Below are 101,325 nucleotides of genomic sequence, written 5' to 3' on the forward strand. Positions count from 1 at the left end.
GTTACTCTTCAGGGGGTGCGGGGTTCTGTAATTCTATCAATGTGCTGCTTGCGTCACCTGTGTTCTCATACAAAGCTCTGCTTCTCCCTGCCGGAAGTTCCCTCCCAGTGGAGCTGTCCTGCAGGACCTGGGTTCCCCATGGCTGGGTTCTTCCAGCCCCAGAATCAGACACACACACACACACACACACACACACACACACCAGAGTGCGTCTGAGCGGACAGGGTTAATCGGCATCCCAAGCTGACCCCTTATATGTCCCTGGTCTCAGCAGGCTGGATCGAGCAGCATCTCCAAGCTGTCACCCTCATATGCCATGGGCACCGCACCGGAACAGAGTACGCCTGAGCAGGCTGGGTCGAGCAGCATTTTCAATCGGCCACTCTCATATGTCCCAGGTTCAGCACGTCTCTTGCCCCACTTTCTCGTTGCAATTGTTCTGGTAGAACCCACTTGATGAGCAAACCCCACAGGATCTTTGGGTGCTGCAGGGAACTTTAATTTAGATACCAGGAGCGTTGCTGCAGAGCAAATATGGAAGCCAAAAAAATAACCACCCACGAGGGGTTGGAGGAAGAGAGAGAGAGAGAAGCAACCAGCTTAACCATGAAAGTTATTTATTGCTGGGTAATAACCATAGGAGAGCCAAACAAACAGAACAGTGATAATAGTAAATCAAACTTAAATTTAATTATAAAAGTCTGGTTTAGAAAACTCACTGATCACACAAGTCAGTGTCAGAAGGCTACACCTAGAGAGAGAGAGAGAGAGAGAGAGAGAGAGAGAGAGAGAGAGAGAGAGAGAGATGGGTTCTCACCACTCCATGAAGCCTGAATCCTTCGAGGGTCCCAGGTGGTGGTGGAAGCTGAGGGTCTGGAGTGCTGGAGTCAGGCAGAGCCCCCTACACAATCAGTCAGGAGAAGATGAAGTCCCAATGGCACTGATGCAGATTTTGGATCCAGGCATCAGATCACTTACTTGAGCGTGGGTCGGGGGGGTTGTAGGGAAACAACAATGGTTCAGGGAGAACACTAGATTTGTTTATGTGTCGGGGGGAATGCATCTGAAGAAGTGGGTTTTTTACCTACGAAAGCTTAGGCCCAAATAAATCTGTTAGTCTTTAAGGTGCCATCGGACGCCTTGTTGTTTTTGTAGATTTGTTTATGTGTAAACTGATGGCTCATGGGAGTAAACCAAAGGTGTTTTGTTCAGGCTAGACAACAGGAACTGCTCATTCCTGGCTATGGGCGGTGTTCCTTGGAGGGAGCTCACAGCGCAGTTAGGGAGCTTCACTGATTTGGATACCAATAAAGGATTTATTACTAGAATTGGTCTGATAACTGCTGAGCTGGTGTGGGCAGGCGGGTTCATTAACATCTGGAACAGAGATTCCCCATCATGCTCTGCTTTCCTGCTTTTCTGGACCCAGAGTTCTGTGCGGTTCTTGCCTTAGGAATCTCTGTTTTCCATTCTATATGCTAACGGAGATGCCTCCCTGTCCCATCTTCGATGCAAATGAGGCTACGGGAGTTTCTTTAATCCTGTCACCCTTATCCCAGGGGTTTAGGTGTCTCCGGGCATGTCTACACTACGAAATTAGGTCGATTTTATAGAAGTCGATCTTTAGAAAGCAATTTATACAGTTGATCGTGTATGTCCCCACGAAGCGCAGTAGGTCGGCGGAGTGCGTCCTCAATACCGTGGCTAGCATCAACTCACAGAATGGTGCACTGTGGGTAGCTATCCCACAGTTCCCACCGCCCATTCGAATTCTGGGTTAAGCTCCCAATGCCTGATGGGGCAAAAACATTGTCGCAGGTGGTTTTGGGTACATGTTGTCAGTCTCCCCTCCCTCCCTCCCTCTTTGAAAGCAACAGCAAACAATCGTTTCAAGCCTCTTTTCCTGGGTTATCCGTGCACATGCCATAGCACGGCAAGCATGGAGCCCGCTCAGCTGTGCACGGCTGTTGTGAGCATTGTAAACACCTCACACATTATCCAGCGGTATGTGCAGAGGCTGGCTAGGAGCCGCTAGCATGAGGAAGATTGTGAGGACATGGACACAGACATTCCTGAAAGCATGGGATGTAGCAATTGGGACATCATGGTGGCACTGGGACTGGCTGATACAGTGGAACGCCGATTCTGGGCCCTGCAAACAAGCCCAGACTGGTGGGACTGCACAGTATTGCAGGTATGGGATGATTCCTAGTGGCTGTGAAACTTTTGCATGCGTAAGGCCACTTTCCTGGAACTTTGTGAGTTGCTCTCCCCAGTCCTGAAGCGCAGGAATACCAAGATGAGACCTGCCCTGACAGTTGAGAAGCGAGTGGCGATAACCCTGTGGAAGCTTGGAACACCTGACTGCTACTGGTCAGTCAGGAATCAATTCAGAGTGGGCAAATCTACCATGGGGGTTGCTGTGATCCAAGTAGCCAAGGCAATCAATAACCTTCTGCTAACAAGGGTAGTGACTCAGGGAAATGTGCAGGTCATAGTGGATGGCTTTGCTGCAATGGGGTTCCCTAATTGTGGTGGGGTGATAGACGAAATGCATATCCCTATCTTGGCACTGGAGCACCTTGCCAAACTGTACATAAACTGCAAGGGGTACTTTTCATAGACTCAAGGTCAGAAGGGACCATTATGATCATCTGCTCTGACCTCCTGCACAACGCAGGCCACACAATCTCACCCATCCACTCCTGTAACAACTCCCTCACCTATGTCTGAGTTATTGAAGTCCTCAAATCATGGTTTAAAGACTTCAAGATGCAGAGAATCCTCCAGCAAGTGACCCGTGCCCCATGCTGCAGAGGAAGGCAAAAAACCTCCAGGGCCTCTGCCAATCTGCCCTGGAGGAAAATTCCTTCCCAACCCCAAATGTGGCAATCAGTTAAACCCTGAGAATGTGGACAAGACTCACCAGCCAGCACCCAGGAAAGAATTCTCTGTAGTAACTCAGATCCCACCCCATCTAACATCCCATCACAGACTATTGGGCATATTTATCTGCTAATAATCAAACATCAATTAATTGCCAAAATTAGGCTATCCCAGCATACCACTCCCTCCATAAACTTATCAAGCTTAGTCTTAAAGCCAGATACGTCTTTTGCCCCCACTACTCCCCTTGGAAGGCTGTTCCAGAACTTCATTCCTCTAATGGTTAGAAACCTTCGTCTAATTTCAAGTCTAAACTTCCTAGTGTCCAGTTTATATCCATTTGTTCTTGTGCTTCTCAGCTGCAAGCACTGGTGGATCATAAGGGACGTTTTACCAACATCAACACGGGATAGTCAGGAAAGGTGCATGACGCTCACATCTTATGGAACTGTGAGCTGTTTGAAAATCTGCAAGAAGGGACTTTCTTCCAAGACGGGAAAATTACCATTGGGGATGTTGAAATGCCAATAGTTATCCTTGGGGACCCAGCCTACCCCTTGCTCCCATGGCTCATGAAGGTGTACACAGGCAGCCTGGACAATAGCAAGGAGCAGTTCAACTATAGGCTGAGCAAGTGCAGAATGGTGGTAGAACGTGCCTATGGATGTTTAAAAGTGTGTTGGCATTATTTGCTGAGTAGGTTAGACCTCAGCGCAAGCAATATTCCCATTGTTGCTGCTTGCTGGGTGCTCCATAATATCTATGAGAGTAAGGGGAGATGTTTATGGCAGGGTGGGAGGTTGAGGCAAATCGCCTGGTGGCCAATTTTGATCAGTCAGACACCAGGGCGATTAGAAGAGCACACAGAGGCGTGCTGCACATCAGAGCGGCTTTAAAAACAGTTTAATGACTGACCAGGCTACAGTGTGACAGCTGTGTGTGTTTGTCCTTGATGCAAAACCACCCCCTTTGGTGAATGTACTTCCCGGTAAGCCAATCCCTCTCCCCTCTTCGACCACAGCTGGCAAAGGAAATAAAGTCCTTATTGCATTGAATCCATTCATTATTTATTTATTTTAAAAAAATATTGAGCTCACTGACAAGGTAGCCTGGGTGGGGTGCGGGAGGAGAGAAGGACAAGGTCATTTACTCATTGTAGCCACAGTACAAATCAAAGCTGTTTGAATGACAGCCTTCTGTTGCTTGGCCATCCTCTGGAGTGGAGTGGCTGAGTGCCGGAGCCTCCCCCCTGCGTTCTTGGGCATCTGGGTGAGGAGGCTTTGGAACTTGACGAGGAGGTTCAGATGGTTACACAATGGATGCAGCGGGGGTCTGTGCTCTAGTTTCCTTTCCTGCAGCTCCACCAGATGCCTGATCATGTCCGTTTGCTCCCCCATTAGCCTCAGCATCTTCTCCTGAGTGGTTTGATCACGCTCACTATATGCTTTCCTGGCCTCTGCCACCGAATGCCTCCATGCATTCAGCTGTGCCCTATCAGTGCGGGAGGACTGCATGAGCTCGGACAACATGTCATCGTGAATGCGGTTTTTTTCACCTTCTAATCTGCGATAACCTCAGGGACGGAGATGATAGGGGGAGCACAGAAACATTTGCACCTGTGGGGGGATGAAAGGGAGAGCACAATTTAAGAAGATACATTTCTGAGGACAAAAGGGAGATTCTTTCAGAGTGAATCAAGCAATTCACAGCAGACAGCACATGTGCTTTAGGTACAAGGTCGCATTTTGCCTTTTCTATTGAGCGCCCGCTGCCGGTATGGTGACATCACACATGGCTGGGCAACAGAATTCGGTTTCCAGCAGGGCCAGTGCAACCATTTAGGCAACTTAAGCGGTCGCCTAGGGCACTGGCATTTGGGGGCGCGCCATTTTCTTCGCCAGCAACCGCAGTAGCCGGATCTCCAGCAGCCAGTGGCATTTATGGGGAGGGAGCTGGGGCAGGGGAGTGCAAGGAGGGCCGCCTGCAACAAGTAAGGGGGGGGGCACACAGGGGAACTCCCTGCATCAGCTCCCCCCAGCCCCACCTCCCCCCCAAGCACGTCATGGCTGCTTCACTTCTCCCGCCTTCCAGGCTTGCAGTGCCAATCAGCTTAGGTGCCGCAAGCCTGGAAGGCAGGAGAAGTGAAGCAGCCAAGGCGTGCTCGAGGTGCTTGTGTGCGGAGCAGGGGTGAGCTGGGGCAGGGAGGTATGCCTGAGGGCGGAGGGTGGGGAGCTGCCGCAGGGGGGGCGCCTCTGGGTGGAGGTGGGGAGCTGCCGCGGGGAGGGCGCCTCAGGGTGGGAATGCGGGGTGCAGGGGAGGGCGCAAGGTGGAAGTTTCGCCTAGGGCATGAAACATCCTTGCACCGGCCCTGGTTTCCAGGCAGCCATGGTAAGCCAAAGGGTACGCGGGGTTGGCTTTTTCCACCTTCATAACATGTGGGAATGGTTTCAAACTGCAGCACCCTCCTTTCCCATAGCAACCAATGCCAGTTGGGCTTGCTGTTTAAAAGGAGGGGCCGCGAGTTTGGGGTGGATGTGCAGCACGCCCCTCCTCCCAGTGCGTGGCTATTCTCCAGGATGATCCCTTCACCCCTTCCCCCACCTTATGGCTATTCTCTGGGATGATCCCTTTAAGCCAAGCATGAACAGCCCAGCATGAATGGGGGTCTTTTTTTCAGTTCCCTTACAAAACTTCCCCTATTTCAACCAGGTGACCAGGAATGATATCACTCTCCTGAGGCTGACACAGAAAGATACAGACCGAAAGTTGCATGATTGCGACCAAAACCCAGGCCCATTTGCTGCCACACTTTGTGCTGCAATGGTTCCAGACTACTTGCTACTGGCTTGGCGTGGTAAAGTGTCCTGCCGTGGCGGATGAAATAAGGCAGCCCTCCCCAGAAACCTTCTGCAAAGGCTTTTGGAGTACCACCAGGACAGCTTCATGGAGATGTCCCTGGAGGATTCCCGCTCCATCCCCAGACACGTTAACTGACTTCTCCAGTAGCTGTACTGGCCGTGAATGCATCCCAATTCTTCAGGGCAAATCAAACATTAAACCCAATTGCTTTTAAACTCTGTACTGTAGTTACAAATGTGCACTCACCAGAGGGGCCTTCTCCACTTTCAGGGTCCAGGAACCCGCTTTGGGAGGGTATTGGCTCCAGGATGATGAAAAGGTCCTGGCTGCCAGGGAGAACGGATTCTCCGCTTGCCTGCTGCACATTCCCCTCCTCCTCCTCTTCTTCATCCACAAAATCCTCCTCTGTGCTGCATGAGAATCCCCCCTTGCAGGTGTCCACAGACAGTGGTGGGGTAGTGGTAAGGTACCCCCCCAGAATGTCATGCATGATCACAGAAGCGGCATGTATGGGGCTCTGACCCAGAGCGACCATTTGCCTCCTTTGTCTTTTGATAGGCTTGTTTGAGCTCCTTAATTTTCATGCAGCACTGCTGTGTGTCCCTGGTGTAGCCTCTCTCCACCATGCCCTGTGCGATTTTTGCAAATATATCAGCATTTCTTCTGCTGGTTCGGATTTCTGCCTGCACAGATTCTTCTCCCCATACAGCAATCAGATCCAGTGTCTCCTGTTCGCTCCATGCTGGAGCTTGTTTGTGATTCTGGGACTGCATGGTCACCTGTTCTGCTGAGCTTGCCATGCTGACCTACAGGAAATGAAATTCAAAAGTTCCTGGGGCTTTTCTTATGCATCTGGCTAGTGCATGGGAGTTGAAAGTGCTGTCCAGAGCGGTCACATTGGAGCACTCTGGGATAAATCCTGGAGGCCAATACCATCTAATTGCACAGAGCTTCATCTGTACTACCCCAAATTCAACCCAGGAAGGTTGATTTTAGCATTACTCCCCTCATCGGAGAGGAGTACAGCAGTCAATTTTAAGGTCGGTGGAACACGGTTGGTTGTGTAGCCATATTACTTATACAATGGAGCTAATGTGGCTAAATTGGACCTAACCTTGTAGCGTAGAACAGACCTCCCACTGTCTTTTCATTGCTTTTTGTACGTCTTTCTTCTGATCAGTTTTGGTTCAAGCAGAGGCTGGGCAGGGGCAGGTGTTTCGTGAGTCAGACAGGCTGGGTACTGTGCCTTGGTTCCCCAAGGACACAGAGCTGCTAGGTAACATCTCACCTGTGCAGGTACCAGCTGGCTCTTTGCCCTTCTATGCCCCAGGAATCTTGCATGATCCATTGCGACTGCAGCTTGCCCCAAACTCCAGGGCAACCTCCCTAAACTTCTGGAGCAGTTTCTAGTGTAACTACATAAACAGCTGATGAGGGGGTAGATAGCTCAGTGGTTTGAGCATTAGCCTGCTAACCCCAGGGTTGTGCATTCAATCCTTGAGGGGGCCATATAGGGATCTGGGGCAAAAATCTGTCTGGAGATTGGTCCTGCTTTGAGCAGGGGGTTGGACTAGATACTTCGTGAGGTCCCTTCCCACCCTGAGATTCTAGGAGATAGGCCTTTTCTGTGCAGAGCTGAAGGCAAGGGTACGAGGGGACCCTGGGCTGGAAGTGCAGGGCTGGGAAGGATCAAGGTGCATTGGCAGAGCAGGGAGGGAGGCCCAGGATGGGCACAGCCAGGTGGGCTCTGCTCCATGATTCAGGCATGTGGGTCTGGATCTTGATCTCCTTGCACCAGGCTTTCTGGGAGAAGCATAAGCAGGTTTTGCCTAGTGTCACCCAGCAGATCCTTGCATGAAACCTAGGCCAGGGGTGGCCAGCCTGTGGCTCTTCAGAGGTTAATAGGGCTGACGCGATAGATGCTAACTTTCCAGTGTGATGTGGGGTGCTCACTGCTCAACCCCAAGCCCTGCCCCCAATCCATCCCTTTCCCTGAGCCCGCCATGCCCTCACTCCTCCCAGCCACAGCCTCCTGCACACATGAAACAGCTAATTGCTGTGGGAGAGGGAAGAAGGCACTGAGCAGGGCCACCCAGAGGATTCAGGGGGCTTGGGGTCTTCGGAAGTGGGGGTTCCCACTTCGGTGGTAATTCGGCAGCGGGGGGTCCTTCCGCTCCAGGACCCACCGCCGAAGTGCCCCGAAGACCTGCAACAGGGGCTCCCCACTGCCGAATTACCACATAAGACCTGGCACTTGGGTGGCGGGTCCCACTTCGGCGGTAATTCGGCTGCGGGGGGTCCTTCCGCGCCAGAGCAGAAGCAACCCCCGCCACCGAAGACCCAGAGCAGAAGCAGCTCCAGGGCCCCTGGAGCAAGTGAAGGACCCCACTCCAGGGGCCCCAAAAACCCTCATCGAGGCCCCTGCGGGGCCCGGGGCAAATTGCCTCACTTCCCCTACTCTGGGAGGCCCTGGCACTGAGTGGTGGGGCTGCCAGCAGGTGAGAGGCACTGGGGAGCGGATGGAGGGCTGCTGACATATTACTGTGGCTCTTTGGCAATGTACATTGGTAAATTCTGGCTCCTGCTCAGGCTGGCCACCTCTGACCTAGGCATCCTGGCTGCCACTCCCTCCCCTAATCACTAGACCAGGGGTAGGCAACCTATGGCATGGGTGCCAAAGGCAGCACACGAGCTGATTTTCAGGGGCACTCACACTGCCCGGATCCTGGCCACCGGTCCGGGGGGGCGGGAGGGGGCTCTGCCTTTTAATTTAATTTTAAATGAAGCTTCTTAAATATTTTAAAAACCTTATTTACTTTACAGACAACAATAGTTTAGTTATTTATTATAAACTTATAGAAAGACCTTCTAAAAACGTTAAAATCAAATTAAATGAATGGAGATATACCTATCTCCTAGCACTGGAAAGGACCCCAAAGGGTCATCCAGTCCAGCCCCCTGCCTTCACTAGCAGGACCAAGTACTGATTTTGCCCCAGATCCCTAAGTGGCCACCTCAAGGATTGAACTCACAACCTTGGGGTTTAGGAGGCCAATGCGCAAAATGTATGACTGGCAAGCAAGACCTTGAATTAGAGGGAATAAATGAAGACTCAGCACAGCACTCCTGAAAGGTTGCTGACCCCTGCACTTCTCCCTTTTAGAAAACGTGAAGGCAGAATGGGTGAATACACTTCTCCCCCCGTCCCCAGGGTCAGGTGAGTCCTCTGACTGCACAGCCTGAGAGCCGGGGGGGCCAAAGAGGAAGTGAGAGCGTCTGGAGGCGGAAGGTGCTTTGTAAATCCACAAGGGAGGGGCAAACATTACCTCGCAGAGAGCTGTGGGGCACATCCCCCTTCCTCTCCATTTCTAACCTCTGTGGCATCCTTGAGACAAGCAAGCACCACCCAGGGGGAGGCTGCAGATTAGGAGCATCCCTCACGCTCCCAGCATGGTGGGCTCAGAGCACAGGGGAATTCACACTAAATCCAATTCTTTTACATCTGAATTAAGTGCATTTTTCTTGTTTTAAACAAACCTACTTAAATGGGAAGTTACTGACAACCTGGGTCAAGGCCCTAAACTTACCCTAATCTAAAATTCTTTACATCAAATCCCATAGAATACTAAGCAGTATGTTTGCTCTTGAAGCTTTAGAGAGAGTCAGGCGCCTGATGTATGTATCCAACATAGCTGTGGCTGTCGTATTGAAAAAAAACTAATTTGAAATGCTGGATTTGTGCATTTTTGATTGAATCCCAATTTCACCAAATGCAGATTAACACAAGAACTAATCAATCATCTAGTAAATAAGAAATGCATCACTCTGTTTTCTAATGGTAGAAAATAGGAAAAATTAAGAATCTGAGTAAATGTAATTGATTAAATAAATATGTACTGCTCTAGTATATCCTCCCGATTAGCAAAAGCTAGTACCAAATTTAGCATAAAGGCTATTTTAATGGCAGACCAACCTGCTTTAATGGTTACCAACCAATGAGAATCAACCTTGCTTTAGGAAAATAACTAAAAAGTGCAAATGCAAAACAAGACTCAATTTGATTATTTAAAATCAGGGTTTCCTGTTTGCTGATTTAAATTATAATTCAAATCTGCGACTGAAATCAATCCTCCATGTCAGGGCATGGGCTGCCCTAGGGCCTGGACACAGAGCCATTCCCCTTGGCCTACGCTGGCACCTGCTGACGATACAAACAAATTTCATCCACTGCTCCTTGCAGGTTCTTTCAGAAAAGTTCCAAACCGTCACCTAGGCACACAGCTTGTTGTCAAAAAGGGTAATAGTAGGTCAGGGACTGGTAGGGAAGGGATAACATAAGACAGGAAATATAATAATGCCACAATATAAATCCATTGGACACCCGCCCCTGGACTACTGACCAGTTCTGGTTGCCCCCAACTCAAAGGGTAGACTGGAACTAGAAAAGGTCCCGAGAAGGGCAATGAAGATGATCGAGGGATGGAACGGCTTCCATACGAGGAGAGACTAACATTAGGGCTGTTCCTCTTAGAAGAGAGACGAACAAGGGTAGAATGATATGAAGTCCATAAAATCATGACTGGCATGGAAAAAGTTACCTCCTCGTTCCCAAAATAAACACCCCGATCCAAATAATCGCTATCAGGCTTAATACAAGGAAGAGTAAGTACTTTTCGCATAACGCACAACTCACATGTGGAACTCATTGCCATGGGATGCTGTGACGGCCAAAAGTATAACTGGGTTCAAAACACAGCTGGGTAAATTCACAGAGGATGAAGGCCATCAGTGGCTATTAGCCAAGACAGTCAGGGACGCCACTCCACAGATGGAGTACCCTAAACCTCTGACTACTTGGGGGGGGGGGGAGGAGGGGCAGAATCACTCCATAGTTGCGCTGTTCTAAATGCTCCCCCGAAGCTTTGCTACAGGCCACTGTCAGAGACAGGCTACTGGGGAAGATGGACCATTGGTCTGAGGCAAGGCAGCAGATCATCTAACAGAGACAGGGTGAACCGATGCTGGCTCACAGCGGATCAGCAAAGCAGAGCACTTTCTGGACGCTGAGCCTCAAATTCCAAGCTTTCATTGGGGGGGGGGGGGGATAATTTAAAAAATGAAGCCTCTAGCCTCACGGCTGTGAAATAAAATTAAAAAAATCTCAGAGCCACCTGTAACTGATACCTGCCTGAGGTGATGTCTGCATTTGCAGCAGTGTATTGAGTACAGGCACGGCACACAGAGCGACACGCCGCAGTGATATACTCTGGCCAGGGGGAGGCAGCGGGACACTACTCTGTTAAACACAGTGGGGGTACTGCTTGGGCTTGTATACAGCCATGTCGCACCCTCTACACTTTTTGTACTCGGCTCGCTGGGCATGCAGCATCTGCTACTCCACAGCCTGAGTTGGCTGGCCGCGTGTCACTGTCTTTAACGGCTCTGCAAAACCCCGGGCCATTTTTTTCATAGATTTATAGATTCTAAGGCTAGAAGGGACTGTTGTGATCATCTAGCCTGGCCTCCTGCACAGCACAGGCCAGAGACATGCCCCAGAATAATTCCTTACAACACTCCTGCTAATACATCCCAGAATGATGTTCACCCCTTCACCTCTGTTAAGCTAATGGGCTGTTCACTAAATCAATGAAGACTAATGACAATCTATCAAAGCAAGAAAGAGGAGGAACCGCTATATTATGAAGATCCACCATGAGTGGATTCACACTGGTGTTAAATGGCTGGAGCTCGGTTTGTGGGCGGAGCTTGGGAGGTACCGCTACTTATATCCCCTCCCCAACCCTGATTCAGCCTTCAAAAGGGAGCCACCAGCCCGCGATGCCCCAGATGCCATGGAGAGAGGGAGGCATGAAGATCTGAGCCTTGGGTTTGCAAGTGCTCTGGTCCCACACCCCAGGCAATGCACAGCATGGATAACAAGACAGACACACCAACGCTGTCCAGCCATGGCCAGTGATTTATTGTCGTCAGTATTCAAAGTAAAAATAAGAGAGCCTGTCCGGGTGGAGGTGCCAGCTGATCCCAGCTCAGGGGACCTGCCCAGCTGCATCTGTTTCCTGTCCCACAGGACATGTCCAAACCCCATCTCGAGCCCCAGTGCAGCATCCTTCCCCGGCACAGGAGGTGCAGGGGTGTCGCCATACAGGTCCCATCCTAAAACTTCTTGCCCTTGCTCAGTTTGTTGCGGCGCCAGGTGTTGTGTTTCCGCAGGAGCCTCCAGTACTGGGGCGTCTCGGGGTCCAGCTCCTTCAGTGTCTTGGGGGGGCCGAGGTGCATCTGGAAAAGCCTGGTGACCAATGCACAGGAGAGTGAGTTCCCAGGCGAGGCAGAATCCCTGAAACCTGACCCAGGCAATGGGATGCAGCAGCCCTTCAGGTTCCAGCTGGCTCCTGGCTCATGCAGTCACTTGCCAGCTAGCACCCCTCATCATTTAAAGCACCCCAAGACTAGCCAGGGTCACCACCAGAGCTGGGCCAGATTTTTTGCACAAAAGTTTTTTTTTTTTTCTTTTCAGTGAAAAATGCAGATTCAACTACACTGAAAAAAATTTCAAAAATTCACACCAAATTGCTTTGGTTGGGAAAAATGATTCCATTTCATTTCCACCTTTTCAAAACAAAATGTTTTGATTTTTTTGGTTCAAACCGAGGTGGCATTTCCAGCTTTCCTTTCATTAAATAATAAAAAGTGTTGAGAAACAGACAAGATCAAATCAAATTGTTTTGTTCCATCTGAAATGAATATTTTTCCTGCTTTTCAGAATTACCAGGAAACCAGAAACTCCCCTTACATGCCCAGCCCTGCTGATCACCCCCCGCAGTGGACGGGGGAGGAAGGACCTGCTCAGGACCTAATCCTTCAAACACATGGAACTAAGCATGGGCAAGGTTGGGCCCTCTGAGGACACAGAGGGGACACTGCCTGGTTCTTCAGGGGGCCGGGATATAGCACTAGCATTGCAGGTGGCTAGAGTCAGACACAGACTCAAGTGCAGGGGTGCCAGCATGGGGGTGACAGCTCTGCGTGTTTAGTATTTCTATTCTTGTAGCGCTTAGGACCCCCGGTCACAAACCAGGACCCACAGTGCTAGGCCTGTACATTATCTATTAGGTGTATTATGGTAGTGCCTAGGAGCCCCAGACATGGCCCAAGCCCCCACTGTGCTAGGGCTGCACATTATTAGGTGTATTACAGTAGTGCCGAGGCACTCCAGACATAGCCCAAGCCCCCATGGGCTGCACAAACACAGAACAAAGCCCTTGCTCCAGGGAGCTCACAACCTGAGTTATTCAGCTCCTTGCTCTCCCATGGCACCTTTCAGCTGTGGGGCACAATATATGGCATCAACCTGATTTAAACCCATGATAGGGACTGGGACAGTCAGGTCCAAGGTCTCGCAGGGAGTCAGTGATGGAGCCAGAAATGGAACTCATCAGTCCTGGCTCCCAGGACCCTGCTCTAACCATTAGTCCCATGTTCTTTGCATGGCTGGGAGAGGGCAGATCAGGCATCACCCACCAGTCAGGATACTCAGAGTCGTCCTTCAGAGCCACCTCCGGGCCCTGTTTGTAGAAGTTCACTCCCATGGCGTGTGTGGTGAGCAGCACGGGGTCCTTGCACACCTCTGGGCCTTTCATCTCCTCCTTACTGAAGCCTTTCCCTTTGGTCTTCACCGCTGCAGAGACAAGCACAGACGTCAGCACGGAGTCCAGACACCTCCATGCTGGGGGGAGACACCAGACTATTGCAGGGAGCAGCAATGGCGCTGCCAAATTCCTCAGCCTGCGATTTCCATATCCCGGGGGGCACAGACCAAACACACTCGCTACACAAGTGATCAGCTTTGGAGGCACGGCCACTGACTGGGAAAACCCCAAATGCTCCACAACTGCCCCACTGGACTCTCGCTTTGACTTGTCAGAAGCCCAGGCCATGGCAACGCAAGGAGCTGAATCCTACGAATTTCTGACATGCCCGTCACTGAGATATCAAGGCAGCTCTCAGTCCAGTTCAGGTCACGTTCTCTCCCTGAGATTCCAGGCCACTATGTTGCAAATCAATGAGCTTCTCTTGTGGGGGCAGTCAGGGTGGGCATATTAACCCCCCCACCATGCTGATGCCCAAACACATTTGGGAAGACCTCAGCGCAGAGCAAAATGGGCATCAATCCACGGTGCCCATATGACGCCGTCACACAGTACGTGACCCCTCACGCTCTGTAGTGTATTTATCGCCCCAATGCCCCGTGAGTAGGACAGGCCTATGCCCCCCCCTTTTCCGGGTGAGGAACTGAGGCTGCCCAACTGGCCCAGGGTCACACAGGAGGCCTCTGGAGCCCAGGTCTCCTGAACCCATGGAGAGTGCCCCAGCTCCTGGGCCAATCCTACCTCCCCGCCCAAGGAGGTTGGGATTCTGCATCTGCAACATGGGGAAACTGAGGTAGAGAAAGGAAAAGAGAAAGTGGCCCGAGAGGCTGCAGGGGTCAGGCTGCAGGGGTCCGCCTGCAGGAACGGAACCCAGGAGTCCTGCCCCCCGGTGGCACCCAGGGCAGGGGGAATCTCGGGGCACGGGACTGCAGGGAGTAAAATCCGGCCCAGGCTGCGCCCGGGGGGCTGGACCCCGGCACACACTGGGAACGCTGCCAGCCCCGGGGGCTACCGGGAGCCTGGGGATCCCGGGCAGGGCAGCGCCCAGCAGCACGGGGGGGCTCAGCCCCGCGCTCACCTGCTTTCTTGGCGTAGCCATGAGCCCGCAGCCTGCAGAGGGGAGCGGGGGCGGCGCCCAGCCCGCGCCCAGCCCCGAGAGCCCGCACGAGCGCCCGGGCGGCCATGGGCGCAGCTCGCAGCTGCACACGCGGGGCCCACTCCAGCCTCCTGCACCGCGGCAGGCCGGGATTTGTAGTCCGGGAGAGACCAGAGAGCATGCTGGGAGGTGTAGTTTATTTACCTCCCCCCCCCCCCCGCTGCGCCGCCGGGGGGCAGTGTCGGTCATGGACCAAACTTTATCTCGTGTAGATCTGCTCCTGTGGATTAATTGCAGCTTGAATTCTGATCGTGCCCAGTGTCAGTGCACTAATACTGGGGGGGGGGGGGGGGGGGGGGGGGGGGGGGGGGGGGGGGTCAGAGCATTACTGCTACAATTACACGAATCCTCATTAGTCATCGTTAACACAGTATCGTCGCTGCGCTCCGGGATGGTTTTCTGAAAGATCTGCTCCAGGAATTATTTCAGGGCAGTTTTCCGGCCTGTGTGATACAGGTCAGAGGAAGATGATCACAATGGCCCTTCTGGCCTTGGAATCTGTAACAATGTATTGACACCATCAGCTAAGGATTAAACAAAGACTGTGAATGGGCCTCATCCTCCCTGATTGAACTAACCTCTTATCTCCAGCCTGACTCACTCTTGCTTGCATATATATACCTGCCTCTGGAAAATTTCCACTAATGCATCCGACGAAGTGGGTATTCACCCACGAAAGCTCATGCTCCAATACGTCTGTTAGTCTGTAAGGTGCCACCGGACTCTTTAATGTGTTACAGTGATTATTAAAACCATTAAAGGATTTTAGTTCTGCTTTAACTGCAAAATACAATGCAACTATGGAGTGGCACGAACACCTTCATTTGTCATTATTACTTATGTTATTTATTATTAATATCATTATTATTATACTCAAGTGGAATGTCATAACAATAGCTTGCACTCAATCATTATTATGATCCATGTAGGTGAAGAAGTGGGTTTTTTACCCACGAAAGCTTATGCCCAAATAAATCTGTTAGTCTTTAAGGCGCTACCGGACTCCTCATTCTTTTTGCGGATACAAACTAACACGGCTACCACCTGATGCAATAAATTAAATAATAATGTAAAGTATCTAGTGCTGCAAAATCTCAGTACTGGACTAGGTGACTTACCAAGGTCCCTTCTAGTCCTACACTTCTACCAGGAGTTTCATGATATTTGTGGGTTTTCTTAAAGCCCCAGCTCCCAGAGTCATGTGATTACATGAGAATCTCAGCTTACGTTAACTGAAAAAAAGGATGTTTCTGGCCCTCGTGGTCGCAGGGGAAAGCTTGAAAATGGACCCTAAAGGTGCAAAACTCAGAAAGCAAATACAGAGAAGCTACAATTTATTATTTTTGAAAATCTCATGATTTTTAAGCCACCCACACCATTTGTCATTGCTCAGCAATACAGGCACACAAAGCCTGGTCCTGCAAACATTGGCACTTGTGTGAGATTTTACTGGTAAGAATATAGTCCTGTTAGATCAATGGGCCTACTCACGCATCCAAGCACTTGCAGGATTAGAACAAGAGCACAGATCAGATTCTAGTTAGCAATAATCCTGGCCACTTGCCCGCTCCAAGTACTTATGCAAGTAAGTTCATGCTCCTGAGCAGATCTCTGGAGTAGCATTTCAGTCCTCTAGAGACTAAACTGTAGCATGCTGCAGGCAGAAAACAGGAGAGACCATGTTGCCACCAAAGCCCAAGGTCCATGTGATGGCAGGAAATTGTTTAGGTGAGACGTGCACAGATGATCCCAGCAGGTGAATATGCCCCATGCTGCAGAGGAAGGTGAAAAAAAACTCATGGTCCCTCCCAGTCTCAGCTGGGGGAAAATTCCTAAATGGTGCTATGAGAGTAATATAAATCTCTTCAGAGTCAGAGAGTCCAAGGCCAGAAGGGACCATTGTGATCATCTAGTCTGAGCCCCTTATAACACAGGCCAGAGAATGTCCCCAGATGAATTCCTAGAGCAGAGCTTTCAGGAAAACACCCAGTCTTGATCTGGCCTCCTAGGCAGACCTCTGCACCCATAAGGAACCCCACTGAGGTCAACTCCGCACAGACATAAGGACCCATCTACACTGATCAGGTTGCAGGACTTTACCAGTGCTGCTATTTGACCCCATGAAGCAAGGGACTAACTGAAGAGCCAAACCTGCAATGCATCTTCACGAGATTTAGGGCCCCAGTGGCAACATTTCAGATGGGAGGGGGGCAACTTTTACCGTAATTCCAGGAGTTACTTAGGCACCTATAAACTCTAGCTTTTTTGCAGATAACTTAGAAATTATCTGACAGAAGCACTGTATCTAATTCCTATATAAAGAAAGAAAAAAATAATTACAAACACCAGTTAAAGTCATATTTTAAGTTTATATGTGAATTTAGAACAATAAGGAGATAATACACCAAGATATTCCCAATTTCAAACCTTGAGGTATCATAAGAACATAAGATCAGCCATACTGGGTCAGACCAATGGTCCATCTAGCCCAGTATCCTGTCTCCTGACAGTGGCCAATGCCAGGTGCTTCAGAGAGAATGAACAGAACAAGCAATCGAGTGATCCATCCCTTGTCCTCTACCCCCAGCTTCTGGCTAGCAGAGGCTAGGGACAGTGTCACACTCAGAGCATGGGGCTGCATCCCTGTCCATCCTGGCTAATAGCCATTGATGGACCTGTCCTTCAGTTCTTTTTTGAACCCTGTTATAATTTTGTCCTTCACAACATCCCCTGGCAATGAGTTCCCCAAGTTGACTGTATGTTGTGTGAAGAAATACTTCCTTTTGTTTTAAATCCGTTGCATTATGAATTGGGTGATCCCTAGTTCTTGTGTTAGGAGAAGGGTTAAATAACACTTCTCTATTCACTTTCTCCACATCAGTCAAGTGTTTATAGCTATCATATCCCCCCTTAGTCTTCTCTTTTCCAGGCTGAAAAGTCCCAGACTTTTAAATCTCACCTCATACAGAAGCTGTTCCATACCCCTAGTCCAGCAGTTCTCAAACTGTGGGTCAGGACCCCAATGTGAGTCACAACCCCATTTTAATGGGGTTGCCAGGGCTGGCGTTAGACTCCGGAGCCCAACAGCTTCAGCCCTGGGTGTCAAGGCTCAGGTTACAGGCCCCCTGCCTTGGGCTTTGGCCTTCCTGCCTGGGGCAGTGGGACTCAGACTTTGCCCCCCTCCTGGGGTTGTATAGTAATTTTTGTTGTCAGAAGGGGGGGTCATGATGCAATGAAATTTGAGAACCCTGCTGAATCATTTTTGTTGCCCTTTTCTGAACCTTTTCCAATTCCAATATACCTTTTTTGAGATGGTGCGACCACATCCGCACACAGTAGTCAAGTTGTGAGCATACCATGGATTTATATAGAGCCAAGACGATATGTTCTGTCTTACTATCTATTCCTTTCCTAATGGTTCCTAACACTCTGGTAGCTTTTTTGACTGCAGCTGCACATTGAGCAGTTGTTTTCAGAGAATTATCCATGATGACTCCAAGATTTTTTTCTTGAGTGGTAACAGCTAATTTAGATCCCATCATTTGTACAGCTGGGATTTTGTTTTCCAATGTGCATTTCTTTGCATTTGCTCTCCTGTGTCAGTTTTGGAACCTTAGCACAAGAATTCATAACTTTAATTGGTAAATACTGTGACAAAGTTCCTTCTCTGCCTTGCTGGGTCCTGTGCTTATTGGCAGATTTGCTCATCTCAGTGATCTTCCCCACAGTCTGGGTCAACTCCTCCTGTGTCAGATCAGGAGTTGGGAGGTTTGGGGGGAACCCAGGCCCACCCTCTATTCCGGGTTCCAGCCCAGGGCACTGTGGATCGCAGCTGTCTATAGTGTCTCCAGTAATAGCTACATGACAGCTACAACTCCCATGGCATCCTCCAAACACCTTCTTTATCCTCACCACAGGACCTTCCTCCTGGTGTCTCCTAACACTTGTGCTCCTTAGTCCTCCAGCAGCTCACTCTCAACTCCTTGTGCCTCTTACTCCCAGCTCCTCACATGCACACCACAAACTGAAGTGAACTCCTTTTTAAACCCAGGTGCCCTGATTAGCCTGCCTTGATTGGCTGCAGGTGTTCTAATCAGCCTGTCTGCCTTAATTGGTTCTAGCAGGTTCCTGATTACTCTGTGCAGCCCCTGCTCTGGTCACTCAGCGAACAGAAAACTACTCAGCCAGTGACCAGTATATTTGCCCTCTACCAGACGCCTGTACCCCACTGGTCTGGGTTTGTCACAATACAGAATATTTACTAAACATAATTGTTCTTACAACCTCACACCAATCACCCTCAAACACCCACACACTTTTTATTTTCACTTATATTATCATCTGGAAAAATATAAGCAAGCAAATACATGCACTGTTAATTTGTATATCTCATTTCTCACTAAAAAGTTATGAAGTCTAAAGTAGTTGAGTTTCCTCTCAAACATTCTTCTAAAACATGGAATAACTAACAAATTAGAAAACAAATTTGTTTTGGCACTAGCTTAAAAAAAAGAAAGACAAAAAGGTTTTTAAGTGATAATTGGAAAGAAAATATTACAATAGATTTGAACATGGATTTCCTATCAGCTCTGACACACCTGAAGGTATATTTCCAGTAGATAAAAGTTATCACCTTTTTCCAATGGCCAGGTGTTTTCTTTTCCTAGTAAGTCAGTAATTAGAAATAAGGTCTTAACCATTGTAATCAGTTTATCCAATGCATTTGATTATTTCTCCAGCACAAACGAAAACACACTTCAGTTCAAGGTGTAATGATTAAAAACATAAAAAATGAATTTAAAAATTGAACTTGCATTTACAAATGACTGATCTAAAAGCCTGTTTTAGCTTCTGGAAACTGTTCAGTTCCATACAGTGACCTAGCTGGATGATTATTAACCATGTCTTAAAATATAATGTGATACTATAGGTCTTAAATTTGAGTTAGAAAATTTGCCCTCTAAACAATGTCATATTCAAGGGCTTACTCAAATATTAAGGAAGTTAATAAAGAGACGTGTTCCAAGGCTATAGCCAGGATGGGCAGGGATGGTGTCCCTAGCCTCTGTTTGCCAGAAGCTGGGAATAAGTGACAGGATGGATCACTTGAGGATTCCCTGTTCTGTTCATTCCCTCTGGGGCACATGGCATTGGCCACTGTTAAAAGACAGGATAGATGGACCTTTGGTCTGACCCAGTATGGCCATTCTTATGTTCCGAGGATGAAACAACCTTGTAGGATTAAGAGCCCTCCAAGAATTGTAAAAAGTCACAAGAGTCCACAGAATCATAGAACTGGAAGGGACCTCGAGAGGTCATCTAGTCCAGTCCCCTGCACTCGTGGCAGGACTAACTATCTAGACCATTCCTGACAAGTGTTTTTCTAACCTGCTCTTAAAAATGTCCAATAATGGAGATTTCACAACCTCCCTAGGCAATTTATTCCAGTGCTTAACCACCCTGACCAGAAGTTTTTCCTAATGTCCAAGCTAAACTGCCCTCGCTGCAATTTAAGCCCATTGCTTCTTGTCCTGTCCTCAGAGGTTAAGAAAAATGAATTTTATTCTTCCTCCTTGTAACAACCTTTTACATACTTGAAAACTGTTATGTCTCCTCTCAGTTTTCTCTTTTCCAGACTAAACAAACCCAATTTTTCCAATCTCCCCTCACAGGTCATGTTTTCTAGACCTTTCATCATTTTTATTGCTCTTCTCTGGACTCCCTCCAATTTGTCCACATCCTTCCTGAAATGTGGTGCCCAGAACTGGACACAATACTCCAGTTGAGGCCTAATCAGTGCGGAGTAGAACGGAAGAATGACTTCTCGTGTCTTGCTAACGATACTCTTTCTAATACATCCCAGAATGATGTTCACTTTTTTTTTACACTGTTGATTCTCATTTAGCTTGTGGTCCACTCAGACCTCCATATCCCTTTCCACAGTACTCCTTCCTAGGCAGTCATTTAGGGTGACCAGACAGCAAGTGTGAAAAATCAGGACAGGGGGTGGGGGGTAATAGGAGCCTATATAAGAAAAAGACCCCAAAATTGGGACTGTCGCTATAAAATTGGGACATCTGGTCACCCTACAGTCATTGCCCATAGACTAAATCAAGATAGAAAACATGTTTTATTTTCTGATTGAGAAGCAGAGCTATGTACAATAACTTCCTTTGATTTCCATCAGGAGCAACTGAAATCTCTAAAGGTGGCACTGACTCTAGGGTGACCAGATAACATGAAAAAAAAATCAGGACACATGGGGGGCAGGTCTGGAGCAACACCAAAACAAAAAAAAAAAAAAAAAAAAAAAAAATGCCCCAAGCCAGAATATCGGGACAAATGGCGTTCCGACCATACATCCGTTGGGATGCGGGACAAATGACTGATGAATATCAGGACAGTCCCGATTTTATGGGGACGTCTGGCCACCCTAACTGACTGTAACACTGAAAATAAAACGGATCAGCTTTGTGGGAGAGACTTAAGGAGCTCAGCACTCTTTGGGTCTCTTCTCTCAGCCAACGCTAGGCAGAAACTGCTCTCTCCTGGCTCTCATCCCATCAGCTGGGATGAAGGGCTTCGAGTGCTCCCCGGTCCAGGGGCTGTTAGTGCTGCTGCTGGCTGGCAGGTGGTCGCTAATGGGTGCCAGGCTCTCAGCTGCCCAGCCCAAGGGAGCACTGGGAACCTCTTTGGACCAGCTCTGCACAGGGGTGGGGGTGGACAGGCCCATGCAGACAGCACAGCTCCCCAGGGCACGGAGCCGGCAGCCCACCCAGTCGGGAAATGTCCATTTCCCACCACCCAGTGCCGGGGGTCCAGCCTACAGCGCTTCTCGGCCCCCAGCTCAGGGCTGTGGGTTCCTCTGCAAGGCATGAAACAGCAGTTCGCTTTCCTGGTTGCATCCTGCTGCGGTAGGAACCCGGGGGGCGATGCCCCCCCCAACCCTGCCTTAGCCATATGGGCACAGGGAGGCCCTGGCTCTCAGCGTTGCAGGGCTGGGGTCTAAGGGCGAATATCTCCCCTGGCTGAGTTCCCTGGTTCCCCCGCTGCGGAGGCACGTGAGCCCGACCCCGCACCCTGCAGCACCGCGCCTGGGAACTGCGCCTCAAACTACATCCCCCAGCAGCGCCCCACGTGCTCTGAGCGCCACTGCGCAGCCCAAAACTACATCCCCCAGCAGCCTCCGGGGCCTGCGCATGCTCAGTGCAGGGGCAGAGCTACAGGAAAATGGATGGGGGGACGGAGAGGCTCAGGAGTAAGTGAAATTTAACTCAGCAGCCACATCAAGGGCAGCTGCCTGCAAGAGGAGAGCGCCTCGGCCTGCAGAGATTCCAGCACACAAAGGGTTAACTAACCCCAGTTTCCTGCATTGCTGCTTCTGTAGCAGTTGGTGAAACTTTCTTGGAAGTAAGTTTTCTGTGCAAGGCAGATGTGTGCAGAGAGGCAGGGAGGTTTGTGACTAAAACACCTCTTGCTCCTGGGTCGTTTCCTATCCTGAAAGGTGCCAGGACCTGGGGGGTTCCCTTCCTGGCCTTCCGCTCTGTCTGATGCAGAGAGGAAAGAGGGGTTCAAAGCAAGTGTTTTAGAAATAAGTTTAATGCCTAAGTTGGGGCTGGGGAGTGAAGGGATCTGGTCTGTTTATTAAGTGGTGACTCCTGTGAGATGTGGGTCGCTAGTCATCGTGCTCCAGGCATCTTCAAAAAGTGGGCAGTGTTGCTTGGAACACTTACTAGCCCAGGCACAAGAGTTAGTTGCCCACCTTTTATCACCTTTGTGACTCTGATCCTGCAATCGGCCCCCCTTGTCCCAGTGGAGCTGCACTGAAGTCAGTGCCCTGGCAGCCCCTGGGGGTGGAAGTCTGGAAGGGTCTGATTGCAAAATCAGGGCCTAGCTAATTGGTTTTACTCACCAGTCTAATGAAACCACCTTGTTTTGGGGCAGTATAATTTTGTAAGGCTAAATTGAGGTTATGGGGCCAGATTCTGCTCTCAGTGATGCAGGTGTAAATCAGGAGTCGCTCCATGGACTTCAGTGGATTCGCTCTTGATGTACACCGGTGAACACAGAACGAGGACTCCCTGTTTGCATGTCAGATGTTAACGTGCAATGTAAGCAATGTGAAGGGGCATGTGGGGTGCCAGGGGGCTGTGACATTTCTACTTCCCAGATCAGACAGTGAGGAAGCAGCGGAGGGGAGGGTTTCAGCATTCTCAGCACAGCTGCTGGCAGAGACACAGGAAGCAGCCACTGATCTGTGCATGGTGACCTCCAGCCTTGTCCTGCTGGGATCTGAGGGTGCTTCCCAGCATCTCAGTGTACGTCTGTGGATCCTGCCCTCCAGGGCAAAGCAGCTGATTCTAGATAATGCGGCCCAGCAGGGGTGGACACAATAGCTCCTCAGAAGTAGTTTTTTATGAGTCTCCTGCACTAACCCTGGGGCTAGATTTCCTGCAGTGGTACCAGGAGAAGGGCTTGAGCCCCATTGCAGGCAAGGAAGCACCCACCCTCTTCAGGTTAGACAGTGGAAACGTTTGGAGAGGGACTAAAGCTAGAATTGTTAATGTGGTCCCAGGGAACCAAACTGGGAGTCAGGACTCCTGGGGTCTGTTCCTGGCTCTGCCATTGACTCACTGTCCCTTCGGGCACAGTTCTCACAAATGGCTACTGGCTTTGGGTGCCCAACTTGAGAAACCTGGAACGGGGCCAATTTTCAGAAGTGCCAAGTGCCCACAACTGGGAGCGGGAACCGAGGGGCTCAGCACCTCTGAAATAATCAGCTTGGGCTCCCAGTGTCAGTGTCCATCAGCAGTGCATCAGAGAGACTGATGTGGGTTTTCAGACTTGCCCAGTGTAGTCTGTGCGCTGGCCAGTACCTTACTCCCATTGATTTCAATTCCTCTCTGCAGTGGAGGACCTGGGCCTGAGGTCCGTGCCATGCGAGACTCCACACGGCTGCTCCTTACGTGTTTCAATGGCAGAAACAGCGTAGCAGCTGCCTTTGGTAATTCAGCCCTGCCCAACCTCTGCTGCTTATTTCCATCCAGAAGATCCGGGCCTGGATCCTCCGGAGGCCTGACTCAGGGCAGCTCTGCTGAGGATCTGGTCTATGACGCTGTCTCTGCTCTTCCTTTCAATGCTGCCCATTTCTAACCTCGAATACCTCTCTCCTTCTGTTCTTAGTGTAGAGGGAGTTTCTTCTTCCCCACCTGGGCAGAAGCGACTGTGATGGACAACAGCATGGACTTCCAAACCGAGGCGCGCCCGGAGCCTGGCTTTGGCAGCCACAGCCTTCCCGAGGAGCTCCTGGAGCCTCCAGCCATGGACCTGGAGGAAAGGGCCTCGCCAAGACTGGCCATGCCAACAGCCTGTGAACAAAGCCTGCACGGCCTGCAGCAGCCTGGATCCCCCTTCAGTGCCCTGCACTCCAGCCTTAACCCCTCTGCTGCTGAGGCTGAACTGTCTCTCAGTGCAGCCATCGCAGAGCCGACTGTCCCCAAAAGCACTCTGGGGGACCTGCAGAACCCCAGCTCCCCAGCTGCTCTGGACCTAGCCCTCCAAGCAGCCAGGGAAGCATGTGACGAAGCTTGCAGGGCCCTGGGAGTGGGGATGGAAGGCTGTGAGGACGCTGCAGTACCTGGGAGCGATGCTGACTGGAAAGGGAACCCAGAGGGAGCCCACCGGGGTGTGAGTTGTCCCAGAGTCCTGGCTAGCACGGAGCAGAGTGACCTGGTTTGCATGGACCTGGATGAGGAGCCTGAGGCCCACCTGAGAGGGGAGGAGTGGGCTGAGAGCTTGGAGGAGGACGACCAGTCGGAGATCCAGGGCCTCCTCGCCCAGCTCCAGACCCTTAGCCCCAGCTTCCACGACGACTCGCCTGGCTCGGAGGACGACCCACTGCTGGCATCGGACTGTGGCGCAGGCCCTTTTAGGGGAGACGCGGCGCTTCCCCACAAACGGGCCTTTGGCTGCTGCCGGGGCCTGCCGGGCGAGTGCCCTCCCTGCCTTCTGCACGTCGCCATGGGGAGAGGCCTGGCAATGCCATCCTGCCACGCTCAGCCCTCTGCCTGCTCCCAGAGGAGCCGGGAAAGCCATGGCCTGCTCTTTGCAGAGGCTGACCGGGAGGACTTGCTAAGCCTCCTGCACCACGAGGGGGGGCTCCCAGCGGAAGCCAGTGAGGAGACCCCCCTCGCCAGGTTAGATGTCCTGGCTGGGAGCGATGGGGAGGTCCTGCAGAGCCAGGAGAGCCCGGCGGCCCAGCAGGCGGAGGAGGCCGCTTCGCAGCCAGGCACCTCGCAGGCAGAAGGCTCCGGCCGGTGGTATCGGAGAGGGGGAGCCCATGAGAGAGACTCTGCCTGTGTGTCCCCGGGCAGTCAGGACAGCTCCCCAGAGCCCGTATGGGTGGCCATGTCCCCTCCCCCCAGCCAGGGCCTGGAGCAGCCCACCCCCAGGAGCACGGCTGTGAGTGCTTTGCATGGTGGCTGGGTGTCCACTAGCCCTGGGCACCCTGGGGTGGGGTTGGGCTCTGGGCCAGCTTGCCATGGGGGGTCCTGAGTTACCTCTGGATGCCAGGCCTGGAGCTGAGGCTCTGACAGATCCCATGACAACGGCTACACGGGGTGGTTGGGGGTCAGCCCTTGACACAAGAGTTGCTGTCGGCTGCCCCCAGGCTGGCGGGGGAGAGCAGGATGTGGAGAGTGGCTGCCCCTGGCTTCCTGCCATGTGTGGGGTATGGGGGAGGCGTTCCAGGGGGCAGCTGGCAGGTCGAGGGGCTGCTGGCACCCGCTGTTACCCTGCAGCCAAGTGAGGGGCCCAGCATCATGTGGTGGCTGTGGAAGCCCAGAGCCCTGGTAGGGACAGGTCTGGACCCTCTCAGGGCCCGGGGACGAAGTCTGCTCTCCACTGGATGCGCCAGACAGTTCGGCACGAGAGAGTGGTTCTGGGGGCTGCATGATGGGCTGGCAGCGGGTACCAACGGGAATCCCTGCCCCCCTCCAGCCCTATCCCCTGCCCTGGCTCCCCAGCAGCTTGACACTCCACCCCACCCCTGCTGGGGCTCACATGGCTATGGCCCATCCCCAGGCCGCTGAGCTGACCCAGGGGCCTCCACCCCGGCAGGAGCTGCCCACTTTCCTCAGCATCCCTGGCCTGCCCCTTTCTCTGCCCCCTCTCGCAGCTCCCTCGCGCAGCCTGCCCAGAGCACTGAGCCCTCTGGCGTTGTCCTGCTGCTGCTCTCGGTTCCCCTTTGGCAGCTGCCAGGGGGTTAGTTCATTCTTGTGCCCATGGAGGTGGCCGGCAGGTATCCCGGCTTCTGCATCCTCCTGGCTGCTGACACTCGCTGATCTCGTGGTTGCTTTGTAGGTTAAAGAATCCCAGGCAGCCTATCCGGCCTTCAAAGAGGGTGAGTGACTCGTCCACTTGTAACAGGGATAGGACCCAGGCGTCCTGCCTCCCCATCACCTGCTCTGACCACCAGCTCGTGGGCCTGGGTGTGGGTGGCAGCCTCTCCTGGGTGCTGTGTGGTTAGTGCATGGGCCAGCCCAGCCCGGCAGGGGAGGGGATTTATGAAGGGGGGGCGTGGGAGACGTGTCTTTCGCTGCTCTGGCTCATGGGAGGAAGGCTTTCTGGCTGCCAAGTCCTGGGCGAGGGGCCACCATGAGGACCCTGGTTCGAATCCTGATTTAGTCACAAGTGACCTGTTGTGGCCTGTGTGAAACGAGTTTGGAGGGTCTCAGTCTGGTCCCCATGCTGCGTAAACCTTCTCACAGGTGTCTGTGGTGGGTGCCCCAGGGCAGCGTGGCAGGGAGGTCGAGGAGGCTGCACTCCCTTTTTGCACAAGGAAGGGGTTGCTCCAGCTAGGGGGTGTGGGGCGGAGGGGAGGAAAGGGGGGGGCACTTGCCACGCCATTGTCAGTGCCCTCAGCCTCTGGGGCTGCCAACGTGGCGCCTCCCAACAGCACATGCGGGACAAGGAGTTGCTATGGGGGCTTGGCATTCCCAGCCCTAAGGAGGAAGCAGCAGTTGATGCAGGATACCCAGCTGGGGACACATCCATCTCCCCTGCAGCTACCCCCAAGAGATCTGTGCCCCTCAGAATGGGGCAGTGCCTGCAGGGAGCTCAAAGGTGGGGTGTAATGGAGAGCTGCCTTGGAAGGGGTGTGGAAACCAGGATTGGAAAGCCAGTTCTGGTGGTGCCTGCTGCTGCTCAGGCCCAGCCACCCGCCAGGCCTGGCCAGGCGCTGTGCCTGGCTGGATGCACGTCCCTGTGTGACGGGAGGGAGCTTCTCCCTGCTCCGCAGAGGGGCACGCATTGGGCTTTTTCCCACGGGGGATTCAGGGCTGTGAAGTGGGGGGCTCTGTGCCTGGGCTGATCTCACTCACGCTGAGGGGCATTGCAGGAATGCTGGGGCTCCAGGGGGGGCTCTGGCTTTAAACGGGAATCATGCCCTGCTGAGGCGTGGGGTAACCTGACCCCCAGGATAAAGGCCTGTTAAGAGAGGCTGTGCCCACTCCTCCCCCATAACCCGCAGTCAGCAGCAGTGGGGCCTGACTCCAGTGCAGTGTCTCAGGCCATGGGCATTGCAGGGAAGGGAGGAGTGGGGGGGCCATGCCTTTGCTAACACCTTCCCCTGGCTTCTCAGTGGCAGGCCCCTGTGAGCCGGAGGATCTCCTGGACGGAGTGATCTTCGGAGCAAAGTATCTGGGCTCCACACAGCTGGTCTCGGAGAGGAACCCCCCCACCAGCGTCCGCATGGCGCAGGCCCAGGAGGCCGTGGACAGGATAAAGGTGGGTGAGGGCACCAGGTGAGCCGGGTGGTCACTAGTCGGTGTGAGCCGGTCCCGTCGAGATGAGCCCCTGGCACTAGTTGATTTTCACCTGCCAGGAGCCAAAGCCCAGCTGTCTGGGACTGCCCAGCCAATGTGCCCCCATGAGTGCAGCCGAGGAGGTGCCCCCTCCTGCCCAGAGCATAGAGTGCATCCTCCTCTGCCCTCGCCCTGCGCCTGTCGCAGGCAGCTCCTGGGCTTGCTGGGCCGACCTGGCATGGCAGCAGGTCGAGGGAAATGTGGGCCCCGAGGGCAGGATCCTTGTCCGGTCCCTCGGCTGCTCTGGACCAGGTGCCGCGGGACAAAGCTGAGCTTGTCACGAGTGAATGGCTGCATTTGCATCTGGTTCTCACCCACCCCTGCCGTTGCAGCCAGCAGTTGGGCTTTGACCAGGGGGTGAAAAAGTAAGACGCCTCCCATTCCCGGGGCCCCACTCCAGAAGTGGGTGCTGCTGACTTCCCCGAGGTGTGTAGCTCTGTTTATTCTTGGACCTGTAGGCTGCAGGGAGCAGGTGTGAAGAGCAGCGAAAGCAGGTCACTCCTGGGTCTGGCTGCAGCTGGAAGCCGAGTTCTCACTCACTAGGCTGGGTGCAAGAGAGTGGGAGGAGGGTTCATTTGAACAGGGTTCCAGCAGTGGGATGCACAGAGACAAGAGGGAGGAAGCCATGGTCAAAGCACAGGCCAGGGAGTCAGGAGACCTGAGTTCCAGTCCCACCCTTCCACTGGGTGACACTAGGCCAGTCATGGTTTCTCTGTGCCTCAGTTTCTCCACCTGTAAAAAGAGACTGATCTATTCCTCCTGCGTGGGCTGTCTGTAAAGTGCTTACTGTGGGTTGCTCTGGACGGAAGTTGCTCAGAGATGAGGTAGAGGAAGGCAGGGCAAACCCAATCCGTTGTGTTAGCTGCTGCTAGCCAGCTCTGGCATTCCAATGGGCTGTGAACTAGTAACCATCGCCCATCCCAGCACCCCAGACTGCATGTTCATGGGGACCCATTGCTCCTTGAGGGGAAACAGAGGCACAGAGAGGGGCAGCAACTCACCCCTGGTCACAGAGAAGGTCGGGGCAGAGCCGAGAATAGAACCCAGGAGTCCTGGCTCCAGGTCCCTCTGTTTGTCAGAGGGTGGAGATGGATGGCAGGAGACAGATCACTTACGTTGACCCTCTGCCCTGGGGCTACCGGTGACCACACACATGGGTGCTTTGTCCTTACCATGCTGCAGGCACCGGACGGGGAGTCCCAGCCCATGACCGAGGTGGATCTGTTTGTCTCCACCCAAAGGATCAAGGTCCTGACGGCTGACTCGCAGGTGTGTCGGAAATGGGATGTCGTTACGGGGGGTGGGTCACCTGCGCTAGGAGAACCAGGCTTGTTCCTGTTAGAATTCTCCCTCCCTTGGGATGTCGCCTTCTCTGCACCCCACCCTCTCCATCTTGGATCAGGGTACTTGGCCTGTGCAGGAAACAGGCTTTAGGCTGCTTGTGAATCCCTGTCGATTGCACATGGTGCAGGTGTCCTGGGGTTGTGACCCCACACGGATAAAGAGGCCTTTCCTTCTGGAGGATCCACTGGCGTCAGTGGGGATCACACAGCTGCTGCCAAAATGCAGCCACTTCTGGGGTGGACCCAGCAGCATTTAAAAGTTTACATGTAAAGGGAAAACCAATTGGTTTTGTGTGTCCCTTAGGCCAGAGGCACCAACTTTCTAATGTGCCAGGGGGTGCCTGACCCCCAGCTCTGCTCCAGGCCCCGCCCCCACGCCACCCCTTCTCCCAAGCCCCCCATCTTCCCAAGTGCCTCCTGCACATGGTGGAACAGCTGATCGCGGGAGGTGCTGGGAGGGAGGGTGAGGCGCTGGGTGTGGGGAGCACCCACGGGGTCGGTGCCTATGCCTTACGCCTCCTCTGGGTTCAGAGCTGCGCTGGGACACAGCTGAGCCCTGCGTGCAGGCTCCTAAATTAATCTAAACCTGGTTTCTATTGATGTCAGTATACGCCAGGTGTCAATCTCAGCCCGTGTCCAGGCAGAGTTCTGCAGCAGTTGCACTGGATGGATAGAGAAAGCTGAGGCGGATTCGTGTTCCCCTTCAGAACCATCAGGCCTGTGCAGTCAGGTCTCCGCTGGCTTTGCTGGAGGTCTCCTTGCAGGACCCACAGGAGTGGCTCAGGAGTCCTTGGTTGAAGGCGTGACCAGCCTGTAACTCAAGGGTCTTCTCCCAGCCGTGTGGCCGGCGTTTGAGTGAAATAGTCACCAGGGCCCCAGCATTTTAAACAGGCCGCTCAGAACCCTTCCCTCCTCTCGGTTAACAGGCTCCCCTGGCTTGGAGCCTGTGCTCCCATAGTCCCGCTGGCTCTCCAGCTGTCCACCGAGGCCACCAGGGCCAGCGGGGTAGATGACCCCTGAATTTCTCATGCCCCTCCCCCCAGGAGGCCATGATGGACCATCCGCTCCAGACCATCTCCTACATCGCGGACATCGGCAGCATCATTGTGCTGATGGCGCGCAGGAAGCTGCCGCGGAGGGCGGACGCCTCAGGGGAGAAGAGGCTCTACAAGATGATCTGCCACGTCTTCCATTCTGCTGACGTGAGTCTGAGCCCGGCGGCCGGGGTAGGGGGCGGAGCACCGCACGGGGGCTTTACACAGACTTTGAGCCTGGAGCTCCAGATCCCAGCCCTACCCGAAGCCCAGTAGGCGTCACGAGCTGGGGGTTCTCAGCTTGGCCTCCAGGTGGTGCTGTTCCTTGGGGTGGTTCAGTTACACCTCTCCCTGCCGCTGTGCTGGGCCTTGAGCCTGGGGGCCTGGGAGCTCGCTCACCCCCATCTCCAGTCGCCCCGAGTCCAGCTTGGAGATAGTAAAGACTGCTGGAGGGGAGGGGATCCTCTACTGTAGGGAACGCCAGGGCTGGGGGGAAGGGTCTGGGGAGGGGAGAGGCCTGGGGGTGTCAGTGCTGTAGAAGGGGCCCCACCTGGGTGGGGGAGAGGAAAAGTGTGGGGGTATCTCTCCATAGAGGGGGTTGGAAGTGTCTGTGTCCTCCCCCCCTGCAATACATCCCAGGTTCCCTGCAGCTGCTGTTGCAGGGTTTGACTGTGCCCCTGACAGGCTGGCAAGATGGCAGATGGGTTGGCTTTGACCCCCTGGCACTGCCCAGGCTCCTGGGCGCTGGGTGCATTGGAAGGTGTAGCCCTGTACCCACAGGTGCCCTCCTGCCACGGTAACCTCAGGGCACTTCCTCCTGCAGGCTCAGCTGATTGCCCAGGCCATCGGGCAGGCCTTCAGCGTGGCTTACCAGCAGTTGCTGCAGGCCAGCGGCATCGACCCGAGCCAGCTGTCCCCCAGCCAGGACAGCCACGCCCTGGAGAGCCAGGAGCTGCACAACGGGGACCTGGCCCACTTCTCCAAGCAGGAGAACTGCAAGGAGGTAAGAGCTGCCCGCAGGGGCTGGGGGTGGGACGGGATCCCTGGCACCCAGTGCTCCAGCTTGGCTCCCTGCAGCGCCTCCTGCTGGTGTCTGCAGCAGTTGAGAGCCTCCTGTGTTGCGACCTGCCAGTGCGGTGCTGGGGGAGCTGAGCCTGGAGTAGCCGGGGGCTCCTGCGTGGCCAGTGACCCGCTCCCTACAGCCTCTCCAGGGTCCCCCTCCCGCCCAGTGCCAGCCCAGTACTGCACCCTCCGGGACCCAGGTCTGGAGTAGCCATGTCACCCAGTCCTGTTGGTGCCTGTGCTGCAGCCTGAGCTCCCGGCCACGCAGTGCCTGCTCCGCAGCTCAGTGGGCCCCATGCTCTGCCCGGCCCACAGGTCTGCATCCACAAGCAGAAGGGGGAGATCCTGGGCGTCGCTGTGGTGGAGTCGGGCTGGGGCTCCATCCTGCCCACTGTGGTCGTCGCAAACCTCATGCATGGGGGCCCCGCGGAGAAGTGCGGGGAGCTGAGCATCGGGGACCGGCTCATGTCCGTCAACGGGACGAGCCTGGTGGGGCTGCCCCTCAGCACCTGCCAGAGCATCATCCGGGTGAGGAGCGGGAGGGGAGATGGGGGGAGGGAGGACAGTGGGCTGGGTTACGGGGGAGGGGACAGTGGGGCAGGAGTGGCTGTGGAGGGAGTGATGGGGATTGGGGGACGGTGGAAAGGGGGCGAGGGGAGGTGGGAGGAGACGGGCAGGGTGGCTGAGGAAGGAGTGATGGCGATTGGGGGAATGGTGGGACATGATGGTGAGGGGGTTCTGGAGGTCCGGGGGCCAGGGAAGGTGGGAATGGGGAGGGAGTGTAGGGGGGCCGGGGGGACCTGTGCCCAGTTCCTGGGCCCCTCAGTCCGTGATAGCCGCCCCCTTTCCAGCAGAAGCGCTCAGGCCTTGGCACCCAGTGTTGAGGGACATGTGAGCCGGGGCTGGTGCCGCAGCCAGGCAGGGGTGGAGCTGGGGCTGGAGCCTGCACGGCTGGGACGCGGGCTGGGCCCAGGAGCCCCAGTGGGTGCAGTGAGACCTTCCAGACTTAAGCCTGCAAGAGTCTGCCAGCAGGGAACCCAGGAGTCCTGGCTCCCTGTGTCCTGCTCAGATCTCTCTGCAGGAGGGACTCAAGCCAGGCCCTGGCCCTGGGAGGAGCAGCTCCAGGCTCAGGTGTTGGGCGGCCTCCTGAGATGCTTCCTCCGGGAGGTGTCCGAGCGGAACATGGGCAAGCCCAGCACTGCACCAGAGGGCAGCATGGCCTAGAGGGTCGAACAGGGCAAGCTGGACTTGGATTCCTGGGTTGTTTTCCCTTACCTGCGCTGTAACCTTGGGCAAGACTGTGCCTCAGTTTCCCCCCTGTAAAGGGGGGGAGGGGTAATTAGACCCCTGCCCATGTAAGGCATGCTGAGCACAGTGGCCATGTTAGGATCTGTCCTCCCTCCCGAGGGCGTCATGGGCCCAGTGGGCGTAAACCTGTCCCGTGTCCCCCCCGCGCATCCGGGCTGATCCTGATAGCCTCTGTGGTGCTAATGAGCCTCCCCTCATGCCTGGCAGGACCTGAAATCGCAGAGCGAGGTGACGCTGAGCATTGTGCACTGCCCGCCCGTCACCACAGCGATCGTCCGCCGACCCGACTCCAAGTACCCACTGGGCTTCTGCGTGGAGGATGGCATTGTGAGTGGCGGGAGTCCTGAGTGGGGGCAGGGGGAGGGCCAGGGGCCCTCTGGCCAGCACAGATGCTGCACTTGGGGTGAGAATTCGGGTCCCTGTGCGCCGGGGTCGCTGGCCAGCACTGCTCGAGCTAGAGGAGAACCTCCAGCTGCCTGAGGAGCGGGAGGCGCGTGGCCCCAGTGGACGTCAAGTCCCGGGAGAGTGAGAGGATCTCTGGTCCCAGCCCCATGGGCAGCAATGGGGCTGGTCCCGTATGGGGCATCGTCAGCACCGACTGTAGGGAGTGGGGGTGAGCAGTGAGGCCTGGGTGTGTTACCCCAGCGCCTGCAGACTGTCTCCTTTCACCTTCCCCCAACAGCACCAGCTGCCAGGACCCCAGTGACCACAGCTTGTCCTGGGTCCCAGCTCCCTGGTACTCCCCTGCTCAGCACCATGATTCTGGGGACGCAGTCCTGCCAGGAGCTGAGCCCAGTTGCCAGGGTGCAGAAGGGTGCAGGAACGTGGTGCTGAGTGAGCAGTAGGGGGTGCTGTGGCTGGGGTGATGGCTGGGGAGCGCTGTGTGCAGGGAGGGACAGGCCCAAGGGTGGGTTTCATGGGCTCCAGGCAGGCGAGATTTGCTCTGCTTGTGAAGGCTGCGGAGGATGGCATGCTGGGGGCGGGGGCTGGCCTGCTCTCACCGGCGCCCCATGCCATTCAGATCTGCAGCCTGATGCGAGGGGGGATAGCGGAGAGAGGTGGCATCCGCGTGGGCCATCGCATCATCGAGATCAATGGGCAGAGCGTGGTGGCCACGCCGCACGAGAAGATCATCCAGATCCTCACGCAGGCCGTCAGCGAGGTGAGCCGGGCCGAGGCCAGGGAGCGCAGCAGGGCCCTCTGTCCCACTGGGGGGGGCTGGCATGGGACAGACCCCTCCCTGATCCCCCTGCCCTGGCTGAGGGGAGAGAGGGGCAGGTACGGGGCAGACTCCTGCCCTGAGCCTCCTGCCTCAGCTCGGGGGACTGGTGTGGGAGAGACACCTGCCCTGTTTGGGGGAGGAGGGCTGACTCCCACCCTGAGACCTCTGCCCTATGTTTAGTGGGGTCTGACATGGGCCAACTCCCCCCAGCCCCCCCAATTTCCTGGGTGCTCATCTCAGCTCCCAGTCCTGCTTTGCAAGCTGCACTCTCTGCTGGGGAGGGGATCCCTCATCACACTGCTGAACCGCTCACCTCTTCTGCCTGCTGCACTGCAGGGGCTGGACGCTGGGAGCGAAGCCTTGTCTCCCACAGCACCCTGCTCCCCCTGCCCCTTCTGTGCCTCCTCTGCCTGCACCTGGAGCCTCAAGCAGGGGCCGATCTTCGATGCCCTGGGCTGCAAACTCTTCCTTAGGGAGGGACCAGCTGCCCTCTTCTCCCCTATGATGCAGGGCAGCGCAGCCCCCTCTGGAACTGCAGGTGCTGCAGGAAATGGTGACTCGGATTCGCCGTCCCTCCACACCGGCACTGAACTAACGCCCCAGGTGGTGCACAGCCGGGTCTCGGAGGAGCTCGCTCACTCTCCAAAGTGACAGGCTACCATGGGGGCTTTGGAGGCTGCAATAGGGGTGACTATTTATCCTAGCCCGCCCCTGAGCCCTGGGGTAGTTGCCAGGGTTAATGCAGGTTAGCGTGGGAATCCCAGCCAGCTGTCCTGAGCTCCCTTGCAGGCCTGAGCAGGTTCAGGGTTCTGCTAAGAACCGTTCGTCTTTTCTGTCAGGCCTTCCAGTTCGCCCTTAGCCTGGGCAAGAAACTCCACATCCTGCCCTAACCTGCAATATTTAACCCTGTTAAAACCAGTGGCTCAGCTCTGCCCCAGAGGCAGCTGCATTTCAGCAGAGGGGGGAGAAGTAACTCTCGCAGCCAGTACCTGGACGTATAAAATGCCTTAATATCTCTAGACCATGCTTTATTGTGAAACGTTTTCCCTGGGTCCTTCTCCCAGGGTGGCTGGGGCAGATGAGTGAGGTCTGCAGGGCTGAGCCCAAGTGGGAATGGAGTTCTCCCAGGTGATCATTCCCTATCCCTCTAGGTCCATATCAAGACTATGCCGGCCTCCACCTACCGGTTACTGACAGGCCAGGAGCAGCCCATCTTCCTCTGAAGGGCGGAGTTTGCATTTACCAGTCGGTGGATCTGCATATGCTCCAGCTGACTGGCTTTGAGGCCCTGACCTGGGGCAGCAGCTGCGTCTCCAGTTCCCCTGGGGCCTGCTGGGGACCAGATCCTGCCGCTTTTCTTGTTTCATGCAGGGACCCACAAGGCAACCCCCCTTTGGCCTTTTCTGGACGTGCTGTGCCTGGCCTCACCACACGAGGGGGCTTAGAGCCAGGGACCCAAACTCCTTGGCTCCTCTCCTGGGCCTCAGCTCACTCACCTGTTCCCCTGCCGGAGTCGCTGGGTGGCACCGCACAGTGTGGATCAGGGGCCTCATTGATGGGGTGGCCCCTGGAGACCACTAGTGCATCAAAGGGAGCCCTGTGCCCCTCCTCGCTGCCTGCCGGTGGGTGATCCCACCTTGTGTCTGCTGAATCCCGGCTGAGTCTGCCACACTGAGCGAGGGCGGCTGGCCTGGCCACGGCTGCTCCCTCTCTCGTCCTGCCATCAGCCGGAGAGGGCCCATCAAACCGCCCGCGAGTCCAAGTGTAACACCAGCTCCGGCTGAGGGGAGGGTGCTGCCCAGATGGACAAGGCCCCTCTTGGACCTGCTGGGATGTGGGGAAACTCCCTCTGCTTCCCAGTTCTGCCTTGTTAATGCTGTTTGTAACGCCCCCTCCTGCAGCGCCTGGGCCTATGGCTGGACCTGCAGCCCCTGGCATGAGAGCCAGGTTTGTGCTTGCAAACTGGCCTCTGGACAGTGCCTGCCAGCTGGTCGCAGGGCTGGGGAGGGGGTCAGCTGCACCCTCGTTCTGCAGAAAGTAGAGACCTGGCTTGGGCCTAGCGCTGGGCGTGGGGGAACATCGGGCTGGAGCAGGCAGCAGAGGCCTGGCCAGCCACGGTGCGTTGGGTGGGGGAGCACAGGAGAAAGGGGCTCTCTGCAATCCTGCCTGGCTGCTGGAGCCTCTGCCCTGGGCCGTTCCTGTGGGCAGGGCTGGTGTGTTGGGCTAGCCCTGCAGAAGGCTGCTTGTACGAAGTTAATTGCAGTGGTGGTCCCAGCATGAGACACAAAGTGGGGGAGGTTGAACCCAGAGAAGTTAGTCCAGCAACTGGTCTTCTCACCCCCTCTTGTGTTTCCTGGACTAAGTCAGAGCCCCTGGCGCTCCCTCGGCTGTTAACCGGTGCTGCTGGCTAATGTAAGAATAAAGGCTGTTTGTGATGTGTCTAGGACTGACTGGGTAAGTGAAATGCCAGGCAACCGACCTCCTGCATGGGAAGGACTTCACTGCAGGCAGCTGGGGTGCTGGGACCTGCTCTTGGGAGCGCCGGCTGAGTCCCTCACTTGAGCAGCTGCTCAGGGTGTCCCTATCAGCCCTAGCTCCAGACTCAGACGGAGGGAGCCCTGGGACCTCCCAGAGGCAGGGGACATCTGGCCCCAGAGGCCGTCAGCAGCGCCGTGCCGGCTGCCTGCAGCGGGTTTGCTCAGCCTAGTGAGCTGTATTACTTAGGAGGCCATTCTGTATCCAGGCCCATCCCCACACACTCCACAGGTAGGACCCCAGTCTCGCTGCCTGCCTGCCTGGCACGCTGCCATGAAACCCATGGGCGCAGCGGTGTGCGGTTCCCCAGGAGACCAGCGCTTGCTGCGGATGCCAATGGAAGGGAAGTGAGGGGGCTGCTGGCTCGAGGGCTCACTCTGGGCTTCCCAGCAGGAAGGACCTGGGGCCAAGCATGAGCTGGGAGCCAGGGCTGTGGCTGGACCCTGCTGCTTCCTCCATGGGTAAGCTAGGAGCGTTGTGGGGGGCGTCTGGCTCTGTGACAGACGCTGTGTTTAGTGGGCACTGCTCCCTGGCATGCACCATCTCAGGCTGGGCTTCTAGGACCAGCTGTCTGGCCTGTATGTGCACGAACAGGGTGGAGATGGCCCCCCCCTTTCCCAGCTGGGAAGGCTGATGAGGAAAGCTGGTTGCCACACTCAGTGCGTGGAGCTGGAGGGGGCAGTTAGCCCAGCTGAGATGTGCCAGCTGCCCGGGCCTCAGCTCCATGCGGTTCCTGTGCAGCCAGGCAGGAGCACAGGGATGCTGCTGCCTCCTCTGCAGAGCACACGCACCCGGGCAGCAGCAGCAGCGCATGCTTCCTCACGGCTGTCCTGCGTTTCATTCCCCAGCCCCCTGCACTGGGGCTCGGAACAGAGACAAGTCCACCACCTCTTCCCTGCCCCCTCCGGCACAATACAGAGACAGCAGGGGCTAGAGAAAAGGATTCCTTTATTACAAAGAAAGACAGGGCTATTTACAGCACCGCCCAGGGCGTCCTGCCCGATGAATCATGCTGGGCAGAGCTGCACGTGCCCCAGACACTGGCACGTTGGCCTCACTGCAGGCAGCTATGACAGGCCTGAGCCCTGGGCTCTGGCTACAGGGACTTGGAGGAGAGTTAGAGTCTAGGACGTGTGCGGAGGGTGTGAGCTCAGAACAGCTCACGCCAGCTGCTTGCTGCAGGGAGCAGTGTTTAGGAAGATGAAAACCGAACAGCCCTGCTCTGGAGAGGGGTGTGTGCTGGAGGGAGGCGACCCCGCGTGAGAAGGGATGGGGGGGCCCTTGCCACCCAGGGCAGAAGGGGACGATGCAGCATGGCAGGCACTTCCCAGAAGGCAGCTCGGCGGTGTAGAACGAGGAATCCTGGAAGCCGTTGTGGCTACAGGTCCGTGGCTGGGCCCCAGTCGTAGCCTTCATCCTCATCAGAGTCGTAGGCTCGGGCCTGGGTGAACTTCTTTTTCAGAGCGCTGTGCTCGTACTCCCTGCAGGGCAGCAAGAGGCCATGTTAGGTCCTGGCTGGGGAGGGGGGAGGGATACCAGCTGCAGAACCCCCTGCCCAGGCTACTCAGGCCCAGTGAGGATTTCTCCCAGCACCCTGTTCACGCTGCGCCTGCCTCAGCCTGCTCTCCCGGGGCCCTGTGGGCCAATCTGCAGAGCCAGGCACCACTGTCCCAGGGTGTGCCATCCCCTCAGACGCAGGGCAGGAGGAGCCAGCCCCCCAGCCAGCCTCCCCCCAACTCCCAGGGCAGGGGGGCACTTTGCTTCAGCTGAACCTGACTGCAGCTCAGACCCAGGGTCAGCCTGGCACCAAGGGGGGTGGGAGTGGGTGAAACCGGAGGGGCAGCCTGCGCAGCCAGTCTCTGGGCTGAAGTGCTCACGGTGGCCCACAGGCCATGGCTGGTTTGGGTTCAAAGGGGCTAAGGCAGGCTCCCTGCCTGCTGTGTCTCCAGGCAGCGCCTGGAAGCAGTGGCATGTCCCCCCTCCAGCTCCTATGCATAGGGGCAACTAGGGGGTTCTGCACGCTGCCCCTGCCCCAAGCCCCGGAGCTGCAGCTCCCATTGGCAGGGAATCGTGGCCAATGGGAGCTGCGGAGGTGGTGCTTGCGGATAGGTTAGTGCACAGAACCACCTGGCTACACCTCCACATAGGAGCCGGAGGGTGGACATGCCATTGCTTCCAGCAGCTGCTTGAGGTAAGTGCCACCCAGAGCCTGCACCCCTGACCCCCTCCTGTGCCCCAACTCCCTGCCCTGATCTCCCTCTTGCCCTCTGAACCCCTCAGTCCCAGAGCCTGCACCCCCCAGCCCTCAACCCATATCGCCTTCTACCCTCCAAACCCCTCCGTCCCAGCCGAGAGCACCCTCTTGCACAAAAAATCCCTCATCCCTGGCCCCACACCAGAGCCTGCACCCCCAGCTGGAGCTGCCCCTCTCCCCCCCCCCCCCAACTTGTAGAAAGTTGGCAACCCTAGTTCTGGCAGGAAGGATACTCCGAGCAGGTGATTCACCCTCCACCCCTCTCCCTGCCCATGTCACGCCCACTGGGGCGGGAGAGACCAGGCTGCTGGTACCTGATGCTGCTGTAATCCTGTCTCCACTGGCCCTGAGGCTGCTGGTCTCCATCCTATTGGAATCAGAAGGAAGTCGTTAGAGGCTGCAGAGCCAAGTGCTCCAGAGGGAGGCACTGCAGCCCCAGGCACTGCCCTGGAAGGGGCTCCACGGGCAGAGGGGCAGCACCAGCCCTCAAGCCTACCGGCCCGGCTGGCCTGCCCCAGGGAGAGCACCCTCATCCTCCCTGGAACGGGCACCTCGCGGCCAGAGCTGGGCCAGGCACCCCTGCCCACCTGCCCTGGTGCAGCTGAGGCTGCTCACAACAGGACTCCTCGGTGCCCATTCTGATGGGGGCTAGCGATGCCCTCTGCGACCCGGGCAAAGACCTCCCACCTCCTTCCCCGGAAGCCACCAGCCAGATCTGACCCCTGCACTGCCCGGCACGCTGCTCACCCGCGGGGGAGCGTAGGCCAGAGAGACCACCACGCGCTCATCTGGGTTCTGGGGCTCGCCTGGGTCCACCGGCTCCGAGGACCGGGCCAGGGCTGGCTGGGCATAGTCGTCCTCCTGCTCGTTGTCCGTGTAGGCCCCCCCCTCGCCATCTGTGTCCTCATAGTCGCTGTTGGCGCGGCTGTCGCAGGTGAGGTCCCCCATGCTGGCAGCACGCTGCTGGTTGAGCAGGTCCAGGCCCTCCTCTGGGGAGGTGTCCACCTGCAGGGAGAGGAGACGGGGGTCACCTGGCAACAGGCGCAACGGGGCCCATGGTGATTCGAGGTGCTGCCCGAGGTGGGCGTCTGCACTGGCCCATCAGCATTGGGTATTGGTCTCCCCCTGGCCCTGAATCTCAGCTGCCTTGCAGAGGAGCAGAGTGCTATGGGAGCCCCTCCAGGTAGCTCTGGAGCATTGCCCCACCCCAATTCCCCAGTGCCCAGACGGCTGCCCTGGGCAGTTGGGGTCAGAGCTGTGTCTGACACAGCACAGGGAATTAGCCAGGCCTGGCAGGCAGACTCCAATCCCAGCTGCCTTGCAGCTCTGTGGCAGCGGGCATGGGTCCACGCCCAGGGGATGCCCCGATTCAGTCAGGGCAGGCAGAAGGGGCTACAGGAGGGACCTGAGACAGGAGGAGCGAGAAGGCCTCTGCGGGTACCTGCTCCTCTGCTGTCCAGATAGGCCTGGCCTGCTGGGTGCGGATGATCTCCTGGAGGCTCTGGTACCAGGCGCTGGTGCTTCCGCTGAGGCTGATGGTGGCCGTGAAGAGGTAGCTGTAGTTCTTCTTCAGCTTGAGGGCCTGAGCGTACAGGCGGCGGGAGCTCTTCCTGGAGTCGGGGGCGAGCCACTGGCGCATGGCCTTGATGCCCTGCCGGCTGTCGGGCTCGCAGAACACCACCACCGGGTAGTACTGCACGTAGTTGAGCCGCTCCACAGCTGATGGTGTGATGTCCAGCAGCGCGTGCTTGTCCTGCGGAGCAGGAGAGGGGCTGGGTGGGACGCCGGGGGCGGCTCCTGGGGGTGGGAAGGGAAATCTACAGCGAGATTCCCCTGCCCTGGAACACCAGCTGGGAGAGGCTGGGCCATCCACTGCCACGAGCACTGGAATACAGCTCTCTGGGCCCCCCGCCCCCTTAGCAGGGGGATCCCCACTGCCTGGCCTCACCCCCCCACTTCCTGAGCAGTGGGCAGACCCGGCAGGCCCCACTGGCGCAGAAGCGGCACTGGCAGTGCCCGACACAGGATTCCTAGCCCTGCACTCAGCTCAGGCAAGACACCCAACCTCTCACCCCATGGATGCCCCAGGAGGCAGCCAGCGTGGGCAGTCTCGGAGGCCCTGGCTGGAAGAGGCTCGGGGTGGACGGAGCATCCCTTGGTATCCCTGGCCCTTCAGGGGCCTCACCTTCTCAACAATCTGCCGCACCGAGTCCAGTTTGATGACCTTGGCCGACCCCCCATCGCGGGCCACGCTCTCTGGGGAACAAGCACAACACAGCACGGGAGATGGTGAGTCTCTCTCTAAGCCGGACCCGCTGATTGTGGAAAATGGCATGATGGGCCCCAGGGCATTGCACGGGGTGTGCACGGACGGGGGGTGCGGAGAGGGGTCACAGGACATTGCAGGGGGTGTGCACGGACCGGGGAGGGGCTGGAGAGAGAGGATGTGTACGGACAGGGGGAGGGGGGGAAGCTGGAGAGGGGCCAGAGGGCATTGCAGGGGGTGTGCACAGACTAGGGTGGAGAGGGGGCGTGCATGTGTGTGTGTGTGTGTGTGCGCGCGCGCCCAGGATAAGGAAGCAACTGGGATCAGGGTCACATCCCTGAGAGGGCCCCTGGACTGCGGGAGGCTCTCAGCATTAGCCACGGCTGGGTGCCCGGGGGAACACTTCAGCAGGGCATGTGGGTCCCACCCGCTCCATAAGCTGCCTGCACACAGGAGCCCTGCAATCCCCACGGAATATCCCAGGACAGGGCTCGTCGGACGCTCCCAGCTGTGCTTACGGGCGATTTCAAACTCGTCAGGCAGCTCCGCATTCAGCTTCTCCATGGCGATGTCAGAGATGGGCCCCAGGATCACGACTGGCCTCCTGAAGCTGGCTGCAGGGAGAGGAGAGGGGATCAGCAAGCCGGGCACCATGTGGAACACGAGATCTGACCCCATTCCCGCCACTGAAACGCTGCAAGCCTCGGGCAGCCGCCCGCCCTGTGCCACCATGACCTGCAGGGACGGGCCCCATGCCTCCCAGGCTGGGTGTAGATGGGCCCAGGGGATGGCTGCGAGCAGCAGGACCAGACACGCCAGAGGCCTCAGGCTGTCGGAGTGTCCAGCTTCTTAGCATTAGCCACGGCTGCAGCATCCTAGCCAGCCTGCAGGGTCAGGGCCACAGCCCAGCGTGCTCCCCGCTGCCACCTGCACGGAGCTTGTGCGGCACTGCTGCTTCCACGTGACCCCTGCCCAGGGTCCCAGGTCTCACGGCCTGTGGGAGGGGCCTGGCTCCGGCGGGCTGCAGGGCCGACTGGAGCGCCCGAGGGGCGAGCGACCGGCCCTTGGTTAGCCGGGGGAGGAAGAATCGGCAGCCTCATCCCTAGGCCTGGAGTCAGGCAGTTCAGCTTGGCTTTTGAGGGAGCTTCCCAGCCTCATTTGTCTGGCTGCTCCCACGAAGATACCACCCCCCCATTGCAAAGGGCAGGGCACAGCGAGGAGCAGGCCCCCAGTGCACTCCAGGCAGGGGACCCCCCATCTCAGCACAGAGCAGGCGTGCAAAGCAGCTGCCCGTGCCCAGGGGACAGCCCAGCCCAGTGGGCCAACAGAGAGGGCAGGGCCCCACTCACATAGGCCAGCTGCAGCCAGCCTCCTGGGCCAGGGCACAGGCCAATCGCTCCCTCCCCCAGGCCTAAAGATCATTCAGCCTCCAGCACCGCTGCCCTGGGCCATGCCCACCTTCCCGCAGCACCACCCTCTCGTAGGGTGGGTAGTGGCCCTGCTTGGTGAGAGCCGACAGGTCCTCGCGGCTTTTCCGCAGGTTCTTCTTGGCCCCTCGCAGGCCCCGCAGCTTCCAGAACTCGGCCCGGGCCCCGGAGGAGCTGGTGACCGAGGTGGCCTTCAGGATGGACTCCAAGCTGGCAAACTGCTCAGCCCTGCACCAGAGGGGGAGGCAGCGTCAGCATCAAGAGCCCCAAAGCATCTCGAGGTGCCCCCGAACCAGCCGCCTCACTGTCCCTGCTCCGGCACAGCCAGTGTGCCCCACGGTCCAGTGCTGGTGAGCGTTTCCAGCATCGCGAACCAGGGCGCCTGGGATCCCCTCCAGGGGCTGATACTAACTCGCCTCCTTCCTTGGTGCCCCGCTTTGCCGGTGGGAGGGGCTGGCAAGCAGCAGACACTGCGAGTGCTCAGTATCGTTATCCCAGGAGCCGTGTGCGGGGGCAGAGAGAAGCTCTAAGCAGCAGAGCCCTGTGCAGCGAGACCCAGGGTACGTTTCCATGCAGGGCACATAGCCTGGGTCACTGGATTTCCGCCTCAGCACGACAGGAGCAATGGCCCAGCAGGCATGGCAGGAAGATGCTGTGCCACAGCCCCGTCAATCCTAGGGCATCAGGCTGCCCTGCAAACAACCCTCACTGCCTCCCAGGAAGAAACCATTGTCCCCATTTCACAGATGGGTAAACTGAGGCAGAGAGTTGGAATGTGACTTGGCCTCCAGACACATGGCCACTTTGTGGCAGAGCCAAGATTCTCAGGGCTACCACTGGACCATGCTCGCTCCAAGGAGGGCATGCAGGTACAGAGCTTCGTCTCTCTGCCCCAGAAGAGCACGGGCCTCCCTCTGCAGTAGGATGGGTCTGAGGCAGAGCAGCTCAGGACAGCATGGGGGGGCTGGTGGGTTCTTGATCCCATAGCAGCCACCTGCCCAGAACCTGTCTGCTGGACGCACCGCTCTGTCGCTGCCCAGGGCAGAAAGCTGGATTGACAACTGCCTGCCATGGGAGTGTCATGGGTCCTGAGTAAACACCCTCAGGGCTCCCTCAATGGGCTCTCAGCTGCAGGTGCCTGGGGGAGGGGAGGTTATTGCATCCACACTGGAGGACGTCCCCCCACAACTCCCTTAGTGTCTTGCTGCCCTTTGCTCAGCCCCAGCTCCCAGGGCTCAGCGCCCCGCTCTGAGACTCATGCCAGGGGCCCTGTCCCCCCTGGCCTACCCTACCTGCTCCTGTTGGGGATGATTCCCTTGTCCAGTTCCTGCAGGTCCCTGCCCAGGCGCACGGCCAGCCAGCTGCCCAGCTTGCCGTGGTACATGGTGTCCAGCACGTGGAAGACCTCGCCCCGTGTGAAGCTCAGCCCGGAGGGCGTGTCCTTCTCGAAGTCGAAGTGCATGCGGATGTGGAACGAGTCCCCCACATTGGACTGAAGCATCTTCCTGTAGACTGGGCAAGGCCAAGACATGGCCTGTCAGGGCAAGGCGGCCAGAGAGGATGGGGCTTTTGGGGACCAGCACGCAGGGAAGATGGAGGAGAGACGGGCTGGCTGCATTTGTGCATCACCTTTTCCTGCCCAGGTCTCCAAATCCCTGCAGAGAACAAGGGACCGTCTGCGGAGAGGGAACAGAGTCCCCCAGCACGGCTCATGAAAAACGGGAGCAATCCACAACACAACCAAGCTGGAAGGAATATGGACCCCTTGCAACCATGGAAACTCTGGGAGCAGGAGCTCAGCGTCCAGGGAGATGGGCAGAGCCCAGGCCAGGGCAGGGGGTGAGACAGATGCCCCCCCACCATGAAGGCAGGTCAGGGAGTAGGAGCGCGCAGGGCAGCAACCCCAACGCAGGTCACGTTGGAAACCAAAGCGAGTGGCTGGATGAAGCAGGAGGCAGCTTTGGTTGGGAGGTACAGGCTAGATGGGAGAGTGGGACCCCCTAGAGCGATCAGGCACCAAGCGACTGGACTAGAACCCAGGCCTGGATTCAACCCAAGCGATCTGCTATAGGGACATGCGGCTTCCCTTTGGATTTCCTGACCGGCGTAAGTGTAGCTACACCAGCCTGCCCCTCGGCCCAGATGGCTGGCCTGGCGTCACACAGGTGCCATTTAGCCTCACTGGTGCCAGCCCTGGAGGATGCTGGGGCAGCCTATCTGCACTGCAGGCTGGCACTGATGTAGCATCCCCGGCATGGTGGCTCGCGGTGTAGAGTTTGGAGCGGGTGCTGAGGGTTTCTCTGGGATGTGGTCGAGGGCTGGGTCAACTCTCCCACCCACCTGTGTTCAGTCCAACAGGGGATGTGCCTGGGCCTGTGCAGAGCAGCTGGGAGCATGGGCAGTCCAGGGGAGGCCCAGGCTGGTCTTGTCTCTTGCCTAACTTCCCAGGGGAAAGGGGAGGAAACACGTGTGGGCAGAGTAACGATAGGCTCTCAATGGGCAGACGCAGGTGCACATTGGCAGCTCACAGGCAAGGACCAGCCAGAGCCTGGAGTGGGACCTTAACACACGAGCCCCAGCAACCCTGCAGCTGCAGACTGGAGGCCAGCTGGTCACTTACTGTCCTGCTTGCCCTGGGTCAGCAGAACGACCTCCTCGCCTGGCGGCAGGGACAGCAGGTACTGCACGGCGTCCTCCCGGGTCAGGCTCTGGAAGCTGGTATCGTTCACCTGCCAGAGAGGAAAAGGGCTTAGCGACGGCGTCCATTCCTGGGCGGGAGCAGCACACGCCGGGGGAGAGCCTGCACGGGGCCGGGCTCAGGCATCGCAGGGCTACTAGCCAGAGCTGAGGCCCAGAGTCAGTATGCTCAGCTCTGTGACCTGGGTGCTTACGTTTCCCTGTCGGTCACACGGACCCCACGAGGGGGTTCAGAGGGATGTGGCTGGAGAGCCCTGCCTGGAAGGTGCTAGAGGGAGACGGTGGAGCCTATGTAGCTGTGTATACAGCCTACAGCTGATGGTGTTCTGAGTCCCCCACTAGGCCAACCCACAGAGGATGAGCCGTTACGGGGCCAAGGCTCTATCGCTCCAGTTGTAGGGGCTTGTGTCTTTAGCTCTGGGAGCTCCCCAGTTCAAGCCCTGGGCTGCCAGCTGAGATGGCAGCCGCTGCACATTAACCTGGGGACGCTTCAAGGAGAGTGGGGGGCCCGGATCCCTCGGGGAAGAGCACGGACATGCTCCGGGTATTGTAGACATGCAATGCAGGACCGCCAGAGGGGGTGACCGCTCCTGGGCAAGCCCCTGGAAGGGTATGGCTACACTTACAGCTGTACAGCGCTGGGAGTTACAGCTGTCTTCGTACAGCTGTGTAGGGAAAGCGCTGCAGTGTGGCCACACTGACAGCTACCAGCGCTACAGTGTGGCCACATTTGCAGCGCTGTTGGGAGTGGTGCATTGTGGGCAGCTATCCCAGCATTCAAGTGGCTGCAACGTGCTTTTCAAAACAGGTGGGTGGGGTGGAGTGTGACGGGGAGACAGAGAGAGTGGATTTTTGGAGCTGACACTGTTCTCAGCTCCCTGCCTTGCAAGTTCTAAGGAGTGGAAGATACACAGCACCAACCTTGAATCATTTTAAAAGTTTTGACCCCTTCCCCCACCCCTCTCTTATTCACTAAATGCAAATTATGCACTCCTAAATAGCCTTCAGACCACATAAGCAGCTGCTCAGCACGGACTCCCCCCTCCCCCTCCTCCGTGTTGCTTCTCTCCTCAAGCAAACAGCTGTGAACATTCCAAAGCAATTCCCCTGCCTCTGCTCGCTGGCTGGAGCAAAGAGCAGCTGTGTTTGTTTTTTAGATAAGCAGCTCGGGGGAGCTCGGAGTTCAGCCATTCTTCCGGTTTGTTGTGAACAGGCATTCTGGGATACCTCCTAATACCCTGGAGGCCAATACCAGCGCTTTTGCTGGCCACACCTGCGGAGCAGCGCTGCATCACCAGCGCTGCAATCGTTACACCCCAAGCAGACCAGGTGTACAGCCAGCGCTGCAGCCAGGGAGTTGCAGCGCTGGCTGTGCTTTGCAAGTGTGGACACAGAGTAAGTTGCAGCGCTGTAACCCCATCACCAGCGCTGCAACTCTCCAGTGTAGCCATACCCGAAGTGCTCACAGCCAGGAGACGTACGCTCCTGGCTGGGGCAGGGCTGGACTAGAGGTTGGGAGAAGCATGTCCAGTGTTGTCTCCCAGGATTAGCTGCGAGCAGGGTGGCTCTTGGCTCCATTTGTGGGTGATTCCCCACACAGGACAAGGCCCCTTAGCTGGGGTGCAAGGCTGCTGGGAGTGAGGGAGTATGAGAGGCTAGAGATGGTCACGTCGTGTAGCAAGTGAGAGCTCGGGACATCCCAGACCATAGGGAGCTGAGCCAGGAAACAATCCCGGGATTTTGGGCTCCCCTGCCCTTCCCAGGCTCAGCTACTTCCCAAGAGCCGCACTGGCTGAGGACCCCCCCTTGCACAGGGAGGCTCGGGGACCCAGCAGCACTTTCATTCCAGACACTCTCCCTCCCCTGCCCCCTCGTTTGCGGTGGTACCTGCAGAACCTGGTCCCCCTCTTTGATCCCCTGGCCGGCCGCGGGGCTCCCCTCCTGCACGCCTGCCACAAAGATGCCCACGTCATTGCCGCCAGCCAGCCGCAGCCCGATGCTCTTGGCCTTCACAAAGCGCACGATCTTGGCGTCCGGGCTGTACCTGCACCGGGAAGAACCGGAGCGTGAGCTTGGAGCAGTGGAGTCAGCGCTGCCGTTGGAGCAGTCGGGTTCCAGCAGCTCATCATCCCCAGCCAGCACGGGAGGGTTCGAGGGCACTTCCCCCACACACACACACGAGAGCTTCGCCCTCAGCTCCTCCTACCTGCTCTGTTCCGCGCTGGCTCCATTGCAGCCTCATGAGCTCACCCTCTGCCGAGAGCCCTCTCCTTTGGCTTCAGAGCTCTTCTTAAACCCGCCTATTTCCAATCGCCCCCCTGTGTGGCTTCTCCCCAGGCTCTCGCTCAGGACTGCGCTGCACTGCGTCTGGGCAGGGCCTTCCTCTGTCTGCACAGCATCTCCGCCATACCCGCGCCTAGACACAGCTCCCTTCCCCAGCTAGCCAGGAGGTCTCCAAGCCTGGGGAGCACACGGCAGCAGCTTACCCATCCTCCTCGCTGGCTCTGGCTGCACGGTGGCCATGAGAGATGCTGGAGCCACTCTCCTCAGGGGGCTCCTGGGGATCTGAAGTGGGAGAGGGTGGGGTAAGGTGGAGCAGCCCTGGACAGTCAAACTGCTTTGAGGGCTGCAGGAGGGACTTTGCTGGGGCAGCGGGGTTGGAAACAGGGAGTTTCTCAACAGCAAAGAGCCCACTGACTGCCTGGGGGTGGTGTGTGGCACACTGCTCCAGAGATGCCTTATGAAGATGGGGACGTCCATGCTGCTGACTTCAGAGCTGCAGGCAACACCCCCAGAGAGCAGCGCGCCCTTGTGCAGGGGCTCGAGAGCAAAGGACGCCGCAGGGGGAGACGCACACAGGCCATCGGAGCGCCGAGACTACACAAGGCTGCTGCCAGAACACAGCCGCTTGCCCTGCCTGGCCCGGCCGGGAGCTCTGCCCACGGTCTGTTCAGAGCCTGGCCTCACGTATGGGAAGTCAGTGCTGGTGAGCGGCCCCTACCGACAGCCTCGGAGACTGACGGCCTCTGCTCCGCCACAGAACCGGGGCAGCACAGAGAGCGGCTGGGCAGGCTCCCCCTCCCCCCAGCTGCCATTCACCCCCCAGACCTCCAACGGATCTTCAGCCGTGCCCTGGAGAGGCCTCTCCAGACAAGCGAGGAGATCGGTTTCCAGGGCCCCCCTCAGTCCTGGCCCCTCCACTTAGCTGGACAGCCGGACTTCCAGTGACTCCTACCCACCCTGGTGGTTCCTGCCATGAAGACACCTGAGTGCCAGGAACCAGATGGACACATCAGCCCATTCCCAACACGCAATGGGCCACTACCCTGCTGGCGGGGCGTGAAGCAGCAGCAGCCTGCGGGGGAGAGGCTGCCCAGCCCCAGTCTCCAGAGCAGGACAGGCTGGACTCAGCCTTGAGGTTCCCTGCCTAGCCCAGAGGAGACCCAATAGCCAGGACTCACCTGGGACAGGAGCATCGTTCTCCTGTATAGTCACTGCCGGCTCCCTGCGGAGCTGTCTCCCCTCCCTAGAGCGAAGAGAGGACGAGAGTTAAGCAGGACTGGGCACTTCACCACCCCAAACGGGAGCCTTGTCTGAAGGAGCCAGGGTCGGTCTCAGCTCCTCCTACCCGACCTGCTCCATGCTGGCTCCATCACAGCCCCATGAGCTCAGGGAAGGGGGCCCTGGTCCCATTCAGAGAGTCCTTTCCCGCAGCCCCCAGAAGCAGCAGCCCCTTGCCTGGAGGCACAGGGACATCCCGGGACTCGCACTCATTGGGCTGCCTGGTTTGGCCCTGCTCCTGGAGCTCCCCTTCCCGCCGCAGCAAGTGGGGGGAACAGAGCTGAGGGGACTGGAGCTGCTCAGTGGATGCCAGCTGGAGGAGTGCGCTGCAGCTGGGTGCCGGCAGTGCTTGTGGTGTTAGGGCCCCGTTGTACTGGGCACTGCGAGCACACTGCACATGCACAGCACACGCGCACATACGCCCTGCTCCACGAAACGTGCAGTCTATGCCACAGGGCCTGGCTCTTCACCAGCTGGCAGCCCACTCTGCCAGGCTGCCATCCCCTGGGAAGTGCTGTTCTCTGGGGCGCAGGCCCCGCTCAGCTCTGCAGGGGCAGAGCTCTGGTGGCTCACAGCCCCCAGACTCCTCTCCGACAAGCCACAGACCAGCTGCCGGCTGGATCAGGCAGGGAGATTCCCATGCTGTCTCCTCCCACGTGTCATCACCTGCCTCGCTTTGAGCCCACACAGAGCAGGCTCCAGCAGGCACCTGCTCCAGCCCCTCCCTCATCCACCAAGGAGCCCTTAGAGAGGCGCCATCCGCAGGGGCTGTCCTGGCCAGGGAGAGAACAGCGACTGCCAAGCAGTGTAATGCCCCATGGTGCAGATGGCCCCGTGCTGCCGTTCTCTGGCCCCATGAAGTCAGAGGCTCCTGATGGTTACATGATGGGCCCCCACTAACAGACCCCCTGGGAACTCCGCGTAGGCAGCTCCAGCTGAAGAGGGAACATTACCTTAAAAACTGGGCGAGGTTTGCGGTGCAGGTCAAAGATGGGGAGGTCGCCTTTAAACTAGACTCAGGGCCCAGCTCCACGTGACCTTACTAATGGCGCCACTCGGCACTGGCTCCTGGGCGCAGCGAGGACTCGTACACTCGCGTTATCCAGGTTGCAGAGGGGAGAGGGGGACAGGCAGAGAGCAGCACCCGAGCCAATCAGCGTCAGAGCCATGTCGATCCACAACCCCAACCCGGGGCCATCTCTCAGGGGTCTGACGGTGTCTCAGGACAAGGCGGCTGCTGGGGAACACAGCTGGGGCAGAAGGGGAGTGGCCCCTCCGCCCAGGGTGGCACAGCGAGGGTCTGATGACTCGAAGGGGGGGCGGGAGAGGGGAAGAGGAAGAGACAAGTGGCTTACGATAGCGAGTTCGTCCTCGAGGCCTCTGGGGCCCGCTGGGGGCTCTGTGCTGGGGGCGGGTCGGACAGTTCGGAACCAATGTCGGAGATGTCTAAAGCACAAAGGGGGGAGAGAAGAGCGCAGTAGAGCCAGGCACGCCAGGGCACAGGTTCATTTCCCTCCTCAGCTCTATGACAGTGGCAGGGCGCGAGACCCGCTGAGCCATCGGAGGCTGGGGAAGGACTGGAGGACTCTTGCTGTCTGATGCACTGAGACAACAATGGCTTGGAGGCAACAGACCAAGTGCTCAGAGCCCACGGCCCTGCCATTCACTCGAGAACACCGGCGAGTCTGCCGCGTGCCGCTCCACTGCTGAGCTCCCTAGACGCCAGTGGCAGCGCCTGGCTTCCCCCGCCAGCTGGCCCAGCACCGAGCAGATCTGGCAGAAACCCAGCTCTCGCTGGACTAGGGTGCACGGAGCCCACTGCATAGGCCGTCGCCGGAGGACTCTGCCTTTTGCAGAGGCTGCCAAGCAGTAACTACCCCGCAGAGTCCAACAGCCAGAGCACCAGGGCAGTTAGGTCACCGGGACCTCTGAATTCAGAACTTGCTGCTGCCCTGGCGTGTTCTCCCCCTCCCCAGCATTGAGCATGGTACTGCCACGCTGCCTGTACCCAAGTCAGCCACAGAACACGAGTGTCCCGGCTCCTTCCACCTGGAGGCTCCCCGGGCCCTCGTGACTCTGCTCACCATCCAGCCGCGAGCTGTCGCTGTCGCTGTCCCTCACTTGGGGGATGTTGACCAGGAACTGCCGGTTGTCCCGGAACACGAGCAGCCTCAGCGTCCCCTCTGACCTTTCAATCAGCCTGCGGGTGTCAGCCAGAGACATGTTCTCGCTGGTGACACCATTAATCTAGCCAGAGGGCAGAGAGAGGGGGCGGAGGATTACAGAGCTGCCAAGCACCATGCTCAGGGGGAGGCTGCAGCCTTTCCTGGGGCTGGGCACAGCTGAGAGCAGGGGGGTAGCGAAAACGGAGTAAGTCCGGATCCACCACCCCCCTGCCCCAGCTAATCTAGAAATCACGCTGGGGAGTGCAGCACCGAGTCAGTCACACTCCCACATGCCCGCCTGCGTGCCTCATATCCGAGCGCCCAACGGGAGGGGTGGGACTGTTGATTTAACGGGCAGGGCCAAGGCTGGCTCTGGTCCCCATAGCTACCCTGCTGCAATCAGGAAAGGCATTCCTTTGGACAATGCAGGCAGGGACAGAGCCCAGCAAGTCCTCGTGGGAATTGGAACGAGTTTAATCATGCTGTGCACACCTACAGGCACAGCTCAGCGAGGAACAGCAGGCCCGTTAACAACAATACTCCCCACGACTACAGAGAGGGGTTTTCAGCCAGAGATTTCAAAGCACTTCTCAACCGCGGTGGGTACTATCATAAGCTCTTAGATAGACGGGAAGCTGAGCCGGGAAGGGAGGTATACGGTTGGAGTGTGAGCACACGTGCACACACACACACACACACACACACACACACACACACACACACACACACACACACACACACACACACACACACTCTCTCTCTCTCTCTCTCTCTCTCTCCCTCTGTCCCCAAACCACCTGCTGATGGGTGGGTGGAAGGATCTCTCACTGCAGAAAGACCCCTGACTATGTACATAAGAACGGCCACACTGGGTCAGACCAAAGGTCCATCTAGCCCAGAGTCTGCCAAGAGGGGTCAGTGCCAGGTGCCCCAGAGGGAATGAACAGAACAGACAATCATCAAGTGATCCATCCCATCCCCCATCCCCAGCTTCTGAACAGAAGTGAGAACAGAAAACTAGCACCATGTTTAGAAAGTTCCCCAGACAAGCAGCACCTCCTGATGTGCCCAGCCTGTGAAACACACTTGCAAATCGAGTTTAATTATAGTCGTCTGTTCTGACCCTCTCGCCGGGGCCTCTTGAACAAATCCACTTCAGCTTCTGTATTTTTATGCATTAAAACATAAAATCATCGCCCCCCCCCCCACTCCACTACACCCCTCCACACACACCCACACACACACAAAAAGCATCAGTGGTGTCCTCGTTTGCAGAGATCAGGTTATGTACAAGTCTGGCTGGGAGGGGGCAGGGACCATTAAATGAACTGGTTAGTAAAATGTTCACCTTGACAAGCTCTGCTGAGATAAAACCCATCTGTGCCTTTTCACCACTCAGCCAGCTAGCTAGCGAAGTAACTCCATGTTAAACACAAACCTTGTCTGCATAGGTGCCGACTCTGTGGGTGCTCCAGCCAAGCAGCATCCATGGAAAAAAATTAGTGGGTGCTTAGCACCCGCCAGCTCCCTGCCAGTGCCTCCCATTCACCAATTGCCCCACCAATCAACTCCTCCCCTCCCTCCCAGCACCTCCTGCTCACCCGCTATGATCAGCTGTTCTGCAGTTTGCAGGAGGCGCTTGGGGAACAGAGGGAGGAGTGGGGATGGGGCACACAGAGGGGACGGGATGGAAATGGGCAGGAAGAGGTGGAGTGGGGGTGGAGCAGGGGTGGGGGCAGGGAAGGGGTGGGGGCTTGCGGGAACGGGTCAGATGGGGGTGGGGGTTTGAGCATCCATGAGGCCCAGAAGAAGCCAGCACCTGTGCTTGTCTGCACAGACAAGGCCAGAGGGTTGCTTTGGCCAGAAGAAAGGACCTTAGATTGGGTTCTTTGCGTGCACTTGTCTTGCACTGTAACCGATGAGCACTCACCTCTGCTCAGGTTTTCAGGGGCCAAACTCCACCCTAGGGCAGGCTGGCTACCGCATTCCCCGTTTGTGTGAGGACTCAGTTCGTCCAGACAGGATGATGCAGGCGCTGATGGCAGCTCTGTGGCTAACGCTGCCCCAGGCCCTTCCTTTCAACTATCTCCTTCTGATCCCTCTGGAATACTTTTTGGAATGATTTGAAATGATAAATTTGGCACGTTTGGAATTTTCTATGGTGATTTGGGGTTTAAATGAGGTAGTTGTTAAATGGCGGTTTTCCAGCTGGCATGTACACACACAGCACCACGTCGCTACAGTGGTTAGGAACAGATACACAGCGATGCTGGTACAAGCCCTCAGTGTGGGTGCAGTTATTCTGGCACTGAGGTGCATGTGGCAATAAACGACACGAGTTGCTGTGTCCACACTAGGGACTGTGCCATTAACTACCTCCCAACCCTACCAAAACACTTCTGTCGGTAAAAGACGATCTAGTCCCCAAAACACCCAAACCCACAACACCTGCTCCAGCTGTTCAGACAGAGGATGTGTCTTTTTCGCAGCTCTGTGGGTTCCAAGCCATGGTGCAGACCCTTCAGAATGCACCACACAGCACAGAATTCATGCCATTTAGTAAAAAGAGACATTTCAATCACAGACACGCAGGCCTGGAAGGGCCCTCGAGAGGTCTCTAGTCCAGTCTCCTGCACCGAGGCAGGGACAAGTATTATCTAGACCACCCCTGACAGGGGTTTGTCCAACCTGCTCTTAAAAAGATCCAGAGATGGAGATTCCACACCCTCCTCAGGTAATTTGTTCCAGTGCTTAGCCACCCTCACAGTTAAGGGCTTTTTCCTAATGTCCAACCAAAATTTCCCTTGCTGCAATTTAAGCCCAGTGCTTCTTGTCCTGTCCTCAGTGGATGAGAAGAACAATTTATCCTTCTCCTCTTCAGAGCAACCCTTTACATACTTGAAGGCTGCTATTTCCCTCCTCAGTCTTCCCTTCTCCAGATTACACAAACCCAACCTTTTCCAATCTTTCTTCCTAGCTTGTCTTTCCTAGACCTTTCACCATTTTTGTTGCTCTCTTCTGGACTTTCTCCAGTGTCCCCCCCAAACCTTCCTAAGGCGTGGGGCCCGGAGCTGGACCCAGTACTCCAGCTGAGGTCTTAGATGAAAAAAAACATCTAACATCAGTGAGCAAAATTAAGGCTGCCCAGAGCAAAGGGGTGAAAACAGCAGATGTGTCCGTGCAGAGCAATAAACACAACAGAGTTTTGAGCACAGCATTATAACAGGAGGTTTTGAGCATGAAACGCTCACAAGAGCGAGTGTCAGTCACAACAAAGGAGAGACAGAAGGTTTAAGAGGCTCCTCTGAAGTCCTCTTTGGAGATCCAACAACACGCAGGCTTTGTCTGGGCTAAGATAGATCACGTTAGCTAGCCCGACCTAACGAACGCGACCTAATAACCCCGTAAAGTCCCAGGCTAGACAAAGCCATGATGGCTGAACCAGCAACCAGAGAGGTGAGAAAAGGGCCTGGGAGAGAAGGATCAGGAGAACAAAAGGACAAGAGGAGCCACAAGAGCAGACGCAATAGCCCAGCTCCTCACTGGCCCCGACAGGCTCCCTCCTCGCGTCCCAGAATGGCAGGTCTGAGCCCACGGCCCCACGGTTACAATGGAGCAGAGTGGAGAGTAGCCGCCTCCCTTTGTTCTGGGGGGAGCGCTGAGGAGGAGAGTCTCAGAGACCAGAGGATACCTGGGAGCAGGCACGCGTCGCGGACAGTCCTTCCGGGGGCAGGGACCAACTGAGGAGGCTTTGCCCCATCTCTGTGCTGGGGCTGGCAAGAGGAAGATCAATGCAGGGATAGGTTAGAACAGCTCAAGCACGGCCCTAAGTTGTGCCTCCTCTCTGCTCCCACCTTCCCTGGCCTCCCAGACCTGAAGAAGAGCCAAGCCCTGTGTGAGCTCCCAAGTTGCTTTCGTCCACCGACAGAAGTTGGCCCAATAGACGAGATTCCCTCCCCCTCCTTGTGTCTCTAATAGCCCCCAAGGGCATTCTCCCAGCAGAGAATGGCTGGGGGTGAAGTGCCATTTAGTAAAACTAGCTGTTGCTCCCATCCCCTCCCGACTGCCCCCTTGAGGGGGCTGGCTCCACCCACATTGGGTGTGGGAGGTGAATTGGATAATCTTATGGAACAAGAAATTACTTAGAAACTTTCAGAGCGAGAAGAGACAGGGAGCAAACGCTGTAATTTAAACATTAAAATACAGAAACTCAAACCTCAAAACACCCACCCACCACACCCTGCCGTCCTGCGCAATGTGACCTGTTTCTCACACAAAACTGGGAAATTCAGTGTGAAACTGTTTATCAGCACCCGCTCACACCCCACAGCTACTCACAAAGACACATTGTCCACTCCTCTGCAATGCAACCATGGTCACACCCAGGCAGCCTGAATTCTCCCAAGGCGGGAGGAGGAATACACACATCTCCTGGCCAGGAAAGAGCCCAGAGTAATCGACGTGCCAGTGAGCCCCACCCCCACGCCACTGTGTCACATGGCTTCGACCAGCTAAACCAAGTCATCAGCCAAAAAAAGTATGTAACCGTTGGAGCCAATGAGCAAACCATTGATTACCTGTTAATATCAAATAAACAGGCACAGGACATTGTGGAATATTTGCATGTAATAACTTCCTGGAGGTGGGATCTCAGTAATAAAAAGTCAGAAATTAAGTTCTCCTCCCATAATATGCTACAAAATCAAACCAACTGATCAGCTGACAAGTATCGGTTCATATCTACAGCTCAATGCTCTCAGGTAAGTGACATCACTCATCATTATACACCGATTGCTCATCTTCAGCTCTCACAGAACATGAACTACACAGCTCCAAGCGCCACATGCTGTCAGAAATAAATCCCAGTAACGTTACTCCAATTGTCAGCTCTTTGGGGCAGGATCTGCGTCTCTGGTCTGGGTTTGTCCAGCACCTAGTGCCTGGACCATGACTAGGCTCCTTGCTGCTATGGCAAGACACACAATCAGCAGGCTAGACTCTGAACTGCAAATGAGAGAGTGTCCAAGTAGAATTGATTTGCTTGGGGAACAGAGTGTGAGTTTGAGCGTTCTTGCTGATAGAACCATCGAAATATTGGGTTGGAAGGGACCTTCAAAGGCAATCAAATCCAGATCCCTGCACTGAGGCAGGACCAGTAAATCTAGGCCACCCCTGACAGGGTTTGTCCAGCCTAGTCTTACAATCCTCCAGTGACAGGGATTCCACAGCCCCCCGGGAAGCCTGTTCCAGAGCTTCACTACCCTGAGAGTTAGAGAGTTTTCCCTAACATCTAACCTAAATCTTCCTTGCTGCAGATTAAGCCCATTACTTCTTGTCTTCCCTTCAATGGACATGGAAACCAGTTGATCACCTCCCTCTCTGTAACAGCCCTTAACGTATTTGGAGACTGATCAGGTCCTGGCTCCGTCTTCTGTTCTCAAGCCGTGGGGTTGTGTGTCCATGTTTCACCCTATATTTCCTAAGGCTGGCGTGGCCTGATTAACTTTTACTGGCTCTCTCCCACCGATTTTTAATATTGGTCCATTGAACCACATGGCAGCAATGCCCAAGTCACGAGCAGATTGGAGAGGAGTTTCTGCTGTTGCATCTGCACCGAGGAAAGGAACCTGTTGTGATGGTAGGGGTCAAAACAGCCCCCTTCAAGTGATGCTGAAGACAGTTACCCCGTCTACACTGGCAGGGCAGACATTTCAAAGCCATTCTGGGGCCAGCAGAAGTAGTTTAACATCTGTTATTAAAACAGCCTCATCTTCCTAGTGCAGAGAGCTCCCGAGAATCTCAAGACCACATGGCCCAGGAACAGCATCACATGCTACACTGAAACCCAGCATCAGGTTTGATGATGAGTGCACCAATCCTTTCAGACCTCTGCCTACCTTTAAAATGAGGTCCCCCTCGTGCAGCGAGCTGTCCTTGGCAGCCAAGCCTGTCTCCGTTATGTGTTTGATAAAGATCTGGCTTCCCAGCTTCAAGCCGTATTCTGCGCCACAGGAGAGAGAGAGAGAGACAAGTCAGCTTCAGGGAATGGAACTAGAGAAATACCAGATCTGGGGTATCAGGGAGACAGGTCCTCGCTAGGAGCCCACAGTACCCAGTGGAAACCCTTGCCCTCCCCTACGGCTCCAGCTGTCATGTTAGCCAGGTCATAAACGCCAGTCGCTCAGGCCTGGTGCGCATACACAAACTGCACCCAGTTCAGTTTCTAAACTGATTTTGTTAACTCAGTGCAATGTGGCCACAGACCCAGTGTGTGTCGAAATGAAGCTACTGCTTTGCCCCAGAGGGGATGCCTTGTGGGGCGGAACCTTCCTGTTCCACCCCACAAGGCATCCCCTCCGGGGCAAAGCAGTGAAGACAACAGCCAGTGAAACGCATGCACCACTGCTCAGCCTTGCTGGTGGTAAAGGCCTGTCATCTCTGAGCCCCCGAAGTCATCCTGTTCTGTCCCTCCCGCACGCCGGGCAGCCTCCACCAGACTGTGCAGTGAAGAAGGATGGTTCATTCATGCTGGAGGATGTTGGTGGGGAGAGAATGGGGAAGCTGCCTCTTACCATCGCCTTCTTTCTGCTTCACCAGAACCGAGCGGATGGGTTTCATTGGAACCTCCTGGCGCGGCAGTCTCTTGAATCCAGACACTAGCGCAAGCCCATTGGCATCCTCTTCGTGGCCATAGCCATTGGTGGAGTGTTGTCTGTGGTAACTCTGCCTTTCAGAGCCGCTGTCTTGGCTCCGCCTTCTGCTTCTGGACACCTGTCTTCGATTGTCACTTTTCACTCGAGAGTGGCCGGAGCTCCTCTCACTGGAGGAGTCTCCGTCGTAGCCTCTACTGTAATCCACGTCATCCTGAGGCTGGCTCCTGTTGTAACTGTTGTACCGGTATCCTTTCCCGGTGCTTCGCGGCGATGGCTCATCTCCCTGGTCCCCGTACTCCTCATCAGAATCGTATCGGACGGTGTTGGGAGAGTGCAAGGAGTCGCTGGATAGTGGCTGGCTGGTTTTGGTTACAGGAAGCTGAATTTTCTTTGGTCTCTTCACTGTCTGCAGGTGGGAAGGAAGAAGAATTGGTTGGCAAATGACACATACTCTGCTAGACACAAACAGCACTCCCGAAAGAGCCACCACTGATTTCAGAGCACTTCACAGAGGGAGAAGAGTGTCATTATCAGATGGGGAAAGCCACGGCATAGAGACAAGATGTTATTTGCCCAAGGCCTCATAGCAAATCAGAAGAGCCCCCTGGTTTCTATACTAGAAAGTTGTAGCCCTTTAACTAGGCTGGCACCGGGTTAGTGCCCCTCACGAGGACGCTGTTATGCTGATAGAAAGGTGCTTTGTACTAGTGCAGCGAAGGGAAATAACTCTACCAGGACAAGGCACCTTTATATTAAGTTATATTAAATTTCCACTACACGCGTCTGACGAAGTGGGGATTCACCCCCGAAAGCTCATGCTCCAATACGTCTGTTAGTCTAGAAGGTGCCACCGGACTCTCTGTCGCTTCTTATATTGATGGAGCTGCAGCCTCACTGGGGCTTAGCCTGGTGTAACTATTTCAGTGATCACACCCCGAGCCAAAATAGTTCTACCGGTAAAACTGAAGGGAAGATCAGCCCCACGAGTCTCTTCCTCGAAGTCCTAAGCGTGTGCGTTGGAGGCGACTGATTATGCCAACTAATGGGATCCAGACTGTTCCACGGTTCAACAGGCACAGAAAAAAGGAGATGAGCAAAGGAGGAGCTGTGTTGTCTCAGATTAAACACAGAGGGGACAGGACATAGAGTAGCAGGGTTGGAAGGGACCTCAAGAGGTATCTAGTCCAACCCCCTGCTCAAAGCAGGACCAATCCCTAGACAGATTTTTGCCCCAGTTCCCTAAATGGCCCCCTCAAGGATTAAACTCACAACCCTGGGTTTAGCAGGCCAATGCTCAAACCACTGAGCTATCCCTCCCCCGATACTTGTTTGTTTCTCTGGGCACATAGGGGGCCTTTGGGCCGGCACTGGAGGACCAGCAGGTCTCGAGTGGAGCAAGCCTGCGTCTACACTGCAGAGCAGTGGTGTTAGCAGCTGACAAGTTGTACGAACTCGAGCATTAGCCTGCACTGACTTAGGCTTTAGCTTATACCCTGTCATGGGCCAGACAATTGGAGTTAGTAGCATCATCACAGTCGAGTTAAGGACAGAGTGTGGGAACAGGACTCAAGCCCAGGCACATCAAATGTTCTCACTGGAATTAACTGTGCTGGGGAGTTGCAGCCAGTTCCATGAGGGCTGCGTTTAACCCAAGGACAGACAAGTGAAACAGGAAAACTTGTCCCACATCAAGGCTTTACATTGGACCCTTGTTATCTCTCCTCCCACCCAAGCCAAGTCAGCCCCTCCTGGGCAGGATGCTTACGATGTTGGCTAACTTGCCACAGGTTTTGAGCGTCTGGATGGCAAAGGAGGAGGACACGTTCTCCATGGAAAGGCCGTTCACCATCACAATGTGATCTCTCATCCTGGAAAGGAAAGACTCAGGTCAGGCAGATCCCTTGCCGGGGAACAAAGGAGAGCGTGATAAGGCTCCCGAGTGGCTAGGAGCACCCTCTTAGCCTAGGCAAACGCCTCTGCCGTGACAGTCTAACCCACGCTTCACCCCCGGGGAGCACGTTCATTTGCAGGTCCCACCCAGAAACGGCAGGACACCCTCCCAAGTTCAAAGTCCCCATGTCCTTCAGTCTGCACCTCCCACTGGCCTCTTCCTTCCCCAACTCCACCCCCAAGTCTGCCTCCTGACACCAGGTCAGGAGCCAGCAGCTGGGAAGGCAGGTCCCCTCAGGACGCTAGTGCACCAGGGACCTTCCCAGCAGCTGCTAACTCTCCTCTTCCTTCCACACTAGTGACCCCCCAGCAGACGCTCCTCCCAACCCCCACGAGGCACGTTCTGAGCATATGACTGGAGCCAGGACCTCCCAGGTTCTATCTGACTCCCTCTCCAACCTTCAGCCAATCATGCCCCTCTCTGTGCCTCAGTTTCCCCAAGTGTTTGATGTGTTGCTTCCTCTCCTGGGTAGAGGGGGACCCGGTTCCAAGACACCCCCGAACTTGGGGAAGTTTGGATCCTGTCTTTGCTCACAACCCTTTCCTCAGTGAATCCTTCCGGACCCGTCTGCCACTCACTGGAGCCTGCCATCTGCTGGTCCGCCGGGTACCACATCTGAGACAACGACAGAGGGGTCCCCAGCCAAGCCGCTGGGACGGTCCCTGCCTCCTGAGATGGCGATGCCAAAGCCCCTTCGAGGGTCCTAGTGCGACAGATACATACAAGGTCAGGCTCTGCACAGAGGATGCCGGCTGCAAATGGAAGAGGGGCGGGCACGGGGGGCAGGCAGGCAGGCATTTCTGAGTGGCTGCTAAGCATCGCTAATGGCACTGCTATAAGTCGCTTGCCTGGCAGGCCAGTCACTTCGCTGCCATGAACGGCGGGATCCAGCTGGCACAATACCACAAGGGGGGCTGCTTGGCCCTGGCCAGAGACTTCTAGGGTCACTCCAGCTGGTTTGCGCTGCCAGGCTCGGCTGGCGTTAGCAGGACCCCACTGGGAACAGCTCACGCTGCCAGGAGCCCAGTCACATCAGAAGACAGAGGGCCCCATTCAGGAAGCTTGGCTGAACCGTAGTGTTGCCACTCACGATTAAAGGCCCAACGCCCACCGTGCCAGATGGAGACTGCACAGTGCACAAGCTCACCTTGCTCAGCGTCACAGTGTGCTGCTCCCAGATGACCATCTCCTCCATGGCTGTAACCTGGGAGCCCGGGGGGAAAGGACGGTCAATTAACAAAATCAGATTGTTGCCCCAGTCTCCAGAGAATGGGGAGGGGTGGCCAATTTGCTCCTGTCACTTCTCTAGACCCCAGAGATCTGGGCATACTACAAATCACTCTGCAAAGAAACAAGCTGCCTTTTTCCTAACGAGGTAACATGTCCTCCTCCCGCCTAAACCCACCCTTTAAATAACAGACTTGCCTCTGCAGCTGCAGAGAGAGCATCTCCCATTAAGGGTGTGTCCAGGCCACTGGGGCTAAATGCGCTGCAAACAGACAGCAGCTCTCAGCAGAGAGGTCACCAGCAGGCTCATCTGAATGCAATGAGATCGAATGAAGCCAGGGAGGCAGTGTGAGTAACAGTTACAGCAAGGGACTGAAACACTGTAAATCTCGTCATTAACACGCGCCTCGGTTTCCCCAAACTGAACAAGGATTATAACAGTCTACATCAACAGGGGATTAGGGAGGTTTCTTGATGTTTTTCGAGCTTTTAGGGAGAAAGCTTCATCATTAATTTCTGGAACCTGATACCCATAATGGTTCTGTTTAAAAGGGCCCAGTTTAGTCTGTGTTGTGGATTACACCTGCTGAGACAGACTCAGGATTAGAGTCCTGCAAATCTGGATTTTCCATCAGAAGGGAACAGTGGGAGCGGAGAAAGAAAGCTGAAGGAGGAAAGAGACCAGCAAATTCCACCAGGACTGTGTCTACTTATTGTGAAAATCAGCCTTGCCTCCCCTGAGCCAGCAGCTGCACAAGATACTCAGTTATCTTACACGCAGGTCCATGATTTGAACATGTCAATTCAAATTAGGAAGAAGAACCTAGTTTCTGCAAGTCAGCCAACATGCCTGGCCCTCTGGCTGTTCCTACTGGATGGTTGCCTATCAAAAGACAACAATAAGTGCGAATACCACCTTTTCCATTCACAGAGCTCACTACTACTAGTGATATCACCAGTCACAGCTGGGGAAGCTGAAGTGCAGGGCAGAGATGTGACTAACGCCAGAGCACATGGAGTGATGGAGCCCGGTACAGAACCTAGCCCCATACCCTGGCCCCACAGAACAGAGCTCCAGCACGGTATTAAGCAGCGGGAGGAGGCCAGTGATCCAAGAACCGGTAAGAGCAGAAGCTGCATGATTACTTATTGCTAAACAATTCATGAAGGCACTTGAGAATGAAGCTGTGCCACTCCGAGGAGGCAATGCGAGCGACTAGCTAGCAGAGCACACGGTGGGTGCCACTCCTTGCTATCCCTGCTCATGCCTCCCCTTCGTTCCTACAGAGGGTCTTAAACACTCCAGCCCAGCAAGCTGAGTCCCTGGAGGAGGCAAGTGGGGTTGGCATGGCGCGGAGAGCAGGGCACACCCTGACCACCTCCACGGCCTGCCCTCTGGGGAGCTGGAGAACCAGACAGGAGCTTGTTCTGAGTCAGTCGGCTGCCAAATGCTGGAGAAGACGCAGTACACCCCGCAACTGCCCCAGTTAGGAACCCAGCTCAAGGGGATGAAGCAGCATCAGAGCCCAAGGCAGGCGACACGTGAGTCACCTCACCAGCCTTTCCTCTCTGGGGATTCAAGTGCAATCGTCTGCAATACACGTCCACGTGGAAGCAGAGGGGCTTCTAGCCAAAATTAAACACCTGCCTTCCAGGGACAGAGCGACTAGGAGTCAAAGACCCACAAATGCTGTGCTTGCAGTTATGGTAACCCATAGAGTTTAGAAACACTCTATGTTATGAGCCTCACCAATCGGGTTACTGCAGACCTCCTCTTTGGCCTGCCCAGGGGTCAGACCACCCCAAAGACAGTCCACCAGCTTACACACGCGTCCATGACTTTAAAGTATCTATTCAAATTAGGGAAGGGAATCAAGTTTATCTACAGGTCAGCCAATCTGCAAGGACAGACGACAGTTCCTACTACATGTCGGTCTAGCAAAGAACAACATATGATGAGCACTGGTACAACATTTAATAACCTATAATTTACCATTTCACAATATATAGTAAGTGCTTATACAGCAATTTCCAATTAGAGACTTTAATAATAATAAATAATAATATCACCCGTTTACAGATGGGGAAACTGAGGCACAGAGCACTGAAGTGACTGATCCCAAAGCACATGGAGTGACAGAGCCAGGAACAGAACTCAGGTCCCATACGCTAGCCCCTGCTCCCCAGCGCACTGATGCACAATTAAGCAGGGTGAGGTCTGTGGTCCAAGAAAGGGAAAAGCAGAAACCTGCATGTTCTCAGCCTGGTTTCAAGTACTGAGCAGACTGTAGATTCTGAGTGAGCAGGCCATGTGCCAAGGTCATTAGGCACCTGCAGTCTCAAAACCGTGCAGGTCAGATCTTGATGGACAGCCTGGTGTCTGAGAGGTAGGAAAGGATCAGCAATCGATCAAGTAACCCAGACCATACCCCCTCCGAGGGTAGGACCGTCTGTCAGGAGGCTGGAGACCAGACAAGCAGGGGGCGCTGCAGGTCAGGACAGAGGTGGGGTACATTGGCAGAGCTGTGTGGAAAATGCTCTCTCATTGTGCCAGCTCCAGCCGCCACCAACCCCACCAGCCCCCCGCCCCACCAATTCAGAAAGGGGTGAAGTCTAGAGACCTCCCAGTCCCTGCTCCCCTCAGCAGCAGTTTTTTGAACAGCAGGCACCACCCTCCCAGCACCTTTGTCCCCTCAGTGAAAAAAACACCAGCAGCATCACCTGGGACTGGTCACATTTCAGTGACTACCAAGGCCCTGACTCTGCCCCAGGTTGGGTTGCCAACCCTCCAGGATTGGCATGGAGTTTCCAGGAATTAAAGATTATGTCATGTGATGAAATCTCCAGGAATACATCCAACCAAAACTGGCAACCCCAGCCCCAGGACTGCGTCAGTGGAATTACACCAACACCGAACCAGAGTAAGAGTGGAGGCTCAGGCCTGAAAGCCCTTATCAGTGTCGAGAAAACCACTCACAAACAACCCCCCAACCCAAGCAGATCAGCTGGGCTGAAAGTGTATCTGTTGGCAGGACAAGAGGCATGCCACAACCCAAGAGGAGAAATCCTGAGCAGGAAAGACATCCAGATGCCTAAAGAAGGGAACAGCCAAACCATGGTGTAAACCAAAAGGACAGGTGGACAAAAGTCTCCAGGAACTGGAGAGAGGGTTTGAAATCCACAAGCTTAGACACTGATCAAGCCAGTTATTCCCAGGCCTGGATCATCTTGCTTCCTTCTGCAGAGCTAGGATCTTCAACAGTGAACAGACCAGGCCCTGCAGTTGCTGCACTGAAGGGAACAAGCCATATTTAAAATACCCCAAAAGTTTGAGGGAGCTCTGAGTCAGGCAAATTATGCATCAGGTGGAATCCCTAGGTTCAGCAGACAGAGCATTCCCCCCAGCACAGGATTTCTCAGAACAGCTGGTGTATCAAAGTAGTAAACACAATGTGAAAAGAAAGCAAAATACATCAGCACCCAAGTCTGGTTATGCCTGAAATATCAATGTTTGCAGGTTACAGCACGAGAAGCGATAGGATGGTGCAGCTCCATGCAGAGCATATCTGAACCATTCACAATGCCAGTCCGGGTCCCGTGAGGTCAACGGGGGTTTTGCCATTGACTTTAACAGGAGCAGGATGGGCTGTGTGCAGACTCTCCTCACAATCATCCTGATGTTTGCATCTCCCTCCCTCTTGAACTATGGTGCTGGTTCAGATCTCAGCCAGGCTGGGAGTGAGCAAAAGCTGCTGCCATTGGCTGGGAGAAGATTGCTTTCTTAGCCAAGAATTGCTGTCCTTTGAACAGGCTGCTGCGGAACTGGCGCAAGATAAACCCCATTTCTCCCTTCACATTGTTCCCCTGTCCCACGACAGCTGTTACCGCGCCCTCGCAAAGCTACTGGCCCAGGAGCTGCCTCACCGAACGTGCACAGCTGCTGGGGAAAGAGACTTGCCTGAAATCTTACAGCCATATTCCACAGAGCCCCAGGCTGCTGGCTGCTCCCATGGGCAGGGCTGGCCCTGGGGATGAAAGGGTGCAGGAGCTCCCAGGAGCAAGGGAGACGATCTATGCGGTGCAGGTGTGCAAAGGCCGAGAGATTCTGTGGTCAGCTGCAAGGTTCAGGCACTTTACAATCAGCTCTTCCTTCTCCCAAGGAGATGGGGGCTTACACCTGCTGCTCCGCCTCCTTCCCTGTTCCTCGGTCCGCCTCCTGCTGACACAGCCAGGTGTGGGACACACCTATGCCAAGAGACCAGGCTGACATGCGCTCAGGTGCTCTGCAGGTAGCCAGCTGCCCTGTTCCAGCCAGTCTCCTGCCTGCACTTCGATCTCATCTGGCACAAGACTCCAGGCCAGGATTTCCTGGCAGCTGGCCCAGGGGAACAGAGCTGCAGGAGGTTAGGTGCAGGCATGACACAGGTAAGAGGCATGACACAGATTCCAGCTGCCCTGCCCAGGGAGCCTCTCTGCGCTCTTGGGAGGAAGGAGAATGCCGAGCAGAGCGGTTCTGCTGCCCCACCATCACATTAATGATAAAAGAACAGGAGTACTTGTGGCACCTTAGAGACTAACATTTATTTCAGCATAAGCTTTTGTGGGCTACAGCGCACTTCATCAGATGCATAGAATGGAACACACAGACAGGAGATATCCACAAGAGAATGATTCCCCGTCACTATAACATGGATTTGCGCTAGATGAGATTTAATGGCACCAGGACTCCAGGGTTCTGAGAGTGATGGGAGCTCCTGGTAAAGCCAGGGGGCAGAGAGTCTGTCTGCACAGTGAAATGTAGGCCTGGGCTCACCTGCTGCAGCTGGCTTGACTCCAGCTAACTCCAGGAGCAGTAGTGAAGAGAGCACAGCCTGGGCACCAGAGCAGGCAGTACAAGCCCAGCACAGGTTCTGGCTCCGTCCTGGGCTCACTAGCCCGCTCTGAAGCCTTCCTGCTTTGTTACTGGAGCTGGCTGAATTCGAGCTCGCTCAGGTAGGTGAGCCTGTGCCCAGCTTTCACTGCATAAGCAGACCCAGAGTCAGGACTCCTGGGTTCCTTCTCCAGCCACTGACTCTGCACTGCTTTGGGCAAGTCATCTCAGTTTCCCCATTTGTAAAATGGGACCCCTAATCCTCATGCTATGTCAGGCCTGCACAACTCGTAAGACGGCAAGGGCCATATTACTCCAAAGAAAACAGCTGAAGGCCGAACCCCCCTGGCTCTGCTGACACCCCCCCGAGTGCCGCCAAGCCCCCCTGAAACAACACTCCCCCCCCCCAGCACTGCCCGCCCCGTGGAAACAAACCCTCCTTCCCTAGCGCCATCTCACCGAAACAGAACTATTGAACCTTGGTAATATCTTATAGCGGGCCCCTGAGGTAGTATAATTAAGGTGTAAAAAAATGTCTTTTTGCTCGAAGTAGAATAAGAACTTCCTCAGCCCCCCACCCCCCCCCGGCTCGCCTCCTCACCCCCCGCCACTGCCCACCCGCCCACTCGCCTTCTCAGCCCCCTACTCCCCCTGGCTCGCCTCCTCACCCCCCGCCACTGCCCGCCCAGTCACCTCCTCAGCCCCCTACTCCCCCCGGCTCGCCTCTTCAGCCCCTGCCACTGCCCACTCCCCCCGGCTCGCCTCCTCAGCCCCCCACCCTCCCAGCTCACCTCCTCACCCCCCGCCACTGCCCGCCCACTCACCTCCTCAGCCCCCTACTCCCCCCGGCTCGCCTCTTCAGCCCCCGCCACTGCCCACCCCCCCAGCTCGCCTCCTCAGCCCCCCACCCCTCCCGGCTCACCTCCTCACCCCCTGCCACTGCCCACCCACCTGCCTCCTCAGCCCCCTACTCCCACCGGCTTGCCTCCTCACCCCCCACCACTGCCCACCCCCCCCGGCTCGCCTCCTTAGCCCCCACCTCCCTGCTTGCTTCCTCAGACCCCGCCACTGCCCACCTGCCTCTTCAGCCCCCCTCCCTCACCCGCCACTTGCCTACTCTCCCCCCACGGGCTGCACAGTGAGCCCACCCGCTATACACAGTACTGCAGTATCCGAGGCATGGCCAGGATCACATTAATGCTCATTAACAGGAGTAAGCTACTGTGCCCTCCCAGCTGAAGGGAGCTATCCAAGCACAAAGCATCCGTATCCTTCTGGCGAGGGGGGCCCGGTGGCTCAACCCAGGCTGCATCCTCACACGTTTCGCAGCATGGACCACACCTTGGCTGGTGGACACCTCCCCTCCTATTCGTGATCACGAGCCATCTGTCTTGCCATTCATGCGCATGTGGCCTCACTTCCCTGTGGCAAATGACAGCGATTTGGAAAGTATCCCGGATATTTTAGGGTTTGTTGATGCATTTTAGCAACTGGAAGCATGGAGAAGCTGGTTCCATGGGAGCTCTCTACAAACTGCTGTTTGGGAGCGGCTAGATTAGCTCACCTCCCCTGTAGCCTCCCAGGATGTTCCTTTATCTCTAGCTTTAGCTGGCCAAAAGATGGCGAGGTGCATAAGGAACCAAGCTGGTGGTGATTTTCTGTGTCAGGCTGAGCGCTGCAGGACACCTGCAGGATTCCTCTCTCTCCTGTGCAGCTTCATTTGACATCCTACACTCAGCACCTTGTTTGCCGTACGCAGAGGGCAGCGCAGGGATCTGGGCTTTTGCCTCCGTTCACAGTAACTCTGCTCTTTGCTTTGCATCTTTTTGAAACCTTGCCACAAACATTTACATTTGGAAAAGGCAACAGGAGAATCCTGGCACAGGGCACAGGACGGCAAACAGCCCCACGGCCAGCCCAGAGTTTAAAGGGAACCGTCCTAACACGTTCTCCTCTGTTTAGGTTCTTATACCAGGCTCATCACCACAGGATCTGGGCACCTTCAAGTCATGCATTAAGCAACGTGACTAACAGCTGTCATGTGTTTGTTCTCTCCTCCTCTCCCCAGGGGCAGAAGGGTGTGCAGTGGAGTGTTTTGTTGTGGGTAATTTCCACACACGCACGCATGCTCTTGGTGCAGAAGGTGGGGAGGTTTGTGATGGTCATTAGCTCCGTAAGCCCAAGGGGAGTGGGACTCGAGTCAGCTCGCCTGTGTCAGGGAACCCTGGGCTTGAGTGTCCACACTGCATTTTAATCCTAGGCTAAGGATTGTCTAATCTGTGGTCAGACCAAGTGCTCTGGCATCCACACTGCGGTGCACAGGCCCAAGTCAAAGAAAACATGTGCCTAGTGCCCCCACCTCCTACCAGTGTTGACACTCTAGCCCAAGGGTGGGCAAACTACAGGCCGGATCCTGCCCACCAGCTATTTTAAGCTGGCCCTCGAGCTCCCGTTGGGGAGCGGAGTCTAGGGCTTGCCCCGCTCTGATGCTCCAGCCTGGGCACAGAGTCAGAGGCCACTCCACACAGTTCCCGGAAGTAGCGGCACAGACCTGCTCCGGCGCTCCAGCTGGGGAGCAGGGTTGGGGGCCGCTCCACACAGCTCCCAGAAGCAGCGGCATGGCTCTGCTCCAGCTCCTACATGTAGGGACAGCCAGGGGACTCTGCTCCGCATGCTGCCCCTGCCCCAAGCACTGCCCCATTAGCCAGGAACTGCAGACAGGGCAACATGCAGAGCTGCCTGGATGCGCCTCCGCGTAGGAGCCGGAGAAAGGACATGATGCTGCTTCCGAGAACCACTTGAGGTAAGCACTGCCCAGAGCCTGCAATCCTGATCCGCCTCCTGCGTCCCACTCCTGCCCTCTGAACCTCTCGATCCCAGCCCAGAGCCCTCTCCTGCGCACCAAACCCCTCATCCCCAACCCCACCCCAGAGCCTGCATCCCCAGCCTGATCCCTCAAACCCCCGCCCCTCCGTGCCCCACTCCCCTGGCCAGAGCTCTCTCCCACACCCTGAATTCCTCATTTCTGGTCCCATCCTGGAGCCTCACCCCCTCCCACACCCCAACCCCAATTTTGTAAGCATTCATGGCCCGCCATACAATTTCCATTCCCAGATGTGGCCCTCAGGCCAAAAGGTTTGCCCACCCCTGCTCTAGCCTTAGGACACGGTGCACTGGGGGAAACGCTACTGCCCCCCGGTTTCCTAACTGTGCCGATGCATGGATGGAACTCAGGCTCTCATGAGATGCGTTAGTACCCAAACCACACAATGACTCTGGTGGCTGTCTCTGTAGAACGACTGCAGCTTGAGAAGACTTATACTGAACGGCCATCTAATCGGAGAACTGGGCTCTCCAGCTCGAGGCAGGGAAATGCCCGTGTGGGCCTGGTCTGAGAAGAATTAGGACATCAGGCTCCAGGGCCATCAAACTATTACAGTGAAACTCTGCAATTCTTCACTTGTAACCTGGGCTGTTCAATGAAGGGGTTTGGTTGGTTTTTTAATTTATTTTTGTCAGTCTGAAGTTTGACATAAAATGTAGTTTTCAGAGGAAACACACACACACACCCCCCATTCCAGGGCTTGGTGTGTGGTGTGCACTGTGCTCCAGCACCCCCTCCTTATCCCTGCTCCCACCGCACTCCAGGAGGCAGAGATAAGGGAGTGCTGGGAGGCTGTACAGAAGTTTTGGGGCTGGCTCCCACTCGCCGCCCTGACAGTACACGCTGCCTGGGTGCCTCTGCACACGCAGCCACTGGGAGAGTGGCCTGGGGCTGGGGATAAGGGTCAGAATGGAGCAGGGACCAAGTGCTGCCCTGCAGGGTGGGGCAGCAGCATGGCCAGAGGAGGGATGACCCCCAACATCTGGGAGCCACCTTCCACTTGTCAGCTTTGCTCCCTGCCCTGGCAAGCTCTGTGCAGCAGCGAGGAGGAGCCAGAGCAGCAGCTGCTGCCTCCGCTGCGTGCTCGGCCAGGCAGTAATGGCACTTGTGGCCGCTGCGCTGGCTGCTTGCAGCGCTGCTTCTCTGGGACCTGAGTCTAGGTGGGGCTGCGTGCACACAGGAAAGCAATAGGACTCAGACCCTAAGACCCAGCTTAACACAGCCCTCCAGCCCTGCAGGTTCCTGGGACCCTGGCTCCGAGCCCTAGGTTAGGGCATTTGCAGTGTGGACTCAAGGTGGGTTTGGCTTGAGCCCGAGCTCACACTGCTGTGTACAATTACCCTAAGCTCCATCTCTTAGACATGGCCAATTCCTCTGCTTGTCTAGCGTCCTGTCTCTGAAAGCGGTCAGAACCGGATGCTTCAGAGGAAAGTGCAAGAAACCCCTGCCCCGAGGGGAAGTTCATCCCTAACACCCTGTGAGGGATCACTGATCTTGCATCCATGCCCACGGGTACTCGGGCCATGACCACCACCCGACAGCTCACCGGAGTAACCAGAAAAGGGAACCAGCAAGGTGCTAGCTAGCAGAGGGTCCCGCCCCCAAAGCTCCCAATTGGGGGAACATCCAGTGTCCCTGATTGGCTGAGGAGCTCTATATAAACCAGGAAATAACAGAGACTGAACAACTAGAGCAGTGGTCCCCAAACTTTGACAGCCTGTGAACCCCTTTCACTAAAATGTCAAGTCTCGCAACCCCCCCCTAAAAATGAATATTTCCAGGGATTTTCTCGTTCAGGGTCCCTGAGTATAAATTATAAAAGCACTGATCTTGGAAATATAAAATTTGTTTTATGACATGCTTATTACATACTAATTATTAGTAAGTGTCCCTGGCCTCTGGTTGCCAGAAGCTGGGAATGAGCGATAGGGGATGGATCACTTGATGATTCCCTGTTCTGTTCATTCCCTCTGGGCACCTGGCACTGGTCACTGTCGGTAGACAGGACACTGGGCTAGATGGACCTTTGGTCTGACCCAGTAGGGCCATTCTTATGTTCTTATTTATCATTACAGTATTTTTATTACATTATGAAAATGGCAACAGTCTTCCAAGATCTCACTTTTGTAGCTTGTATCACTTTGAATAAACCTGTTATAAGACAAGGCTCCTATGTTTCATCAAAGACTATCAGATGTGAAACAGCAGGAAGGTATTTTAGAAGCCAACTCAAAGAGTTCCTCCTACACAAGCATTCAGGTCTTGAGCAGTCCAGACAAACAACGCACGTTACAACAAAGCTTACACTTGTTCATCATAATAATTTTAAAAACAATACTAGCTGCCTATTTAATTTTAAAAACAGCAAAAAATATCCACCTCCCTTTCAATTTCTTTTAAGGAGTCTTGAAGTTTAAATCTCCTCAGTGTGATAGATACGCTTGCTTTGATCTGCTTAGCTCTTGGAAGTCCAGGGGCTCCAGGCTGCTGGCCCCATGCTACCCAGGGTCCCTAGGACAGCTCTGTCCGCCATTAGGGAATTTTTTTCCAAGAACCCCCTGTAACATTTCGTGAACCCCCAATAGTTCTCAAACCCCAGTTTGGGAACCACTGAACTAGAGGAATCCTTGGCTGGCTGCTACTATGACCCCCTCCTGCTCCTGAACCCTCCATTCCTGGCTGCTCTGGGTTCCTGCCTTCCATCTGCTTCCAGCCCCTGCTCCTACACCTGACACTGTCCTTTGTTGTGACCCTTGGCTCTGAGCACTAAGCCTGACTCTTGACCAGTAGGCCTGGCCACCATGCCTGGGTTATTGCACCCCTATCAGTTAGAGGCTGGTTCACACCCTGAAGCTGGAGGTTTACATCCCTTACACATTTTTATCTTAACTATGAGTGTTCTTATTATCTAGTTGAAAATGTCTGAGCCTCTCTTTGAATCTTGCTAAGCTCTTGGCCTAGGATTGTGGTAAGGAGTCCCCCAGGACTGGGAGGAGGGGGTTTTCCAAGTACTGGTTTGGGTGTGTATGAGAGGAAGGCAGAGCACACACACAAAAACATGCCCGAAGGAAGTCAAGCAGGATCCTGTAAGCACAATGTGACCCTGGGAGAAGTTTTGAGACAGCTTTGGCCGCTGATGTCAGCTAAAGAGGCCTGGGGCAGTAAGCTAAGAAACTGCTCCTTTGTGCCTTTGCTTCCTCTTGCAGTTGGAGAAGCAGGACTTTGTACATTCCTTGTAAATAAACAAGGTACCAGGCAATCATCAATGTCATAGATTTTAAGGCCCCAAGGGACCACTGTGATCATGTCGGCTGACCTCCTGCAGAACACAGGCCAGAGAACTACCCCAAAATAATTCCCAGAGCAGGTAGTTTAGACCAACATCTAAACTTGATTTAAAAATAATCAGTGATGACGACTCCACCACGACCCTTGGTACATTCTTCCAATGGCTAATTATCCTCACTGTTAAATGTCTGGTCCCAGCTGGAACATCCCGCGGGCCCCATATTTTGTCTAGTCACTCGAGTCAGAAAGGGATAACCACATTTAAGGAGCCTGGGGAAATGTATGGGAAGATTTCCCCCCCGCTGGATCCACAAATGCAACCATTTGCAGGCTTTCCGTGACAGCTAGCCGGTTGGCAGTTAAAAGATTGATACTGCTTTTATTGCTATATGGTAACAACACTTGACATTTACATAATGTCTCACACACAGACACACACACATACACCCTACCTTCCTTAGATACCAACATGATAAGCACCGCTGGAATTACTAAAATGCAGCCAGCTCCTGGGTGGAACATGGCAGCTGTTTTACATCACAAAAGAATATTACAAAACAGGGAGCGAAGTAGTATGGTGTATTACACCCAAACATCTATGGTAAGAGAACATTAAAGTTGCAAAGCCAAGCACACAAGAATTCAGAAGTGCCAGGGCCAGGATTACCCATTCAACCTTAAAATTACCCATTCAACCTTAAAATTACGGCCGGTGTTGGTGTGCAATATGACAGGCTTGCCCTGCGTCACACAGAATCATAGAAATGTAGGACTACAAGGGACCTCAAGAGGCCATCAAGTCCAGTCCCCTGCACCAAGGCAAGATCAAGTAAACCTAGACCACCCATGACAGGTGTTTGTTCAACCTTTTCTTAAAAGCCACCTGTCATGGGGATTCCACAATCTCCCTTGGACGTCTATTTCAGTACTTAACTTTCTAATTCTAAGGATAGTTATTTCCTAATATCCAACCTAGATCTCCATTGCTGCAGATTAGGCCCAATACTTCTTGTCCTACCTTCAGTGGACATGGAGAACAATTGATCACTGTCCTCTTTCTAACAGCCCTTAACGTATCTGAAGACTTATCAGGTTCCCCTCCTCAATCTTCTTTACTCAAGACTAAACATCTCCAGTTTTTTAATTTTTCCTCAGAGCTCAGGTTTTCTAAACCTTTTATCCTTTTTGGTTGCTCTTCTCTAGACTCTCCCCAATTTGTCTACATCTTTCCTAACATGAGGTGCCCAGAACAGGACACAATACTCCAGCTGAGGCCTCACCAGTGCCAAGTAGAGCAAGACAGTTACTGTCTTGGGGGGAGGGATAGCTCAGGGGTTTGAGCATTGGCCTACTAAACCCAGGGTTGTGAGTTCAATCCCTGAGGGGGCCATTAAGGGAACTGGGATAAAAATCTGGGGATTGGTCCTGCTTGGAGCAGGGGGTTGGACTAGATGACCTCCTGAGGTCCCTTCCAACCCTAATAGTCTATGATTCTATGATTCTCATGTCTTACCTATGACATTCCTGTTAATACACCCAAAATGATATAAAAACTGTTATTAACTTTGCTCTTTGGAGTGTGGGGGGAGACTAGGCCTGGCACCCCCGGATTCCTGCCATTCGCCATGACTCTCAGCCAGCCAGTAAAACAGAAGGTTTATTTAGACAACAGGAACACAGTCCAAAACAGGTCTTGCCGATACAGACAACAGGACCCCCTTTAGTTAGGACCATCTGGGGCCCCCAGGGAGGTCACAGCCCTGTTGGGGTGCCCCTCTCCATTTCCCAGCCAGCTCCACCCTGAAACTCCCTCCAGCCTCTCACTCAGCCTCCCCCCCCCCGCCTTTGTGTCCTTTGTTCAGTTTCCGGGGCAGAGGTGTCATCTGGACTCCAACTCCCCTCCTGGGTTCTCAGGTATCCTCCCTTCCCCAATGCAGGCAAACAATCCCAGCAAAACTCCCCTGCAGCCTTTCCAGGTTAATTACTCCCCACTCAGCATTTACATAACACATTAAGAACATTCCCACTTTGTCACAGATGTGTTTTGCACATGTCTGTTCCACTCCTGAGTGTGTGCACAATCCCATGCACAGTGATTGGAAATTTTCCCCTCAGTGGTACCTGCCAGGGTGGCTCAATCATAGAATATTAGGTCTGGAAGGGACTTCAGGAGGTATCTAGTCCAACCCCTGCTCAAAGCAGGGCTAATCCCCAGACAGATTTTTACCCCAGTTCCCTAAATGACCTCCTCAAGGATTGAACTCACACCTCTGGGTTTAGCAGGCTAATGCTCAAACCACTGAGCTAGCCCTCCTCCCCACCCTATCAGGCACCTTCTGCCATCCCATGTCACAGTGCACCGGTATAAAGGGCCCAGGCGACCCAGAGCCCCCCTCAGCTCCCACCTCCTCCCCTGAGCGCACACGCGTCCCTGCTCCTCCGCCGACCTCCCAGCGCTTCCACCTTGCTGCTGCCAAACAGCTGTTTGGTGGTGTGCTGGGAGGGGTAGGAAGGAGTGGGAACATGGCGCGCTCAGGGGAGGAGGCAGGGAAGAGGTGGGGCCAGGGCAGGGATTTGGGGCAGGAGTCGGAATAGCAGCAGGGTAAGGGTGGGGGGAGGCGGGGCAGGGCTGGGGGTGGGGGGGTCGAGCACCCACCGGCGGGAGCTGAAGTCAGCGCCTATGAGTGGGAGGACCCCAGTGACTTGACCAGCCAGGTCCAGCCAGAGGGGGACAGAGGATGGAGGACAGAGGGCCCAAGCGACCGTTTTACCTGGGACAGAAGACAAAGGACGGGGGAGGAGCTGTTGGGGGGTGGTGAGATTGGATGCCCAGCTGGGAAGCACAGGGTCTCGGGACTGGAGAGGGGGAGGAGGCAGAGCCCACTGGATGCAGGGGAGACTTGGATGTGCTGGACTGAGGGAGGCCAGGCCTGAGGGCCCTGAGAGCTTCCTGGGCTGGGTTCAGATGCTCACTAAACCCTCCTGTTTTATGTTGGCTGAGAGTCGCTCTGGTCTAGAGTTCAGGGTTGCATTATTCCCTCTGGGAGTGGAGGCCTTGGGGGTCCAGAGCGAGTGGAATCCCTGAGCGGCCCATGGCAAGAGACAGGTGTGCTAAGGCTCAGAGAGTGTGGTTCCAGGAAGCAGAGGGGCTTAACCCACGAGAGAGAGTGGACCCCCGAGAAGGGCTGTCGCACTGAAGGGGGTTCGCCCAGGGACCACACAGGGCTGAGAATGGGTGCGACCTGTGAGTCCGTGACAACAGCACATCTCAAAGAACAGATATGGAAGGTTAGTAATCACGCTGGGTTTTTTTCAGTGATTGCACATGTGCATTCCACTTTCCGTGACTCACAAGTGTGGGGTAGGAAGAGGGATGGAGTTTATGTACACACAGACTGGAGTATAACTTGCCCAAATTTACCATTGTTTCTACAGTGCGGAGTGATGGCATAATGGGACATGAAAGTGTGGATTGAAGACCAGGTTGGAGCTCTACAAATATCCTGGTTAGGGATTTGCACAAGAAATGCTGCTGAGGCCGCTTGTGATCTCATCGAATGCGCAGTTTCTTTGCTCAGTCGGGAAATGGCACCCAGATCATAACATATATAACTATAGGAGATTATCCACTATGAAATTATCTGCGAAGATACTAGGAGACCCTGCATCCTGCCAGGGATGGCCACGAGTAGTTGGGCTCACAAACGGAACTATTTAGTCCTGTCTACATTCATAGAACACCGAAGCCCTTCTAACATCTAGGCTGGGCAGGTATTGCTCCTCTCTATTGGTGTGTGGTTTGGGGCAAAATGTACCTAAGTAAATCGACTGGTTAATATGAAAGGTAGATAACCACTTTACAGCAAAATCTTGGACATGGGGCACAGATACACAGTTTCTTTAAGGACAAAGTATAAGGAGGTTCAGACATCAGAGCAGGCAGCACAGCCACCCTTCTGGGCAAAGCGAGGGCTACTAAAATGCCACCTTCAGTGATAGGTGTAGTAAGGAGCACATTGCTAAAGGCTCAAACAGCGACCTCATAAGCCTTGAAAAATCTAAGTTCAAGTCCCAGGGAGGAACAGGTTCTCATGTTTGCAGGTACCTTTCCAGGCCTTTGTGATAAATTGGGGTGGGGGGTAAAGCTCCCTTTTTTGGACAGCCAGCAGCTATAAAATCCCTCTTAGTAGCTGTTCTCTAATTGCTCTACCTGTAAAGGGTTAAAAAGTTTCACTGCTATGCACAGGTAAAAGGAAGTGAGTGGACACCTGGCCAAAAGTGCCAATGAGAAGGCTAGAACTTTTTTAAATGGAGAAAAGACTCCCCTTTTGTCTGTCTGTGGTTGTTCTCGCGGGGAGAGGCGGACAAGACAGAGCTATGCTGTAAGAAGCTTGGGCCAGGTATGAAAAAACCATCAGTATCATACTTAGAAACTACTCATCTATGTAAGTATGCAACTACCCAGCTATGTAAGTAGACCAGGAAATGTCTAGGAAGACACAATTAGTTTTGTCCCTTTTATTTCTTTATGGCTTGTGGATTCCTCTGTGCTAACCCCAGGTGCTTTTGTTCTGCTTGTAACCTTTCAGCTGGACCTCAAGAAATCTATTTTTGATGCTTAATTCTGATTTCTCTTTCCGCCCCCACTCCCTTTCTCAGCTCTTCCCGGGGGCTGGGGGTGAAAGGGCTTGAGGGTACCCCACAGGAAGGAATTCCCAAGTGTGCCTTCCTGTGTTCTCAAAGGGGTTCTGCACTTGCCTGGTGGCAGCATCTACCAATCCAAGGTCAGGGAGAAGTTGTAACCTTGGGAGTTTAATACAAGCCTGGAGTGGCCAGTATTTATTTTTAGAGCCCTTGCAGGCCCCACCTTCTGCACTCAAAGTGCCAGAGTAGGGAATCAGCCTTGACATGGTGGCAGTGATGAGATCATTTTGAACCAGAAGCACAGACATCAGGATTTTAAATGGACACATTTTTCTTTTGGCAGCCGGCAAAGCCAGAGAGGTTTTTCTTCTTTCCTTTGCTGGAAGAGGGGGACCAGGTATGCAAAGGGTTCAGCCTGCAAAGCCAGGGAGTCCAACAAGCAGTTCATTTTTTTTCTAGCTTTATGGCAACAAAATAGCTGGGCTAGAGTAAGGCAGCCCTGTGCATGAGGTTGAGGTCTGGCACCAAAACCCTAGAGCAACCAGTCTTCCCAAAGCAGCATGTGTGACAAAGTGGGACTGTTCTTAATGTTTCCTCTGAATACTGTGTGGGTGCCTCAGTTTCCCCTGTGCATTTCTTAAGTCTCTAGGTGGTGGGATAAAGGCTAGTGAGCATAAATCACTGACACTCTGTCTCCCTGGCAACAAATGGCCAGGGCCCTTCCCCCCTGCAAGGAAACAGCTAAAGGTGAACAAAGAGGTCAGGTGACCTTCTGGCCCGGGAAAGAGACAAAGCCCAGAGAGGAGGGGCTGGAGGGGGTTTCAGTTTGGGGCTGGCTGGGGACAAGGAGCGAGGGCAGACGTGGGGGTCTGCCTCACTGGGCCCCAGAATGGACCCGGCTGTGGGGTCCCATTCTCTGTACCTACAAGCTCTGTGTTAGACCTGTTCCTGTCATCGAATAAACCTCTGTTTTACTGGCTGGCTAAGAGTCACGTCTGACTGCAAAGTGGGGGTGCAGGACCCTCTGGCTTCCCCAGGACCCCGCCTGGGTGGACTTGCTGGGGGAAGCGCACGGAGGGGCAGAGGATGCTGAATGCTCCAATGTCAGACCCAGGAGGTGAAGCCGTGTGAGCTTCTTTCCTTGCAGACAGTCTGCTCCAAGGGAGAGAAGGCTCCCCAAAGTCCTGTCTGGCTTTGTGTGGAGCAGTTCCAGAGCATCGCCCGGGGACTCCGTGACAGCATGCCACAGAGAAGACAGACCCAGATCAAGCCCAGACATCCAGCTCCATGACAGAAATGCAGGGAGGGGATGGCGGACTGGAGATTTTTCTAAGTTGATCAGCAGACCTAGGGTTTTAAAAGTTGACTGAGTGAGAGAAAGATTGGACAGTACCTGAGGCCTGGATCAGTCTTTGACTAGCCAGTCATCCAGGTAAGGGTAGACTTGTACTCAGAGCCTGCGCAGGAAAGCAGCTACCACTGTCATACCTTTTGTGAAAGCCCAATAAGCTGCTGCGAGGCCAAAAGGCAGTGCAGCGAACAGGTAACAAGAGTGCTTCTCTACAAATCTGAGATGCTTACCGTGATCTTGATAAATCACCACATGACAGTAGGTGGCTTGAGTTGAGGACGGCCTACCAGGATCCAGGGAGGGATAATGGAAGCCAGGGTGGTCATGTAGAACTTTTTCTTTTGGAGATAACTGTTGAGCTGGTGCAGATCTAAAATTGGTCTGAGACCTCCCTTTGCTTTTGCGGTTAGGATACAAGGGGAATAGAGCCCCTTCCCTCTGAGACACAGCATTACCTCCTCTGTGGCTCCTACCTAACGGAGAGAATGAACCCCTTGGAGTGGTCCCTGGGCAGGCATTGATGAAGAAGCAGGAAGAGATGGTGGTTTGCGTTTATAGCCCCTATCTGACAAGGAGCAGGAGCAGAGTAATGGTGAGTCTGCTGTGGGCAGGGCAGGAGTATACAACCCCAAAGACTATAAAATCACCCTAGAATCCTTCAACCCCTGGAGCTTAGAGTCTATTTGCTTCCCAGAAAAACAAGGACCCTTCGGGGGGAGGGGGGTGCAAGACTTGAATGTTTGTTGGACCATGTGTGGAAGCCCTGAGGATGGCAGCCAAGACCTCCTGTACCTAGAAGTCACAGAAGCCATAGTCGTGGCAGCCAAGTCCACCACATCTGGTCCAGGCCACAGTGGTGTGTGAAGGCAGGGGCTGCTCACACCACTCTGATGGGTACCACTGAGGGGGAAATTTCCAGTGACTGTGTGCAGCAATGTACATGTGCAATCACTGTCTTTTTTTGCAACTGCATTACATATTGATCCACTGTAACCCCTAGCTCCTTTTCAGCAGTACGACCATCTAGCCAGTTACTCCCCAGTGTGTAGTTGGGCATTTGATTTTTTTCCCTCCTAAGTGAAGTACTTTGCACTTGTCTTTACTGAATTTCTTTTTGTTGATTTCAGCTGAATTCTCCAATTTGTCAAGGTCATTTGAATTCTAACTCCAAAGTGCTAGCAACCCCCTAGCTTGGTGTCACCCACACATTTTATAAGCATATTCTCCACTCCATTATCCAAGTCATTAATAAAAATATTCAGTAGTACAGTAGTAGTACAGGCTCTGGGAGGGAGTTAGGGTGTGGGAGGATGTTCCAACCTGGGGCAGGGAGTTGAGGTGCGTACTCTGGCTGGGCAGCGGTTACCTCAGGCAGCTCCCAGAAGAAACTGGCACATCCAGTTCCTAGGTCAAGTGGTACAGGGGCTCCATGTGCTGCCCACATCTAAAGACACCGTCCTCCAGCTCTGACTGGCTGCACTTCCTGGCCAATGGGAGTTGTGGAGCTGGCACTCAGGGCACGAGCAGCGTGTGGAGCCCCCCATGGCCACCCCTGCGCCTAGGAGCTGGACATGCCGGCTGCTTGCAGGAGCCACATGGAGCCAGGGCAGGCAGGGAGCCTGCCTTAGCCCTGCTGCACCATCGACTGGACTTTTAGCTGCCCAGTCAGCGGTGCTGACCGGAGCCGCCAGGGTCTCTTTTCGACCAGGCATTCTGGTCGAAAACCAGACACCTGGCAACCCTATTAGTGACCCCAAGGGCTTGTTGCACACAGCAGCTAGGCCGGGATAAGATTTGGTGGCATAGTGCTACCAAAGCAAAACAAAACATGTTCAGAGGAGTGCCTTCATATGTGCTGCTTGTGCTGATGCATGTCACAATGCTGGTGTCCGGACAGCAGCAGGCTGTATCACTAGAAGTGTGGTGCACTGGGGGAAGGCGTCCCAGTGTTCTCCACACTGCCTGAAGGGAAATTTTCATTGTGCATTGTAGGGATGTGCTCTGGTGTCATAGGTGACTCTGGGATCAAAGGTCCAGAATTCCCTTTGATCTGTCCCATGGGTCATCTCTCTGCTACCTCATGCTGCAAAGATGGATGAGGGACAGTGGAATGCCGTGCTCCAGTCGGATGTCTGGATCCTGTTGTACTGGGAAGGACACAGCAGGCAGTGGCCTCAGCAGAGGATGCACTCGGTTGTTGAGGTCTAACAAATAAGGAATTTCACCATGTGCCCTGAAGGTGGCAAGACATAGCTTGAGGCAGATCTCTGGCGGGAATTGATTCCACAGCCAAAACCCTCCAGAAAGTGTCCACCAGGCAGCATGCTCACTGAATGCAGCTGCTGCAGTAGAGTGCAGAGTTAGCTAGAGACTGTTTCAGAGATAGCGAGATGTGGACCACTGAGGGCCAGATCCTTGAAATGTGCCTGGAATTGGCTGCCAATAGTAGAGTGCAGCACATTGGTATGATGGGATACCCTGCCTGTCTCGCAGCTTCTGGATTAGCTCTGTTCATCTGATTCGGGATGCACTCATTGGTATGGGGGAGAACTGGGTATGAACTACATTCCCAGTAGTTGAGTAATTGGTGGGACTGGACAGTGCTTGGGGATCGGTGGGACTGGACAGTGCTCTGAACACACTTTCTCACAGAAGGGCCAGATCAAAAGCATTGTCAGAGATCAGAAAAGCAACTGCCAAGAAATGGTCCATTCATTTAGACGTGGATCAAAGATGGTTCTCACTGGACACCAGAGGGAGATGTAACCTAGGCAGATGCAGGTTGCTTGGGCTCTAACGCAGCCCACGGGGAATCCCTAAACACTGTCCCCTAAAACCAATCATCCAACCCCCCAAAATACTGTGCTTGACCACTGAAACCCCCAAGAGCCCCTCTAGCTCTGCATTTTCCTCTCCGAATCTGAAAGCACAAAAAACAACAACCCTACGGGATCAGCTTCTTGAAACAAAATGGTGCCTGAGCCTGATGGAATGCGGCTGATGGCTGTACTCCAGCAGGTGGCCGCAGACACCGTTGAAATTAACTCTATAGCTTCCACCCTGCCACCAGCAAGGCAGATTCAGAGAGCACTCCGAGCTCTTTCCAGATGAAGGGCTGATGGACAATACAGAATTTCTGAAGTGGAAGATGATTTCAAGGAGAACAAGTTACAGGTTATGAAGAATTTTAATGATATCAAGACTATTAAGACCAAGCTAGTGGATCCAGAAAGCCACTCAAACGACGTAACAGCAAGATTGTGGGTGTCCCTGAGGGAACAGAGAAAGATAAAACCTCTGAATTTGTCCTTAAACTGCTAACTAAGTTGTTGGTTCTGGCAGTAGATTTTTCTTTTGATGCAGAACAGGCACACTAGGCTCTTGCCTTCAAGCCTGCTCCAGAACGTCAGCCTAGAGCATTGATTGTGAAGTTCCTGATGTTTACCAACAACAAGGAGCTTATACTGCAGAAATCCAGAGGGGAAAAAAGGAGCTGTTATGGGGAGACACAGCAATTAAAATACTGCTCTTTCAAGATTATGCCTGTGATGCTTTTAACCAGGCAAAACTATTGGCCAGGAAGATGGACTTGAAATAATGTATTAAATTCCCAGCAGTGCTCCATATTAAGAATGGCGAGAAGACAGTATCATTCAATTCCCTGCAGAAGGCAGGAAAATACCTCAAAAATCTGCAAACTTCTCCCTTGCAAGAGGAGAAGACATCTATGGAATGATCAGACAGTATGGAATGTATGTATTGCTCGCTTAGAACTAATATGCACTAAACACGTTGATGGGTGCTAGTTGATATTGATATGTTAGTTCCTCTCCCCTGCCCCCTGCCCTTGGGGTTGAAGGGTTATTATCAATTTACTTCCTATTGCCTTAACTCATGGGAAAGGAGCGTCAATGTAAAATCCACCATTTGATTAATTATATATTATTGTTTTATTAGATGGTGCTTCCTTATGGACTAAGTGTACCAAGGTTCTGTTGGTAATAGGTAAGGCTATGATTTAATCATGAGTATTTTTAGTAAAAGTCACGGACAGGTCACGGACAATAACCAAAAAAATTCACAGCCCGTGACCTGTCCATGATTTGTACTATAAATACCCCTGACTAAATCTTGGCTGGGAGCCCACTGCTTTGGGAGGCTCCCAAGGGGGGAGGGTGCTTCTCTGGAGGAACACCAGCAGTACCTGCTTCCGGGGGGCAAGCCACCTGCTGCTTCTCTGCCTGCCCCTGGGACCACTGCCAGGGGTCACTACCCCGGGTTCATACACAACAAGAATTGGTATCCTCTCCCCCACTTTCAAGCATTGTAGGATAAAGTTATTATAGATTTGCTGGCTCCAGAGCTCTCACAATAGCATTTGTGAGGCAAGCTTGGTCAAACTTAGCTAAAACATTCTACTTCCACCTATTTTTCCATGTAGATGTAGTAATCTACTCTGGAACAATCCTATCTTTAAAAATCAGCAGCAAAACTTTGCCGTGGAGGGACTGGATGGCCACAGGAATTATGACTGTCACAATGATAAATTGAAACCATTTGTAGATCTTCAGCAACAATTTGGCAAGCCCTGCTCCGTAGCATGGAAATCTTTTCAGTTAAAGTATTGACTTGTACATATATTTGCACTGGATGTATTGAGAGCTTCAGAACATTTTGAAGGAAACATCCTGGATTTTCTCAGCCAGTGGTATCCTTTTATGATTGTCTGGTCCAAAGAACTCTGCCAAAGATTGCTAATTTGAGAGTTGCTTGGGACAGAAATTTGGATACGGAGCTAGCTCTGGCCCAGTGGAACACAATTTTATCTAATGTTTAAAAAGCGACTATAGACCTGAGACTACAGCTTATTCACCAAAAGACACTGTTTTGAATATAGTTGTCCTCACATAGGCTAATGGTAATGGATCTCATAAATGCTGACCACTGTTGGAAATGTAACTCCCTTGGGGTTACATTAGCTCATATGTTTTGGGAGTGCCCTGTATCAAGAATTTCTGGTATGAGGTGGGTCAAAGAACCAATCTGATATTGGATGCTAAATTGGAACCCTCCCCCTTAAGTTTCATTCTTGTATATATTCCTAATACACGGAGATTACCTGGTAACAAGGCAGCATGGTTGCTAAAAAGTTAATCCTGCAAAAATGGTCAGTCCTCACCAAATATTGATTCCTGGCTCAGTGATACAGCTGACCTCACAGCTAATGAACAACTGGCACTGCAGAAAGGGGTTGCCTGAAAAATTCAAAGCAATTTGGAATGACTCTTTAAGAGGTCTATGATTAATGTAGACTCTGACCATAGATATGTTACTTCCCCGCTTTTATCCTAACTGGCTTTACTTTTGTATTATGATGGATCTGGTATATTTATTGTATTTGAAAAACTGAATACAAAATTATAAATAAAACCAACCAACAAGATGGTTCTCATTGCCTGCATGAAAATCCACAGGCAGGTTCCTGGGAGAAGAGCCATGGATGAGATGTGCATGCAATCAGTCACAGGTGGTGCCAGGGTAAGAAACAAGATCACAGGTCAACAAAAGGATGAACCACCAGTTCTTTACCAAAAAGGACTCCAGTTATTCCGACAGGAGTCAGTCCTGTCTGTCTGTGTCTGTTATGGATTGTTTAATAATTATCTGGAGTCCCTGCATCTGTTCTGAGCTCATGGGTACTGCACAGGCCTTATCAACTGTCAGGATCTGATCACCACCTGGAGCAGTGAGGAGGATTTCAGAGACACTTCATTTCTAGGGAGCCCTGGGGATTTTCTGCCCAGGCCCTACACAAGTATTTCATTTCTATTCTAGTCTCTGCAATCAAGACATGACCCCCTGTTCACTTCAAGAACTTTTCATAGATCCATAGAATCCATGGCCAGAATGGACCATTGTGATCATCTAGTCGGATCTCCTGTATAACATAGACCAGAGAATTGCCCCAAAGTAATTCCCAGCAAGAAAAATATCCAGTCTTGATTCTCAGTAATGGAGAATCCACCGTGCGTCTTGGTAAGCTGTACCAATGGTTAATCACCATCTAACTTTTTACGGCTTATTTCCAGACTGAAAAGGTCTAGCTTCAATTTCCAGCTGCTGAAATGCTCTGTCCCCAGGTCGGGTATGCATACAAGATACAAAACACAGTTGCTGCAATACATACAATGAAAACACTATTCCACTAAGGTGACAGACCCATACCTAAGCCAGACATCATCAGGATGTTCTTTGGGCAGGGACCTCAACATCTTTTCTTTTCAGACCCCACTTACAGTCCCACAGAGTCTCTCTACCCAAACAATAGTAATGTATTAGTTTACCCTCCTAGGGACCTGGTTCTGTTTGTAACTCTGCTGCTGACTGGCTGCATGACCTGGGTCAAGCTGTTCTCTCTCTCTGCTTGTTTTCCCATCTGTACAATAGGGATAAGGACTGGCAGTGATGTAGCCTCACTGTTATTAATGAATTCCATCCCACAGCTCTCATAGCACTTTACAAACATGAATTAAGTAAGTCTCATTAAATCCTTGTGAAGTAAGCCATTGTTTTATCCCCATTCTACAGACAAGGAAATTGAGGCACAGAGCAGGTTTCACATGTTTATGGCAGAGCCAAAGCTAGAACCTAACCACCCAATCTGGCACATTAGCCACAAAGCCAGTTTTCTCCCTGATTTTGTCAGTGGGAACATTCCCTAGCGTTTGATATTCTGTGGGGCAACCGGCAGGGGGCATTTTTGTTTTGGTTTCTACTCTTCAGCAGAGCTTTTATTTCCACACTGCAAGAGCCCTGCTGTGCTAGCCATCACCGGGTGCGCGATGGCACGTCTACCTGGGGAGAGACGCACAGAGAAGCAGCCAGTTTGGGTACCAATTTATACAGAAGCCTGACTTCAAAAGAAACACGCCCCAGAACGTTTGGGCTAAACGCTCTAGAATCCCAGCTGTGCAGTTCTGTCCACCACAAAGCCACAAGCCTTCTCAGTGGGGTGCCAACTGCTTGGAAAGCAAGATGTGCAAAAAGGAGAGGGACAAATTAAGGGAGGGGGTAGCTGCACTCTAGACAGAATTATCTTTTCACAGACAGACACAAAGGCAGCATTGTCTGGTGGTTAGAGCAGGAGCCTGGGGTCAGGACTCCTGCACTAGTTCCGTCTCTGCCCGTGACCTTGGGTGAGTATCTCCCGCCCTGTAAAATGGGGCAGGGAGGCTTTGTAAAACACTTGATCATCAGAGAGAGGAGCCATAGAAGCAGACCGTGGTGTTTAAAAACAAAAAAGGAAGGAGCAGGCAGGGCCAAATCCTATGAGGCTGGGCCCTGCGTGCCTCTGTTCTAACCCCAGCATAGGGCCATAGAGAGGCTGCAGAGCATGCTCCGGGGTGAGGACTGCAGGAGGTGCGCAGGAATTCCCCAGAATCACCTTGCCTTTTGGGGAACTGGGCCCTCCCTGGCTGTGGCTAGTGGGGGACTGGAACCAGAAAGAAGTGCAGTGGGGAGTGGCACAGAGAAAGATTGCCTAGTGACTGAGCCCAGCTGCTTAGACACCGCTGAAGCAGATGCAAACAACAGGCTCTTAGCGTAGGTCTGAACTGGCTGCAGTCTTTGACCCGAAACTCCTCTGCAGGGTGGGACAGTGGGAGTTAAAACAGGCTAGTTTTAATGGCATCTGAGCCATCCAGAATTCTCCACCCTGCTACATTGCCCAAGGTCAGGAGCAGTTTCTATTGCCCCTAACCCCAGTCTCTCCTTTTCTGGCTGCCGAGCACAGGGAGCTCGGAGATGCCCGGTGGTTTTGAGGAAGGGAGGCCCAGAGGGGACGGTGCACGCAGTCCCCAGGAAAGGGCTCTCTGCTGTCACTGCACATGGGAGTGTCCAAGGGAGGGACTCCAAGGAGGCTACACTCAGATTGCTAGCTCTAGTGAGAGCAAGCTTACCTCAAAGCACTACCACCACCCCTTACTGGTGACCTGCAGCCCCCCTCCAATTAGACCAGCCTTGGCCTCCCCATCCCCCCTTGGGAAAGGATCTGCAGCCCCCTGCCCCCCTCCTCCTCCTCTGATGAGCAAGATCACAGGAGCAATTCAAGTGCCTGCAAAGGTTTTCCTAGGCCTGGTGGATGGAGTTTTGCTCCACCCTTGGGCACTGAAGCACTAACCAGCAGTGGTGCCCGCGCTAAGGGAGAAAAGACACCCAAGCAAACAGCCAGAGAAGCTGGTTTGGCAGGTTTCATTGCAGAAACCACCCCCACCCTCTCAGCCTGCTAGTCAAGCAGCATCTCGAGAGCACTGACCACAGCCTGGCCTGGCTGCGGTGCTGGAGCAGTGTGTACACTGCGTGGGGGGAGGCTGAGAGCCACTGAACCGATCTGTAAACCCGGTCTGTGATGGAACCACTTCAAGCCAGGGGGGTCAGCAGCCCCCTTCCCCGCAGCACCCCTATGGGCCTGACTCCCACTGCAGCCCACGGCACAGGGCTCCTACAGAAGGAAGGGGCCAGCACCACCCAGTATTGTCACTGGGCTTTAAGCACTTTCTGAGCCCAGCCCCAGTCCCACCCTGACAGCTCACAGTGCAAACAAACAGTTGTGGGGAAACCAGAGGCCGGGAGGATCTGGTCTTGGGGCTTCTCTTAAAAACCATCCATTCCCAGTGCCTTTCCCGCCAGGCTCTGAGTTAGGCCTCAACAGGCCGTGAGGGCTCCACACTGAGGCAGGGAGCTTGCCCCCTGCTTTGTATACACTGCACAGGGCGCACTACAAACACGTGTCCTGTCCTGTCCTGTCCTACTGCCCAGCAGAGATGTGGCTGAACAAACATGCACTTTTCCACAGGGCTTCAATTCAGATCAGGTCTCATCTACGCTACCCGTGAGAACCGTGGTATAATCAGATCATCTGACTTAGTTTTATTTGCAGCACAGATTTGGCCCTGAGAGCGTATCCTGTCACATTCGCAGATTTGGCTCTAAATTACGCTTGTGTAAATCCAGAGTAACTCCTGGATCATTCTCTGCATAAAGCTGCCTATTTCTTAAAACTTGTTTTTCACCAAAGCGCCTTTGTTGTCTGCAGCTCACCTACTTCTGCCTCCCTCTGCTCAGCAACATGCTTCAGGGTCATCAGCAAGACTGTTTACATCCAAGCAAACTGTTTTGCGGCTACAGCAAAGAGCTGTTTGCTTCACTGCCCGGGCAGGGAGGCCTCCCGAGACACACCAATGTGGTGGAGGTTAGATGAGGAACCTGTGAAATCAGACTTTGGGGAAGTCAGCCTAACGCTTCAGAGCTCAGATTTGAAATAAAATCAATTAAACCCTCCAACATTTCAAGTCTCAGCCTCCAGGCTCTGGGCTCAGCCCTTGTTAATCATTAGCTGTGGTCAGTGACTTAGTGCTGACAGGAGTGAAAGGTGAGTTTTCTTTACAAAATTGCCATTAGAGATGGGTTCCAATTGCAAAATTCAGTTCCAGAGCTGCCCTCCCTCAGTTCAGCGCTTGAAGTCTGATTCTTTAAGCAGCACCTGTAAAAGTCAATAGGACTTTTTTTAACATTGCTCCCCCTATTCCAGGGGACCGCTGGGTACTTTCAGACACTCCCACCACAGCAGGGTCTGAAAGGCACTTCTGTTGCCTCTCCTGGCTTCTAGGGAGGTGTGCTGACAAAAATCACAGGGAAGACTGTATTTTTTGAGTTGAAATAGCAGGTTGTTTTTCAGCTCTGTGCCAGCCTGGAGGAATTCCCTCTCCCTCCACCACAGCCCAGTTAAATCAAAGCAACGGATCCCACCACATTAAACACTCACCTTGGGGGCGTGCGAGGTGTTTGCTCCTCAAAGACGCAGAAATTCACTGGGATTCAGCTACACATAGAGACAACTCCCTGGTGCTCCCCTACCAGGAAGAAGACAACTCTCCACTCCCCAGGTAGAGCCTGCTTTAAATATGCAGCAGCAGATTTCATTTCAAGGCGGCTCACGTAACCCTTTGTGGGCCAGAAACTGGAAGGCAGAGGGTGAAAGAAAAGGTAACCTTTGGGAAACAGGACTTGGGCAGCTATGCTGCATTTAAACACACAGGAAGACAGAGCAGGCCAGAAAATACTCCTTATACCTGGCAGAACCCTAAAAAATTAATGAGGAGGAGGAGAGACAAAGGACCTAGGGGTTACAGTGGACGAGAAGCTGGATATGAGTCATCAATGTGCCCTTGTTGCCAAGAAGGGTAAAGGCATTTTGGGCTGTATAAGTAGGGGCATTGCCAGCAGATCCAGAGAAGTGATTATTCCCCTCTATTCGGCACTGGTGAGGCCACATCTGGAGCACTGCATCCAATTTTGGGCCCCCCACTACAGAAGGGATGTGGACAAATTGGAGAGAGTCCAGCGGAGGGCAATGCAAATGATTAGGGGGCTGGGGCACATGATTTACAAGGAGAAGCTGAGGGAACTGGGGTTATTTATTCTGCAGAAGAGAAGAGTGAGGGGGGATTTGATAGCAGCCTTCAGCTACCTGAAAGGGGGGCAGGTTCCAAAGAGGATGGAGCTCGGCTGTTCTCAGTGGTGGCAGATGACAGAACAAGGAGCAATGGTCTCAAGTTGCAGTGGGGGAGGTCTAGGTTGGATATTAGGAAACACTATTTCACTAGGAGGGTGGTGAAGCACTGGAATGGGTTCCCTAGGGAGGTGGTGGAATCTCCTTCCTTAGAGGTTTTTAAGGCCCAGCTTGACAAAGCCCTGGCTGGGATGATTTAGTTGGGATTGGTCCTGCTTTGAGCAGGGGGTTGGACTAGATACCTCCTGAGGTCCCTTCCAACCCTGATATTCTATGATTCTAAGCCTCTGTATTGCAAGGCGATGGGGCTGATCTAAGACAGCCTTGCACATTTCTTTCTCACCTTCTCCCACTCACCTGGGAGGTGAGTTTCTTCCTTAGCATCTCCCTAGCAAGGACAGGTGAGGGGCTGGGTGCTTGGGATGGGAAACTGGCATGGCACTTTTGCAAGGGGGAATCAAACAGCTCTTCCTCCCTAGCCTGCTACGACTCTGAGGTTTTGAGGGCACCTTCCCACCTGCATTAGTACCACAAGCCTCTGGCCAAGGTGGGCAAGATGTATCTCAATCAGCCAGAGGGGTTGCTATTGAGCAATGAGAGTCCCCCTCGCTGTCCACCAGGGCCTCTCTCTTCTGCAGCACCAGGGAGCAAAAGAGTGGGGCATTCTCTCCCCTGTGCTGACTGGCTGCTAGCTCCAATCCCCCCCTGCCCCGCATGCTCCATCCCTCATCTCCCCGACCTTCTATGGCCCCGCTCCCTCCCTTGTCTCATCTAGCAAATCCCCCTGCACCCCCAAGAGTCCATCTGAACGATTAAACAAAACGTGCAGCACTAAGTGACATTTACACCTGTCACTCGGCTCATCTGTTACCCCCCTTCCCTCCTTGGGGCTGGTCTGTTTCAGTTGGAAACTCTCCAGGGCAGGGACTCTCGTACTCTGGCTGGCCAGTGCCTGACTCAATGGAGCCCCATCCTCAACTGGCCCTTAGCTGCATACGTGCTACCATAATACAAACAAGAAGAAGAAGAATTGCCCTACTCCACTCTCCGGGGGGCCAATGCAGAACAGTAGCACTAAGGCACAGTGCTGGGCTGCTGGTTTTTCTTCACTGAACTCCATAGAGCAGTGCCTGCCTGCACCAGTGTGGAATTTGGCCCATTTGCTATCCCCAACCAGGTCAACAGTCCATGTCCTGCTGTGTGATCCTAGGGCTGTGGCCAGTGTTTGGTGTTATTGAGGAGGCATAAAAGTCACCTTAGACAGCAGCCTGATTGCACAATATTGAACAAGGAGAAAAAATTCTTCCCTACTGTCAGCAGCGATCCACTTCGTTCCATCCCAGTGCGCGAGACAGGATTACGCTATAATCTTAGCCTGCAGGGCCACCCACTTCATCCCTGCTCATGGAACTGTCCTGTGCTTTGTTTGAAATCAAGCATGGCCTAGTGGTGTGATCACAAGATGAGGAGGGAGGAACTTCTCAGCTCTAATCCTATCTCTGACCCGAATTCTCTCTGGGGACCAAGGCAGGAAAGTTCCTCTATAGCTCAGCTTCCTGGGCTGTGAAATGGAGATCATCATATTTCTGTCTGATGGGGGGTCGGGAGGATTCACTGGGCAATGTCTGCACAGCACTTTGGAGATGTCAGATGATACAGAAGGCTAAATATTCTCACTAGCTAGTGTTCGACTCCACATGATGCAGCTGAATAGGAGTTGTCTTGAGAAATCAGGTTTCCATTGCTTTGAGAATAATGCTGAACTAACACTGTCACTCAGGTGCTGTTTCCTTAAAGCACTGATCCTTCCAAATTACAGACCAACCACCCATGTGCTTTTTCTCTCCCTGCTCAACCCACAGACCAGATCCCTTCGGAGCTGTAGAAATCTCACCTAGCCCCTTACTAATATCAGATGGGTTATTTTTAAACAAGCGGATGATTGCCTAGTGAGTGCAGATCTCCTCCCTGGAGATACAGATAAAACTGAACAGTGGCAGAGGCAGTTCAACACTGCAGGCACCTGGCTCTCCCAGTGAGGAATCTTTTTGACAGTCCCTGGGTAACAGGTAACTTCCACATGCCTTCCCAAATTAAAGAGACACAGCTGAACACTGATCCAATACGTTATGCATATCATGGTGACCGATATTAGACAGCACTTTCTATCAGAGGGTCTCACAGCTCCTTATAAAAGTGATTATAATTCCCATTTGACACATGGAGAAACTGAGGAACATATAGGTTAAGTGACCTGGCTATGGTCAAACGGCAAGTCAGTAGCAGAGTCAGGTCTCCTGATTCCCTTCATTTCCCAGACCATGTCTCCGATTCCCAGTTCGTGAATCACTAAATTCCCTCCCTCCCTTAATCAAATCTGTATAATCAAAGAATAACTAAAGGTACAAGACCACAGGGGAGCTTTTCTGACTCCCCAGGTGCCATATTGGCATGCCAGGTAATATTTACTAAAAAAAGCTGAGGTGTTCCTATTGTGGAATCTATCCAGGGCCCCAATTCTGCAAACACTCACATGCTTAACTTCATTACCACAAGTCCTTCCATTGATATCTGTGGAACTACTAACAGCAGTGAAATCAAGCATGTATGTAAGTCAGTGTTTCTCAGACGATTGTATTGGTGACCCCTTTCACACAGCAAGCCTTTGAGTGCAACCCCCCCTTATAAATTAAAAGCACTTGTTTATCTTTTTAACACCATTATAAATGCTGGAGGCAAAGCGGGATTTGGTGTGGAGGCTGACAGCTCACAACCCTCCATGTAATAACCTTACAAACCCGGAGGGGTCCTGACCCCCAGTTTGAGAACCCCTGGTGTAAGTGTTTGTAGGATGGGGCCCTTGATCTCTGCAGATTAAGGCTGCACTACACCTTACTCTTCCCAGCCCCCAGTTGTACATAAGGGTTTACAGTACCCCCATCAAGGAATACAGGAGCTAATTGGGAAGCACTTAAAAGTTTTATGTTGCTTAGCAACTGACCAAGTGATGCGGTGCTCACTCCACACTAGCCAAGCAAAAACAATGAGGAGTCCTTGTGGCGTCTTAGAGACTAACACACTTATTTGGGCAGAAGCTTTTGTTGACTAGAACCCACTTCATCAGATCCAAGCAGGGGCTAATAAGACTGAGGTAGGGGCCAATTAACTGGCTAGGCCACAGCTGAGGGAATTTGGTAACTCTGGATTGATGTTGGAACCCAGCTGGGAAGGAACAGGCAGGGCTAGTACAAAGTCAGGAAGCTGGGAGCAGAAAAGGCTGCAGAGGGAGCCTATAGCTGCTCTCTGGAGATTTGGTTGTATTTGGCTGAATGAGTGATGACAACATTGGCCATTCAGGTGCTGTGTGTAGGGGGTGAGGCTATGTCTGCATTAAAGAGAAAAGGGGTATTTTTAATGTTACTATCCTGGTAAAGAAAAGGCAGTTGTTGTTTTAACATGGCCTAGCTAGCAAGATAAACCTGCACCAGCTGTTACATTCACAGCACACACAGAGCTAGAAACAAAACAGAAGTGCTCTTGCTGGAAGGCTGCAACCTAACTTTATTTCCCAGAATCCAGAAATCTAATACTCACCAAGCAAACAGAGCTAGTCAAAGCAGGCTGCTCTCTAAGGCAGAGAAGCACAACTCACCCCACCTTGCACCAGACTGGCTCTTGCAGACTCACTGCTGAGGAGCAGAATTGCACATTTCCCTCGAGCCCGCTCATCTGCAAGCAGGAATTAAAGTGACAACTTATTTTAACAAGTTTTCAATATACCACACCAGCTAACAGATTAAAACCACAACTGCCTTCCTAGTTTTCTCTAGGCTGTTACCATTGGTTAACACATGTTAAAAACACATCTTCCCCTCCCTCATAATGAAGACAAGGCCGAGAGAATATAAAATCAGAGGCCCGGGGCAGATCTCTACACTAGATGCTGCCATTGTAAGGGAAAAGAGATGGCCTGCCATGAGTTATTGTGAAGTCCTGGGCTCATGAGAGCTGAAAACAGGACATAATGGGTTGGGGAGGACAGCACTTTCTCAGCCCAGTATCCTAATAGGACAATATTGGAGAAATGGTTTATTACCAGGCAGAAGGGGATCGTTCTTACCAGGCAGCTGATAGGATGTCGCATTTGTAACGAGCTGCTTTGGGATCCTCCTTCTTGCTAACAAGCAAAGTGCCCATCAACTAGATCAGCCAATGATGCCTGGCAGTGGCATCCTTGTGACTTCCTCACCCCTGGAGGGAACCTCATGTTGCCACCACAGAAAACAAGCACTGGCAGCAGCATGGCCAGCTGGCAGCCTCCCAGCAATGGCAAGTATTGTAAAGAGAGAACAGGAAGGGAACATGGAGGGAAACAGACACACTCTCAATGGACCAACAGCCCCGGTGTAAAGGGGGGGACAGTTCTGACTTCAGTGGGGCTGGGTGCACTTACAGCTGGGCTGAATGGGACCCAATATTAGGGAGCAGTGGAGAGATGGAAAAGGCTGCTGGAACAGAAGGACTCATGGCTGATTTACACTTAAAGGGACCAGAGTCTATTTCCAGTCTAGTCCACTGTAAACAGTAGTTGCAGGTTCTGATGGCTCCCTCTCCTGCCTGCTTTACCATCACATCTGCCTGGTTTAGAAGGTTTCTCTTCCCTCAACTGCTGTATGGAAAAGCTCCCAATAACAAGAGGAAGTGACAGACTCTCGAGGGGCGGGGGCAGCCACACTGACGAGACACAAAGTACCATCAAACGTACAAAGCATCCGTGTGGAACTGAGTCCAGTCACCCGAACCCCGTGTGGTCCTGCCATGGCCCCGCACTAGAGGGGGTGCTCCTGCACTGGGAGCAGAAGAGATTCCATGTAATGTCCAGCCACCTCCCAGCACTTATGGGGCGGGGGAGTGTAAACATGCAGGACTCACCCCTGCAGCACCTCCTGCTGGTCGTCTCTGGGAATTAGCATTTCCAGCTCTGGAGTGCCCTCTGCAGGCCAGTGTCCTGCTGCCACTGTCCCCCAACATGTCCCTCCCAGGACCCAGTGCCCCTTGTCTTTGGGGTGCTGCCCCCTGGCAATACCCCAGCAGTCTCAGAGTCTCCCCACCCAGGGGAACCCCCAACCCTCTAGCCCCACTTTGCCTCAGTTGTGGGCTACTGCCAGTCACCCTCTAGCCTCCGCTCACTGGGGCAGACTGCAGTGTAAAAGCCACTTATCATAGGCAAAGGGGGTTTGGACCTGCTGCCTCTGCCTACCCATGGGTTGCCCCTGCAACCCCATTACCTAACTGGCCTTCCACTAGGCCACAGCCTGGAGGGTTTCCAGACCAAAGCTCCCCAAGCCTTCCCCCAGCCCTACTCCATTCCAGGTCCCTTCTCTCAGCTCCCTGCAGTACTGTCCCTCCGTCTCAAAGCTAGAGAGACTCTCTCTCTGGCTTCTGGTGCCAGCCCTCAGCTGACCCTCATTATGCCAGCCTCAGCCTGATTGGGGTGTGGCCCCCAGCTGAGGCTGCTTTCCCCAATCAGCCCCCCTTTTCTCTGCCACAGCCCTCTCTTGGGCTGCTTTAAGCCCTTCCAGGCAGGAGTGGGTGACGACTTTGCTACAGAGAACGTGGTGCATGCAGGTGCCTTTGCAAGGTCAGCATATCCCCTACGCAGGGGAGAACACACCATGTGCTGCCCTGCCATGCCCAGGCACCTGTGTGTGCCACCATCTTCCTGATACCCTGCGCCATCCTGCCACACACTGTGAAATGCGGGTGGGACAGTCATCCCACAGGGTGACAGTTCTGTTGCTCTGAAGCTAGGTCATGTCAGAGTGGTGCTTGGGGAGGAAGTGGGCACACAGCTCTGCAGAAGCAGAGCCCCCCTCATGGGGCCCTTAGGGGGGAGGGCAGGGGCTCGCACTGCCCTTCTTCCTTTGGAGTCAGAATCACCAGAACAATGTAATATAAAGCTATAGATCTACCTACACCATCTTCTACAATAATCCCTCATGCAACCAACCAGAGTCACCAAGGGCATAGCCAGACAACCTGAACCCTGCCCTCTGCGAAATATCATGAAAATCAGGACGCACCCATCTCACACTGCCATACTGGAGGCTCCAGTTCGGTGGGCTGTTCCAGGGATCAAGCAGGGACTGGCTGTGATGCACGAGAGGTATTCTCCTTGAGAGGAGAAGGGGTGATGTATTTCATAATGTTCAACTGCAACTGCTTTGTCATCCAAGGTGAGACTCATATGCTGTATTTGGTTGAATAAATGATGGTAACAACACAGGACTACTAGATCCTCCTGGGTCAGGGCAGAGGAGAACTCGACCACTAGGTGGGGTTGTTACATGAGAGAAAAAGAAGATGTGCCAACCACAACTGGTAACAGAGTGTAAAGCTTGGGCCCCTGTGGGTGAAAAATAAGAGGGAGAGGGGGGAAGAATATTGTTTTGATCCAGTTCCCTAGGAGGGCAGGGTGTAGCCCGAAGGCCACTTTGGGTTTGCCTAGAACAGTGGTCCCCAACCTTTTCGTCTGGGGGTGCCAGACGACAAGCCACGGAGGACTGTGGCGGCAGACAAGCATCCGCCGAAATGCCGCCAACAAGCAGCAAAGTCAATAGGCATCGCCGCCGAAATACCGCCAACAAGCAGCATTATCCAGAGGCGTCGGTGGCGACACCTCTGGATGACGCTGCTTGTTGGCGCCATTTCGGCAGATGCTTGTCCGCCAGCCAGTCCGTGGGCGCACTTAGACACCCCGGCGGGTGCCATTGTGCCCACGGGCACCACGTTGCGGACCCCTGGTCTAGAATCTAGACTAGGATTTAAAAGTGTATTGTTAAAATGTGCCTAACCTGTTCTTGCTAACATATTAGAAGTGTAGTACAGGCAAGGCAGTTTACATTTTAACACAGTGGTTTTCAACCAGGGGTATGTGTAACCATGGGGATACGCAGAGGTCTTCCGGGGGTAGTCATCTAGAGATTTGCCCAGTTTTACAACAGGCTACATGAAAAGCACTAGTGAAGTCAGTACCAACTAAAATTTCGCACAGACACTGACATGTTCATAGTGCTCTTTATGCTATTCAGCGGTTCTCAAACTGCAGATCAGTTCATAAGATTTGCTGGGGCCCAGGCAGAAATCCACACGCGGCTGAAGTCAAAGCTCGAGTTTTTAAGAGAGGTGAAACCTGGGGTACACAAGACAAATCAGACTCCTGAAAGGGGTACAGTGGCCTGGAAAGGTTGAGAACCACTGTTTTAACACAATAAACTGGTCGAATGGGTGGGAGCGTAGACTTTCGAGCGGTGTAACGTGTTAATGTCTTTGCTGCCTTATCTACACTAGGCTTTTCAGAGTGGGTTCGTTAGAATGTGGTCTGACATCTCACCTTTAAATCCAAGGCCAAAGTGTGTCCTGGGGATAATTTCTTTGAAGAGCTCCTTTCAGACAACAAAGCCTTCCTAAGGGACTGTTAGTGGCTCTTTAGAAACCAAACATCCTAACGTCATCAGTTAGATTGACCAAGCCAGCCTGACAGTGGCATTCTCATGACTTCCTCACCCCGGTACAGCCCTTATGTGAGGGAACAAACTTCTATTGACTGGAATGCAGTTGCATTCATTTATATCAGGGCTGAATTTTAAAGAGTGCAGAGAAAAGGACTTTGGAACCTAAGGGTTTTGGTCACAGAGCTGCTGATTAAACTGGAAGGGGGAGCATCAATTTCAAATCTAGTCAATTTCATGGAATATCAGGGTCGGAAGGGACCTCAGGAGGTCATCTAGTCCCACCCCCTGCTCAAAGTAGGACCAACCTCAACTAAATCATCCCAGCCAGGGATTTGTCAAGCCTGACCTTAAAAACCTCTAAGGATGGAGATTCCACCACCTCCCTAGGTAACCCATTCCAGTGCTTCACCATCCTCCCAGTGAAACAGTTTTCCCTAATATCCAACCTAAACCTCCCCCACTGCGACTTGAGACCATTGCTCCTTGTTCTGTCAGATTTCAACTATGCTGTAAAATACTTGCAGGTTCCACACCTGCTCCTGACTGCCCCTCGTCCCCATTCTTTTCACAATTACATTTCCCTATCTGTGCACAAACAAAGCAAGGTCTAATACTCCACTTGGCGGCATTGCTCCGTCTGTAGGTTGGTAATACGATAACTTGACTGCCTTGTTGTGTGTGTCCGTAATGCGGTAACTTTTGAATGCTGCATCCGATTAATGCTAAAATGTCACGGAATGGTATCAATGGTCAGACACCTGTTTATGGTGATGAAAAGTGGGGGGGAGGGGAGGAGTGGGAAATGGGGCACACACAGAGCCCCTGCCATCTGGTTAGCAGAGTGTCTGCTTCTACCACCTTTGTCTGTAGATCAAAGAACCAGCTAATGGCAGAAATTAATGCCTTTCAGCACAACAACATCCCTCAGCTCCGCTCTGGCTTGGTTTAAAATGTTGGCACTTTGAAAGCCTTCTCTTCCAGACAGAACAAAAATAAGGAGAATGGTGGGGGGCATGGGATGGGACAATGGAGCAAAGATGGGAATGGGGGCACAGAGAATCCCTGGAAGGGGGAGGTAGAAAGAGGGGCCACTGGTATAGAGAGAAGGGGGAATAGGAAGGGGCACAGAGAGCTGCTGGAATGAGGGAGAGGGTGGGAGCATTGCAAGGAGTCCCTGAAACAGAAGGGACTGGGGGGGTGGCACACAGGGTGCTCGAGGGGGGAATGGAAGGATGCAGAGAACCCCTGGGGTGTGCAATGGACACCGCATGCACAGATACCGCAGTGTGACCCTCTAGTTAAAAAGATTTTCTTCTCCTCTGCTGCTGAATTAAAACCCCACACAAACAACAGCAGAAACCAACTGACTCCACCAGGGAGAGGAGAGGGTGACAGAGGCGCTGCTGATAAACATTTATTAGTCAGTATCACATATATCACAGTAATATCAAGGGAGACCCCAGGATCAGGGCTCATTGCATTAGGCAACATGCAGTCCAATGTGCGAAGCACCCAGGTGCTGCAGGTCCAAGCCATGAATGCCATGTCCCATTCTACCACACCTGGCACAAGGGCAATGCCACATTCCATCCCGCTGCGTCCCAGCACAGGTCCCTGGGGCCATCGGGGGCAATGCCATGGTCCGTCCTGCCACGTCCCAGCACAGGGCCCTGGGGCCATCAGGGGCAATGCCAGGTTCTCTCCTACCGTGTCCCAGCACAGAGCCCTGGGGCCATCGGGGGCAATGCCATGGTCCATCCTGCCACGTCCCAGCACAGGGCCATGGTGTCATGGGGGCCATGCCACATTGTCCTGCGACGTCCCAGCATGGTGCCATGGGGCCATCGGGGGCCATGCCAGGTTCTCTCCCACCGTGTCCCAGCACAGGGCCATGGTGCCATTGGGGGTCATGCTAGGTTTCATCCCGCCACGTCCCAGCATGGGGCCATGGTGCCATCAGGGGCCATGCCACGTTCCGTCCTGCCGCGTCCCAGCATGGGGTCATGGTGCCATCAGGGGCCATGCCACGTTCCGTCCTGCCGCGTCCCAGCACAGGGCCATGGTGACATCAGGGACCATGCTATGCTCCGTCCTGCTGCTGTGACGTTATTGACATAATCTGGGACCATATAGAACATGGTTGCAACCAAAATCCTGTAGTGGCACCGAATCTTGTATAAAAAGGATCAAATGATGTGTCTAAGACAAGGTTCTGGTTTGCTGGTTATAATTATGGCGTTTATATGTGTGTATCATTTTTGTAGTTGAAGTTATGAATATTGGCTCTATACTGACTGTACTTCAAACTTATGCTGTGCTTCTGGGAAACATCCCGGACAAGTTGGTGTTAGCTCTGACTAGCCTGCTTGATGGCCCATTAAGGACCATCAGCTACACAACTGACCCATTGAAAGACGGCAGATATGCCTTGTAACTCAGCAGGGTGTGCAGGAACTTGCCCATGTGACTCCAGACTCCATTTAGCTGTAATTTTCCACAGTAAGAACAAAGAGATTCTTACACCTGGAAAAGACTATAAAAGGCTGATGCCTCATCTCCATCTGGTCTTCAATCCTGCTTCTTACCTCTGGAGGGACTTTGCTACAAACAGAAGTTTTGAACAAAGCACTGACTGACCCATCCCAGTGGGGCACGTACTCCAGAGACTTGATTTGAACCTGCAGTTTATTTCATCACTGCTCCAAGCCTGAACCAAGAACTTTGCCATTACTGTATGTAACTGATTCCATTTAACCAATTCTAGCTCTCCTCTATATCTTTTTTCTTTTATGAAGAAACCTTTAGATTTTAGATTCTAAAGGATTGGCAACAGCGTGATTTGTGGGTAAGATCTGATGTGTATATTGACCTGGGTCTGGGGCTTGATTCTTTGGGATCGAGAGAACCTTTTTCTTTTACTGGGGTGTTGGTTTTCATAACCATTCATCCCCAGGACGAGTGACACAGGTGGTGATACTGGAAGACTGGAGTGTCTAAGGGAATTGCTTGTGTGACCTGTGGTTAGCCAGTGGGGTGAGACCAAAGTCCTCTTTGTCTCGCTAGTTTGGTTTGCCTTACGGGTGGAAAAACCTCAGCCTTGGGCTGTAACTGCCCTGTTTTAAGCGATTTGTCCTGAATTGGCACTCTCAGTTGGGTCCCGCCAGAACCAGCCACATTACAGCCGTGTCCCAGCACGGGGCCATGGTGCCATCAGGGGCTATGCCACGTTCCGTTCTGCCACGTCCCAGCATGGGGCCATGGTGCCATTGGGGGCGATGCCACGTTCTGTCCTGCTGCTTCCCAGCACAGGGTCATGGTGACATCAGGGGCTATGACACGTTCCATCCCGAGACATCCCACTGTGGTGCCATTGGGGGCCTGCCACATTCTATCCTGCCGCGTCCCAGGACGGGGCCATGGTGCCATCGGGGGCAATGCCACGTTCCGTCCAGCCGCGTTCCAGCATGGGGCCATGGGGCCATCCGGGGCTATGCCACGTTCCGTCCAGCCGTGTTCCAGCATGGGGCCATGGTGCCATCGGGACAATGCCATGTTCCGTCCCGCCACGTCCCAGCATGGGGCCATGGAGCCATCAGGGGCAATGCCATGTTCCATCCTGCCGCATCCCAGCATGGGCCCATGGTGCCACTGGGGGCCATGCCATGTTCTGTCTCACCACGCCCCAGCAGGGAGCCATGGTGCCATCGAGGGCCTGCCATGTTCCGTCCCGCCACATCCCAACACGGGGCCATGGAGCCATCAGGGGCCATGCCAAGTTCCGTCCCGCCGCGTCCCAGCACGGGGCCATAGTGCCATCGGGGCGTTGCCACATTCTGTCTCGCTATATCCCAGCACGGGGCCATGGGGCCATCAGGGGACATGTCATGGTCCATCCCGCCATGTCCCAGCTCAGGGCCATGGAGACATCAGGGGCCATGCCACGTTCCGTCCCGCTGCATCCCAGCATGGGGCCATGGTGCCATCGGGGGCAATGCCACGTTCCATCCCGCCATGTCCCAGCATGGGGCCATGGGGCCATCGGGGGCCATGTCACGTTCCGTCCCGCTGCGTCCCAGCACGGGGCCATAGGGCCATCAAGGGCCTGCCACATTCCGTCCCGCCGCGTCCCAGCACAGGGCCATGGAGCCATCAGGGTCTATGCCACGTTCCATCCCAAGACATCCCACCATGGTGCCATCGGGGCGATGCCATGTTCCGTCCCGCCGTGTCCCAGCACGGGGCCATGGAGCCATCAGGGGCCATGCTACATTCCATCTCGCCATGTCCCAGCACAGGGCCATCGGGGGCCTGCCATGTTCCATCCCGCCACGTCCCAGCCTGGGGCCATGGTGCCACCAGGGGCCATGTCACCTTCCGTCCCGCTGCATCCCAGCACAGGGCCATAAGGCCATCGGGGGCCTGCTACATTCCGTCCCGCTGCGTCCCAGCATGGGGCCATGGTGCCATTGGGGTGATGCCATGTTCCGTCCCAGCACGTCGCAGCCTGGTGCCATGGAGCCATCAGGGGCTATGCCACGTTCCATCCTGAGACATCTCGCCATGGTGCCATCGGGACGATGCCAGATTCTGTCACGCTGCGTCCCAACATGGGGCCGTGGGGCCGTCGGGGGCCGTGTCGCGTTCCGTCCTTGCCCGGGGCCATCGGGGGCCGTGTCATGTTCCGTCCCGGCCCGGGGCCGTCGGGGGCCGTGTCACGTTCCGTCCCGGCCTGGGGCTGTCGGGGGCCGTGTCACGTTCCGTCCCGGCCCGGGGCCGTTGGGGGCCGTGTCACATTCCGTCTCGGCCCAGGGCCGTGGGGCTGTGTCACGTTCCGTCCCGGCCCGGGCCGTGGGGCCGTCGGGGGCCGTGTCACGTTCCGTCCCAGTCCGGGGCCGTCGGGGGCCATGTCACGTTCCGTCTTGGCCCGGGGCCGTGGGGCCGGCGGGGTCGTGTCACGTTCCGTCCCGGGGCCATGGGGCCGTCGGGGGCTGTGTCACGTTCCGTCCCGGCCCGGGGCCGTGGGGCCGGCCGGGGCCGTGTCACGTTCCGTCCCAGTCCGGGGCCGTCGGGGGCTGTGTCACGTTCCGTCTCGGCCCGGGGCCGTAGGGCCATCGGGGGCCGTGTCATGTTCCGTCCTGGCCCGGGGCCGTGGGGCCGTGTCACGTTCCGTCTCGGCCTGGGGCCGTCGGGGGCCGTGTCATGTTCCGTCCCGGCCCGGGGCCGTTGGGGGCCGTGTCACGTTCTGTCCCAGCCCGGGGCCGTGGGGCCGCCGGGGGCCGTGTCACGTTCCGTCCAGGCCCGGGGCCGTCGGGGGCTGTGTCACGTTCCGTCCCGGCCCGGGGCCGTGGGGCCGTCGGGGGCCGTGTCATGTTCCGTCCCGGCCCGGGGCCGTTGGGGGCCGTGTCACGTTCCGTCCCGGCCTGGGGCTGTCGGGGGCCGTGTCACGTTCCGTCCCGCCCCCCGGGGCCGTGGGGACGTCGGGGGCCGTGTCACGTTCCGTCCCGGCCTGGGGTGTGGGGCCGTGTCACGTTCCGTCCCGGCCCGGGGCCGTGGGGCCGTCGGGGGCCGTGTCATGTTCCGTCCCGGCCCGGGGCCGTTGGGGGCCGTGTCACGTTCCGTCCCGGCCTGGGGCTGTCGGGGGCCGTGTCACGTTCCGTCCCGCCCCCCGGGGCCGTGGGGACGTCAGGGGCCGTGTCACGTTCCGTCCCGGCCTGGGGTGTGGGGCCGTGTCACGTTCCGTCCCGGCCCAGGGCTGTGGGGCCGTGTCACGTTCCGTCCCGGCCCGGGGCCGTCGAGGGCCATGTCGCGTTCTGTCCCGGCCTGGGGCCGTGTCACGTTCCGTCCCGGCCCGGGGCTGCCGGGGGCCGTGTCACGTTCCGTCCCGGGACGGGGCCGTGGGGTCGTCGGGGGCCGTGTCGCGTTCCGTCCCAGTCCGGGGCCGTCGGGGGCTGTGTCACGTTCCGTCTCGGCTCGGGGCCGTGGGTCCGGCGGGGTCGTGTCACGTTCCGTCCCGGGGCCGTGGGGCCGTCGGGGGCCGTGTCACGTTCCGGCCCGGCCCGGGGCCGTAG

The 101,325-nt window shown here is 54.5% G+C and overlaps 3 protein-coding genes across 5 annotated transcripts; 1 reads left to right on the plus strand and 2 right to left on the minus strand.

Annotated features, from left to right (window-relative positions):
* Positions 1-11,704: 11,704 nt before the first annotated feature.
* Positions 11,705-14,640, minus strand: MRPL54 (mitochondrial ribosomal protein L54). Its single transcript, XM_050933842.1, has 3 exons — positions 14,491-14,640; positions 13,285-13,441; positions 11,705-12,052 (listed from the first exon to the last, which is right to left on the minus strand). Exons 1-3 carry the CDS (start codon positions 14,594-14,596, stop codon positions 11,920-11,922), a joined length of 396 nt encoding a protein of 131 aa, XP_050789799.1. The 5' UTR covers positions 14,597-14,640; the 3' UTR covers positions 11,705-11,919.
* A 7,145-nt stretch (positions 14,641-21,785) lies between these two features.
* APBA3 (amyloid beta precursor protein binding family A member 3) lies at positions 21,786-35,839 on the plus strand. 3 transcript variants are annotated; one of them, XM_050933714.1, is made up of 12 exons: positions 21,786-21,978; positions 22,572-22,679; positions 23,752-25,029; positions 25,930-25,969; positions 27,209-27,354; positions 28,614-28,700; positions 29,818-29,976; positions 30,632-30,811; positions 31,186-31,398; positions 32,386-32,505; positions 33,200-33,340; positions 34,552-35,839. In XM_050933714.1, exons 2-12 carry the CDS (start codon positions 22,665-22,667, stop codon positions 34,621-34,623), a joined length of 2,451 nt encoding a protein of 816 aa, XP_050789671.1. In that variant the 5' UTR covers positions 21,786-21,978; positions 22,572-22,664; the 3' UTR covers positions 34,624-35,839. The 3 variants fall into 3 exon arrangements, with proteins under 3 accessions (XP_050789671.1, XP_050789670.1, XP_050789672.1); XM_050933713.1 differs by lacking the exon at positions 22,572-22,679 and adding an exon at positions 22,739-22,886; XM_050933715.1 differs by lacking the exon at positions 22,572-22,679.
* Positions 35,840-36,905: 1,066 nt separating this feature from the next.
* Positions 36,906-87,095, minus strand: TJP3 (tight junction protein 3). Its single transcript, XM_050933710.1, has 20 exons — positions 86,997-87,095; positions 60,057-60,113; positions 59,488-59,612; positions 58,724-58,826; positions 56,878-57,364; positions 56,203-56,306; positions 50,225-50,387; positions 49,496-49,586; positions 48,041-48,105; positions 47,066-47,144; positions 46,467-46,623; positions 44,503-44,611; positions 43,175-43,394; positions 41,914-42,110; positions 40,974-41,069; positions 40,375-40,445; positions 39,631-39,942; positions 38,937-39,194; positions 38,504-38,556; positions 36,906-37,416 (listed from the first exon to the last, which is right to left on the minus strand). The coding sequence occupies exons 2-20, from the start codon at positions 60,102-60,104 to the stop codon at positions 37,314-37,316; spliced, it is 2,841 nt and encodes a 946-aa protein (XP_050789667.1). The 5' UTR covers positions 60,105-60,113; positions 86,997-87,095; the 3' UTR covers positions 36,906-37,313.
* Positions 87,096-101,325: the final 14,230 nt, after the last annotated feature.

This window comes from Gopherus flavomarginatus, chromosome 24 (assembly GCF_025201925.1).
Source record: "Gopherus flavomarginatus isolate rGopFla2 chromosome 24, rGopFla2.mat.asm, whole genome shotgun sequence".
In the NCBI taxonomy this organism is placed as follows: domain Eukaryota; kingdom Metazoa; phylum Chordata; order Testudines; family Testudinidae; genus Gopherus; species Gopherus flavomarginatus.

Excerpts from the sequence above, each read along its gene's own strand:
- MRPL54 (XM_050933842.1), bottom strand. The coding sequence starts at position 14,596 with ATGGCCGCCCGGGCGCTCGTGCGGGCTCTCGGGGCTGGGCGCGGGCTG. Across the intron at positions 13,442-14,490 it reads TGGCTACGCCAAGAAAGCAG|CGGTGAAGACCAAAGGGAAA; the intron begins GTGAGCGCGGGG and ends TTGTCTCTGCAG. Across the intron at positions 12,053-13,284 it reads GACTCTGAGTATCCTGACTG|GCTTTTCCAGATGCACCTCG; the intron begins GTGGGTGATGCC and ends ATTGGTCACCAG.
- TJP3 (XM_050933710.1), bottom strand. The coding sequence starts at position 60,104 with ATGGAGGAGATGGTCATCTGGGAGCAGCACACTGTGACGCTGAGCAAG. Across the intron at positions 40,446-40,973 it reads TGACGAGTTTGAAATCGCCC|AGAGCGTGGCCCGCGATGGG; the intron begins GTAAGCACAGCT and ends CTTGTTCCCCAG. Across the intron at positions 37,417-38,503 it reads CAGGATTACAGCAGCATCAG|GGAGTACGAGCACAGCGCTC; the intron begins GTACCAGCAGCC and ends GCTGCCCTGCAG.
- APBA3 (XM_050933713.1), top strand. The coding sequence starts at position 22,830 with ATGGTGACCTCCAGCCTTGTCCTGCTGGGATCTGAGGGTGCTTCCCAG. Across the intron at positions 29,977-30,631 it reads ACGTCTTCCATTCTGCTGAC|GCTCAGCTGATTGCCCAGGC; the intron begins GTGAGTCTGAGC and ends TTCCTCCTGCAG. Across the intron at positions 30,812-31,185 it reads AGCAGGAGAACTGCAAGGAG|GTCTGCATCCACAAGCAGAA; the intron begins GTAAGAGCTGCC and ends CCCGGCCCACAG.